General features: G+C 46.0%; 7 protein-coding genes across 20 annotated transcripts; 3 read left to right on the forward strand and 4 right to left on the reverse strand.

Annotated features, from left to right (window-relative positions):
• The first annotated feature begins 274 nt into the window (after window positions 1-274).
• On the forward strand, window positions 275-16,786 carry BSPRY (B-box and SPRY domain containing). The gene is made up of 6 exons (XM_077283957.1): window positions 275-1,090; window positions 3,111-3,209; window positions 7,965-8,195; window positions 8,422-8,447; window positions 8,836-8,960; window positions 14,332-16,786. Exons 1-6 carry the CDS (start codon window positions 701-703, stop codon window positions 14,853-14,855), a joined length of 1,395 nt encoding a protein of 464 aa, XP_077140072.1. The 5' UTR covers window positions 275-700; the 3' UTR covers window positions 14,856-16,786.
• A 428-nt stretch (window positions 16,787-17,214) lies between these two features.
• HDHD3 (haloacid dehalogenase like hydrolase domain containing 3) lies at window positions 17,215-26,413 on the reverse strand. 5 transcript variants are annotated; one of them, XM_077283958.1, is made up of 2 exons: window positions 26,119-26,413; window positions 17,215-18,401 (listed from the first exon to the last, which is right to left on the reverse strand). In XM_077283958.1, the coding sequence occupies exon 2, from the start codon at window positions 18,384-18,386 to the stop codon at window positions 17,676-17,678; it is 711 nt and encodes a 236-aa protein (XP_077140073.1). In that variant the 5' UTR covers window positions 18,387-18,401; window positions 26,119-26,413; the 3' UTR covers window positions 17,215-17,675. The 5 variants fall into 5 exon arrangements, with proteins under 5 accessions (XP_077140073.1, XP_077140075.1, XP_077140076.1 ...); XM_077283960.1 differs by lacking the exon at window positions 26,119-26,413 and adding an exon at window positions 25,965-26,075; XM_077283961.1 differs by lacking the exon at window positions 26,119-26,413 and adding an exon at window positions 25,906-25,937.
• Window positions 26,414-30,939: 4,526 nt separating this feature from the next.
• Window positions 30,940-40,734, reverse strand: ALAD (aminolevulinate dehydratase). Its single transcript, XM_077283974.1, has 12 exons — window positions 40,617-40,734; window positions 38,929-39,046; window positions 38,803-38,853; window positions 36,048-36,144; window positions 35,324-35,459; window positions 34,978-35,061; window positions 34,806-34,894; window positions 34,040-34,095; window positions 33,354-33,441; window positions 32,818-32,904; window positions 32,254-32,383; window positions 30,940-31,783 (listed from the first exon to the last, which is right to left on the reverse strand). The coding sequence occupies exons 2-12, from the start codon at window positions 39,039-39,041 to the stop codon at window positions 31,722-31,724; spliced, it is 993 nt and encodes a 330-aa protein (XP_077140089.1). The 5' UTR covers window positions 39,042-39,046; window positions 40,617-40,734; the 3' UTR covers window positions 30,940-31,721.
• A 45-nt stretch (window positions 40,735-40,779) lies between these two features.
• Window positions 40,780-91,004, forward strand: C2H9orf43 (chromosome 2 C9orf43 homolog). 9 transcript variants are annotated; one of them, XM_077283968.1, is made up of 13 exons: window positions 78,297-78,420; window positions 78,837-79,003; window positions 79,083-79,212; window positions 79,825-79,924; window positions 80,141-80,241; window positions 80,363-80,450; window positions 81,505-81,611; window positions 81,723-81,930; window positions 82,026-82,149; window positions 83,489-83,623; window positions 83,954-84,063; window positions 84,241-84,355; window positions 90,201-91,004. In XM_077283968.1, the coding sequence occupies exons 2-13, from the start codon at window positions 78,865-78,867 to the stop codon at window positions 90,362-90,364; spliced, it is 1,521 nt and encodes a 506-aa protein (XP_077140083.1). In that variant the 5' UTR covers window positions 78,297-78,420; window positions 78,837-78,864; the 3' UTR covers window positions 90,365-91,004. The 9 variants fall into 9 exon arrangements, with proteins under 9 accessions (XP_077140087.1, XP_077140086.1, XP_077140083.1 ...); XM_077283969.1 differs by having other exon boundaries at window positions 81,735-81,930; XM_077283970.1 differs by having other exon boundaries at window positions 81,735-81,930; window positions 82,029-82,149; window positions 90,201-90,719.
• On the reverse strand, window positions 61,473-80,508 carry POLE3 (DNA polymerase epsilon 3, accessory subunit). 2 transcript variants are annotated; one of them, XM_077283975.1, is made up of 5 exons: window positions 80,405-80,508; window positions 77,868-77,948; window positions 76,246-76,331; window positions 74,254-74,372; window positions 61,473-61,837 (listed from the first exon to the last, which is right to left on the reverse strand). In XM_077283975.1, the coding sequence occupies exons 1-5, from the start codon at window positions 80,462-80,464 to the stop codon at window positions 61,668-61,670; spliced, it is 516 nt and encodes a 171-aa protein (XP_077140090.1). In that variant the 5' UTR covers window positions 80,465-80,508; the 3' UTR covers window positions 61,473-61,667. The 2 variants fall into 2 exon arrangements, with proteins under 2 accessions (XP_077140090.1, XP_077140091.1); XM_077283976.1 differs by lacking the exon at window positions 80,405-80,508 and adding an exon at window positions 78,096-78,292.
• A 28,069-nt stretch (window positions 91,005-119,073) lies between the features above and the next one.
• Window positions 119,074-122,120, forward strand: TUBB4B (tubulin beta 4B class IVb). The gene is made up of 4 exons (XM_077283977.1): window positions 119,074-119,232; window positions 120,379-120,487; window positions 120,560-120,670; window positions 120,902-122,120. Exons 1-4 carry the CDS (start codon window positions 119,176-119,178, stop codon window positions 121,960-121,962), a joined length of 1,338 nt encoding a protein of 445 aa, XP_077140092.1. The 5' UTR covers window positions 119,074-119,175; the 3' UTR covers window positions 121,963-122,120.
• CIMIP2A (ciliary microtubule inner protein 2A) lies at window positions 122,010-136,509 on the reverse strand. The gene is made up of 7 exons (XM_077283978.1): window positions 136,353-136,509; window positions 135,885-136,126; window positions 127,420-127,568; window positions 127,182-127,299; window positions 126,549-126,643; window positions 123,569-123,686; window positions 122,010-122,210 (listed from the first exon to the last, which is right to left on the reverse strand). Exons 1-7 carry the CDS (start codon window positions 136,448-136,450, stop codon window positions 122,140-122,142), a joined length of 891 nt encoding a protein of 296 aa, XP_077140093.1. The 5' UTR covers window positions 136,451-136,509; the 3' UTR covers window positions 122,010-122,139.
• Window positions 136,510-139,118: the final 2,609 nt, after the last annotated feature.

Raw genomic sequence — 139,118 nt, forward strand, 5'->3', positions numbered from 1 at the left:
GTGAGCTGTGAAATAACGAGAAATACACTCACAATATTCTGTACAGGATTCTTCAGCTTCAAACAAATCACAGACACATTAATGTATTTTATAAACAGGAAATAAGTGTCCAATATTTACTGACTGTCCAGGAATGAATGACTGAATGAATGAGTGGATTGAAGATGGATGAATGAATGGATGATGGATGAATGAATGGATTGATGATGGATGGATCAATTAATTAATGGATGGATAAATGAATGAATGAATGAATGAATGGATGGATCAATGAATGAATGTCTGGCTATCTTCTTTCAGGGGTAAGAATAGCGCAATCCCAGACCCCACAATAAGTCACTAGGGTCGGTCAGGTTTCCCCGGGATCCATCCGGTGACCTGGTGCCAGATCCACCCTGAGCCTGGCACATCCAGTGTTGCTATTTCTATTGCTCCTTGAGACCCCTGTGTGATCATCCAGTCATGTCCTTGTATCCTGCAGTTGTTGTGGAACTACAAGTCCCAGCATTGCTCTCCCTGCCGTCAGCGATTGGTCGGGGTGCGCAGTCCCCTCCAGAGCAGAGGTTCCGGCACAGTGTCTCCTCGGTGTCACTGGCTCCTCCCTGGGGCAGTCTCTGCTCTCTACCTGGAGACAGGTGCAGGAGCGCAGGCTGCTGGCAGCCCCAGACCTCCTCTCTCCAGGATCCTGCTCGCCCCCAGCATGTCCCACCCAGGCTCTGCTCCTGGAGACCCCCAGCCTGCTCTGTGGGTGATCACTGGATCTCCTTCCTGGAAGGGATCTGGGAAGCTGGACACGGACAGGACGTCTCCCTTCGCTGTGGAGTGGATCCCTGATGATTCCCTGGCCACCTTATCCCTGGACAGCTCCAAGGAGACCATTGATCTTGAAGACCACCTATCACCGGGGCAGATTGAGGTGCAACAGGGACCTGTAGAGGTATCAGTGCCCGCCGCCTGCAGGGCCCATGGGCAGCAGCTCACCCTCTTCTGCTACCAGGAATACAAGCTCATCTGTGCCCAGTGCAAATCCCTGGGCACCTGCCAGGCTCACCGGACCAGGCCAGCAGAAGAAAGGGCATCGCAGATACGGGTGAGTAGTCCTCCTGCCCAATCCCCCTCTCCTCCCTGCATTGCAGAGCTCTGCCCTCCGATGCCACCCTGCACTCAGTATGGCCACCCTAGGGTTAACGCTGGAGCCCCCTCGTGTGCAGCGGCAGGAGGAGGGGAGTGTTTCGCAGCAGCAGAGACCTGACTCATTGCAGCAGAAGGGAGACCATCTCCTGTGTGCCAAGCAGCCAGCCACTGCTGCCAGCCGGCCTGCCTCCGCCAGGGGGCGACACTGGTTCTCTAAGTTTCGCCTTATCTGCCCCTAAGAAAGCTGGGTGACATCCTTTAAATTTTTTTTATATGGATGACAGCATTCCCAGGCGTTCCCCTCTGAAATCCGCACCAAATCCTGAACATGTGAGCGTACCCTAAAAAAAAGTCTGATCACACCCCCCTATAGACCACAGTGGAGAGGAATGCCGCGGATTTTCCCTCCTCATACTTGTCATTTCCTGGGTGACACGAGCCGCACACGACCTGACACACTGGGCCTGCACGGTCTACAAGTGCTGTAGTGAGGGAAACCGCCTGCCATAATACTACTATCACAGTGCCCCCATAACAGTGACAGCCACGAAGCCCCCAATACAGAGACAACCGTGTCCCTATAACAGTGCCTGCCCTAATAGCCCCCATATCAGTACCTGCCCTAATAGCCCCCATAAGAGTGACATCCACAAAGGTCCCAATACAGAGATAACTGTGCCCCCATATCATTGCCTACCCCAATAACCCCCATAAGAGTGACATCCACAGAGGTCCCAATACAGAAACAACTGAGCACCCATAACTGCCTGCCCTATTAGCCCCCATAACAGTGACATTCAGAGATGTCCCAATACAGATACAACTGTGCCCCCATAACAGTGCCTGCACTAATAGCCCCCTTAACTGTGACAGCCACGTTATAATCTATAACAATTACAACCATAGTGCCCCCATAATGGTGCCTTTACTAGTGCGCTAATAACAGTGACAACCAAATTCCCCACAAAAAGTGACAGCCAGTAGTCCGACAAAATAGTGACTGCCTCCAATAAAAGTGACATCCACCGTGCCCTCATAACAGTGACAGCCAGTGCCCTCCATAACAATGACTTTCACAATGCCCAATAACTGTGACAACCGTGCCCCCATAACAATGGCATCCGCAGTGCTCGGCTACAGTCCCCTCTTAGCAGTGACAGCCATCATGTCACCACAACAAGAATAGCATGTGTTCCCATAACAATACTGAGTGTTCGGACAACAGGGAAGAACTGGGGAATTCTTGGGTTGTCAGACCCCTCGCCGCATGTAGCGGTCACCATGGCTCTTCTTTGAGATGAAGAACTGACTAGAGGAGATTCCACGTTCTCGTAGGACAAGTCCTGCAGCTTCTAGGGTCAGCCATCACTGTGTCTCTCCTAGCTGGGTGCAATCTATTGTTCCCTGGTATCAGCCATTCCAGGATGGGTAGAGACTGATTTGTTTCTTTACTCAGATACCGCTGGTGGACATCAGAAATTAAGGTGGATCCCTGCTTTATGCCAAAGCCCAGAAGGAGTTCCCCTTTAAATATAGTAATCTGTTCAGTGATCTCCATCCGGAGACGGTGGCCGCTGTCATCATGGCCGCCTATGACAACAATGTGGCATTCTCTGTATCTGGCCCTCACACAATGCACGCCTTTATTCCCGGCCTGATTCCTTGGCTCCTGAAGTTCAGGCCAGGGAACACCTCAGGAGTTGGGTTACCGCCGACATGTGGGTATCACTTTCATGTAGGACTGGAGGGGACTCTCCATAGGGATTAGCAGCTCTACACACAGCACCTCATATCTCAGCTTCTCAGTCAGGACAACAGCCGCCATCCCTGAAGCGGAGTTATCATGTCAGCTAATTAAAAGGGCATTCTGATCCATTCACTGACAGCAAGCAGTACTGAATCTGTCAGGTCTGATGTCCTGTACTGATCCCACCGCTCTCGTCATCGACGTCACTAATGAAACGTTTTCTTCTCAGAACAAGATCGTCGATCAATGCGAAAAGCTGCAGCTACAAACAGCAGGAATAGAGAAGTATCTGAGCGACGCGCTGCCGGCCAAGATCCCACAAGTGGCGGTAATTATATCCTCAGTCCACAGCCGTGTACTCCTGAGATATACACCATATACAGGACAATAACTGCCAGCATGGAGGAGGCAGGGATCGTCATCACAAGTTCCAATATTCTCAGCTTTGAAAATACCATAGACCTGAAATAACAAATCACTATTCACTTTCATCCATAGCTAGATCCTGTATCCAGAGCTGCACTCACTGTTCTGCTGGTGCAGTCACTGTGTACATACATTACATTACTGATCCTGAGTTACATCGTGTATTATACCCCAGAGCTGCACTCACTACTCTGCTGGTGCAGTCACTGTGTACATACATTACATTACTGACCCTGAGTTATATCCTGTATTATACTCCAGAGCTGCACTCACTATTCTGCTGGTGCTGTCACTGTGTACATACATTACTGATCTGGAGTTACATCCTGTATTATACTCCAGAGCTGCACTCACTATTCTGCTGGTCCAGTCACTGTGTACCTGAGTGGTCAATCTACCCTACCCGCTCTTATGACCCGGCTTAACTGTGAACATGTGCTCTGGACACACATGCCCACATCCCCTCTCAGCTGCGAGCCCTTAGGTGCACATAAATTCAAAGCCATGAGTCTGACCAGACATGTGTGACCATCTTTCAAATTCCATCTTTTAAATTACAGATTTTTAATTACAATGAAATAGACTAGAATTGGACTGGAATTAACTGGAAGGTAAAGGAATAGAAAACTACTATAATGTTTCGGTTTCTTTTAACATACACCCCCATACTACTTTATTTCTTCCTATCTCCTGTAATCCCTCCACCCAGTAAGGAACTAGTCATTTCTCCCTCCATCCTCCCCAGCCACCTCACCTCCTTCACAGAACTGTTCTTCCACATACAATCCTTTTTCTCCAGACACACAAGGCTCCATCATGACCTATCCTGCTCCCACTTTCTAACGCTCTGTCTGCTGCTCCTCATTGCTGGCGATGTATCCCCTAATCCCGGCCCTCCTCAACACATCTCCACACTCATTTGTAACCCCCTGCCACGATTCTCTACACATTTTCACAACCACAGTAACCTCATACCCATTCATCCAGCCCCCACTCCCCCGGTCCCCCTACCTGGAGCACTATGGAACGCACGCTCTGTCTGCAATAAACTGGAATTTATCCATGACCTCTTTATCAATAACAAACTCTCCTTCCTTGGCATCACTGAAACCTGGCTCACCCTCTCTGACTCAGCCTCTCCAGCCGCTCTTTCCTATGGTGGATTCCACCTCTCTCACACCCCTCGCCCCAGCAACAAACGTGGTGGAGGAGTTGGCTTGCTCCTGACCGATACCTGCTCCTTTACCCCAATTCCACTACCACCTTGCTCTACTCTTCCCTCGTTCGAGGTGCACTCCGTCCGCATCTACTCCCCCTCCAACTCCAGCTGGCTATCATCTATCGCCCCCCAGAACTAGCCATCTCCACCTTTCTTGACCACTTCACCACCTGGCTACTTCATTTCCTCTCAGCCCACATCCCCACTATCATCATGGGTGACTTCAATATCCCCATTGACACTTCCACCTCAGCCGCCTCTAAACTTTTATCGCTCACTGCCTCCTTTGGCCTCACTCAATGGTCATCCGCAGCCACCCATAAAGATGGCCACACATTGGACCTCATCTTCACCCACCTCTGTTCCCTTACTAATCTCACTAGCTCACCCCTCCCCCGTCTGATCACAACCTACTGACATTTTCTTCCCTCTCCCCTCCTAGTGCGTAACCTCCACTCCACAAACTCACTCACCCTTGCAGAAATCTCAAACACCTCAATTTACACACACACACACTCTCTGAGTCCCTTCTCCCTCTTACAGACTTAGCTTCCTTCCATGACACAGATGCTGCTGTCACTTTTTATAACACCACAATAACAGCAATACTCGATTCGGACGCCCTGCTCATGCATAGCAAAACTCGTAGAATCAACAGGCAGCCCTGGCTAACCAGCCTGACCAAAGAACTGAGACTGGCTTCCAGGGTCGCTGAACGGAGATGGAAGAGATCTCGTTCTGCTGAGCACTTCACTGCATACAAGCAGTCCCTCGCCAGCTTCAAGTCCACACTCGCTGCCACAAAACAAACTTACTTCTCATCTCTCATATCCTCCCTGACTCACAACCCTAAACAGCTCTTCAACACTTTCAATTCTCTACTCCATCCCCCCAGCATCTCCTCCCTCCCCTCTCATTTCTGCTGAAGAATTTGCCTCATTCTTTAAGCAGAAGATCGATAACATCAGACAAAGCTTTGGCTCGCAGCCACTCCTCTTGACTTCTCAGCCCTGTTCCAAAGCCAGCTTCTCCACCATGACAGACGATCAGCTCTCCATCCTTCTGTCAAGATCACATCTCAGCACTTGCACGCTCGACCCGCTCCCATCCCACCTCATCCCTAACCTCGCAAAAGTCTTCATCCCAACCCTAACACAACTCTTCAACCTCTCACTTACAAACAGTGTCTTCCCCTCATCCTTCAAACACGCATCAATCACACCTATCCTCAAAAAACCCTCCCCATCCTCTGTGTCCAGCTATTGCCCGATATCCCTTCTCCCTTATGACTCAAAACTACTGGAACAGCATGTCCATCTTGAACTGTCCTCCCACCTCTCCTCCTGCTCCCTCTTTGACCGGTTAAAATCTGTCTTCCGACCACATCACTCAACTGAAACTGCCCTAACTAAAGTGACCAATGACCTACTAACCGCCAAGAGCAAGCGACACTACTCTGTCCTCCTTCTCCTGGACCTGTCTTCTGCCTTCGACACTGTGGACCACTCCCTCCTGTTACAGATTCTCTCATCTCTTGGCATCACAGACTTGGCCCTATCCTGGATCTCATCATATCTAACAGACCGGACATTCTGTGTCTCCCTCTCCCACACCACCTCCTCATCTCGCCCCGTCTGTCGGTGTTCCCCAAGGCGCAGTTCTAGGACCACTACTCTTCTCCATCTACACCTTCGGCCTGGGACAGCTCATAGAATCCCACGGTTTACAATATCATGTCTACTGCTGATGACATGCAGATCGACCTGTCTGGACCTGACCTCACCTCCTTACTCACCAAAATCCCACAATGTCTGTCTGCTATTTCATCCTTCTTTTCTGCTCATTTTCTAAAACTGAACATGGACAAAACAGAATTCATCATCTTTCCCCCACCTCACTCTACCCCTCCACCCGACCTATCCATCAATGTCAATGGCTGCTCACTTTCCCGGTCCCGCACGCTCGGTGCATCGGGGTGATCCTTGACTCTACCCTCTCTTTCAAGCCACATATCCAAGCACTTGCCTCCTCTTGCTGATTCCAACTCAAAAACATTTTCTGGATCTGTGCATTCCTTGACCATGAAACCACAAAAACACTAGTACATGCCCTTATCATCTCCCACCTCGACTACTGCAACCTCCTACTCTCTGGCCTCCCCTCTAGCACTCTGGCACCACTCCAATCCATCCTAAACTCTGCTGCCCGACTAATCCACCTGTCTCCCCATTACTCCCCAGCCTCTCCTCTCTGCCAGGCCAGGCCCTTCACTGGCTTCCCATTGCCCAGAGGCTACAGTTCAAAACACTAACAATGACATACAAAGCCATTCACAACCTGACTCCTCCATACATCTGTGACATGGTCTCCCGGTACCTACCTACACACAACCTTCGATCATCTCATGATCTCCTTCTCTACTCCTCTCTCATCTCTTCCTCCCACAACCGCATCCAAGACTTCTCCTGTGCTTCCTCTATACTCTGGAACTCTCTACCCCAACACATCAGGCTCTCACCTACCAAGGAAACCTTCAAAAGGAACCTGAAGACCCACCTCTTCCGACAAGCCTACAACCTGCAGTGATCCCCAGTCTACTGAACCGCCACATGACCAACTCTACCCTCTCCTAGTGTATCCTAACCCATGCCCTGCAGACTGAGCCCTCGCTGGCAGGGTCCTCTCTCCTCCTGTACTTGTGTGTGCCTTGTTTTACTCAAGTTTATTGTACTTGTCTATATTTTCCCCGTTCACATGTAAAGCGCCATGGAATAAATGGCGCTATAAAAATGTATAATAATAATAATAATAATTACATTACTGATCCTGTACTAATCATGAGTTACATCCTGTATTGTACTCCAGAGCTGCACTCACTATTCTGCTAGTGCAGTCACTGTGTACATACATTACATTATTTATCCTGTACTGATCCTCAGTTACATCCTGTATTATACTCCAGAGCTGCACTCACTATTCTGCTGGTGGAGTCACTGTGTACATACATTACATTACTGATCCTGTACTGATCCCTGAGTTACATCCTGTATTATACCTCAGAGCTGCACTCACTATTCTGCTGGTGCAGTCACTGTGTACATACATTATATAACTGATCCTGTACTGATCCTGAGTTACATCCTGTATTATACCCCAGAGCTGCACTCACTATTCTGCTAGGTGCTATTGTCAGGTGACTTATGCAGAACAGCTCCCACAATGCTGGAGGACAGTTAGTTCTTCCTATATCATATCACTGTACAGAGGCTACAAAATGATGACACTTCGAGAACTGCCGTTACCTTTGTGTGTGACGCAGAAGTCGGGCTGCTGGGAGGCTTTAGCTCTGAATGGTGCAGAATTGTGAATGCAGCTCTGTATTCACAGTCTTCTCCATGTACATGTGATCCAGTGTAATGAGCTGCACCTCTGTTACAGAGCACGGCCAGGAAAGCTCGTGAGATGATCATCCAGCGACTGAACTTCATCCGCACCGCGTGTGACAATGAGGAGCAGCGCCTGCTGGAGGAGATCCACGCGGAGGAGGAGCGGGTCCAGCAGGGGATCCTCACCCAGAGAGCCCACTGGACGGAGTCCACCAAGAAGCTGTCTGGTATCAGGAGCTATCTGGTGGACATGCTGACCAAGATGGACGACCTCAGCCTCATTGTACGTAATATTCTGTACTACACAGGAGATTCCTGTAGTCCTGAATTGTTCTGGACTATAAATGATCTAACGGGATAGAGACCTTCCTGGTGTCAGGAGTCCACAGGTTGTATCGATTCTGTTTTATTAGCATTTCTGGACTATTGGATTCTGGATTAAAGAATTTATTGTAATTCCATTTTTTTATACCCTAATCTCACTTTTTTCTGTTTTTTTGTCCTCTCAGGTTTCTGAAAATAAAATGGAGGACAGGTCAGTGCTTGTACGAAACGTTAATATTGTAAGCAGACAAACCTGCACAGTAAAGGTAGCAATCCTCTACAGCTCCTCTGCAGACTTATGTGTCGCTATGGTAACAGACTACAAACAATCCCCTATGTAGTCTGATTTTTCAGTCATCCTCTTCTCTAGTGATGCTCTGATAATATTTGGTCCTTTAGGAAAAATCTGAGGGATAGGAGGGAGTGTGGCCACAGGGTCGGACCTCTCAGGATCTGTTTGTGGTCTGTTACCATGGAGATACATAGGTCTGCATTGCTTTGCTCAGGTCATTTTGACACATGATGTGACTGTGCATGTTGCCTTTATTAGCAGGATATGGCAGGTATACGTCTTATCAATTTGTGTCTTCCCACTGTAGAACAGAAGAAGCAGAAGGAATTCTGGAGCCTCAGGAGTCGGGGAAGTTAAACTTTAACATGAATTGTTGTCAGGGTCCATTACTGAACAGACTGTGGGCCCTGTCTGTCCTCTGCCACACCTCCGGTCAGTATAAGACATTGCACCATCATATATCCTCTGTCCCTGTCTGTCCTCTGCCACACCTCCGGTCAGTATAAGACATTGCACCATGATATATCCTCTGTCCCTGTCTGTCCTCTGCCACACCTCCGGTCAGTATAAGACATTGCACCATCATATATCCTCTGTCCCTGTCTGTCCTCTGCCACACCTCCGGTCAGTATAAGACACTGCACCATGATATATCCTCTGTCCCTGTCTGTCCTCTGCCACACCTCCGGTCAGTATAAGACACTGTACGATTATATATCCTCTGTCCCTGTCTGTCCTCTGCCACACCTCCGGTCAATATAAGACATTGCACCATCATATATCCTCTGTCCCTGTCCTCTGCCACACCTCCGGTCAGTATAAGACATTGCACCATCATATATCCTCTGTCCCTGTCTGTCCTCTGCCACACCTCCGGTCAGTATAAGACATTGCACCATCATATATCCTCTGTCCCTGTCCTCTGCCACACCTCCGGTCAGTATAAGACACTGCACCATCATATATCCTCTGTCCCTGTCCTCTGCCACACCTCCGGTCAGTATAAGACATTGCACCATCATATATCCTCTGTCCCTGTCCTCTGCCACACCTCCGGTCAGTATAAGACATTGCACCATCATATATCCTCTGTCCCTGTCTGTCCTCTGCCACACCTCCGGTCAGTATAAGACACTGTACGATTATATATCCTCTGTCCCTGTCTGTCCTCTGCCACACCTCCGGTCAGTATAAGACATTGCACCATCATATATCCTCTGTCCCTGTCCTCTGCCACACCTCCGGTCAGTATAAGACACTGCACCATCATATATCCTCTGTCCCTGTCTGTCCTCTGCCACACCTCCGGTCAGTATAAGACACTGTACGATGATATATCCTCTGTCCCTGTCCTCTGCCACACCTCCGGTCAGTATAACACACTGCACCATCATATATCCTCTGTCCCTGTCTGTCCTCTGCCACACCTCCGGTCAGTATAAGACACTGTACGATGATATATCCTCTGTCCCTGTCTGTCCTCTGCCACACCTCCGGTCAGTATAAGACATTGCACAATGATATATCCTCTGTCCCTGTTTGTCCTCTGCTACACCTCCGGTCAGTATAAGACACTGCACCATCATATATCCTCTGTCCCTGTCCTCTGCCACACTTCCGGTCAGTATAAGACACTGTACGATGATATATCCTCTGTCCCTGTTTGTCCTCTGCTACACCTCTGGTCAGTATAAGACATTGCACCATGATATATCCTCTGTCCCTGTCTGTCCTCTGCTACACCTCCGGTCAGTATAAGACACTGCACCATGATATATCCTCTGTCCCTGTTTGTCCTCTGCTACACCTCTGGTCAGTATAAGACATTGCACCATGATATATCCTCTGTCCCTGTCCTCTGCCACACCTCCGGTCAGTATAAGGCCGGCGTCACACTGGCGAGTTTTACGGACGTAAGAGCGCAGAAACTACGTCCGTAAAACTCGCATTACATACGGCACAATTATTCTCAATGGGGCTGCTCCTATTAGCCGTATATTACGGTTCAGTATTATACGGCTTTCTACGGCCGTACAAAATCGCAGCATGCTGCGTTTGTCAGCGTACTGCGCAAAAAAATCGCCAATGAAAGTCTATGGGGGCGAGAAAAATACGGATTCCACACGGACCAGCAGTGTGACTTGCGAGAAATACGCAGCGGTGTTAGTGAAAAGTCGGTTATTCAATTGCCGGCTTTTCATTTCTCCTGCACAAACCCGACATGATATGAGACATGGTTTACATACAGTAAACCATCTCATATCCCCCTTTTTTTTGCATATTCCACACTACTAATGTTAGTAGTGTGTATGTGCAAAATTTCAGCGCTGTAGCTGCTAAAATAAAGGGTTAAATGGCGGAAAAAATTGGCGTGGGCTCCCGCGCAATTTTCTCCACCAGAGCAGTAAAGCCAGTGACTGAGGGCAGATATTAATAGCCAGGAGAGGGTCCATGGTTATTGGCCCCCCCCGTGGCTAAAAACATCTGCCCCCAGCCACCCCAGAAAAGGCACATCTGGAAGATGCGCCTATTCTGGCACTTGGCCACTCTCTTCCCACTCCCTGTAGCGGTGGGATATGGGGTAATGAAGGGTTAATGTCACCTTGCTATTGGAAGGTGACATTAAGCCAGATTACTAATGGAGAGGCGTCAATTATGTCACTTATCCATTATTAATCCAATTGTAGGAAAGGGTTAAAAAACACACACACACATGATTTAAAAGTATTTTAATGAAATAAACACAGCGGTTGTTGTAATAATTTATTGTTCTCTCAAATCCATTTGCAGTCCCTCGCTTGGCAACATAATAAACGCACAAGATACATACCTTCTGATGTACTGTCAGGTCCAACGATGTAATCCATCTGAAGGGGTTAACTAATATTACAAGCAGGAGCCCTGCTATAATGCAGCTGTGCTCCGTGCTTGTAATTCCCCTGCGAATGAATGAAATGTAGGTCATTGACCTACATTTCATTCATTCGCGGTGAGGCGCCCCCTGGTGGATGTCCTCATATGACCTGGAGCGTAGGAAAAAGTTCCCAGGCTGCAGTTCATGAGAACATCCACCAGAGGGCGCCTCACCGCGAATGAATGAAATGTAGGTCAATGACCTACATTTCATTCATTCGCAGGGGAATTACAAGCACGGAGCACAGCTGCATTATAGCAGGGCTCCTGCTTGTAATATTAGTTAACCCCTTCAGATGGATTACATCGTTGGACCTGACAGTACATCAGAAGGTATGTATCTTGTGCGTTTATTATGTTGCCAAGCGAGGGACTGCAAATGGATTTGAGAGAACAATAAATTATTACAACAACCGCTGTGTTTATTTCATTAAAATCCTTTTTAATCATGTGTGTGTGTGTTTTTTAACCCTTTCCAACAATTGGATTAATAATGGATAGGTGTCATAATTGACGCCTCTCCATTATTAATCTGGCTTAATATCACCTTCCAATAGCAAGGTGGCATTAACCCTTCATTACCCCATATCCCACCGCTACAGGGAGTGGGAAGAGAGTGGCCAAGTGCCAGAATAGGCGCATCTTCCAGATGTGCCTTTTCTGGGGTGGCTGGGGGCAGATGTTTTTAGCCACGGGGGGCCAATAACCATGGACCCTCTCCTGGCTATTAATATCTGCCCTCGGTCACTGGCTTTACCGCTCTGGTGGAGAAAATTGCGCGGGAGCCCACGCCAATTTTTTCCGCCATTTAACCCTTTATTTTAGCAGCTACAGCGCTGAAATTTTGCACATACACACTACTAACATTAGTAGTGTGGAATATGCAAAAAAAAGGGGGATATGAGATGGTTTACTGTATGTAAACCATGTCTCATATCCTGTCGGGTTTGTGCAGGAGAAATGAAAAGCCGGCAATTGAATTACCGACTGTTCACAGATATCGCGCTGAATGAAATCTAAATACAGAATATATATATATGTGTCTCAATGACATATATATATATATATATATATACTGTATATATGTTTTCCCGAACATTTGAGCACATAAATCCATTAGATGTCGGTTTTGCAAGCCTGCGCGAAAATCTCGCAGTACGGATGCCATACGGATTACATACGGAGGATGCCATGCGCAAAATACGCTGACACACCCTGACTACGGATCACTATTTTGGGAACATTTCTCCGTATTACGGCCGTATTACGGCCGTAAAATACGGACCGTATTGTCTTACGCCGAGTGTGACGCCGGCCTAAGACATTGCACCATCATATATCCTCTGTCCCTGTCTGTCCTCTGCTACACCTCCGGTCAGTATAAGACACTGCACCATGATATATCCTCTGTCCCTGTTTGTCCTCTGCTACACCTCTGGTCAGTATAAGACATTGCACCATGATATATCCTCTGTCCCTGTCTGTCCTCTGCTACACCTCCCGACAGTATAAGACATTGCACCATGATATATCCTCTGTCCCTGTTTGTCCTCTGCTACACCTCTGGTCAGTATAAGACATTGCACCATGATATATCCTCTGTCCCTGTCTGTCCTCTGCTACACCTCCCGACAGTATAAGACACTGCACATTATATATCCTCTGTCCCTGTCCTCTGCTACACCTCTGGTCAGTATAAGACACTGCACCATCATATATCCAATTTCCCTGTCCTCTGCTACTCCTCCGGTCAGTATAAGACACTACACTACCTTTGTATTTTTCAACACTTCTGGTCAGAACGAGTCACTAAATCTTCATAAATCTTCTTCCTCTGTCGTCTCCTACACCTCTAGTGAGTATAAATCCCTACATTTTCATAAATTATTTATCTCTGCCCTAACACCTCTTCTATAATGTCCACGTACCCTCAATATGGACTACTCCCATACATTCATTAGCACTGTTGTACCGGACGGGTGGAAGAAGTCAGAAGAATATCTTATATTTCTAAGACATTCTTATGACTTCTTCAACCCCTCCGGTCATTAGAAAGACTCTTCGCTTAATATATTCATTTTCCCTTTTCTCTCTTACATCTCTGATAAAGATAGAAATCCACATCTTCTTATATATTATGCCTTGATCCTATTCTACACTTCAGATCATTCTAAGACACTACATCTTCACATATATCATTTTCTTATATTCGCATCTGTCAATATCAGACTCTACATCTTCACATATATAATTTTCTTATATCCTCGTCTGTCAGTAACAGACTCTACATCTTTAGATTTCAGATTTTAAATCCCTCTTTTGCACCTCTGGTCAGTATAAGACTCTACATCTCTACATGTTCTCTTTCTCTGTCCTCTTCTATACCTCTAGTCATTATAAACCAATACATCTTCATTAGTGATGAGCGAGTGTACTCGTTGCTCGAGTGGTCTCCAGAGTATTTGTTAGTGTTCGGAGATTAAGTTTTCATCACCGCAGTTGGATGATTTACAGCTATTAGCCAGGCTGAGTACATGTGGGGATTCCCTAGCAACCAGGCAACCCCCACATGTACTTATGCTGGCTAATAGCTGTAAATCATTCAACTGCGGCGATGAAAACTTAATCTCCGAACACTAATACTCGGAGATCACCCGAGCGTGCTCGGGGAAAACCTGAGCAACGAGTATCACTAATCTTCATATATCTTACTCTGCCGTCGTTTCCTACACCTCTGGTCAATATACAACAAAACACCTTCTGTCCTCTCCTACACCTGCTGTCAGTATAAGAATCTTCACCTTCTTCTACACTGAATATATTTTACTACACTGTTAGATAGATCATAACCTTCCAGGATGATGGGACATAATGTCTTCTTACTTTTCAGCTTGTGAAAGCCTCACGTTTGATGAGAAGACCATGAGCCCCTTACTCGCCTTATCAGACAATAACAGCCTTAAGTTTTTCCCAAAGAAAGCAAAGGACTACCCAGACGGACCTGAAAGATTCGACCACTGGCCCAACTGCTTGGCAGTAGAGTTCTTCCAGAAGGGCATCCATATGTGGAAGGTGAATGTGGAGACGTGCGGTGCCTACAAGCTTGGCATCACCTACAGGTCTATCGCACGAAAAGGCTCGGGCAATGATGCCCGGCTCGGCTACAACCCCGTGTCCTGGATCTTCTCTCGCTATGACAAAGACTTCCGCTTTTCCCACGACTCTCAGCATCACCCCGTAGAACTTCTCAAGAGTCCCAAACAAGTTGGTATCCTGGTGGACATGGACGCCGGAGAGCTGGTCTTCTTCGACCCCTCTTCTTGCATCATCTTGTACAGCCACCAGACGAGGTTCTCCGCTCCGATCAGCCCAGTGTTTGCAGTGGCCGATGAGAGCATTAGTCTTGAGAAGTGATGATGATGGAGGCGTCGTCCTTATTTATAAAGAGATTTGTATAGAAAAGACTGAAGATTTTTATATAATCTCTGTGATGTTGTTACATATGTAAAGAAGAACTCCATGGGTTGCTTCTCAGGAAGCTGGCCCTTACCTGCTTGGAGATGGGTGGTCGGTTATGGCCCGATGGTTCCTTCCTTGCCTATGTTAGGTCGAGAGAACATAACGTGGGCTCTGTACTTGGGGTCCCACAAGCAGAGTGCAATAAGGCCATGATGGACACCAGGTGTCATATGTTATTTTCAAGCAAGTCTGAGAAATCAATGCGTGACTCCATAGGTCATATCAGGTTATGTAACATTGACTTCTTGGAGGTGCCACAAGACCCTGTGTAGCTACATCATTGTTTATTTTCCAGGAACATCATTCATGTCCTCAGCATGTCTCTGATATTACAGCAGCGCAAGCAAATTAATCTGGCTGAGCTGCAATACCAAATCCAACCCAAGGACAAGAGTGGCGCTATTGAATTAAAGTGAAAACATTAAAACATATCCCTCACTGATCTAATATAGCCGGTGTGGTGATCAGCTTATTGTATGTCCAGCTCATGCCACCCATGATTTCACCCAGGGGCAGCCTTGTCTGTAGTATTAGTAGTGGCCATTCATATAAAGATCCTAAAGGGATCCTCCACCCTGGGACTCAAAAAGAACCAAACATTGCTAATTTACCTGGCGCCTTCCATTTGGCTCACGTTCCCTCCTCTTAGATCGGCGCACCATTCCTCCCACATCCAGGATGGTATGGGGAGCAGAGCGGTAAATCTAAACCATGCCTCCCCTGTACCGTGAGATAGGAAAGGCCGAGGAGGCGAGGTGTAGACTTACACTGTGCTCCCCATGATATCGGTGATAATCACTGGAAGCCCTCCAGAACAGGGGCTTTTTCTCCAGAATGTCTTTCCATTCTGACTAATAAAGGGGCATCTAACCTAGGACCCCCTTCTATGATGTCCACATACCCTCAATATGGACAATTCCCATATATTCCTTAGCATTGTTGTACTAACGGCTCTTAGCTAGAACGGAACGTTGGCCACAGAAAGTTCTATGGCTCTCCAATATGATTTCATGTTGATGCAATCAGTAGATGGCAACATAATATTTTTGCAACTTTTCCATTCACTGAAGCCGTGGAAAGCGGTCTATCCTCCACTTCTGCTTCTGAGGTCAAGCAGGTGGAGCCAGAGACAAGTGGGAGGATACTTAGTTTCCTAACTGGAATACCGGTCAGGCTCATTTGCATGTTGAATTAGAAAGTTTTTGCCCCCCCTCTCTCTTATATAAATGTGACTATTTTTTCATTCCACCTTTGCCTTGGAAAATGTAAGACTGTGAATCCTTTAAGAGATAGATACCGTATTCTGTAAGACATGATTATGTGAAGATTCAGATGTAGAATTCTAGAAATTCTAAATATATTTGCACAAAATCTATAAAAGTTGTTATAATCGAATGTAAGTTATAATGTATTATATAGAACCTGTCACTTGTCATAAATGTCATTTTTCTTAAGCTGGTGTAAATGCTGCTATTCTCTTGAATCAAGGGATGTTTTTCCTTTCTTCCTGCTCCTCTCCGTTCCTGAGATATGGCCCCCTGTTCCCTGTATATAAATCTGGTCTCATTAGCCAAACAAGTGTGGTCCTACAGGGCACACCCACATAATAGCGTGATGACCACACCCACTTGGCTAACGACTAGATTTATATGCAGCGAAGTGGAGGCTGTATCTCAAGACTGGAGGGGAGCAGGAAGAAAGGAAAACCATCCCCGGATTCAGGAGAACAGTGGCATTTACCCCAGGGTAAAAAAACAACATATTTATGGCAAGTGACAGGTCACCTTCAAGTGGCATCACAATGAAAATATTATATTGTTATACCATTCATGTGTCTGTGGTCTATTATAGCACATTACATTTTGGCAACACAATTTACACAACGTTGGGAGCCCATATGCTGGCAATCTAGAGGATTACCATGTGAAGGGAGGTGGAGGACTGTCGAGTTGGGGGTGTACTGCTTATTTGGTCAAAGATATGATGGGGGATCGGGCTGACATCTGGAATCATGTGATTAAGGATGACCACCCAGGGTAATATCTTCTTTGGAACAGCTCTTTAATTTCCAGGATATACACTGTACCCCTCAGGGGCCACCAGCCAGGACCCTGTGTACAAAGCTCCAGCGCTCCTGTTATGTCTCCTACTCATTCCTCCGGCAGATAAGCCGCTGATCACAAATAGACCTCTGACATTTATCTCACCCGCTGTCAACCGTGCATGGAGCCAAGTGGACTTTGCCCGCTTGGTACAGAAAACAGCAAGTGGCACATTTAAAGGGACCTCCCCGGGTGACAAAACATAAATGCCATGGCTCATGCTGTTTTCTGGAGGGCAGATATGCCTCGTCATAAAGTATTCCTGCAGAAGTGGGCAGGGTTTCTAGGTGACAACCTATGTGGCCGCCATTACTAGGCGACCATCTACAAAAGTAGTAACACACATTTTACTAAATATTTCTAAAATGTTCACACATGATGCATTTATTGGATACTCTCCCTGAAAAAAAACTCCCAAATATACCACAGCTCAGCAGTTCACTTTTGAGTCAGAGTGCTGTTGCTATGGTTACTTTGCCTAGCTACCAGACATTTGAATAGTGTTGTTTGATATGGTTGTTGCTAGGGCACTTTACTAGCAACGTTTAAAGTCATGTCTGCCCTTTTACTTTTTCATGGCCCCTTTAAGATGAGGTAAATCAGAAGGCCCCTGTTAGTTCATGAACTGTCGTAGTCGTGGGACGAGCTGATCTAGCGACTGGATCAAGTGATCTGAAGGGATGTCGTCCCTGAGACCCCTCTGGAGGAGGAAGCTGACCATCCCGGCTTCTCTAGCAGCCATATAATCATTCACAAAATCATCTCCGATATGAGCAGCGTGATGCGGGACCACATCCCCCAGGTTCAGGGCCTTGTGAAAAATGCCCACATTTGGTTTAGCAACACTGGCGCTCTCCGAAGTCAGCACAAAATCAAAATGTCCATATAATTCAACCTGCCTGAGGATGTCCTCCAACCTCCGGTCAAAGTTGGAGACCACCGCCATCTTGAGTCCCAGTTCACTGCATCCTATAAGTGCCTCTCGGGCGCCGGGTAAGACCTCCCAGTACTTGGCGGTGGAGAAGTCCTGGAAGAGTTTCTCAGACAAGGGTCGGAGGAACTTCTCGTCTTGGACGCCCGAGAGACGAAATGTTTGGGACACCACGTCCAGCCACCACTGGTGGGAAGTCATGCCTTGGGAGCGGCCATAATTGGGGAACAGACGACATTGGTTACTGTACACCTGCCGAAAGGAAGACTCCAGGGTGGCAGACTCCACCTGAAGGCCTCTGCTCCTGGCCTCGGCCTGGTACTGTTGGCCGACGGGAAGCCGCATCCGGAGCAGAGTGTCTTTCACATCCCATGTTAGAAGCTTGAGTTTCATTTTTCGACAACTTTTCTGAAAAATGGAGATAGCCGTTAGTTGCAGTATAGCAGATACTAGTTAAAGGGTCACTAACAAAATATTCACCTAATCCCATGGACGGACACTAATGTGAGCTTCTACCTCCAACCAGAAATGGCTGATGGAGAAAACTAGGCCTATTTTATTGTGAACTGGGCGTCCCTTTTTCTCAGTGATGAAAGAAGATGGAGCACTCATTTTTCCTAAATTACAACTATACTCTGGAATTTACGCTCCACCCAAGATTCCCATTAGTCATAGGACAAGTAGATCTCCTATATTGTCCATATTATTCATCAGCTGCATACCTCTCCTCCCTCCACAAAGAGCACATGACTCCATCTTGACACATATCAGAAATATAATACCCTCTTCCCCCTTATGATGGGCACGATAAATACCTTGGGAAAGAATTTAAGCAAACACATAGAGCCGAAGTCACGGTGCGCTGGCACGTGTGTACCCACGGGATTAACTGATCGAGAACATTATTGTCTTAGGTGCAAGCCCCAACACCGTCCCAATGAGAGCCTGGAGACGGGGCTTATTTTACCAAACAGCCATGAAGCGGTCACTGGCTAAATATATGTGTGTGTATATATATATATATATATATATATATATATATATATATATATATATATATACACACATATATATAGTGGTGCAGTGACCAATGTTACAGCCAGGGGGTGTTGTGTGTGCACTTCAAGATGCACTTGGAGGCATAGTTGTGATGAAACAGTGACTGGCAGTGTTGTGAAATTAATGGCCCATATGTATCGCAGAGGTGGGTGGCCCTGTGATGGAAGCCTGGGTATGTTTTGCTCAAGCAGATCTACTGCTGAGGGATTTGTTTACATTGGGAAGGCTTCCAGGTGATTGGAGAGATGGGTGGGTCCAGTCACCTACAAACCCACCCAAAGAGGCGTGTCTGAACACCTAAGATGGTTTTGTGTTTTAAGTACCTGTGGTGATGTCACTCTCACCTGACTGGCCATGTGAAAGGTACCTGGGTGTGGTTACACCTATGTAAAGGAGGTGTGTGTAGCACATGGTGTGAGTGTTTTGGGGAGTCTGTCAGGGTGGACACACTTCCATGTGTCCTGGCTGGACACTGCAGAGTGGCCTGTGTGCTGTAGGTCCTGGTTGGTCAGTGTTGGAGGCTCCTGGGAGTGGAGTCGTCCTGGAAGCACCTAGAGACCGTAGACCTGGTCGGTCTGTGTTGAGGACCTGGGATTGACGTGAAGTCAGCATGAGGAGTGGAACTCCTGAAAGGTGACCCCGGACAAGGCAGAGAATATATATGGCAGAGAAGTTTATCTGCTGCATGAACAGACTGGTGGTTGTGATAAGTTCATGGACATAATGAAATAGACTGTATGTCATGTGGTTTATGAAGTTTAATAAACCAAATTTGACCAGATTTGTGTGAGGTACCGTGCCTGATTGCTTGAATCCTATGCCAAGCGAGTGTCCCCCAACACACTCAGGTGGCGTATCACCACAAAATAAATATATAAATATATATATATATATATATATATATATATATATATATATATACTGTGATTGGTAAAACTACACGTCTGAGCAGACATGAACCGCTGAAGGTGAGATTTACTGCGCCATCAGCTGGCCACTATACTGTGACTACCCTGTGTGCAGAGTCGTGTATGGTACGACATATTGATTGAATTCCCTGGTGTTGTATGCAGGAGTCGAGTGGGTGGTCCTTTTCAGTGACTGACAACTGCATGCACAGTCATACAGGGACCCCCCACTGGACTCCTGCACACACTTCAATGAATAAAATGCAAGCTATACAGAAACGTTTCCCACAAAATGTATATCAAGCTGATCAGCTCCTCTGGCTCTTCAATAATAATAATAATCTTTATTTATATAGCGCCAACATATTCCGCAGCGCTTTACAGTTTAACAGTTTCAAACACAACAGTCATGGGTAACAATGTTAACAATACAGTAATAAAGCAAAATAAGACAAAATAAGACGCCCCTGCTCGTGAAAGCTTACAATCTATAATGAGGTGGGGAGATACAAAGTACAGGTGTGTATTTACAATGGTGTATTTACAATGATGGTCCAGCCATCTTCAGGGGGTGGGGGGTAGATGGAGATAGTGAATGGGCTACACACACATAAAATGAATTTGATTAGGGAACGTGATAGGCCGCTCTGAACAAATGAGTTTTGAGCGAGCACCTAAAACTATGCAAGTTGTGGATGGTTCTAATATCTTGGGGTAGAGCATTCCAGAGGATTGGCGCAGCACGGGAGAAGTCTTGGAGTCGGCAGTGGGAGGTACGGATTAGTGCAGAGGTTAGTCGAAAGTCGTTTGCAGAGCGCAGCGGTCGGCTAGGCCGATAGACAGAAATGAGGGAGGAGATGTAAGGTGTGCCGCACTGTGGAGAGCTTTGTGGGTGAGAACAAGTACTTTGAATTGTATCCTGTAATGAATGGGCAGCCAGTGTAATGACTGGCGAAGCGCGGACACGTCCGAGTAACGATTAGCCAGATGGACGACCCTGGCTGCCGCATTAAGGATATACTGGAGAGGGGAAAGTCGTGTGAGGGGGAGGCCAATTAATAGAGCATTACAGTAGTCCAGACGGGAGTGAATTAGGGCGACAGTGAGGGTTTTTGTTGTCTCCATGGTGAGAAAAGGGCGGATTCTAGAGATGTTCTTTAGGTGTAAGTGGCACGAGCGGGCAAGAGATTGTATGTGGGAGGTGAAGGAGAGATCAGAGTCAAACATAACACCCAGACAGCGCGCCTGCTGCCGGGGTGTTATTATGGTGCCACCCACGGAGAGGGAGATGTCAGATTTAGGGAGGCTAGTAGAAGGTGGGAGCAGAAGAAGTTCAGTTTTGGAGAGGTTGAGTTTCAGATAGAGAGCGGACATGATGTCAGAGACTGCGGACAGACAGTCAGTGGCGTTCTGTAGTACAGCGGGGGTAAGGTCAGGGGATGACGTGTATAGTTGTGTGTCATCAGCATAAAGATGGTACTGAAAGCCAAATCTGCTGATGGTCTGTCCAATTGGGGCTGTGTAGAGGGAGAAGAGAAGGGGGCCAAGGACTGAGCCCTGAGGTACCCCGACAGTGAGAGGAAGAGGAGATGAAGTGGAGCCGGAGAACAGAACACTGAAGGAGCGGTCAGAAAGATAGGAAGAGAACCAGGAGAGAGCAGTGTCCTTAATGCCTCCTGACGAAGCTCATCGGGAGAAACGCGCGTCGAGGCGCCTGGCAGTTCGGCAGCAGGATCTACCCACCTCTCATAGACCAGATATGGCCACAGGTATAATAAGCTAACATATTATGGTGTTACTTTTTCTAAATTGCTAAGACAGTGGTGCAAACCAGTCAGTTATTGTTATGTACCCTTTAGTGTATTATGACTTAATAGCCATGGCTGTCTAAACACTCGGTATGCCAGATTGGGGCCGCTTACAGGTACTCCATGTGGTGTGGTTTTTATCTTGCTTCCGCTGCCTGGCACAGCAGTTGTATATTTTCTGCTTCTTTTGTCTGCTACTGGTGCTATCCACAAGATTATTATACATATGATGTTACTGTCTAATATTACACTTTAATAAAGTTTGTTATGTTTATAAACTCTGGTTGTCTTACCACCATTATGTTATATTATTATGATATATAGTCCTCCTAAAATATTACTTTTGGTATTGGGAGAAATTTGGACTATATTGCTATAGGTTTATATCCTTAATGCCTAGTGACTGGAGCCTAGAGAGTAGGAGAGGGTGGTCAACCGTGTCGAAAGCTGCAGAAAGATCGAGAATGAGCAGAGAGTGGTCACCGTTACATTTTGCTGTCAGAAGGTCATTGGTCACCTTGATGAGTGCAGTTTCTGTCGAATGTAGGGGGCGGAACCCGGACTGTGAAGGGTCTAGGAGGGAATGAGTGGAGAGGTAACGGGTAAGGTGGGCGTAGACTAGGCGCTCCAGGAGTTTTGCGATGAAGGGGAGATTGGAGACCGGTCTGTAGTTGTTTGTGCATGATGGGTCAAGGGTGGGTTTTTTTTAGTAGTGGAGTAATGATAGAGTGTTTGAAGGAGGAGGGAAAAATGCCAGAGGAAAGGGAGAGATTAAAAATTGTAGTTGTGACGACTGGAGAGAGAGACTGGAGGAGGTGTGAGGGAATGGGGTCGGTGGTGCATGTAGTCGGACGAGAAGAGGAGAGGAGCTTGGAGACCTTCTGTGATGGGATCGAATGCGGAGAGTGAGCCAGGGGAGATGCAGGGAGGAATGGGAGTCATTGCACTTGGTGTCTGGGAGCGGATTTCCTGACGGATATTGTCTATTTTCTCTATAAAGTGGGAGGCCAGGTCATCAGCACAAATGTCTGTGATAGGGTCTTGTGCTTTTGGCTTGAGAAGGGAGTGAAAGGTGTTAAAAAGTTTCTTGGGGTTGTTGGATAGTGAGGAGATCAGGGTGGTGTAGTAGGACTGTTTAGCGAGGTGAAGGGCAGAGTTATAGGTCCTTAACATAAATTTGAAGTGTACGAAGTCTTCTGGGGTGCGAGTTTTCCTCCATAAGCGTTCAGCACTCCTAGAGCATCGCTGGAGAAATCGGGTTTGCGATGTGAGCCAGGCCTGTTTCACTCTGTGTTTGGAGGTTCTGAGGGTGAGGGGAGCTACTTGGTCTAGGGTGCTTCTAAGAGTGTCATTGTAGTGATGTACAGCCAGATCAGGACAGGAAAAAGAAGAGATTGGGGACAGTGATGAGTGTAAGGAGTCTGAAAGTGTATGAGGGTTAATGGCTTGTAGATTTCTGAATGTGTGGTAGGTAGGAGAGTGCTGGGGTGGGCGAGGAATTGTGAGGGTGAAGGAGAGAATGTTGTGGTCAGAGAGGGGAAGTGGTGAGTTATCTAGGTAAGAGATTGAACAGAGCCGGACAAAGACCAGGTCCAGGGTGTTACCGTCTTTGTGTGTTTCAGAGGTTGAGAGCTGTGAGAGGCCTAGGGAAGTGGTTAGTGATAGAAGCTGGGATGCAGATGTGGAAGTGGGGCTGTTAATGGAGATGCTGAAGTCTCCCAGAATAAGGGTTCTGAGGACATGAAGTGCGGCAGCCAGGCTGAGAAGTGGTCAAGGAAGTGAGTGGGTGAGCCTGGGGGTCGGTATATGACCACTACTCTGAGGAAGAGGAGACGGAAGAGCCTGAAGGTGTGGACCTCAAAAGAAGGGAATGAAAGTGAAGGAACTGGGGGTATAACCTGGAACGTGCATTGGGGGACAAGAGTATGCCAACTCCACCACCAGGTCTGTTTGTGGGTCTTGGGGAATGGGAGAATTGTAAGCCACCATGATAAATGGCAGCGGGGGAGACAGTGTCAGAGTCCTGGATCCAGGTTTCAGTGAGGGCCAACAGATTCAGAGAGTTGTTCACAAAGTAGTTGTGCAGGAAAGGAAGCTTGTTACATACAGACCGTGGATTCCAAAGGGCACAATTGAAAGGGAGAGATGACGGAGTGCAAGTAATATTAATAAGGTTAGTATGGTTTTGATATGAGGTAGGGTAGCGGGTGAGGTTGGGGGTTGGGGGATATGTCCCCCGAAATCAGTAGAAGTAACAAGATAAAAAGCAAGTAGTTTTTTGAAGTGTAAGAAGTTTTTTTGTGCAGTGTGTTTGGGTAAGATGGGCTAAGGTTTTTCAGGAAGGTGAGAAGTGCATGGGAGCTGTACATGGGAGATGGAAGCAGTGAGGAGCTGATGTGTATGAGTCGTGGTGGAGGGGGGATTGGGCGGTGAATGTGGATTGCAAGGGAGCATAGGATAGGAATAAAGCACATGGATAGAAGGGAGAGCAGAGTGTGGGTTACCTGACTCCTGCCCTGACTAACTGCCATGGAATAACTGCTGTATCACGACGCTTATCTTCGTGACGCTTTGCTTCTGGGACGCGTGCACCCCTAAGGATGGTTCTACATTTATAGTCCAATGCTGGGTCAGAAGAGATGGATTGTGGGACCAGGGTGGGGATAATTTGGCAGCTGGGGCCAGCACACCAGGCGGTGGTTAAATGATCAAACACATTGTGGCTGGCAACATCTATATGCTATAAAACACCTTCAGCAAGATAATATCTAGAGTGGCCACAGTGATGGAAATACTGTACATCAAACAGTGAGTAAATCATACAATGCAGCAAATGAAGTATAACAATCATTAAGCAGGCACATTAAAATATGTTGCTAGATGGTAGAGTGGCAGATGACAGACAGCAGACAGCAAGCAGAGGGAGTTTATACCATTAAAGTCTATTGCAGCGGATGAGACGGATAAGACATCGTACAACATCCTGCCTGCGGATCAGATACAATTTTCGACGTTACAGGTTCCCTTTAAGGCCCCCATACAAGTTACAATAAATAAGTCATCCAAACCCACTGACTTCGGAAGGATCGGTTGACCATCTAATGTGTAAGGTGGGCTCCTGACTCTCCTTTACAGATTATATCGGGGGACATAAAGAATGGGCAGATGGGAATAAATTCCTTGATCATTAAGCCAATGGCTCTCTCATACAGAGCCCCAGAGCAGTCAGGTGAGCCGAGCGCTGCTGTGTATGGGGGAGTCAGGACAGGCGGCTATATAATGTGTATGGCCAGCTTTAGGCTACATAGGAAACCAGACTGCACGGTCCGTATTAAGGCAGAAGCCCGGCTTAGGGGTTCCTTATGTAGGATGTGGGGAAATGATTTTATAGGGTTAATCCCTACACAAAGGATAGAGGATATTCAGCCCCATGCAGAGAGGAGGGGAAGCCCACATTCGTGGTCTATGGGACTGGGAAAATTCAGGATGGCACTCAGAATTGTCGGTGGTCCCCTTGGTCGGACCCCCAATAATCGGTAAGTTATCACCTATCCTTTGGGTAAAGTATAACCATTTTTTTAAAAATAACCCTTTAAAGGGGTTGTACAGTACTTTTCTATTGATAGTCCACATATAGGATAATTCCACCCAGCAGTCAGCTGCCCCGAGTCGGCTGCAGCCGCTGTGACGGAGCCGTGCAGTCTGGCATCTGATCACATTACCATAATTTGCACCAAGCACAGCTGATCAGTGTGGTGCCGTGTAATTGCTCCTCTACCAATTTGGTATATATATATATATCACTGATCCTAGCATCAATATTGGAGTAGTGGACAACCCCTTTAATACAGGCTGCACAGCCCGGCCTCCTTCCCAGACTCCTACCACTATGGCTTGTGCCTTTCTGGTGTGTTGGAGATGACGCAGTCATGGCGGTGTATTGCAGAGTGCAGAGCGGTGTCCCCTCCTCACACAGCCGTACCCCCTTCTCACACACACAACACAGCACAGCACAGAGGTGTCCCCTTCTCACACAGGATGTCCCCTCCTCACACAGAGGTGTCCCCTTCTCACACAGCAGTGTCCCCTCCTCACACACACAGCACAGCACAGAGGTGTCCCCTCCTCATAAATTACTTCTGGGGATCGACCCTGGGATCCAGCCACTAAAATACAGGAAATAATGTCATTGTTACCAATAGCAACCAATCAAATCACAGCTTTTTCACGTGGGGCATGTCATACAAGCCGCGTTCTCATTGGTTACTAGAGTAAAGAAAGCCGCCCTCTCCAACGAGTGCGAGCCCTGTCACATGACCTCCTTGGCCCTGCTCGCCCGACCTCACTTACCGGAAGCTGCGCCGTGATGATGAGTCCGACAGTAAAGTCTTCTCCCACCAGCTCAGGGAAAACGAGAGCAGTGAATTGTGGTTCCGGTTTTCAGACACACAGGGAAACCGCCGGTTCGGTAGTGAGAGATTGCTGTCCGTCACTGATCACGGGCCCCGCTTCTGCTCTCCTCTCTTTGCTTAGAATTGTCTCTCAATTTGACTTCAGCGTGGAGAAATATAGCAGTATTTATTAGAGAAATGCTTAAATAGCAACTTCACACAAAACGATCACAGCCAGCTATACCCCGGGCCGGCTGACTCCGGTTGGAGCATGTGTGGGTGCCATTTGCCTACACGTCGATTCTAGGGAGGCTATGTGTTTAATTCCCTCCATAGTCTTGTAGTGGTTTCCAATCAGTTTGTGTACTAACATCTCTGCTGGCGTCACTGAGCGAGAACATTACACTGCCACAGACCGGTCCTGTATTTATGCTTCTCACAGCTGAGGGTTTGTGACAATTGCATCTAGTCTAGACAATCCTGTGTGAGCTGGACTGTGGGGTCTGACCTCTTCTAAGGCCGGCCTCACACTAGCAAGTTTTACGGACGTATGAGCGCATAAACTACATCCGTAAAATACGCATAACACACGGCCCAATGATTCCCTATGTCCCAGCTCCTATCTGCCGTATTTTACGGATCCGTAATATACGGTCTTGTACGGCTGTAGAAAATCGCAGCATGCTGCGTTTGTCACCGTATTGCGCAAAAAAATCGCCAATGAAAGTCTATGGGGGCGAGAAAAATACGGATTACACACGGACCAGCAGTGTGACCTGCGAGAAATATGCACCCGTGTTAGAGAGAAAAGCCGGTAATTCAATTGCTGGCTTTTCATTTCTCCTTCCCAAACCCGACAGGATATGAGACATGGTTTACATACAGTAAACCATCTCATATCCCTTTTTTTTGCATATTCCACACTACTAATGTTAGTAGTGTGTATGTGCAAAATTTGGCCGCTGTAGCTGCTAAAATAAAGGGTTAAATGGTGGAAAAAATTGGCGTGGGCTCCTGCGCAATTTTCTCCGACAGAGTGGTAAAGCCAGTGACTGAGGGCAGATATTAATAGCCAGGAGAGGGTCCATGGTTATTGGCCCCCCCGTGGTTAAAAACATCTGCCCCCAGCCACCCCAGAAAAGGCACATCTGGAAGATGCGCCTATTCGGGCACTTGGCCACTCTCTTCCCACTCCCGTGTAGCGGTGGGATATGGGGTAATGAAGGGTTAATGTCACCTTGCTATTGTAAGGTGACATTAAGCCAGATTAATAATGGAGAGGCGTCAATTATGACACCTATCCATTATTAATCTAATAGTACTAAATGGTTAATAAAACACACACATTATTACAAAGTCCTTTAATGAAAGCCACAGGGTGTTGTAATATTTTATTCTCTTAATCCAGCTGAAGACCCTCGTTCTGTAACAAAGTAAAAATAACAAATCAACAATATCTCATACCTTCCGATGAGCAGTCACGTCCCACGAAGTAAATCCATCTGAAGGGGTTAAATCATTTTACAGCCAGGAGCTGCGCTAATGCACTCGCTCCTGCCTGTAAAGCCTCGGGTACTGAATGGAAAGCTGGGTGATCTGTAGTTACCTTAAGTTGCGGTGATGCGCCCTCTGCTGGATGTCCTCATGAACTGGAGCCTTGGAAAAGTTCCCACGCTCGAGTTCATATGAGGACATCCAGCAGAGGGCACCTCACCGCGACTCAAGGTAACTACAGATCAAAATGCTTTCCATTCAGTACCCGGGGTTTTACAGGCAGGAGCGAGTGCATTAGCACAGCTCCTGGCTGTAAAATGATTTAACCCCTTCAGATGGATTTACTTCGTGGGACGTGACTGCTCATCGGAAGGTATGAGATATTGTTGATTTGTTATTTTTACTTTGTTACAGAACGAGGGTCTTCAGCTGGATTAAGAGAATAAAATTTTACAACACCCTGTGTCTTTATTTAATTAAAGGACTTTGTAATAATGTGTGTGTTTTATTAACCATTTAGTACTATTAGATTAATAATGGATAGGTGTCATAATTGACGCCTCTCCATTATTAATCTGGCTTAATGTCACCTTACAATAGCAAGGTGACATTAACCCTTCATTACCCCATATCCCACCGCTACACGGGAGTGGGAAGAGAGTGGCCAAGTGCCAGAATAGGCGCATCTTCCAGATGTGCCTTTTCTGGGGTGGCTGGGGGCAGATGTTTGTAGCCAGGGGGGCCAATAACCATGGTCCCTCTCTAGGCTATTAATATCTGCCCTCAGTCACTGGCTTTACCACTCTGGCGGAGAAAATTGCGCGGGAGCCCACGTCAATTTTTTCCGCGATTTAACCCTTTATTTTACAAGCTACAGTGCCCAAATTTTGCACATACACACTACTAGCAGTAGTGTGGAATATGCAAAAAAAAAAGGGATATGAGATGGTTTACTGTATGTAAACCATGTCTCATATCATGTCGGTTTGGGAAGGAGAAATGAAAAGCCGGCAATTGAATTACCGGCTTTTCACATATATCGCGCTGAATTAAATATAAATACAGAATATATATATATATATATATATATATATATATATATATATGTCTCAATGATATATATATATATATATATATATATATATATATATATATATATATATATATATATACTGTATATATGTTTTAACGAACACTTGAGCCCATAAATCCATTAGATGTCGGTTTTGCAAGCCTGCGAGAAAATCCCGCAGTACGGATGCCATACGGATTACATACGGAGGATGCCATGCGCAAAATACGCTGACACACCCTGCCTACGGATGACATACAGATCACTATTTTGGGGACTTTTCTGCGTATTACGGCTGTAAAAAACGGACTGTATTTACATACGCTGAGTGTGAGGCTGGCCTAAAAGTGAGGAACCGCGGAGCTGCGCAGGAAAACTGGGCCCTCCATTCTTAGAAGCAAAGCTCAGACCTCATGTTTATCGCCACTAATCAGACAGTGGCAGAACATCACCTTCTCAGATGGGAAATTCACCTTAAAGGGAATGGTCACCTCGGCAAATGCCGTATCACGCAGACGTGCGGCCAGTCTTCAGATCAATGCCGCCTCACTGATCGTGCAGCTAAGGGAGAAAACAATCTCGTTTCGCCGCCGGCTGTCACTCATGGGTGCGTGACCTGAGCGGTTACGGAGCAGCTCTAGGTTAGGGCAGCCAGGCAGCACTGACCTGAAGATTAACCATATATCTGCAGGCACAGAGCGGTTTCCAAGGTGACAGATTCCTTTATAAAGGACATGTTGCTTGCTAGATATATGAAATACTTTACCTGGAGTAAACGCCGCTGTTGTCCTGAATTCGCCAATGCTTTCCTTTAGTTCCTCTCCGCTCCTGAGATACAGCTCCATCTTCCCTGTATATACATGCAGTCTTTTTAGCTAAGTGGGTGGGGTTTTGAAGAACGCACCCTTAGAGAATAGTTGATGGTCAAGCCCACTTGACTAATAAAAGGTTAGATATACGTACAAGGAAGGAGGCCATACCTCAAACAAAGAGGGGGCAGGAAGAAAAGAACAACACCAGATTCAGGAGAACAGTGGCAAATATACCAAGTAAAAAAGTAGGTATTTATAGGGAGTGACAGGTCTCTGTAATTTACCATTCTCTTCAGGGGGCAGGGGTGGGTTGTACGACATCTAAAAAGATGTTGGAAATTGCCAAGACCATTTTAAAACAGGGATCTAGTATTGTTCTCCTGGGTGAACAGCAGCTGGATGGGAAGCGATGACGTCCTCTGAGTGGCTGAGACAGTCATGTGACCTGCCTCTGACGTCCTGGTCCCGTCCCTTGCAGCCAATCAGAGCTCTTAGCGGTCAGGTGACTGAAGGATGTGATATCATTGCTTACAGTCCTGGTGCAGACCACCAGCGCAACCTGTGCTGCATCCACGGCGCTCCCTGAATGTTTTCGGAGTGTGGTACAGGGATGCTGCAACATCAGGTATGGATCCAGATGTGGGCATGGGAGAGGTGTGCTCTGCAGATCACCATCAGACATGTTTCCATTTTATTTAGAGTATGTGCAGATGATCCGGAAGTGGCAGGGCTTTGGACGCAGCGCATGTTCACTGCCGTCTATTGAACGTAGGTGAATCCGCCTGTGATCACTGACCCGTGCAGATACAGCGCATCCAATACATTAGATTGGTGAATTTCTCCGCAAGAAAAATGGACATGCTGCTCCCTGGAGAGACATGCCGCATGTCCGTCTCCGCGGTTGAGCCGTGGGTGCACATACATGTATAGTGGGCATGGGATTTCTTGAAATCCCATCCACTATGCTGTAACAGCTGGACGCTGCACGAGTACACAGCGACCAACCCGCAGTGTTCACTGATCGTCTGCAATTACCCTTGTAGAAATTCTATTCGGTAATATTAATAAAAAAAGTCATGGCCATGTGAACGGCACCATAGTCTATAAAGGAGTCTATAACACGGGGGGCTACAGATCGCGCTACATTTCTGATCTCCCCAATACACATGGTCACTCAGATCAGCCATTATACATGTCTTCAGAGGGGAGAAAGGAATAAGATGCTGCCAGACCTCTCAGGCTGCTGCTTATTTTCACAGAGAACAAAAGGGAACAGGCATATCGAAATTCAACATGCCCAACCCTATTGTCTCTGCATCACCTGTTATGAAAGCGTCAGAACGTGGGCAGGTTCAGGTGACATTCAAGAAAAGAGGTGTAATAATAAATGAGAAAGGTATCACAATTTTAATAATATATTTTTTATTTTCTATAACGAATAATACTTCATAGTAAAAATCTTCATCACACATCAGCCGAAATATGAGAATAAAACGTAATGCTGTGAAATCATTGCACAACATAATGTATGCAATCTCTAAAAGCAGGTATAAAACACATTTTAAAGGGATTATCTAGCGCCGCTCACTTCTGCATCGGGTGCCATCGTCGTGTCCCCACCTACCTCCTGGGACACTACTGGCAAACATCATGAGCATCTCCTTTTCATTAGAAGAGAGTGGCGCTTGACAACCCGTTTAAAATTAAAAGTTTAATAAAACAAAATTACAACTAAAGACTAAGGTGTATTCCACCCTAAACACGTAGTGGGACGTCTAGTGATCACCAAAACAGGGGGCTCACCTTTTTCTCATAGTCCCCTGGTCAGAAGAAACTGAATGGGTCCTTCACAGATTTAACAGTTATCACATATCCAAGGGCAGAGGAGAACTTGTTTGGGCAGGAATGCCGTTTTTTGGGGGAGTGGGGAGAGGATTAAAGCAAAAGAAAGATAAAATGTAAGGCTGTGCATTATACCAGTATTGTACTCTAGTGGCATATACACTGCGCCCGTGTGCTGCCAGGAATTAAAATCTATTCATAGGCGATTTGCACCCAGCCTGAAGGGGTTACTAATACTCCCAGCACAATTCTAGTGAACGGATCAGTAATAATCGGGAAGCCGGTGCTGCTATTTGCGCTGCTTATGGCTCTGGGGACGTCTTTGCTGAATCCACAGTTGCCTTACTGTTCCTTCACCCATTTGAGGAGTTGTGGGACGTAGTAAGTGATGATGATGTCAGCACCTGCGAGACAAAAAGAATTATAGAACCGCGCAAAAGTCCTTAGAAGAAAGCAACCATGTACTGCTTCTTTTATTTAGTGATGAGGAAACATGCTCTGATAAGGTGTTATCTGAGCATGCCGAAGATGCCCTATTAGCACACGAGCGTGCTCGGATAACACCTTGCTCATCACGATTTCTAACATAAATCAAAAACCAGCGCCACACTTGCCTGCAGCTTGTGGGTGGTACTGCAGCATCCACTGCAATACCAGCCATGACCCTTAGACAGGTGTGGCGCTGTTTATGGGCCAACACCAGCATTCCTGCCATGGTATCTCTCAGAGTAAATCTGCTTACAAATTATATAGTTCATTCTCCTGTGCCAATATCACAATGCAGTCAGGAGTCTAAGAAAGCTGGGTGACAACCCCAATAGTACTGTGACCATTTCTGGCAATCACCCAGCTTTTCCGCAAATATTACACTCACCCGCTCTCCTGAATCCAGTCATGGCTTCTAATACAGCTATCTTCAAGTCAAAAGCTCCGGCCTTTGCTCCATGCCACAGCATGGCATACTCCCCCGACACGTGGTAGACGGCTAGTGGCAGGTCAGGGTGCTGAAACATGGAGGGGACCGTTAGATGAAATCTGCTGCTCCTATCATTACTGGAACTAAGGAAGCAGGAAGGGAAGACAATTATGTCATCTATGTAATTTCCCGCTTTACTTCAGGAGGTTTTAATTGTTACGTCCAGCATCCTGTGCCGATATAGAGCTCCAACACCTCTGCATAGAGTTAAAATACTGTGTCTGCAACCACCACTAGGGGGAGCTCCCTCATACTGTTAATATAGAGTGCGATGTGCATTCAGTGAGCCCCCTTAGTGGTGGGCAAAAGGCAGCAAAAATCATAACTATGGGGGCTGTAGGGGAATTTGGAGCTCTCGATGTGCAACTTACTTGACTTCTTTATTTAATTGTACTCATTTATATAGCACCATGCTATTCCCATTAACAGACACTATCATTACCTCCCCCCATTGAGCATTACCTTATCCTTCACTTCTCTAACAAGGTCCAAATATGGCATCCCAGGCTTCACCATCAGCATGTCTGCACCTTCACGTACATCACGGTCCTACCCAAATAAGAAAGCATAAGGTGTCTTAAAGTGGTAGCCCAGTACTTAAGTACTGTTGAGTGATTAATACTAGATCAGTGTGATTCTAGACTTGACACCCCCAATCAACTGTTTGCAGCTCCTGATTTTCAGCATTGTAGGGGGCCGGGACCCCACAGCTCCCAACACCATGCAAAGGCTTCCTATTAAAGTGTATGTGAGCTGAGCTGCAGTACCCAATAGTGGCCACAATGTGGTGTACAGAGCTGCTGCACTGATTCCATCCAAAATGGCAAACAGCTGATTGATGGGGAGCCGGGCCGGGACTCCCATGATCGAATATTGATGATTTATACCAACAAATCATCATGTATCATGAATTGCTATGTAACCAGATCGGATATCACTCTGGGTCATGTGACTAGGTCTTAAAGGAGACCTGTAAGGTGTAATGTCTGCCTCCTTACCACCGCCCTGCTGGCCAGTCCTCTGGCCCCAGGAGGTAACTGATAACATTTCCGGTCACCGAATGCAGGTTTGGACTGAGCTGCGTCTCTGTAATACAGAGAGGAAACATATGAGCAATAGCCAACCCCAGGACAGCAGCGGCCATCTCTGACCTTAACATTACTCTGCAGGGTAGGGACATTCTGAAGTAGAGCCATCATGAGTTTTCATCATGGTTGCAGTTACCCTATTCGCTTTTGTTTTCTGTGGCCCTATACGTATTCTCTGAAGTAGACATGGCCACCAAACCGGGATCCTGCAAATATATTTGCTCATCTCTGCATGGGACCACTGCTCGGTGGCGCCCTCTCTGGCAGAGCCGGCTGTCTACCGTAGACTGCACCTTTCTATAGTGAAATCAGCAAGTTATCGGGAATCTCAGGGTGACTGCGGCACCTACATGTAGTGAGATCACCATGCAAAAGTGTCATTGACTGTTTCCAATAGCTCAACTACTCTGGCACAAAGTGCAGGAGGGCACGGCTACGACGCCACCCAGACCGTTAACCCTCTAGTCACCGAAGTGGCCAAATCACACAATGCAAAACGAACCCAGGTTCAAGGACAACTTATCGGGGCACAAGTCTAAAAATTAAGGCATCCTGCAAGGAGTCGCAGAGCAATGACCCCCATCTCCAGAACTGACCTGAATGGACCATAGAAGCAGGAGGCAAATTTTGCGCTGTAACTCAAGACTGAAACCTGGGTATAAAAAAAAAAGTAAATATATAATTTATATAAACCCACATAATAGAATTATATAAAATTAAGCCTTAAAAAGAGAAGCACGAGATAAGACGGAACACTGCTCTCCACAACACCGCACCGGGCAGCGTCACATTATATAATTTCAGGCTGGCCCTGACTTGCATTACCAGTCACAACCTGTAGACAAGAGTAGAGCCGTGTCTATAAAATAGGAAAAAAAAAGAAAAAAAAAAAAAAACACACACCACAGAGCCTTCCTTCTAATCTCTGACACTTAATACTAAATATTAACATTTAATATACATTTGTTAATACACAGTAATTTGCGTGGTTTGACATTATTTATTTACATCTATATGATTATTTTCCTTACACCAATCCACTTTACTGTGTAATAAATTGTATGATTTATACATCTATCTATATTGTATGCTTGCTAGGTGCATTTTTATGTTAGCACTATTATTATATGTATATGTACACCCCACTTTTTCGCCACCTGGTGGTCTTTCCTTTTGTTAACCCTTTGATATATTATACATAACTTGTTAATAAACACTATTTTTCCATACTATTTGGCTGCGTATCATATTTTTAAGTATTATAAATTTCAGCAGATACACATTTGTACTTCTTTGTTTGCTTCCGTCTAATCTTGTAAGACCCGACTAAGGTCCCATAGAAGCTGAGGAAACTGTACTTACCCTGTTCCCGAAGTCATTGGATATTAACGCTTTTTTAATAGCTCCGATTCTCCCATCCATCATGTCGGAGGGCGCAATCACGTGACACCCTGTGGTACACATCAATGTACTGAGTGTGGAAATATTGCATGGCTGGAGGAGGGGCCAGAAAAAATAATATGCCATACTCTACCTGCGCGGGCATACGCCACAGCGACCTCTGCGAGCCGCTGACAGCTGGTCTCATTCTGGATGCTGCCATCTTCTCGTAGGATTCCTATAAGAACACAACAGGCTGAGCGACGTAATCCCACCAATACCGAAATAAAATAGCAAGGCTGCATTAAACAGCGCCACCTCTCACCACAGGTTTTGTCTGTTAGTGCAGGCTGTGTCTGGTAGTACAACTCAGCTCTATTGTGTTTACGGAGGCAGAGGTGCAATACCACTCACAGCCTGTGGACGGGTGCAGCGCTGTTTTGGGAAGAAAGCAGCAACATTTTCCAAAGTTTGTAAAACCCCAGAAGGCGCAAGCTCACCGCAATGCCCATGTGATGTGTAGGGACACAGGCAAAGATCACACGCAATGAGCAGCTGGGGAAAGAGACTGCGGATCTTCCTGATGGCCAAGATTGCTGGCGTGTCCTCTGCATCGGCCGCCGATCCCCGCTCATCCTGAGTATGGAAAAGAATAAGAAGAAAGGAGAAATGGGAATATCCAGCACGTCCATCCAGTGTAAGTAAAATAACCAAAATTTATTAGAACATTTTAAAAAACAATTTTAAAAAAAGAGAGAAGAACCCTCTTTGCCTGACGCGTTACTGGCGCACCAAAGCGCCCTTAGTCAGTTAGTTTTGGTTATTTTACTTACACTGGATGGACGTGCTGGATATTCCCATTTCTCCTACTTCAGCTGAAAATCACCAGCAGGTATGGCACCCACCAGTTACATTTACTTGCAACGGCTCTCAGTTGTATGTCTCGGCGTGTCAAGCTTCAACCCTTCCCCCTCCCCCTTTTTCTGAATTGTTCATGGAAAAGAATAATCTGCGATTGATGGAGGCCTGACAATAACAGAGGGGCATTTTCATTATGGGTACAAAGATCGCAGCGAAAAATGGCACCACAAACACCTGAATAGGGTCTAGCTGCTATAATATGTGTTCATGGAAGCCTGTCAACCGATATGGGCATCATAACAACAGCTGTTGTCAGCCAGATTGCTGAATAACAGCCTATCAAAGGACTATGATCTCCATTACCTTTGTGACTTTGCTTGGGACACCAAAGATCAGCACGCACTTTAGTCCATCTTCCACCAGGGGGCGCAGCATCTCCTCCAACTTGTTCACTCCATATCTGCAAAGGCGAAATTATACAGTACTTTATTCAGACAAGCTGTATAAGCCAGCACATCTCTCTGTATACCCCAGCACATCCTGCTGTATACACAAGGGAAGGTATTAGCTTTACTGCATGGTACTGAGCAAAGCCAGGATATCAGAGCCAAACAGACCAACTCCTGGCTCCAGAGGGCTCATATGGCAGAGGGAGTAGAGCAGCCGGCACACTCCGCAGACATCATGGCAAAGCCAAAATGACCCCGTTATAAACGGCAGGAAGATTTATGATGTCTAAGATTCTTTTCCACTGAGTCTATAGTCTAATACAATGAGGATATTCACTATTCAAAGAATCCCAACTTATATCTTGTATTATATATTCCAGAGCTGCACTCACTATTCTGCTGGTGCAGTCACTGTGTACATACATTACTGATCCTGAATTACATCCTGTATTATACTCCAGAGCTGCACTCACTATTCTGCTGGTGCAGTCACTGTGTACATACATTACTGATCCTGTACTGATCTGGAGTTACATCCCGTATTATACCCCAGAGCTGCACTCACTATTCTGCTGGTGCAGTCACTGTGTACATACATTACTGATCCTGTACTGATCTGGAGTTACATCCCGTATTATACCCCAGAGCTGCACTCACTATTCTGCTGGTGCAGTCACTGTGTACATACATTACTGATCCTGTACTGATCCTGAGTTACATCCTGTATTATACTGCAGAGCTGCACTCACTATTCTGTTGGTGCAGTCACTGTGTACATACATTACATTACTGATCCTGCATTACATCCTGTATTATACTCCAGAGCTGCACTCACTATTCTGCTGGTGGAGTCACTGTGTACATAAATTACTGATCATGAGTTACATCCTGTATTATACCCCAGAGCTGCACTCACTATTCTGCTGGTGCAGTCACTGTGTACATACATTACTGATCCTGTACTGATCCTGAGTTACATCCTGTATTATACCCCAGACATGCACTCACTATTCTGCTGGTGCAGTCACTGTGTACAGTCATGGCCAAAAGTTTTGAGAATGACACCAAAATTATATTTTCACATGATCTGCTGCCCTCTGGTTTTTATTAGTGTTTGTCTGATGTTTATATCACATACAGAAATATAATTGCAATCATATTATGAGTACCAATAGGTTATATTGACAGTTAGAATGAGTTAATGCAGCAAGTCAATATTTGCAGTGTTGACCCTTCTTCTTCAAGACCTCTGCAATTCTCCCTGGCATGCTCTCAATCAACTTCTGGACCAAATCCTGACTGATAGCAGTCCATTCTTGCATAATCAATGCTTGCATTTTGCCAGAATTTGTTGGTTTTTGTTTGTCCACCCGTCTCTTGATGATTGACCACAAGTCCTCAATGGGATTAAGATCTGGGGAGTTTCCAGGCCATGGACCCAAAATCTCTGTTTTGTTCCATGAGCCATTTAGTTATCACCTTTGCTTTATGGCAAGGTGCTCCATCATGCTGGAAAAGGCATTGTTGGGCGCCAAACTGCTCTTGGACGGTTGGGAGAAGTTGCTCTTGGAGGACATTCTGGTACCATTCTTTATTCATGGCTGTGTTTTTAGGCAAGACTGTGAGTGAGCCGATTCCCTTGGCTGAGAAGCAACCCCACACATGAATGTTTTCAGGATGCTTTACAGTTGGCATGAGACCAGACTGGTGGTAGCGCTCACCTCTTCTTCTCCGAATAAGCTGTTTTCCAGATGTCCCAGACAATCGAAAAGGGGATTCATCAGAGAAAATGACTTTGCCCCAGTCCTCAGCAGTCCACTCCCTGTACCTTTTGCAGAATATCAGTCGGTCCCTGATGTTTTTCCTGGAGAGAAGTGGCTCCTTTGCTGCCCTCCTTGAAACCAGGCCTTGCTCAAAGAGTCTCCGCCTCACAGTGTGTGCAGAAGCACTCACACCAGCCTGCTGCCATTCCTGAGCAAGCTCGGCACTGCTGGTAGTCCGATCCCGCAGCTGAAACAGTTCTAAGATACGGTCCTGGCGCTTGCTGGTCTTTCTTGGGCGCCCTGGAGCCTTTGTGACAACAATGGAAGCTCTCTCCTTGAAGTTCTTGATGATGCGATAGATTGTTGACTGAGGTGCAATCTTTGTAGCTGCGATACTCTTCCCTGTTAGGCCATTTTTGTGCAGTGCAATGATGGCTGCACGTGTTTCTTTAGAGATAACCATGGTTAACTGAAGAGAAACAATGATACCAAGCACCAGCCTCCTTTTAAAGTGTCCAGTGATGTCATTCTTACTTAATCATGACTGATTGATCGCCAGCCCTGTCCTCATCAACACCCACACCTGTGTTAATGGATCAATCACTAAAACAATGTTAGCTGCTCCTTTTAAGGCAGGACTGCAATGATTTTGAAATGTGTTTTGGGGGTTAAAGTTCATTTTCTGGGCAAATATTGACTTTGCAAGTACAGTAATAGCTGTTAAGCTGATCACTCCGACATTCAGGAGTATAGGCAAATTGCCATTAGAAAAAATGAAGCAGTAGACTTTGGAAAAATTACTATTTGTCTCATTCTCAAAATTTTTGGCCATGACTGTAGATACATTATTACACTGTGTATTATCCTGCAGAGCTGCGCACGCTGAGTACACATCACATTCCTCACCTGGCTTGCCCTGGCAGACTGTTGATCGGTTCTATTCCATTGTGATTATCTCTGTAACATATAAACATATATAATAAGACATACTGTACAGCAGAACACAAGTTACAGATCTGCAGCGTCACTCACGTGATGAAGATGGGGTACATGAGATTGGAGGCATGGAGGCTGGTCGCTGTGGACTGCCAGGCGCGGAGGACGGGGTGAAAGTAGCCGCTGTGCAGTATGGCGTCTGCCTGCATTCTGTCTGTGAAGGAAAAAAAAAAAAAATTGTCCATTGTTAACCAGAGCTACAAATAAAGTTCAGAAAATGAAGTCACCTTTGTTGCTCTGGGCAACTGCTTCAAGTTTCTCCCTGAGGAGATTACAAGGTGCCAGTGCAACCTATCCTTTCATCACTAAACTTTATTGATACAGTTCTGGAATGGACAGTGCTCTGGTAGCAACAATTTAACCTCTTCAACGCCTCAGTCAAGCTTTACTTTGGACCGTCCTGGCCCCTGTGAGCCATGATGGCGGCGCGCCGACAGGTTACAGTGGCAGCCAACATGCCAGAACTTAACCCCAAACAAGGTCGTGAAATTGGTGATCGCTCTCATGGCTCCTGGAATAAGGGCAAAGGAAAACTGGAGTAATGCAGCTGTTAGATGTCACTGCAGACTCCCGGATGGATATTTGGCTCCTCCCATTTGTCACATAAGGACACCATACGCTCATCTCCCTCACCAGTGTCCCGGTTACACTATAAATGTCCTATCAACATTCTCCTGTTAGCGAGCCCCAAGGGCGATTCCTATACAGCAGCCACTGATGGGTTAATATGCCGCACTGTGAAAGATAGGAGCCCCCCTCCATATTGGGCAGACACCACCCACTTGACAAAACCTGAAAAGATTCTGGGTGGGGGTGTGGGTGTGGCGGGGGTCAGCAATAGTTTTGCCAACAGAGGTTGCAATCTGGAGGGCGAAGATAAGAGAATCGCTGATCATGGGGAACTGCAGTAATGGCCGCAGCCGGGGATCATGGCGAAGACTGAGAGAAATGGGGCCCTGGCCCAACTGCAGGAAGGTTACACACCCGCTTAACGTGGAAGCATTGCATGTGATAAGGTGGCGTTAGGCTACTTTCACACTAGTGTCGTTTGGCCTCCGTCACAATGCGTCGTTTTGGAGAAAAAACGCATCCTGCAAAAGTGCTTGCAGGATGCGTTTTTTCTCCATTGACTTGCATTAGCGACGCAGTGCGACGGATGCGTCGTGTTTTGGCGGACCGTCGGCACAAAAAAATGCTGCATGTAACTTTTTTTGTGTGACGTGTCCGCCGTTTCCGACATTACAATGGGGCAGCGGATGCGTGGAAAAACAGCATCCGCTGCCCCCGTTGTGCGGCGCTTTCAACGCGAGCGTGGTTGCATTGCGACGTGCAGTGCACGATGCTAGTGTGAAAGTAGCCTTCTCTCATCTCAGAATGCAGGAAAAAAAGGATTACAAAAAAAAGGAATTTCTGCAAAACTGGCGTCTCCGGTGTTTCCACGTCCGATAATCCAGAATATTCTGCACTGCAGCCTGCCGGAGTACAGGAATTACACAAGACGGTGATGAGCAGATCGGGGAAGGAATTATACACACGGATATACAAGAGTCGCTGCCGGGGACCTGCACTTAAGGGGGATGTCCACGCGAGATAACTGGTTGTAATAAATGGACGTAATATGGGGGGGGTCCCAGTATAAGAGAAGTGGGGGGATTATGGGGCGTCCAGATAAAGACACTGCAGAAAGTCACAACGCCAGCAGCGACCCTAGAGCCGCAACTCACCGCTGCCCGCAGCTCCGTCCGTCTGTGACCTCACTCACGTGTCACCCCGGCGCACAAGTATCCCGGAACCGCCCGCCCCCTCATTACCATATCCCAAACCCCCTGCCGCTGATGACACCCAGTGGCCAAATGTAGGTACTGCAGCCAGCCCTGTATAAATAGACATAAAGGGTAATGCAGGGAGAAGAGATGTGCAAGTTGTGGCGGTGTGACACCTACAGAGATGTGTAAGTAAGGCGCAGCAGCTATAGGGTTACTATGTAAGTTGTGGCGGTGTGATACCTACAGAGAGACGTGAAAGTAAGGTGCAGCTGCTATAGGGTTACTGTGTAAGTTGTGGCTGTGTGATACCTACAATGTGCTTCCTGAGTTATTCCTACATGTGATGTGTCGGTATTGCATTAATGCCAGGCCCACCGTTCTGGAGACTGAGTGGGCTGCAGTATCAGGATCTCTTCACAGTTCCAGTTCAGCTATGTTCTGGTTAATGTAGTGAAAAACTTTTTTAGGCCTCTTTCACACGTCCAGATAATTCCGGTACCGGAGTTATCCGTGTCCGTGTGTCCGTGTGCTCACGTGGCACATCAGTGTGGCAAACGTGCGGCATCCGTGTGCCGCCTGAGAACCACACGAACCGTGCAGGAGAGACAGCGCTACAGTAAGCGCTGTTCTCCCCCCCCCCCCCCCCCCCCCCCGCTGTGGTGCTGAAGGCAGCATTCATCTCTTCTCCCCCGCAGGAGAGAAGAGAAGAATGATCAATTTTTTTTTAATTTTTTTTTTAATAAAAATAAAGTTGCTGGGACCTCCCGCCTCCCATCCCCAGTGTCCCGCCCGGCCCCTTGCAGAAGAAATACTCACCCGGCTCCCGCGATGTTTCCTCTCTCCTATCAGCGCCGGCCCCTTCTCCTGTGTGAGCGGTCACGTGGGACTGCTCATTACAGTGAGGAATATGCGCATATTCCTCACTGTAATGAGCAGTCCCACGTGACCGTTCACACAGGAGAAGGGGCCGGCGCTGATAGGAGAGAGGAAACATCGCGGGAGCCGGGTGAGTATTTCTTCTGCAAGGGGCCGGGCGGGGCACTGGGGATGGGAGGCGGGAGGTCCCAGCAACTTTATTTTTATAAAAAAAAAAAAAATTGATCATTCATCAGCACAGCAGGGGGGACAGCGCTTACTGTAGCGCTGTCTCTCCTGCGGGCGGTACGTGCACACTGAGGAGAGTGCACACTGTTCTCCGTGTGCAGGACGTACTGCTGTACGTGCTGCCGGAGAAACACGGACATGTCTCCATGTTTTGCACACGGACACACGGTCCATGAAAACACAGAGACATGTGCATAAACCCATTCATTTGAATGGGTCTACGTGTGTCAGTGTCTCCAGTACGTGAGAAAACTGTCACTACACGTACCGGAGACACTGACGTGTGAAAGAGGCCTTAAGGCTTATGGGGGGGGAAAAAAAATAATCAGAAATTGTCATCATCGGGATGGGATTAACAGTCCCAAAAGCAACTCATTGGGGCCGGGTGCAGTTGCAAACCTGACGGGCTGCAGGGACACAAGAACCGGTTTCTCCATTCTGTGGTATAATCTGCGATTTATTGCCAGAGAGAACGATGGGAGTGGTTGTTGTAATGGCAAATACAATAAACACACAAAGGCAATTGGTTTGACTCCCATTGGCTGCTATAGTGCTAGTCACCCAGCTTTCCTAGCCTCCTGCACGGCTTAAACACAATAAGAAGGGGGCACGGCGTGGCACAACTCCACAGATTTGCCTCTCAGGAGTCTGGGAAAGCCAGATGACTACAGCAATCATGGTCATTATCACTCGCTGGTGTTCTCTGCTCATTAAACTTTCTTCCCTGTTGCCGGCCTCAGCCATACTGGAGAATTGGAGGAATTTGCTGACAGGTCTGAGATTCTGACACTAATCAGGCCAAATTTGGCTCAGATGACTGGCTGTGAATGATGTGAGCTGTGTGTGGGTGCGGCCCCCGGCAGAGCTGTCACAGGGGATCATGGCGAGTGCATGATCACATTATACACGAGCAGCGGCACACACTGGAATAGAGAAACACGACCTGATGGAAAGTTCTGTCACTTTCCAAGATCTCCGCTTCCTGACAGTGAATTAAAAAAAAAATCACATTGAGGTTTATAAATTGAATAAAGTGCCCGGACCGTCACTCCCTTTGGTAAGACACCATTTATCCAACTACACATTAATATTGTGGATATCCTACCACTACGACCCTGATCATGGCTGGCCCACACAGTGGTTTTAATTCTTATGCGTTTTAGGATCATCCTCAAATGTTAGATGTCTGTCCAGCCTCTGTCTGAAGACTTCCATTGAAGGAGAACTCACCACCTCTCGTGGCAGCCTGTTCCACTCATCGATCACCCTCACTGTCAAAAAGTTTGTTCTAATATCTAATCTTTATCTTCTCCTTTTCAGTGTTATTCCATTGTTTATCTAGTGTTTATATGTGAAAATGATGATCCCTCTACACTGTGACATCCATTCAGATAGTTGTAGACGGCTATTAAGTCTCCTCTTAGCCTTCTTTTTTGCAAGCTAAACATTCCTAGAGCCTTTATCCGTTCCTTATAGGACATACTTTGAAGTCTGCTCACTATCCTGGTCCCTCTTCTCTGAACTTGCTCCAGTTTTTCAATGTCTTTTTTAAAATGTGGTGCCCAGAACTGGACACAGTATTCCAGATGAGGCCTGACCAAGGAGGAGTAGAGGGTGATAATTACTTCACAAGATCTAGACTCTATGCTTCTCTTAATACATCCTAACACTGTGTTTGCCTTTTTTGCTGCTGCATCACACTGTTGACTCATGTGCAGTCTGTGATCTATTAGTATACCCAAGTTGTTTTCACATGTGCGGTTGCTTAGTTCTGTGCCTTCCATTCTGTAGATATATAATTTTCGTTTTTCTTGACCAGATGTAGAATCTTGTATTTCTCCGTTAAATACCATTCTATTAGTCGCTACTGATTGTTCTAGCTTATCTAGATCCTACTGAATCCTTCCTGTCTTCTCTAGTGTTAGCTATCCCTCCTAGCTTTGCATAATTTGTAAATTTAATTGGTTTACCATCAGTTCCCTTATCTAGATCATTTATAAAATTTTTAGAGACGACATACAAAAAAATAGAAATTCACCTACCGGTAATTGGGTTTCTAAGCCCCTCCACGACAGCACACATAAGGTTGCCTCCCCATCCTAGTTAGAGACAGGAACAAGAGGTTTAAATAGCCCTCCCCTTCCCCTAATCCCCAGTCTTTTCCAAGGACCACGTAGAGTGAATGCTTGATTTATTTACACAAAAGAATCAAATTAACATATTTTGTTAGGGGGGTAATTACCTGTACTGTCGTGGAGGGTCTTAAGGTACCGTTACACTAAACGACTTACCAACGATCACGACCAGCGATACGACCTGGCCGTGATCGTTGGTAAGTCGTCGTGTGGTCGCTGGGGAGCTATCACACAGACAACTCTCTCCAGCGACCAACGATCAGGGGAACGACTTCGGCATTGTTGAAACTGTCTTCAACGATGCCGAAGTCCCCCTGCAGCACCCGGGTAACCAGGGTAAACATCGGGTTACTAAGTGCAGGGCCGCGCTTAGTTACCCTAATTACCATTGTAAAAGTTTTAAAAAAAACACTACATACTCACATTCTGATGTCTGTCACGTCCCCCGGCGTCCACAGGGTTAAAACTGCTTTCGGCAGGAGCGCTGGTAATGCACGCGCTGCTGCCGAGAGCTTCCCTGCACTGAATGTGTCAGCGCCGGCAGTAACAGCGGTGACGTCACCGCTGTGCTCTGCTTTACGGCCGGCGCTGACAGTCAACCCTATGGACGCCGGGGGACGTGACAGACATCAGAATGTGAGTATGTACTGTTTGTTTTGTTTTTTAACTTTTACAATGGTAACCAGGGTAAATATCGGGTTAATAAGCGTGGCCCTGCGCTTAGTAACCCGATATTTACCCTGGTTACAAGTGAACACGCCGATCCAGCGATGACAGCGGGTGATCAGCGACCAAAAATAGGGTCCTGATCATTCCCATCGACCAACGATCTCCCAGCAGGGGCCTGATCATTGGTCGCCGTCACACATAACGAGATCGTTAGCGGGATCGTTGCTTACGTCACCAAAAGCTAGACGTTGCAACAATATCGTTAACGATATCGTTATGTGTGACTCAGCCTTTAGAAACCCAATTACCAGTAAATGTAATTCTATTATCTCTAATCCCCTTCACAGCACACAGGAGATACAGTATAACAAAGAAAAATGGCTATGGAGGGACAACAGCTTACAGGACTTTCCTGCCAAAGGCTAGGTCTCTTACTGACATTAGATCTAATCTGTAGTGCCTACTGAAGGTATGGACCAAGGAGCAAATCTGCTCAATGGATGCATTGGCCTTTTCTGGCCAGGAAACGGAGACAGCTCGAGCTGAGTGGGCTTTCAAAGATTCAGGAGGAGGTAGATCCTCATTTTTGTGAGTGTCCATGATTGCTTTCTTGATCCAGTTTGCTAAAGAACTTTTGGAAGCTTTCTTCACTCTGTTTGGTCCACCATACTGAACAAAAAGATTTTTGATCTTTCCTCCAAGACTTTGACTTTGTTTCATTCAAACAGACTAGTAGTCCGCCGAATGTCCAGAGAGTGGAATCCTGCTTCTCTCTCATCTTTTGGATTGTCACAGAAGGAGGGCACAATTATTTTCTGGGACATCTGGAAGTCCGATGATACTTTTGGTACAAAGGATAGGTCTAGACTAAATATTATCCTGTCATCCAGGATTCTTAGATAAGGTTCTCTGATGGATAGAGCTTGTATCTCGCCCACCCTTCTTGCCGTTGTATATGGCTAAAAGAAGTGCTGTTTTCCAGGATAGACCAGATCCAGATAGACAGACTATCGGCTCAAATGGTGGGATAGTTAGACCTTTTAGCACCATGTTCAAATCCCAAGATGGGACCATGTTGGATTTCTTTGGATGGATTCTGGAAGTGGCTGACATGAACCTCCTTATTCATCTATGGTTTGCTAGATTTTGGTCGAAGTAGGTACTCAGGGCAGACACCTGGACTTTCAGAGTACTTGGTTTTAGTCCCTTAGATAAGCCGTCCTGTAGGAAATCTATTATTTTTGCTACATCTGGGAGGAAAGGATAGATGGGAGTGGATCCATACCATGCCAAGGTTTTCCATATTTTGGAATATATGGCATTGGTGATCGGCTTCCTGCTTTTTTGTAAAGTGGATATAACTGCATCTGAGAGGCCTCTGGCTTTCAGGATTGTGGACTCAGAAGCCAGGCTGCCAAGCTTAGGCTGTGGGGTGCCGGATGAAAGATGGGTCCTTGATGTAGAAGGTCCTGGTCCAGAGGCAGGATCAGAGGTTCCTCTGGGCTCATTAATTTTAGGGCTCGAAACCAGCTCCTTTTTGGCCAGAGAGGGGTGATCAAGATAGTTTTGACCCAGTCTGTCCTGACCTTTTGCAGAGTCCTTGGTAGTAATGGAGTTGGAGGAAATGCATATGCCAGTCTGAGGTTCCACAGGTGAGCGAAGGCATCCATCCTTGAATGGGTTTTGTTTGGGCCAATGTAAAAGTACTGCTCTGTTGGCATTTCCTCAGTTAGCAAACAGGTCCACTTCTGGGAGACCCCATTTTTTGGTTATGGCTTGGAAAATTCTCATATTGAGGCTCCTTTCCCCTGGATCTATATCTGTTCTGCTCAAGAAGTCTGCTTCGACATTGTAGGATCCTTTCAGGTGGAGAGCCGATAAGGATAGGAGATGATGCTCTGCCCCTAAAAATATCCTTGCCGAGATCTGTTGCAGACTTTCGTATTTTGTGCTGCCCTGGTACCGTAGATGGGCTACAGTGGTCATGTTGTCGGAGTAAACTCGGACATGGGTTTTTTGGATCAAAGGTTCTGCTGCCCCGAGGGTCTCTTCTACAGTTTTCAATTCTCTGAAATTCTGAAATTGGAAGACTGGTGTCAGGACTCTGAACATTTTTTACCTTTTGTGCATTACTGCCCTTTTTCAAGATGGCGTCTTTGGTCTCATGTGCACTGTGTCTCCTGCTATAACTCCACCCCAGCCTTCAGTCTGTGCTAGAGTATTCTGACTTGCATCCAGCTCCTGACCTCTGATTACTCCCTGGCTATACACCTGCTCCTGTGAACCTGTGTGGTGATCCTGCTACTCTGCTCTGAGTTCCTGCTGCCTACACCAGTTCCAGTAATCCTCCTTCATCTGCTGTTCGTGTTTACTTCCATGTGCATTTGCTGGACATGTAAGCTGTTTCTGCTTTGCAATAACCTGAGACTATTAACCAGGCCTCCCTGGTTGGGCTAAGATATGATTTGAACTGCCTAATAAGCAGATCTATCTGTGCCTGGACTAAGACAAGGATTTATTCGTGTCAAGTATCCTCAAGAATAACTGTGCTTCATAGACTTTCTGCTTGATTGCATTTTCCTCTGAAGTCTCCTATAGACTTGTAAGCTGCGTTTATTATTTGCACCAAGTGTTGTGGACTTGAGTTTTTCTCTGCACCTGTTTGAATCACCGTGTGATAACATAGACTTTACCACTTATAAAACTGTGTCCTGTAGTTGTCTTGTTCCACGCAAAGAGTCTCCTGAGTTATCCCCTATAATTATTACAGGATACTCTAGCCTAAAAAAAAAAAAAAAAGGAGACTGCTGGAACAATGACTGCAAAAAGCAAATTAGAGCAGGTGTTTTCCATAATTGGATCACTGCAGAAAGATGTGGAAGGTCTGCAAAAGAAGTTTGGAAGCTTTGAACAAAATCAACAAGTGTTTGGACAAACTTTGCAGGACTTGAGCAACCGCATGGCAACCCAGGAAAACAAACTTGCTGGCATAGAGTCCCAGTATGGACAGGCTTTTCAGGACATAAGCACGCAAATAGCTGCACAAGTGACTTTACCCTCTAGGCAACCACCACCAGCTAGCCCACCTAAGTTGCCCCCATTCAGATTTAATGGTGATCGCGACAAATTTCGTGGCTTTGTGAATCCAAAGTATTGTGTGTAATAATGCTACTGACCTCACGAGTGCTCGCCTGGGCGAATCTCATGATTGAGTCTCGTCACCCACGGTTAAATGACTTGGATGATTTCTTGGCCGCTATGGCATTAATGTTTGATGACCCTAATCGGCGTACAACCGCTGAATCTGCTTTGTTGTCTTTACGCCAGGCTAAACGTTCTGTTATTGAGTATGCCACTGAATTCAGGAGATTGGCGGTAGATACCAATTGGGACAGTTATTCACAATTGCCTATTTTTAAAAGGGGTCTGTCTAGTATTGTAAAAGATGAACTAGCCCACTCTGAGTCACCACAAGAGCTAGAGACATTTATTCAGCATTGTGTGCGCATAGACATTCGCCTTACTGAGCGTAGGCAGGAGAAATTTGCTGCATATAACCGTGTTTCTAACTTTTCCCTTCCTTCTAAAGAGCCTGCAGGTAAAACCTCTCGGGAGGTGGAGGAGGTGCCCATGCAAATTGATTCCGTTCAGAGGCGCGAGATCAATGAGCACCGGGAGCATCGCCTGCGTGAAAGTCTATGTTTCTACTGCGGCCAGTCTGACCACTTCTTGATCAACTGTCCTAAGTGTCCTAGACGGCCTAACAAGGTGCTAGCAGCAATAGGAGAGTATGACAACTGTGAAGTTGAATCTGACATCTCTGAATGTAGCCTGCCTTTAAATGCTGTATTACATTCACTTTCTATGACTTCACCCCCCAAGGAGCTGAAGGAAAAGAACTCTCACTGTTCTCTCCCTATTAAGATCCTGTGTTCAGGAAAGTGGATTTCCAGTTCAGCTATGATTGACTCTGGTGCAGGTGGCAATTTCATGGATATCGCATTTGCCAAGGAACATGGTATTAAAATTCAGCAAAGAGCCTCTCCAATTACCATGGAAACAGTGGATGGGTCACCTTTAATCTCTGGGCCTGTGGATCAGGAGACCGTACCCCTTGAAATTTTGTTGGAGCCTAATCATCAGGAGCAACTTTCTTTCTTGCTAATTTCTTCTCATTTTCCTGTGATTTTAGGCATTCCTTGGTTGCGTTCTCAGAACCCAATTATCAACTGGGAGACCAAGGAGATTATCTTCCCAACAAGGAGCAACTCAGCGTTAACAGAAGCTGTCCCTGAGTCCACGGCTACGGAACCACATGTACAGGTATTTTCTTTACCTCCAGCTTATAAAGAGTTCTCTGACATCTGTGACAAGAAGAATGCAGATCAGCTTCCTCCACACAGGCATTATGACTGTCCCATTCAGCTGCTTCCCGGGGCAGCCATTCCTTTTGGTAACGTATACTGTCATGATCTCCATGGCCAGAGAACTAGCATAAGCCTCTATAGGAACAAGCTCTTGGAAGATGTAACTATACTGACCATGAACTAAACCTACCGCATCATCTAGAAGTAGCCAGGTAGCATGTCCTACTTTTTATCCCTATATGCCCAGCGCCGGCCGGAGAACTAAATAATGCTAGCAGAGGGAAATATAAGACCTGACTCACCTCTAGAGAAATGCCCAAAAAAAGGAGACAGAGGCCCCCCACATATATTGGCGGTGATATGAGATGAAACAACAAACGCAGCAGGAAAATAGTTTTAGCAAATTTGAGGTCCGCTTTCTAGATAGCAGAAGACAGAAAGCATACTTTCATGGTCAGTAGAAAACCCTAACAAAACACATCCAGAAATTACTTTAGGACTCTGGCATTAACTCATAATACCAGAGTGGCAATTCCTGATCAACAAGAGCTTTCCAGACACAGTAACGAAACTGCAGCTGTGAACTGGAACCAAAATACAAAAACAAAACATGGACGAATGTCCAACTTATCTAGTAGATGTCTGGGAGCAGGAACAAGCACAGAGAGGCTTCTGATAACATTGTTGACCGGCAAGCATCTAACAGAGAAGCCAGGTTATATAGCGACACCCAGATCTAATCAGAACAGGTGAACAGGGAAGATGATGTCACAAGTTCAATTCCACCAGTAGCCACCGGGGGAGCCCAGAATCCAAATTCACAACAGTACCCCCCCCTCAAGGAGGGGGCACCGAACCCTCACCAGAACCACCAGGGCGATCAGGATGGGCCCTATGAAAGGCACGAACCAGATCAGAGGCATGAACATCAGATGCAGTGACCCAAGAATTATCCTCCTGGCCATATCCCTTCCACTTGACCAGATACTGGAGTCTCCGTCTGGAAACACGGGAGTCTAGGATTTTTTCCACAACGTACTCCAACTCACCCTCAACCAACACCGGAGCAGGAGGCTCAACGGAAGGCACAACCGGTGCCTCATACCTGCGCAATAACGACCGATGAAAAACGTTATGAATAGAAAAGGATGCAGGGAGGTCCAAACGGAAGGAAACAGGGTTAAGAATCTCCAATATTTTATACGGACCGATGAACCGAGGCTTAAACTTAGGAGATGAGACCCTCATAGGGACAAAACGAGAAGACAACCACACCAAATCTCCAACACAAAGCCGAGGACCAACACGACGGTGACGGTTGGCAAAAAGCTGAGTCTTCTCCTGGGACAACTTTAAATTGTCCATCACCTGCCCCCAGATATGATGCAATCTCTCCACCACCGCATCCACTCCAGGACAATCCGAGGATTCCATCTGACCGGAGGAAAATCGAGGATGGAACCCCGAATTACAGAAAAACGGGGAAACCAAGGTGGCAGAGCTGGCCCGATTATTGAGGGCGAACTCCGCCAATGGCAAAAAAGCAACCCAATCATCCTGGTCAGCAGACACAAAACACCTCAGATATGTCTCCAGGGTCTGATTAGTCCGCTCGGTCTGGCCATTAGTCTGAGGGTGAAAAGCAGACGAAAAAGACAAATCTATGCCCATCCTAGCACAAAATGCCCGCCAAAATCTAGACACAAATTGGGTTCCTCTGTCAGAAACGATATTCTCAGGAATACCATGCAAACGAACAACATTTTGAAAAAACAGGGGCACCAACTCGGAAGAAGAAGGCAATTTGGGCAGGGGAACCAAATGAACCATCTTAGAAAAACGGTCACACACCACCCAGATGACAGACATCTTCTGAGAAACAGGCAGATCTGAAATAAAATCCATCGAGATGTGTGTCCAAGGCCTCTTAGGAATAGGCAAGGGCAACAATAATCCACTAGCCCGAGAACAACAAGGCTTGGCCCGAGCACAAACGTCACAAGACTGCACAAAGCCTCGCACATCTCGTGACAGGGAAGGCCACCAGAAGGATCTTGCCACCAAATCCCTGGTACCAAAAATTCCAGGATGACCTGCCAACGCAGAAGAATGCACCTCAGAGATGACTTTACTGGTCCAATCATCAGGAACAAACAGCCTATCAGGCGGACAACGATCCGGTCTATCCGCCTGAAACTCCTGCAAGGCCCGCCGCAGGTCTGGAGAAACGGCTGACAAGATAACTCCCTCCTTAAGAATACCTGTGGGGTCAGAGTTGCCAGGTGAATCAGGCTCAAAACTCCTAGAAAGGGCATCCGCCTTAACATTCTTAGAACCTGGTAGGTACGATACCACAAAATTAAACCGAGAAAAAAATAATGACCAGCGCGCCTGTCTAGGATTCAGGCGCCTGGCGGTCTCAAGATAAATCAAATTTTTGTGGTCAGTCAATACCACCACCTGATGTCTGGCCCCCTCGAGCCAATGGCGCCACTCCTCAAACGCCCACTTCATGGCCAAAAGCTCCCGATTCCCAACATCATAATTCCGCTCAGCGGGCGAAAATTTACGGGAAAAGAAGGCACAAGGCCTCATCACGGCGCAGTCAGAACTTTTCTGCGACAACACTGCCCCAGCTCCGATCTCAGAAGCGTCGACCTCAACCTGAAAAGGAAGAGTCACATCAGGCTGACGCAACACAGGGGCAGAAGAAAAACAGCGCTTAAGCTCCTGAAAGGCCTCCACAGCATCAGGGGACCAATTAGCAACATCAGCACCCTGTCTAGTCAAATCGGTCAATGGCTTAACGACATCCGAAAAACCAGAAATAAATCGACGATAAAAGTTGGCAAAGCCCAAAAATTTCTGAAGACTTTTAAGAGAAGAGGGCTGCGTCCAATCACAAATAGCTTGAACCTTGACAGGATCCATCTCAATGGAAGAGGGAGAAAAAATATATCCCAAAAAGGAAATTCTCTGAACCCCAAAAACGCACTTAGAACCCTTGACACACAGAGAATTAGACCGCAAAACCTGAAAAACCCTCTTGACTTGCTGGACATGAGAGTCCCAGTCATCCGAAAAAATCAGAATATCATCCAGATACACTATCATAAATTTATCCAAAAAATCGCGGAAAATATCATGCATAAAGGACTGGAAGACTGAAGGGGCATTAGAAAGACCAAAAGGCATCACCAAATACTCAAAGTGGCCCTCGGGCGTATTAAATGCGGTTTTCCACTCATCCCCCTGCCTGATCCGCACCAAATTATACGCCCCACGGAGATCAATCTTAGAGAACCACTTGGCCCCCTTTATGCGAGCAAACAAATCAGTCAGCAACGGCAATGGGTATTGATATTTAACCGTGATTTTATTCAAAAGCCGATAATCAATACATGGTCTCAAAGAGCCGTCTTTTTTTGACACAAAGAAAAAACCGGCTCCTAAGGGAGATGACGATGGACGAATATGTCCCTTTTCCAAGGACTCCTTTATATATTCTCGCATAGCAGTATGTTCAGGCACAGACAGATTAAATAAACGACCCTTTGGGTATTTACTACCCGGAATTAAATCTATAGCACAATCGCACTCACGGTGCGGAGGTAGTGAACCCAGCTTGGGTTCTTCAAAGACGTCACGATAATCAGACAGGAACTCAGGGATTTCAGAGGGAATAGATGATGAAATGGACACCAAAGGTACATCCCCATGAGCCCCCTTACATCCCCAGCTCAACACAGACATAGCTCTCCAGTCAAGGACTGGGTTGTGAGACTGCAGCCATGGCAATCCCAGCACCAAATCATCATGTAGATTATACAGCACCAGAAAACGAATAGTCTCCTGGTGATCCGGATTAATACACATAGTCACTTGTGTCCAGTATTGTGGTTTATTATTAGCCAATGGGGTGGAGTCAATCCCCTTCAGAGGAATAAGAGTTTCCAAAGGCTCTAAATCATACCCACAACGATTGGCAAAGGACCAATCCATAAGACTCAAAGCGGCGCCAGAGTCGATATAGGCGTCAGTAGTAATAGATGACAAAGAGCAAATCAGGGTCACAGACAAAATAAATTTAGACTGTAAAGTGCCAATGGAAACGGATTTATCAAGCCTTTTAGTACGCTTAGAGCATGCTGATATAACATGAGTAGAATCCCCACAATAGAAACACAACCCATTTTTCCGTCTAAAATTCTGCCGCTCGCTTCTGGACAGAATTCTATCACACTGCATGCTTTCTGGCGTCTTCTCAGTGGACACCGCCAGATGGTGCACTGGTTTGCGCTCCCGCAGACGCCTATCGATCTGAATGGCCATTGTCATGGACTCATTCAGACCCGCAGGCACAGGGAACCCCACCATAACATCCTTAATGGCATCAGAGAGACCCTCTCTGAAAGTAGCCGCCAAGGCACACTCATTCCACTGAGTAAGCACAGACCATTTACGGAATCTTTGGCAGTAAATTTCAGCTTCATCTTGCCCCTGCGATAGGGACATCAAAGTTTTTTCTGCCTGAAGTTCCAAATGAGGTTCCTCATACAGCAAGCCCAAGGCCAAAAAAAACGCATCCACATTGCGCAACGCAGGATCCCCTGGTGCCAATGCAAAAGCCCAGTCTTGAGGGTCGCCGCGGAGCAAGGAAATCACAATCCCAACCTGCTGTGCAGGGTCTCCAGCAGAACGAGATTTCAGGGACAAAAATAGCTTACAATTATTTCTAAAATTCTGAAAGCTAGATCTATTCCCTGAGAAGAATTCCGGCAAAGGAATTCTCGGCTCAGATACCGGAGCATGAATAATAAAATCTTGCAAATTTTGTACTTTCGTGGTGAGATTATTCAAACCTGCAGTTACACTCTGAAGATCCATTATTAACAGGTGAACACAAAGCCATTCAAAGATTATAAGGAGAGAGAAAAAAAAAGAAAGACTGCAGCATAGACAGACTGGCAAGTGATCCAATTAAGAGCACAGAGAAAAAAAAAAAAAAAAACTCTCAGCAAACTTCTTATTTCTCTCCTTTCTCAGCCAAGGATTTTAACCCTTTAGTTGGCCGGTCAAACTGTCATGATCTCCATGGCCAGAGAACTAGCATAAGCCTCTATAGGAACAAGCTCTTGGAAGATGTAACTATACTGACCATGAACTAAACCTACCGCATCATCTAGAAGTAGCCAGGTAGCATGTCCTACTTTTTATCCCTATATGCCCAGCGCCGGCCGGAGAACTAAATAATGCTAGCAGAGGGAAATATAAGACCTGACTCACCTCTAGAGAAATGCCCAAAAAAAGGAGACAGAGGCCCCCCACATATATTGGCGGTGATATGAGATGAAACAACAAACGCAGCAGGAAAATAGTTTTAGCAAATTTGAGGTCCGCTTTCTAGATAGCAGAAGACAGAAAGCATACTTTCATGGTCAGTAGAAAACCCTAACAAAACACATCCAGAAATTACTTTAGGACTCTGGCATTAACTCATAATACCAGAGTGGCAATTCCTGATCAACAAGAGCTTTCCAGACACAGTAACGAAACTGCAGCTGTGAACTGGAACCAAAATACAAAAACAAAACATGGACGAATGTCCAACTTATCTAGTAGATGTCTGGGAGCAGGAACAAGCACAGAGAGGCTTCTGATAACATTGTTGACCGGCAAGCATCTAACAGAGAAGCCAGGTTATATAGCGACACCCAGATCTAATCAGAACAGGTGAACAGGGAAGATGATGTCACAAGTTCAATTCCACCAGTAGCCACCGGGGGAGCCCAGAATCCAAATTCACAATAGTATACCCTTTGGCGGCACCTGAGCTTCAAGCCTTAAAAGAGTATATTGATGAAAATCTGGCCAAAGGCTTCATACGTCCTTCTTCCTCACCAGCAGGGGCACCTATCTTTTTTGTAAAGAAGGATGGGACCCTGAGACCCTGTGTTGACTATCGAGAACTCAATAAGGTAACTGTACGAAACCGATACCCTTTGCCTCTGATTCCCGAATTACTGGAAAGAGTCCGCCATGCTAAGGTGTTCTCTAAACTGGATCTTCGTGGGGCTTATAATTTGGTGCGTATTCGTCCAGGGGATGAGTGGAAGACAGCATTCAGATGCCGGTATGGACACTTTGAATCTCTTGTGATGCCCTTCAGGCTTTGTAACGCCCCTGCAACATTTCAACACCTTGCTAATGACATTTTCAGATATTTGTTGGACCAGTTTGTAGTGATCTATTTGGACGATATACTAATCTTTTCTGACTCTCTACAGGAACATGAAGAACATGTCAAAACTGTTTTAAGACGTCTGAAAGAGAACCATCTGTATATTAAACCGAAGAAATGCGAGTTCGATCGTTCTGAGATACATTTCTTAGGTTATATCATCTCTCCCCAGGGGCTGAACATGGAATCTGGTAAGATTCAGGCTATCCTTGACTGGCCGGTACCCAAGAACGTTAAGGAGGTCCAACGTTTTATTGGTTTTGCAAATTTCTACAGACGCTTCATTCAAAATTTTTCTAATATTGTCCGTCCCATTACTTCCTTGACAAAGAAGGAAAAGCCCTTTAAGTGGTCGTCACAGGCTCAAGAAGCTTTTGATCGGCTTAAAGTCTGTTTCACATCAGCACCGCTGTTAATACACCCAGATCCAACACTTCCTTTCATTGTGGAGGTGGACGCTTCTGATAATGCTTTGGGGGCTATTCTCTCCCAAAGAACTAGAGAGAAGGGTCTGCTACATCCTTGTGCTTTCTTTTCCCGTAGACTAACCTCAGCAGAGAAGAATTACGACGTGGGAGACAAGGAATTGCTGGCTATTATTGCGGCTTTCAAAGAATGGAGGCATCATCTGCAAGGAGCTGCACAACAGATCATAGTGCTAACTGACCATCGCAATCTAGAGTTCCTTAGATCCGCTAGATGTCAGGCTCGTTGGAACTTATTCTTAAATCAATTTAACTTTGTTATCTCGTACCATCCAGGTTCTCGTAATGGGAAGGCTGGTGCTTTATCCCGAATCCATGCTGCTGATTCCGTACCTGGAGCCCCGTCCAAGACCATTCTATCTGATGCCAATTTCATCGGAGTTATCCACGATCAGGACTTGTGGAAGGAGTGCAGGGAGGCCTATGAAGGTGATGTATTTCTGGCCAACCCACCTGTGGATATTAATCTTGTCTTTAAGGGTGGCATGTGGTTCAGAGATCGACGTATCTACGTCCCGGAGGTCGTCCGTCTGCAGATCCTCAAGTTGGCACGTGACTCCAAGTTGGCTGGTCACAGGGGGGTACAGAAGACACAAGAGTTCCTGAGCCGATTCTTCAGGTGGCCAACTTGCCTGAAGGTTACCAAGGACTATGTTCTCTCTTGCGAGGTATGTGCCCATTACAAGACTCCTCATGTGGCACCTACGGGTCTTCTACAACCATTACCTGTTCCGACCCGCCCTTGGGGGTCTATATCAATGGACTTTATTGTGGGGCTGCCTACATCGGGGGGCATGAATACAATCATGGTGGTAGTTGATCGCCTGACTAAAGCTGCTCATTTTGTTCCGTGCACCAGCCTCCCCTCAGCTAAAGATACAGTGAACTTGGTTATACAGAATGTCTTTCGGTTGCACGGGGTTCCGGATGAGATCATCTCTGACCATGGAGTACAGTTCACTTCAAGATTCTGGAAGGGGTTTTGCTCTGCACTCAATATTGTCTGTCTCTCTTCTGCTTACCATCCCCAGACAAATGGTCAGACAGAGTACCAACCAGACGCTGGAACATATCTAAGATGTTATGTCAGCCATCTCCAGGATGATTGGTTGGAGTTGTTGCCGTTAGCCGAATTTTCATATAATAATTCTCAGAGCGCCTCCACTAAATTTATACCTTTCTTTGCCAATCTGGGTTATCATCCATGTATTTTACCTAGGTCTCCAATAATTATCCGGTTCCGGCAGTGGAGGAAAGGCTGACTGCGATGAGACAGAATCTGGAGGTTCTGAAGGAATCCCTGACCACAGCTCAAGAACGTTATAAGAGATCGGCTGATAGATTCCATAAACCTGCACCCATGTTCAAGGTAGGAGATTCCGTGTGGTTAGAAACTAAGAATCTGAAGTTAAACGTTCCTTCACAAAAACTTGGACAGAAATTAATTGGCCCTTTCAAGATCAACAGTATTGTGAGCTCTGTGGCCTGCCGGCTGAAGCTGCCTAGGACAATGAAGGTACACCCAGTTTTTCATGTATCTTTACTAAAGCCTGTATCTCCTAATACCTTCCAGGGACATGTTGTGCCATCTCCGCAGCCTGTGGTGATTGATGGGCAAGAACAATTCGTGGTGGAGGAAATTATTGATTCCAGGATTCGCAGGAATCGGCTCCAATATCTGATAAGATGGCAGGGATATCCCCCTGAGGAAGACTCTTGGGAACCTGTGGAAAACATCAATGCCCAACAGAAGATTTCTCGTTTTCATCAGAGATTCCCTGAGAAACCAAGTCCAGGATCGTCCTGAGGCCGCTTCTAAGGAAGGAGTAATGTCAGGACTCTGAACATTTTTTACCTTTTGTGCATTACTGCCCTTTTTCAAGATGGCGTCTTTGGTCTCATGTGCACTGTGTCTCCTGCTATATAACTCCACCCCAGCCTTCGGTCTGTGCTAGAGTATTCTGCCTTGCATCCAGCTCCTGATCTCTGATTACTCCCTGGCTATACACCTGCTCCTGTGAACCTGTGTGGTGATCCTGCTACACTGCTCTGAGTTCCTGCTGCATACACCAGTTCCAGTAATCCTCCTTCATCTGCTGTTCGTGTTTACTTCCATGTGCATTTGCTGGACATGTAAGCTGTTTCTGCTTTGCAATAACCTGAGACTATTAACCAGGCCTCCCTGGTTGAGCTAAGATATGATTTGAACTGTCTAATAAGCAGATCTATCTGTGCCTGGACTAAGACAAGGATTTATTCGTGTCAAGTATCCTCAAGAATAACTGTGCTTCATAGACTTTCTGCTTGATTGCATTTTCCTCTGAAGTTTCCTATAGACTGCTAAGCTGCGTTTATTATTTGCACCAAGTGTTGTGGACTTAAGCTTCTCTCTGCACCTGGTTGAATCACCGTGTGATAATATAGACTTTACCACTTATAAAACTGTGTCCTGTAGTTGTCTTGTTCCACGCAAAGAGTCTCCTGAGTTATCCCCTGTAATTATTACAACTGGTTAGTCATCTTCTTGGGCCAGACTCACTGAAAGACTCCCTTAGACGTCACTGCACTCCAACCGCGTTTGCTGGCATCTGTTGTAATCGACGCCATAGGATATTGTATCCAGGGTATCCCTTTTGCCAGGTTTCCTTGGCTGAGCCACCAGTTGAGGAATAACTTTACATGCTGAGGTAGAGAGATTCCTGTACTGAGTCTCTGGGTCTTTGTTCCAGCGGGAAAGGATAAACTTTGTAGTGTTCATGAGTGTGCCTGGGCCCAGGGGACTGCCTGGTTGCACAAGGTCATTGACCCCAACACTAACACGGCAAACCTTATGGTTACCTTTTTCTGTATTTTTAGCGTCCGAATTTTTGATCTTGCGCATAACTACTTGGTGACCGGGAGAAATGATTTTAGGTTCTGGGAGTCTAGGAGGATTCCTAGAAAGACTTTTTTGGTTGAAGGAGTCGGATCTGATTTTTCCTGATTTACAATCCAGCCTAAGGATGCCAAGGTATGCAGGACTGATCGGAGATGTTCTTTTAGAGTGGTGACGGAGGGAGTCATGAAGAGAAGGTCGTCCAGGTAGGGGACTATACAGATGTCCTGCTTTCTGAAGAAGGCTACTACTTCTGCCATTATTTTTGTAAATGTTCGGGGCGCCGATGATATCCCGAAGGGGAGAACCCTGAACTGGAAGTGATGTACTTCTTCTAGAGTAACCGCAAATCTCAGATACTGATGGATGGGTACGTGGTAATAAGCCTCTTGGAGGTCTATGGTGGCCATGGCAAAGTCTTTCCCGATCAATGGTATTGTAGTTTTTATGTATTCCATTTTGAAACGCCGGTACACAACGTGTTGGTTCAGCTTTTTTAGGTTGATGATGACTCGATATTTCCCACCTGGTTTTTTTTTACTAGAAACAGACAGGAGTGGTGGCCCTGGAACTGGTGATATTACTCCTGAGGACAAGATCTGTTGGAGTTCTGTATATAGGATTTTATGAAGTTTTGCCGATGGAAGATGTTAATTCTAGTTTTTGTGGAGGAAAGGAGGAAAATTTGTATTCCCCTTCTGACAGAGTCGAGGATTTTCTGGTCTGAGGTTATTTCTTGCCAGTTTGTGAAGTGATTTGAAATCCTGGCCATCTGCTTGGCATCATTTTTTGTCTGAACAGGAGCTCTGAAAAATATTTCTCCCTCTTCCACCTTTGGGGTAACTCAATTGCCCCATTTTACCTTTCCCCCTGTATTGAGGGGTCTGGGGTGAACGAAAGGGCTTCTTCTTGGGAGGTTTTGGTTCGGGAAGATTTTTCGTCTTGTCTTACTTTTTCCAGTAAGTCGTCCAGTGCAGGGCCAAACACGTACTCGCCCTTGAAGGGAATAGAGTTTAGATTAGATTTTGACAAAATATCTCCGCTCCACATCTTCAGCCACAAGGCGCTTTGGGTAGTGTTAGACAGTACCTATGTTCTTGCTGCAATGCAAACTGCTTTCGCAGAGGCATCCGCCAGAAAGCCTGCCGCCTTCTGAAGGAGAGGTATAGATGTCAGAAGATCCTATCTTGAAGTACAACTTCTTATATGGTCCTCTAGTTGTTGCAGTCAGAGGAATAGGGTTCTCGTGACGAAGGCGGATGCGACGTTCGTTTTTAAGGAGGCTGCTGATGCCTCCCAGGACTTCCTCAGTAAGCTATCCATCTTGCGGTCAAGAGGGTCTTTGAGTTCAGTCTTCAAAAGGTAGCAGTTTTTTTGGCTACCCTAGCTACTTGGATATCCACTTTAGGGACTTCAGTCCAACACTTCGAGGTGTCTTCATCCAGGGGAAACTGATCTCTCATCTCATTAGGGATATTCAGCTTCCTTTCTGGAAATTCCCATTCATCCAGGATTAGATTCTGGACATTATCATGGATAGGGAAGACCATCTTTCTTGATTTCAGACCGCCAAATAAATCATCCTAGACTGAATGGGATGGTTTCTCCTACTCCTCAACCCCCATTGTGTTTCTGACTGCCGAGAGTAGCTCCTCCATATCCTCTGAGGAAAAGAACAGTTTCTTATCATCCTCTGTATGGCTGAGAGTCAGTTCACCTTCCTCCCTCCAATCCCCGAGATTGATGACTCGGGTTCTGGGTCTGAGATGTCTTCAGGGGCATATTTTCTCTTTTTTCAGACTATAGGACCCCCTGTTAATGACTGGGGGAAGGAAGCTAGGGATGACCATCTCCTGTAGTACCATCCCTCTTACTTCATCCATCAGGGATTGTTGTTCCTCCAGGACAATTTTCTCTGTGCATAACTGGCACAAGGCTTTTTTGTAATTGGAGGGGAGTTTTTTTTTTTTTTTTAATGCAGATGGCATACTTGCCTCTTGCAGACTTTTCCCTAGCCTTTGGTACAGGATCCTTGTCTCCCTAAAAGAGAGGAGGGTTCCCATAATGGGTTCTGAACCAAAGATGGGTACCCCTTTACCAGGTATACTCACTGGGCCAGGGTTTGCGCTGGGCTCTGCAGATGCAGCTCTCATGGAAGACACATCCATCATTCAGACCTTAGTCCTACCTTATGGAGTCTTCCATCAGGGTTCTTATCCAGGAACCGAGATCCAGTGTCTTCCACCTCATCCAATCAAATGAGGTCTCTCCCCCTCAGTAATAGGAACTTCTTGGGACCATTCCCTTTTTTTTTTTTTTTTTTTTTTTAATTTCCCACCAAGATGGTGGTGTGTTCCACCGTGGAACGCAGAGCGGAAGTGACGTTGCGCCTTCTGTCTCAGCGGTGTACGTCACTTCCTACGCATGACCCAGGATGCCTGGAGTGCTTGCTGGCATATAGGCGCGAGGGGGAGAGCGAACCAAGAAGCTGGGGGGCTACGGGAGGCCCCCAGCACCGACTTACCATCCAGCATTGCTGAATGCGCTGGAGGATGGTGCTGTCCCGCCACGGCAGGAGCAGCATCATGGAGGAAGGTCGGGGACGATCAACCCAGGCTGCCCGGCAAATCCCTGGGATGTTGCCGGACCATCCACGGAGCACACAAGAAAAACCTCTTCATCCCGTTAGGGACAGGAAAACACTGGGGATTAGGGGAAGGCTATTTAAACCTCTTGTTCCTGTCCCTAATTAGGATGGGGAGGCAACCTCCTGTGTGCTGTCGTGGAGGGGATTAGAGAAAAAGCAGTTACACGAGAGTCAACACTTCGGTATTCATTGCAGGTCTGCAAATTGCAGCACCTTCACCTCTTGTAGAACAACTCCCAGCAGGAAGAGCCATAGATGCAGATGTAATAAATGGGATCAGAGGAGACGATATAGAAAACATCATCAACTCCAGGTTTATTACAAGCTCATGTCCCATCCGGTCCTTGGCCACTCTCACCACTCAGTCTCTTTTCACTTGTGGTTCGACCAGAGAGACCTGCGAGGATGGGTCTGGCGGGCGAGGGGGCTTCTGCTGGCTGAGAGCCAGTGCCCCAAATGTCCTCTACAAACAGGAGAAGCCTCATCTTAGTTCTCCACCTCCTCATCCTCTACCACCTCATCCTCCTCCATTTTCTCCTCCTCGTCCTCCTCTTCTCGACTCTTGTCTTGCTCATCACTATCCGGTTTCTTGTCTTTATTGTCTTTCTTTTTCATCTCGGTTGCTTCTTTCTTTCCTTTCTGCTCCCGTCTGTAAGCTGAAGGGGGGGAAAAAAAAAAAAAAAAAGAGGCAGTAAATACCCTATCTGAAAGAAACAGTATAGTATCATAGGGCAGAGAATGCGCGCAGAAACAGCGCTATTCTTATCTATGGGCATTGCCTGGTGGTGCGGATCAGACACATTTCTGTGGACAGTACAAGGAGAGCTTGATCCTTTTTTGTAATCTCTGCATCTGCACATATCAGCTCTGTGACCGTTTAGTGGTCACTCAGGTACTGCAGTTCCTATTCATTTCAATAGGAGTTCAGAACGGTGGACAGACAATTTATGGAGCTGCAGACAAATGATCAATGGGGTGCTGGACCACCAATCTAATATTAATCACATATCTTAAACAAACCCATTATGCCACGTTCAGTATTTTACATCAGTATTTGTAAGCCAAAACCAAGAGAAGGTGATAAATACAGAAGTTGTTGCCCTGGTTTTGGCTTACAAATACGGAGGTAAAATAGTGACCAAATACTCAACGTGTGAACGTGGCCTTAAAAAGTTTCACTAGAAGAACAGATTGAATGGTGCACAGGATCTCCAGAAGGGTTTGCTCACACTTGCATATAAAGGGGGTGGGGGGGAATGGGACGATTTTTTTCCTCGTTTGTAATCCGTATACAATCTGTTTTTTTTAACTCAGCAAATTAAGAGTTTGTATGTTCTCTCCGTGTTTGCGTGGGTTTCCTCCGGGTACTCCGGTTTCCTCCCACATTCCAAAGACATACTGATAGGGAATTTATATTGTGAGCCCCATCGGGGACAGCGATGATAATGTGTGCAAACTGTAAAGCGCTGCGGAATATGTTAGCGCTATATAAAAATAAAGATTATTATTAATAAAGATTATTAATCTTTTACAGCACCATTTACAGAGTTCTAATGTATCTGTAATTATCGGAAGATGCTCTGATGGCCGAATGGCAGATTTTTCTCACACCCAGATTTCGGAGTGAAATCATAGCATGCTGATTACAGCCGAGAAAAAAAACCCCCCCCAAAAAAACACGCAGATTTGCAAAAATTTGGCAACATTTAATTCTCATGCCCTTAAATCAGAGAGCTATGTCACACAAAATAGTTAAACCACATTTCCCACATGTCTACTTTACATCACTGCAATTTTTGAAACAACGTTTTTTGGTTAGAATGTTATAAGGGGTTAAAAGTTGACCTGCGATTTTTCATTTTTTCAACAAAATTTACAAAAAAATTTTTTTTTTTGGGACCACCTCACATCTGAAGTGACCGAGGGGTCTGTATGACAGAAAATTCTCTAAACTGACACCATTCTAAAATCTGCACCCCTCAAGGTGCTCAAATACACATTCAAAAAGTTTATTAACCCTTCAGGTGCGTCATAAGAATTTTAAGAATGTGGGAAAACAAAAAAAACTAGAGGGGCATTTCCTGAAGGAGATACATGGTACTTGAACAGTGCTGCCAGCTTTACAGCAGCACTTACTTATCACACACAGGGCGGGGGCACTTACTTATCACACACAGGACCGGGGGGGGGGGGGGGACTTACTTATCTTACTTATATACAGACATCCCCCTATATACAGACACCGTACATTTCCATAGCTGCCATCTTTGTAAGGTCAGTGCAGCTGCGCTGTGGCTTCAATCCATGTCAGTTGGGGTCATGGAAAGGTCGCCATTAATTCCTATGGGAAATTTTTTTCTTAAAATGCGATTTATTTTTTTTTAAAACTACAAATCGGATCGACTCCAAAATACATAGCATACCTGTCCCCACCGAGGGCTTCGAAATGCCTCCTGAACGGGGTCTCTGCGCCGAGCGGTTCGGGCCGCATTAATTACAGAATACACGGAGAAGAAGAAGAATAATAACTAGATGGGCATTTCCTGAAGGAAATACATGGTGCTTGAACAGCGCTGCCAGCTTTACAGCAGCACTTTTCACACACGGGACCGGGGGGGGGGCCACTTACTTTTCAGACACGGGACGGGTGGGTGTCTTAGTCACTTTATTCTGATGTTTGACTTTGATAAATGATCATGTCCTAAAATGGACACCGTACATTTGCATAGCTGCCATCTTTGGAAGGTCAAGTTGGGGGTAATGGAAAGGTCGCCATTATTTCCTATGGGAAATTTTTTTTTTTTAAATGCGAGTTTTAAAAAAAACCCTACAAATCGGATCAACTCCAAAAATACATAGCACACCTGTCCCCACCGAGGGCTTCGGAACGCCACCTGAACGGGGTCTCTACGCTGAGCGGTTCGGACCACATTAATTGCGGAAAACGCGGAGAAGAAGAATAACTAGATGGGTATTTCCTGAAGGAACTACAGATAGTGCTTTGGAATGGTGCCTGGGCTGCCCCTGCAAGACTTTCACACTTTTGGTGGGCGGGGCACCTTAGGGGTCCCTGGGGGTCAAATGGACCCTTGGTGGTCACTTTGACCCTTGAGGGTCGCTGGGGGTCAATTTGAGCCTCGGGGTCCCTGGGGATCAATTTGACACTTGTGGGTCACTTGAGCCTCGGGAGTCCCTGGGGGTCACTGACCCTCGGGGGTCACTTTGACCCTTAGGGGTCCTGGGGGGTCAATTCGATCCTCTGGGGTCACTTTGACCCTCGGCTCCACAGGGGTCAATTTGACCCTTGGGGGTCCCTGGGGGCCACTTTAACCCTTGGGGGTCAATTTGAGCCTCGGGGGTGTCGGAGGGCCACTTTGACCCTCGGGGGTTTCTAGGGGTCACTTTGACCCTGGGGGTCATTTTGACCTTCGGGGGTCACTTTGACACTCGGTCAGGGGTCCCTGAGGGGCAATTGACCCCCGGGGGTCACTGACAATTGGGGTCCCCGAGGGTCACTGATCCTCGGGGGTCACTTTGACCCTCGGGGGTCGCTAAGGGTCACTTTGAGCCTCGGGGGTCCCTGGGGTTCAATTTGACCCTCAGGGGTCACTTTGAGCCTCGGGGGTCCCTGGGGGTCAATTTGACCTTCAAGGGTTACTTTGACCCTCAGGGTCCGATTTGGTGGACGGGGTCACTCTGGGTCCGATTTGGTGGACGGGGTCACTCTGGGTCCGATTTGGTGGACGGGGCACCTCAGGGACCGATTTGGTGGGCGAGGTCAATCAGGGTCCGATTTGGTGGGCCAGGCACCTCAGGGACCGATTTGGTGGGCGAGGTCAATCAGGGTCCGATTTGGTGGGCCGGGCACCTGAGGGTCTGATTTGGTGAGCGGGGCTCCTCAGGGTCCGATTTGGTGGGCGGGGTCACCCTTGTGGGTCACTTTCAACTTAAAACTGCCCGGGGTCCCTTAGAGGCCTTGAAACTGCCCGGGGTCCCTTAGAGGCTGAAACTGCCTGTGGTCTCTTAGAGGCCTTGAAACTGCCCGGGGTCTCTTAGATGCCTTAAAACTACCTGGGGTCCCTTTGGGGCCTTAAAACCGCCTGGAGTCCTTTAGGGGCCGCAATACTGCCTGGGGTCCCTTAGGGGGCGCAGTGGGCTTCTACATCCACTTTGGTGCATGTTCTCTTTCAGCGGCATGGTCATGTGTTGTGTATCCGCTTTTTGGGCTCCCCTGGTGGTTGCTGGTGGTACTGGTGACTTGTTTGCACTTTGCTTCTTCTGTTCACCTGCTTCCATCAGTGTTTGGGAGTTTCCTATTTAGCCTTGCTCTCCAGTCATTTCCTTGCCGGTCATCATTGTAACCAGAGCCTTCGGTTGCATGTTCCTGCTACTAGTCTGCTGATCAGCTAAGTGGACTTTGTCCTTTTGTTTTGTACCTTTTGTCCAGTTTGCAGTTTTTGTAATTCTCTGTAGCTGGAAGCTCTTGCGGGCTGAAATTGCCACTCCTGTGTCATGAGTTGACACAGGAGTCTTAAAGTAATTTCAGGATGGTTTTTGAAAGGTTTTCAGTTGACCGTGAAGTCCTCTTTTGTATCCTTCTGCTATCTAGTAAGTGGACCTCTCTTTGCTAAATCTACTTTCATACTGTGTATGTCTTTTCCTCTTAATTCACCGTTATTACATGTGGGGGGCTGCTATCATCTTTTTGGGGTATTTCCCTAGAGGTATGCCAGGTCTGTTTCTTCCTCTACCAGGCGTAGTTAGTCCTCCGGCTGGCGCGTGGCATATAGGAAGCCGTAGGTATGCTCCCTGGCTACTGTTAGTTGTGTGGTAGATTTAGCTCACGGTCAACTCGAGTTTCCATCACCCGAGAGCTCGTTCGTTTCTTATGTGTTTTTTACGTTCCCTTGCCATTGGGAACCATGACAGTCATGTGATTAAGCTAGATTTGCATTTGTGCCGTGCAGTTCCTTTCACTTTAAGAGCTGATATTATCTGGCAATACCTGTGTCCTGGTGGGGTCATGTAGAGTTCGTAGGCGTTGGCATAGTAACTGGGTCTGACTGCGCATATCAATGAGCTAATCAGCCCAGGTGGCAGTTACATTTGAAATTGCCTCAGAAATCAGGCCCATATAACCCTATGGGAAAATTTCCCCATTGAAATATATTGAAACAATGCATTCCAATGACAGGGAAAAAAAAATTTTTTAAATGCAAATTGCGCCAAAACTACAAATCCGATCGACACGAAAAGTACTTAGCACACCTCTCGTGGATGCTGGCTTTGAAATGACGCGGAGGAGGATTGCATCCCTTTATTCTGAGAGCTATACATTTTATTTTTCCGCTGATGGAGCTGTATGGCAGCTTTTTTGTGGGACAAGATGACGTTTTCAGAGGTACTATGTTTATATTGGTCTTTTAGATCGCGTTTAATTCCACTTTTTGTTTGGCAGTATGATGATAAAGCATTGTTTTTTGCCTTTTTATGGGGTTCACTAAAGGGGTGAACTAGTGGAACAGTTTTATAGGTCGGGTTGTTCCGGATGCGGCGATACCAAATGCGTAATTTTATTGGTTTTGTGTTTATTTTCTCAGAAAAATATTTATGGGTACAATATATGATTTGTCAATATGTTTGACTATGACTATATGAATATAGGACTATATTTGCTATGCAAGCTGTCAGTACTGACAAACTTGCTTCATCATGCTCTGAGCATCATCAAGCAACTTTCCTAGCTCTGGAGACCCAGATGTCGTTATAAAAATATCAGGTCACCAGGGCAACGATCAGGGCCCCGCAATGATGTTGCAGGGTCTCCTGTTATGGTTACCCCAATGACCATGGGAAAAAAATACAAAACGGACTAGCTCTCGGGTGATGGAAACTAAGGTCGACCGTGACCTGAACCTGACCCAACACTTACAGTAGCCGGGGGATGTACCTACGATGCCCTAGACACCACGCGCCAGCCGGAGATCTAACTACCCCTATAAGAGGAATATACAGGCCTGCCTTACCTCCAGTGAGGAACCCCAAAAGATGATAGTAGGCCCCCACAGATATTGACGGTGAGTTCAGAGGAAATGACATACGTAGGATGAACAGCAGATTTAGCACAGTGAGGTCCGCTTACTAGATAGCAGAAGGACAGGAAAGAGTTACTTCACGGTCGACCTAAAAATCACTATTCAAAAACACCATCCAGAAATTACTTTAAACTCCAGTGACAACTCATGCCACTGGAGTAGTAATTTTCTGTCCACAAGAGCTTCCAGCACTGAAGAGTCACATTGCAGATAGCTGGACAAAAATAGCAAAACAAGAAACAAAATTCAACTTAGCTGAACTGGGACTTGAGGCAGGTGAATGCAACAGAATGCTACTAGCACATTGCTTGGCCGGCATGTGACTAACAGCCAAGCAGCCTTAAATAGGAAACTCCCCTAGAGGGTGGCGACAGGTAATCAGAGATGGAGGAAGGCACATAAGAGACACTACCATAACAGACCACCGGGGGAGCCCACAAACCGAATTCACAACAGTACCCCCCCCCCTTAAGGAGGGGGCACCGAACCCTCACCAGAACCACCAGGGCGACCTGGATGAGCACTATGAAATGCACGAACCAAATCGGGAGCATGAACATCGGATGCTGTCACCCAAGAATTATCCTCCTGGCCATAACCTTTCCACTTAACCAGATACTGAAGTTTCCGTCTGGAAACACGGGAGTCCAAGATCTTTTCCACCACATACTCCAATTCACCCTCAACCAACACAGGAGCAGGTGGATCAGCAGAAGGAACAACCGGTACCTCATACCTCCGCAATAATGACCGATGGAAAACATTATGGATATTAAAAGATGCTGGGAGGTCCAAACGAAAGGACACAGGATTAAGAACCTCCAGAATCCTATAAGGGCCGATAAACCGAGGCTTAAACTTAGGAGACGAGACCTTCATAGGAACAAATCGAGAAGACAGCCACACCAGGTCCCCAACACAAAGACGAGGACCAATACGCCGATGACGATTAGTGAACTGTTGAGTCTTCTCCTGGGACAACTTCAGATTGTCCACAACCTGTCCCCAAATCCGATGCATCCTATCAACCACAGCATCCACTCCAGGACAATCCGAAGACTCCAATTGACCGGACGAAAACCGAGGGTGAAACCCTGAATTACAAAAAAATGGAGAAACCAAAGTGGCAGAACTAGCCCGATTGTTAAGGGCAAACTCTGCCAATGGCAAAAAGTCAAGCCAATCATCCTGATCAGCGGACACAAAACACCTCAAGTAAGTCTCCAAGGTCTGATTAGTACGCTCAGTCTGGCCATTAGTCTGAGGATGGAATGCAGACGAAAAAGACAAATCGATACCCATCCTGGCACAGAACGTCCGCCAAAATCTAGACACAAACTGAGTACCCCTGTCAGACACTATATTCTCAGGAATACCATGCAAACGCACCACATTCTGAAAAAATAGAGGAACCAACTCAGAGGAGGAGGGCAATTTGGGTAAAGGTACCAAATGAACCATCTTGGAAAAACGGTCACAAATCACCCAGATGACAGACATCCTACGAGAAACCGGAAGGTCAGAAATAAAGTCCATAGAGATGTGCGTCCAAGGCCTCTTAGGAATAGGCAAGGGCAACAACAACCCACTGGCCCTAGAACAGCAGGGCTTGGCCCGAGCACAAACATCACAAGACTGCACAAACATACGCACATCTCGAGACAAAGAAGGCCACCAGAAGGACCTAGACACCAAATCCCTGGTGCCAAAAATTCCAGGATGACCTGTCAACGCGGAAGAATGAACCTCCGAGATAACTCTACTGGTCCAATCATCAGGGACAAACAGTCTACCAGGCGGACAGCGATCAGGCCTATCCACCTGAAACTCCTGCAAAGAACGCCGCAGGTCTGGGGAGACAGCTGACAATATCACCCCATCCTTCAGGATGCCGGTAGGTTCGGAATCACCAGGCGAGTCAGGCTCAAAACTCCTAGAGAGGGCATCCGCCTTCACATTCTTGGACCCAGGCAGATATGACACCACAAAGTTAAATCGGGAGAAAAACAACGACCAGCGCGCCTGTCTAGGATTCAGACGCCTGGCCGACTCAAGATAAATTAGATTCTTGTGGTCAGTGAGGACCACCACCTGGTGTCTAGCACCCTCAAGCCAATGACGCCACTCCTCAAACGCCCACTTCATGGCCAGAAGTTCCCGATTTCCCACATCATAATTTCGCTCAGCGGGCGAAAACTTTCCGGAGAAAAACGCACATGGTCTCATTACTGAGCAGTCAGGATCTTTCTGCGACAAAACTGCACCTGCTCCGATCTCCGAAGCATCCACCTCAACCTGGAACGGAAGTAACACATCAGGTTGGCGCAACACAGGAGCGGAAGAAAAGCGGCGCTTAAGCTCTTGAAAGGCCTCCACAGCCGCAGAGGACCAATTAGCAACATCAGCACCCTTTTTGGTCAAATCAGTCAAAGGTTTAGCAATGGCAGAAAAACCCGCTATAAATCGGCGATAGAAATTAGCAAAACCCAAGAACTTTTGCAGACTCTTCAAAGAAGTAGGTTGCATCCAATCACAAATAGCCTGGACCTTGACAGGGTCCATCTCCATAGATGAAGGGGAAAAAATATATCCCAAAAAGGAAATTCTCTGAACTCCAAAACTACACTTTGAGCCCTTTACAAAAAGAGAATTAGCTCGCAAAACCTGAAAAACTCTCCTGACCTGTTGAACGTGAGATTCCCAGTCCTCCGAAAAAACAAGAATATCATCCAAATACACAATCATAAACTTATCCAGATATTCACGGAAAATATCGTGCATAAAGGACTGAAAAACGGAAGGGGCATTTGCGAGACCGAAAGGCATTACCAAATACTCAAAATGGCCTTCAGGCGTATTAAATGCGGTCTTCCACTCATCCCCCTGCTTAATCCGCACCAAATTATACGCACCACGTAGATCGATCTTAGTGAACCACTTAGCCCCCTTTATACGAGCAAACAGATCAGTCAGTAAAGGTAACGGGTACTGGTATTTAACTGTAATCTTATTCAAAAGTCGATAGTCGATACAAGGTCTCAATGAACCATCCTTTTTACCTACAAAGAAAAATCCTGCCCCTAGTGGAGACAACGAGGGGCGAATATGACCCTTTTCCAAGGATTCTCTGATATACTCCCGCATAGCAGTATGTTCAGGTACAGACAAATTAAACAAGCGACCCTTAGGAAACTTACTACCGGGGATCAATTCAATAGCGCAGTCACACTCTCTGTGAGGAGGGAGAGAATCAACTTTAGGCTCTTGAAAGACATCATAAAAATCTGACAGAAATGCTGGGATCTCAGAGGGAGTAGATGAAGAAATAGGAACCAAAGGTGCATCCCCATGAATACCCCGACATCCCCAGCTCAACACAGACATAGATTTCCAGTCCAAGACGGGATTATGAATCTGTAACCATGGTAATCCAAGCACTAAGACATCATGTAGGTTATATAATACAAGGAAACGAATAATCTCCTGATGGTCTGGGGTAAGACGCATAGTCACTTGTGTCCAATATTGTGGTTTATTGCTAGCCAAAGGTGTAGAATCAATACCCTTCAGGGGAATAGAAACTTCCAACGGCTCCAAATCAAACCCACAACGCTTGGCAAAGGACCAATCCATGAGACTCAGAGCGGCGCCAGAATCCACATAAGCATTCACAGTCACAGATGATAAGGTACAAATCAATGTCACGGACAAAAGAAATTTTGACTGCAAGGTACCTGTAGAAAAAGATTTATCAACCTTTTTATCAACCTTATTTATACGTTTAGAGCATGCTGATATAACATGAGCTGGATCTCCACAGTAGAAGCACAATCCATTTTTGCGCCTGTAATTTTGACGTTCGCCTCTAGACAAAACACGATCGCATTGCATATGCTCTAATGCCTTTTCAGAGGTCACCGCCATATGGTGCACAGGTTTTTGCTCAGAAGATACCGCCATATGGTGCACAGATTTTTCCTCAGAAGACCCCGCCATATGGTGCACAGATTTGCGCTCCCGCAAACGCCGATCAATCTGGATAGCCAATTTCATGGCATCATTCAGACCTGTAGGCACAGGGAACCCCACCATGACATCCTTCACGGCATCAGAGAGACCTTCTCTGAAATTAGCTGCTAAAGCGCACTCATTCCATTTAGTAAGCACCGACCATTTACGGAATTTCTGGCAGTATATCTCAGCTTCATCTTGCCCTTGGGAAAGAGCTATCAAGGCTTTCTCAGCCAAAATCTCCAAATTAGGTTCTTCATAAAGCAACCCCAAAGCCTGAAAAAACGCATCTACATTTAACAACGCAGGATCTCCTGGCGATAATGCAAATGCCCAACTTTGTGGGTCGCCGCGCAGTAGAGAGATAACAATTTTAACTTGTTGAGTCTGATCACCAGCAGAGTGAGATCTCAGAGACAAAAACAATTTGCAATTTTCTCTGAAACTCAAAAACCGGGATCTGTCTCCGGTAAAGTATTCAGGCAGAGGAATCTTAGGTTCAGACATTGGAGCACGTATAACAAAATCTTGTAGGTTCTGTACTTTTGTCGCAAGGTTATTCAAACCTGCAACTAAACTCTGTGGATCCATGTTTCAAATGGGTGTAACCCAAGCATTCAGAGGTTAAGAGGAGAGGAGAAAAAAAAAAAAAAAAAAGGCTGAAGACTGCAGTTTAAGCAAGGAATACAAATGATCAAACTAAGGTGCACTTTCAAACACAGAAAAAAAAACCTTTTCTTCTCCTTCCTACTTTAGTGCATATTTTAACACATAGATTTTTTATGGGCCGGCCAAACTGTTATGGTTACCCCAATGACCATGGGAAAAAAATACAAAACGGACTAGCTCTCGGGTGATGGAAACTAAGGTCGACCGTGACCTGAACCTGACCCAACACTTACAGTAGCCGGGGGATGTACCTACGATGCCCTAGACACCACGCGCCAGCCGGAGATCTAACTACCCCTATAAGAGGAATATACAGGCCTGCCTTACCTCCAGTGAGGAACCCCAAAAGATGATAGTAGGCCCCCACAGATATTGACGGTGAGTTCAGAGGAAATGACATACGTAGGATGAACAGCAGATTTAGCACAGTGAGGTCCGCTTACTAGATAGCAGAAGGACAGGAAAGAGTTACTTCACGGTCGACCTAAAAATCACTATTCAAAAACACCATCCAGAAATTACTTTAAACTCCAGTGACAACTCATGCCACTGGAGTAGTAATTTTCTGTCCACAAGAGCTTCCAGCACTGAAGAGTCACATTGCAGATAGCTGGACAAAAATAGCAAAACAAGAAACAAAATTCAACTTAGCTGAACTGGGACTTGAGGCAGGTGAATGCAACAGAATGCTACTAGCACATTGCTTGGCCGGCATGTGACTAACAGCCAAGCAGCCTTAAATAGGAAACTCCCCTAGAGGGTGGCGACAGGTAATCAGAGATGGAGGAAGGCACATAAGAGACACTACCATAACAGACCACCGGGGGAGCCCACAAACCGAATTCACAACAGTCTCCGATCCAAGGGCAGAAGGACTTTCTTCCCTCTGCCTGCTCCCGAAATGTGACAATCGAGTTTGATCGAAGCATTTAGGGGGTTAAAGTGTTGTGAGCAGTGCCTGAACGCTCCTGACACTGAGTGTTGGGTGTCCAAAGTCGATAAGTACCATGCAACCTGGACACGTCTAAGGTCAGAAAGGGGTTAAAGACAGTAAAAAAAAAAAAATAAAATATTGCACCATGCTGCAATTGTATGCGACATTAGGATCGCACGCAGCCATAAAGGTCAATGGGTGCATGTAAACCATTGCACTACACTCCGATATCACCCGAGTGGAGTGCGATTCCCACCGACGCTGGCAACAGAGAAGAAATTAATTTCTCTGTCTCCTCTGCAGTTGTGAGAGGATTGGAGCACAGAGCACTCGGATCACGCTCGCAGCAGAGTGTCATTAGCATATCACGTCTGATGCTCTTGCATCGGATGTGATACGCTACTGGGACCCCGGGCGGAGGCTGACTATCAGCTGATCGTGTTCCTGACTGTACTGGTTCATGCACATGACCAGTTACATCGGATGACTGCTATCTGTGGGTTTGACCCATGTGATTCTGTGGGGCTGCCCACATGTCCTAGAGAAAAAAAAACAAAAAAAGTTACAGTATGCATGATTTGCCTCAAAGAATTGGGTGGCCATTCATGTCTATTGATCCGTGGGGAAAAAAAAGTATATGTATTTATTAATAATAATCAGACCGCACTCGGATGATATCTGAGTGCATTCCATTTTTCATGGACTGACATAATGGAAGAGTTAGATAAATGTTTTCTCTCCCCACCTCCGAGAAAATCGAATGACACTCTGATCATTTTTTCTCGGATGGAGAGACAACGGTTGGGTGACCCCATGTTGATCCGGATTCACATATTCGCCATTGTAAACATGCCTGCAATTTCAGAACAAATGAGTGAAGCACTTAGTCATCAGGAGATTGGATTTTTAGACATGCATAATAAACATTGCTATCGATGGCGCAGCGTCTGGTGTAGACAGGACATGTGCTGCTAACATGGCCATCGTTCTCACCCCATCACCGCTTGTCGGCCTGTGGACACGAGCATCGAACTGGCGCTCATTACTGGTCTGACATGGCCATGGATAGGAATACTCATCTCAGCAATTCCTTGCTGCTCCTGTGAAGGAGCTTTCCTAGTCTGGGTAGTCTTGGTTTATTGACTCCAACAAAGACTTAACATATGATTGGCTGCAGCGGTCACATGTTAAGTTGTAGCACTTACCTGTAGAGACCCCGAGAACCAGTGATTAGTGGCAGCGGTCACAAATTATAACTGCAGCTCAGTAGACAGGTTGGTGACATCGGCGGTATGAAAACATCAGCCACAAGAAACAGTGAGGGATTGGTGAGTAAAGGAGGTCGATAGGATCAGCGACTCACCTTCCAGTGCCTCTTTTAATGGTACAAGAAAACGCTGAAACTCCATCTCCTCCATGGCGGACATCACGTCAGTGACGTTCAGGGTCTTTCTCTTCCCCTTCATTGCAAATGTATTGGCGCTGAAGAAAAAAAAAAGAAACCATTAGAAAATTGAGCACGTGCTGATACCAAATCCGCTTTTATACATTTTACTATTTATGTTAGGAGAAAAAGGGAAGATTTAGTTTATGTTCTTACTGGCGAAAATGCTGTGGGGTTTTCTCTTCCAGTGTCCACACCAAGATAAGCATTAGTAGTCTGTTCTGACTATTGGGTTTTTGGCACAGATGTAACTGCGTTTATTTTAATGTATTTGCATTGCAATTGTGCAATTTCATGATTTTTTTTCATGGGTATCAGACTTCACAAACTTTCATCCATTTTGCTTAAACGTTTAAATAGCAGGAAAATAGAGTTTATGTAATGTGGGAGAGAGACTGAAAACATTTACCGTATTTTCCGGCGTACAAGACGACTTTTTAACCCCAGAAAATCTTCTTAAAAGTCGGGGGTCGTCTTGTACGCCGGGAATCGCCTTGTACGCCGGGTGTATATGGTGGGGGGGGGAGTGGTCCTGATGACGACGAGGGGGCGTCTCACAGGAAAGTGAGTATCCCCCATTACCTTATCGTAGCGCTGCAGCATGGGGTCTCTGTGCTGGGAGCGGCGCCTGCTGTGCTGTGGTGCGGCGGCTCCTCTTCTGCAGTGTGGGGCCGCTGGTGCTGTGGGGCGGTGGCGGCGGCGTATCTTCACGCAGTCGGGGTTCCTCCGGCATCTCAAAGCTTGGAAGCCCCGCCGGCAACTCCATCGGTGTAATGCGGTGGCCTCCGGGAAAATGGCCGCTGCTTAGATTCAGATCTCGTGTCCCGAGATTTCGGGACGAGATCTGAATCTGAGCATGCGCAGCCCCCAGCGGCCATTTTCCCGGAGGCCACCGCATTGTACCGATGGAGTTGCCGGCGGGGCCTCCAGGCTTTAATGAGATGCCGGAGGAGCCCCGACTGCATAAAGATACGCCGCCGCCACCCCACAGCACAGAGGCCCCACACTGCAGAAGAGGAGCCGCCGCCCCACAGCACAGCAGCCGCCGCTCCCAGCACAGAGACCCCACGCTGCAGCGCTATGATAAGGTAATGGGGGATACTCACTTTCCTGTGAGACGCCCCCTCGTCGTCATCAGGATCACTCCCCCCCCCCCCAAAAGGCACATATTCACCGGCCCTATAAGACGACATAGGGTGTATAAGAAGACCCCCGACTTTTAAGAAGATTTTATTTTTTAACTGGTAAAGTTGGGGGGTCGTCTTATACGCCCAGTCGTCTTATACGCCGGAAAATACGGTAGGTTTTTTTTTTTTTTTTACAGGTTTTAATATTTTTGCAATTATTTATTTATGGGACGTGAACCTGCAGTTGCTTATACTGTATAGCTGACAACATCTGATGTATCTCAGCTTCATGTGCTAACATGGCAGACACGGGGGCTTTATGTTGGCTACCGGCTGCCATGGCAACCCATTGGCACCTCGTGATCGCCTTGCCCAAGGGGCCAATAGCTGACAGAATCAATGACTGCCCGCTTTGTTATCCGTTAAATGCCGCTGTCATGTTTGAGATTTAACCTGCCACAATCTGCGGTGACTTTCAGACGTCCGCTGTGTAGCACCTATACTTGCACAGTATGGAGCGAGCATCTATGTAGATGCCACGGTCGCCACAGACTGCAGCGTGTCAGAGGTTAAACAATCCCTAGTCCCAACTGCTGCAGATCCATCAGAGGCTCCTGCTGACAGATTCAGGGACGTACATGGTGCTAGATGTCTCTTCAGAAAGATGGAGGACTAGAACTGTAGTGCCACCTATAGGAACTAGCAATCCTAGAAGTCAATATCGGCATTCATTGTGCTAAAGGCATTAATGAATTATGACGGTTATAACACAGCGCGCACTCACCAGGATGTGGCGTACAGCACGAAGACACTGGCGGCCCGGGCGATCGCACTGCGCGCTTCCTTCGACAAGTTAACCCCTTCTGGGAGCTGAGGAGAAAGAAAAAAAAAAATAGAAGAATAGGGATGAGGGGAGAGGAGATGTCACTCAAAAGGGGAGGGGGAGACGCAGTGCAGGGGGGAGAGATGCGGCTCAAACGGGGGGTAGACATGGCACAAGGAGGGGAGGGGGCAATGCAGCCAAGGTGTGGAGAGATGCAGCTCAAGAAGGGGGAGGGGAGAAGCGTCATAGGGAACGAGGGGAGCGGCGCAGGGAGGGAGAGATGCAGCTCAAGAAGGGAGAAGCGGCGTAGGGAAGGAGGGGAGAGGCGCAGGGCGGGAGAGATGCAGCTCAAGAAGGGGGAGGGGAGAAGCGGCGTAGGGAAGGAGGGGAGCAGACAAGAAGGGGGCAGGGGAGAAGCAGCGTAGGGAAGGAGGGGAGCGGCACAGGGAGGGAGAGATGCGGCTCAAGAAGGGGGAGGGGAGAAGCGGCGTAGGGAAGGAGGGGAGCAGACAAGAAGGGGGCAGGGGAGAAGCAGCGTAGGGAAGGAGGGGAGCGGCACAGGGAGGGAGAGATGCGGCTCAAGAAGGGGGAGGGGAGAAGCGGCGTAGGGAAGGAGGGGAGCAGACAAGAAGGGGGCAGGGAAGAAGCAGCGTAGGGAAGGAGAGATACGGCTCAAAGGGGGGGGATAGACATGGCGCAAGGATGGGAGAGATGTGGCCCTAAAAGGGGGCAGGGTAGAAGCGGCGCAGGGAGGGAGAGATGCGGCTCAAGAAGGGGGCAGGGGAGAAGCGGCGTAGGGAAGGAGGAGAGCGGCACAGGGAGGGAGAGATGCGGCTCAAGAAGGGGGCAGGGGAGAAGCGGCGTAGGGAAGGAGGGGAGCGGCACAGGGAGGGAGAGATGCGGCTCAAGAAGGGGGCAGGGGAGAAGCGGCGTAGGGAAGGAGGGGAGCGGCACAGGGAGGGAGAGATGCGGCTCAAGAAGGGGGCAGGGGAGAAGCGGCGTAGGGAAGGAGGGGAGCGGCACAGGGAGGGAGAGATGCGGCTCAAGAAGGGGACAGGGGAGAAGCGGCGTAGGGAAGGAGGGGAGCGGCACAGGGAGGGAGAGATGCGGCTCAAGAAGGGGGCAGGGGAGAAGCGGCGTAGGGAAGGAGGGGAGCGGCACAGGGAGGGAGAGATGCGAAGAAGCGTAGGGAAGGAGGGGAGTGGCGCAGGGAGGGAGAGATACGGCTCAAAGGGGGGGATAGACATGGCGCAAGGATGGGAGAGATGTGGCTCTAAAAGGGGGCAGGGTAGAAGCGGCGCAGGGAGGGAGGGGAGCGGCGCAGGGAGGCAGAGATGCGGCTCAAGAAGGGGGCAGGGGAGAAGCGGCGTAGGGAAGGAGGGGAGCGGCGCAGCGAGGGAGAGATGTGGCTCAAGGGGAGGTAGACACGGCGCAAGGAGGCGAGAGATGCGGCTCAAGAAGGGGGAGGGGAGAAGCGGCGCAGGGAGGGGATGGAAGGGAAGTGGCGCAGGGAGGGGGGAAGAGGGAGACAGTGTACATGGAGGGGGGTGCAACTCAAGGAGTGGGGAGACGGTGAGACTTACGGCTTCTTTAATGATCCGTGTGATGACGGCGTTGGGCAGATTCAGGTCCTCCGGTCTCTCCGCCATCTTGTCCGGCGCGATCTACAGGAACAGACAAGTTACTCATCTTACACACTTTCCTCTGATTCTCCTGCACAATGTTTATTTCCTACAACCTTCAATTTTCTTTCTTATTCAGTAAGCAGCCATACAATGACGCCATATTATCATTATTATGTCCACACTTACTCAGACTGCTCAATGCTGCTACAAGTCTCAGCATGTACATAAGAAGGTGTGCTGGGAGCTGTAGTTCCTGACAGTCACCACAGTGCAGGTAATACATATAATTCGGTTCCCGCCAACCTAGACGCTAAGCAGCTTCCGTACATCACGTGTTCTGCAGGCCACGCCCCATTGAAGCAGGAAAAAAATGCGTTTCACCTCAGCGTCTCCTTCGTCACGTTACGTGACATTCCACGCCTCCGGACAGGACAGCCAATAGGCATGAATGAGGCGGAGTTTACAGAGAAGGCGTGGTGGCGTTTTCTGTTGCCGTGGTGCCCTGGGCCCGGTAAGTTGTTAATGATTATGGAGATTTTGGTGGGGTCCTCAGTAGTGTTTGAGGGGATATCATCTGTGCAGAGCTTGCTGGGGTTTGTAGTCCTAATGACAGACATTACATCGCATGTGTTCTGTGTCAATAAAGCTTTGTAACTGCTTTCAGATTAGAGAAACTATGTGTTACTCAAAGTAACTAATCAGCGTTCAGCTTTTGTATGTTAAACTGCTCTGGCAAAATGAAAGCTGCTTTCTGATTGGTTGCCGCTATAGACAACCAGCAGATTTTTTCTCTCCACACTCTGCCCTTCTCTACATGGCACAGGCGACACTGCTGGTGCGGTGCGGGCTCAGCTCCTGGCGCTGTGCAGATGATGGCGCTGTGCAGATGATGGCGCTGTGCAGATGATGGCGCTGTGTGTGTTTCAGGCCTGAGGCGATATAATGAGAGCTGCACATGGAGCTGGATGAGACTGTGTGTAACAGAGCGGTGTGTCAGCACCCGCAGTGCTGGGTGACCCTGCGCAGGATAGAACAGGGCCATCCACGCCACCGGCTGCCCCCGCCTGTCTCCAGACATCACCCCCGAGATGGCGGTACAGTATATACTGACTCCCCGGAGTTACAGCCTATGTATCTGTCTGTGGTCATTCCTTCCTGATGTTTATCCCACAGGTGGGCTCCCAACCCTCAGTGTGACCACCCTACCGAGCGACCGGACCCTGCCAGATGGGGGAGTGATGGAGGGGTACAGAGGAGGTGCCCCCGCTACACCGACCATGCATGCCAGCACCGCCTCCTGCAGGTGAGTCCAGGAACAGCACTCGTCCATCCGTATGTGCCCCCAAAATCCACCTGTGGGGGCTTCTCTGTCCTCCATCCATAGACATTAATATGGAGTCGCCCCTCTGCAGATATAACAGCACCCGCTCTTCTGGGAAGGATTTCTATAAGATTTTGGAGGTGTCTGTGGGAATTTGTGCCCCTTCATCCAGAAAAGCATTTGTGAGGTCAGACTCTGATGTTGGGGGAGGCCGGGCTCACAATCTCCATTGTATGTGTTGGATGGAGTTGAGGTCTGGTCATGTTATTCCACCAAACTCCCCCTCCATGTCTGTATGGAGCGTGTGCACTGGGCACAGTCATGGGGAACAGTAAAGGCCATCAGAAGCCAGACAGAGAAGTGTGATCCATCGCTGCACAGAGCACATTTCCTCCAGACGCTCCATATTGTGCTTGGTGATGTACGGCTGCTCAGCCATGAAGCTCCTGGGGAGGACCTTGGGATCAGATATTATACATCAGGGACAATGAGACTGAAAGAGGAACTGGAATTTGGTGATTATGACGTGCAGCCCAGGACTTTTCTTCACATAATATATGTATCACTTTATGTTTTCCATCTTTGTGTTCTCAGTATGGAGAAAATCTTCTTCCCGGGTGTAAACTCCTTCAAGGAAATCATAGCACCTCCTCGGGGGTCTGGATCCTCCCTCTCCTTCCGGAAGCTACAAAAGGTAAAAAGATGGTGGCACTTCTGCTTCTCACCATCCCCACGCTGTGACTTTCCCTCTGGTAGTTGTTCAGGATCTAGGTAGTGATTACTACTACAACCTACAACATGGGCACCGGTATATTACGACCAATTGACAGGTTCTTATTCTGGGGTTGCTGCTCTCCAGGAATGACTAGTAAATGGTGAACCCTACCAACAGTGTATTGTGTGTTTTGAGGTGGAGATCCTCCATCCCTCCTTTCAGGATACAAGGAGCAGAGATGTGACCATGGTGTGGGTGCCAAATCCCCAGAACAACCCCCTGAAAACACAAGACAGGTGGGTATGCAGTGCCCTGCTGTGGAGCGATATCGGAACTTACTGCAGTCACCCCCAGATCAACAGGATCTGAGCAACGTATAGGTAGATGGAAACAGATATTTGTCCATTTTCTTTTTAGAGAAAAACCTCTTAAAGTTTGGATCAAAGATTTGTCACTTACTGACCAATTTGGAGGGATGAAAAGAGAAAAGGGAAATCCAGCACCAGTGAGTGACATCATGTGATAAAGCGCTATACAATCCAGACTCTTCAACAGAAAGCATCCTGCAAAAGAGAGAGAAGAGTGTACATAGGGAGCAGTATTATAGTAGTTATATTATTGTACATAGGGAGCATTATATTATATTATAGTAGTTATATTCTTGTACATAGGGAGCAGTATTATAGTAGTTATATTATTGTACATAGGGAGCATTATATTATAGTAGTTATATTCTCGTACATAGGGAGCAGTATTATAGTAGTTATATTCCTGTACATAGTAGTTATATTCTTGCACATAGGGAGCAGTATTATAGTAGTTATATTCTTGTACATAGGAGCAGTATTATAGTAGTTATATTCTCGTACATAGGGAGCAGTATTATAGTAGTTATTTTATTGTACCTAGGAGCAGTATTATAGTAGTTATATTCTTGTACATAGGAGCTGTATTATAGTAGTTATATTCTTGTACTTAGGAGCAGTATTATAGTAGTTATATTATTGTACCTAGGAGCAGTATTATAGTAGTTATATTCTTGTACCTAGGAGCTGTATTATAGTAGTTATATTCTTGTACCTAGGAGCAGTATTATAGTAGTTATATTCTTGTACATAGGGGGCAGTATTATAGTAGTTATATTCTTGTACCTAGGAGCAGTATTATAGTAGTTATATTCTTGTACCTAGGAGCAGTATTATAGTAGTTATATTCTTGTACCTAGGAGCAGTATTATAGTAGTTATATTCTTGTACCTAGGAGCTGTATTATAGTAGTTATATTCTTGTACCTAGGAGCAGTATTATAGTAGTTATATTCTTGTACCTAGGAGCAGTATTATAGTAGTTATATTCTTGTACCTAGGAGCAGTATTATAGTAGTTATATTCTTGTACCTAGGAGCAGTATTATAGTAGTTATATTATTGTACCTAGGAGCGGTATTATAGTAGTTATATTCTTGCACATTGGGGGCAGTATTATAGTAGTTATATTCTTGTACATTGGGGCAGTATTATAATAATCATCTTTATTTTAGTACTTATATTTCTTTTTTCAGACCATAAATAAAAAAAAGAAGAAGCCCCCTATTGGTGGTTGTCCTCTCAAACTCACACTGGTTGGATCTTTACCATTGCCTCATACAAAGAACTTAATGGCGGCACAGTAGGACTATTTAATTGCTTTCTTCTTTAATTGCGAAGTCCTTCTCCTGATGAAGGAACTGCCGATTCATTATTTGCTTGTCTTTTACCTTTCTACCTTAATATCTTGCAGTTGCCTTTTCAGGGATGCACAAGAACAGACTGAGGAAGCTGTAAAGTGCCGGAGAAGACCACATCAGCATTGGCCGGACATGGACTCTCCACCTTCTCCATTGCTTACTGGGATGATAGTGGAGAATCGGCGGGTCGTCCTGCATGATGCCAGAGAGAAATGCCCAGTTATAACCCACACGGGCCCAGTGTACAGAATGGACCAGCAGGTGGGCTTTACATTAGTATAAATCTACCCTCGGTTTTGTAGTTGATCCTTTTCTCCCTGTTGTCAGCCATTTCACACTGATGTGAACTCTTTCAGCAGTCGGCAGCACTAAATAATATGAGTAACTTGGAGGTAGACTTAGACAGTATCAGGAACCAGTATTACCTATGGAAGAAGTATATTCACCTTGGAGGTCCCAATCGCCGGATCAAACCTCCAGGTAAATTGGGATGTATTCACTAGTTTATTTATCTAATGGTCATCAGACTACCGGTGTGGTATGTGATTGTAATATCTAATAAATGTGTGAGGAGTCAGACCCCAGTCACCATTTGGGGTGGAGCGCAAGCGTCTTGTTTACAGTCACTCTTTTATACTAATGGAACGCTTCCTCACCTGCCGTTACACCCCCATCTATCACACATAATACAGACATCTAAAACTTACTTCCCAGATATTACTGTCCTTAAACATGCTGCAATCCAGCATCCACATAATCCTGCCATGTAGTGTCCAAATATTACTACCGTATTGTGCCTATGTAAGACTCCTTCAAGTGCTTGTTCAATACTTTTATTCAATGCCCATATACGGTAATAATGCAATGCTGCACTTACATAATACTGTCATCCAATATTCATACAAAGCAGTCATCCAGAATTCATTTAATACTGCCATCCAGTACCAATAAAATACTGTCTAACAACTTGCTTCAATTTAGCACCCACATGTTACTCCCATAAGATGCCTACTTAAGATGCCATATTGTGCTTACATAACAGATCCATACTTTGCTCATAGTTCTGCCATCTAATATACAAGGTACATTCACCCAGAACTCACATAATACTGCCATACTGTGCTTACATATTACTTTCTTACAGCTTGCTTCAATCCAGCACGCACATATTACCGCCTTAGGGTGCCAAAGTAACTCTGCTATTATTGCTTAGTGATTTAATATTAAAGGGGGTGTTTACTACTTGGACAGCCCCTCCTCATCTTCATGTGTGCCCCTGTTAATAGAAACACCTATACGCCCCCTCCTGTGCTGGTGCCGTTCCAGCGGAGTTTCCCTTTGCGGTCCCGGGACTCCTGTGCGGTTGTTATGACACATGAGCCCTGCACCGATCAGCGCTGGGGTCACTCTCCCCGCCTTCGGACGTAAAGAACATCAGTGGGAAGTCCGGGCTGCAGCTGATCTCTCACTTCCTCTTGATGTTCGATTTGCTTGAAGGCGGAGGCAGTGACGCCGGCGTTGATTGGGCACAGGGCTCATGTGACATAACAACCGAACGAGAGCCCCGGGACCGTGATTGCCGACACCGCTGGAACGGCACCGGCACGGGAGGTATAGTGAGTATAGGTGCTTTTATTTTAACAGGAGCAAACATGAGGAATGAGAAGGGGTTGTTCAAGCAGTGGACACCCCCTTTAATGATCTCATAGATACAAATGTTGGGAGAGAAGATAGTTTGTATAGCACCCCATGTGCTGTGATACTTTAGTTTCTTGCGGAGAACAGATACTTATTATTTATGCACTTTTTTTATTTTCAGATCACAGAACGAGCAAAACACGAAGATCATATAAGTCAGTGGCCCCTGATCACCTCGGCCACATAGGACTGTTCCCTTATGACCGCGGATCTGCCCTCAGTTACTACAAGTCTCAAGCCTTAGTGACCCCCACAGGTGCTTACATAACATTGCCACCCAGTGCCTACATAAGACTGTCATCCACTGCTATCCAGTGCCCACAAACAGTAAGACTACCATCTAATCACCATATACCACTGCCATCCAGTGCCCACATAACACTACCATTCAGTGCCATCTAAGCTAACACAATACTTCCATCCAGTGGCCTCATAATACCGCCATTCGGTGTCTGAATAATACCGCCATACAGTGTTTACATGACACTGCCATACAAATGGCCTTCACCATGACAACACTGAGTGGTTGCCGTGTACTCCATGTATGGGTCGGACGTTGCATTCATTTCTGTTATGTGCTCCGCAGGGTCTTTGGTTTCCGATACAACAAGGTCACAAGAGTCCGAGAGCAGAAATTCTCCTTCTCTAGCTGGACTTTCACAGAGGTCCTGGACAGATGAAGAATCCTCTAAAGCCGTGAGTGGCCGGACATGATGATGTAGGATATAGACATTAGGCATTTGGCAGGAGATTCAGGAAATTTACTTTGCATTTGCTGATTATCTGATGTTCATGGCTTCTCTAAAAGGTGGAGAATCTTTGAGGGGCTTTCAGATTCTTCTGTATTTGTCATTGACCTTGTTATTCTTTCAGCCAGCAGACATGAATGCCAGAAAGCGAGCCCAAAAGGAAATCCCAGGGGAGAGAAAGGAAGAGACGCAGCCAGCAGAACCGCCACAGGCCATGCGTATGGCTCCAGAACGTCCAGGTCAGTCAACATTTACTGTGGTAAAATGACACACATAAGGCCAGAATCACACTAAACGAATAAAAAATCAGTCCGATTCTCATTGACGAGAGTCTCACCAGTGTCGTGCAAGTGTCATGCATTTTTTATGCGAGTTTGATCCGATTTTTCACAGCTAGCATCCGATTTACATCCGAATGCAGTGGAATTGCTATCCAATTGCAACATGAGCTTTTACATAGAGTAATTCTCTGTCATTTACACATCATTTTCAAAGGAAATATTCTTCAAAGCACAGATAGATAGATAGATAGATAGATAGATAGATAGAAGTAAAAAACCTGCAATTCAGCAGCCGCGCAGTGTAAAAGCACAGTAGGACCCAACAGAAAAGAAGAGATGGATTACATACAGTACATACACATAGAATAGATAGATATATAGATGTCAGTGACAAATACAATTAGTACAGTGTGTGTGCAGCTTACTGTACATGTATTTAATTATTAAAAGATTTTTTTCCTGAAAAAAAAAAAAATGGCGTGGGCTCTCTCGTAATTTTCTTAACCAGCAGAGGGAAAGCCGATAGCTGGAGGACAATGTTTATAGCCTGGCATGGGGTAATACCCCTGGATCTTTCCAGGCTATTAATATCAGCTCACAACTGTATACTTAGCCTTTACTGGCTATTATTATGGGGAACCCTCCAAAAATATGACAACTGGTCTAGTTCTGCTACATCTAGATGATAGGCTGCATGATTACATGATGCGACCATACAGTCTGACATCCAGCAGAGACACTGAGCAGCATCTGATACCGTTAGAAATTTTTCCACGGCACTTGCAATGACGTCAGTTAGGTGAAGTGGGTTCATTGGCCGTGAACTCCCAGGACCTTTGTGACGACACCACGAGCATGAGAAATTTCTCACGCTCGTGGTGGCATCAGACAGGTTATAGGAGTATGCTGCTACACACTGAGCTGCGTCTGAGGGTCTCTGCTGTATGACAGGCTTTATGGTCAAGCAGAGCTAGACACGTCGTGGGACAAATGGATCATCATGTTCTCTGCAGACAGGTGAGAAATATTGTTGTTTGTTATTTTAATTCTTTTGCAGGGGACAATGGCGTCACTGGAATGGGCGATGTCGTAATTATGGATTAGTTAGGATTTATTAAAGGAGTCTGTGTCATTCTTTCAATTAAAGGACTTTATTCTGTGTGTGTTTTTATACAATATGACTATGGGGTTAGTATGTGGGGTGTCTTATTGACGCCTCTCCATTACTAACCTCAGAGCTTGATGTCACCTGACAATACAAAGGTGTCATCAACCCCTCCAACTATCACCCCACTTTCCACCTCATCAGGGCAAGTGAGAAAAGCGAGGCTAAGTGCCAGAATTGGCACATCTTATAGATGTGCCTTTTCTGGGCAGCTGAGAGCTAGGGGGGGTAGTATCCATGGCCCCTTCCTAGGCTACTAATATTAGACCGCAGCTGCCTGCCTAGCCTTTGCTGGTTATGAATTATAGGGGGACCCTACATCATTTTTTTTTTTTTTTTTTTTTGGGGGGGGGTCCCCATTTAATAGCCAGTCAATGCTAAGTACACAGTTGTGAGCTGATATTAATAGCCTGGGAAGTTCCATGGGTGATACCCCTTTCCCAGGCTATAAAAATTGTCCGTCATCCGTCGTCTTTCCCTCTGCTGGTAAAGAAAATTACGCGGGAGCCCACGCCATTTTTTTTTTCAGAAAAATAGTCTGGTAATAAATGTACAGTAAGCCTCACACACACTGTAATAATTGTCACTGACATCTATATATCTATCTATTCTATGTGTTTATACTGTATGCAATCCATCTATTATATCCTGTTTACTGTGCGCAGCTGCTTTTATTCTAATATATATATATATATATATATATATATATATATATATATATATATATATATATATATATATATACACACATACATATACATATACACACACAGTATATTTATAGCAAATCGGGCACACCCACTTAATATGGGTGCTCAAATAGGAATCCACCCCAAGATATTTATGGTATAACAAATTTGGCACTCCTGATAATGATGCAAAAATAATTTATTTCATGTAGCAACAACTCTGTTGCAAAAAAAACGACGTTTCAGCCACAAATGGCCTTCTTCAGAACAGAGAGTGGCAAGGAGTGTGAATGGCTGGAGAAGCGCTTCTTTCCTATGCACCATGATGCCATTCTTCTGCGCTGTTTCTACATTCATTTGGCCTGCATGATCTAATGCTGTGTGACTCCAGCCATTCACACTCCTTGCCACACTCTGTTCTGAAGAAGGCCGTTTGTGGCCGAAATGTCAATTTATTGCAACAGAGGTGTTGCTACATGGAATAAATTATTTTTGTATCATTATCTGGAGTGCCAAATTTCTTATACTATATACAGTACAGATCAAAAGTTTGGACACACCTTCTCATTAAAAGATTTTTCTGTATTTTCATGACTATGAAAATTGTAAATTCACACTGAAGGCATCAAAACTATGAATTAACACATGTGGAATTATATACTTAACAAAAAAGTGTGAAACAACTGAAATTATGTCTTATATTCTAGGTTCTTCAAAGTAGCCACCTTTTGCTTTGATGACTGCTTTGCACACTCTTGGCATTCTCTTGATGAGTTTCAAGAGGTAGTCACCGGAAATGGTTTTCACTTCACAGTTATTCCATTATTAATCTGGCTTAATGTCACCTTACAATAGCAAGGTGGCATTAACCCTTCATTACCCCATAGCCCACCGCTACACGGGAGTGGGAAGAGAGTGGCCAAGTGCCAGAATAGGCGCATCTTCCAGATGTGCCTTTTCTGGGGTGGCTGGGGGCAGATGTTTGTAGCCAGGGGGGGCCAATAACCATGGACCCTCTCCTGGCTATTAATATCTGCCCTCAGTCACTGGCTTTACTACTCTGGCGGAGAAAATTGCGCGGGAGCCCACGCCAATTTTTTCCGCGATTTAACCCTTAAATTTAATAGCTACAGCGCCGAAATTTTGCACATACACACTACTAACATTAGTAGTGTGGAATATGCAAAAAAAAGGGGATATGACCTGGTTTACTGTACGTAAACCATGTCTCATATCCTGTCGGGTTTGGGAAGGAGAAATGAGAAGCCGGCAATTGAATTACCGACTTTTCTCTAACACCGCTGCGTATTTCTCGCAATGCACACGCATGGTCCGTGTGTAATCCGATTTTTTCTCGCCCCCATAGACTTTCATTGGCGAGTCTCGGCCGAGATACGCTGACAATCGCAGCATGCTGCGATTTCCCTCGGATCCTGAATACGGTGGAGAAAATATCGGATGATGGGAGCTGCACCATAGGTTAACATTGGGCCGAGTGCTATGCGATTTTTTAGCGCATAGCACTTGTCCGTATTACGGTCTAGTGTGACCCCGGCCTTAAGAGGAGACTTTGTGCAGCAGGCCTTCATGGTAAAATAGCTACTATGAAACCACTGCTAAGGACAGGCAACAAGCAGAAGAGACTTGTCTGGGCTAAAGAACACAAGGAATGGACATTAGACCAGTGGAAATCTGTGCTTTGGTCTGACGAGTCCAAATTTGAGATCTTTGGTTCCAACCACCATGTCTTTGTGCGACGCAGAAAAGGTGAACGGATGGACTCTACATGCCTGGTTCCCACCGTGAAGCATGGAGGAGGAGGAGGTGTGATGGTGTGGGGGTGCTTTGCTGGTGACACTGTTGGGGATTTATTCAAAATTGAAGTCATACTGAACCAGCATGGCTACCACAGCATCTTGCAGCGGCATGCTATTCCATCCAGTTTGCATTTAGTTGGACCATCATTTATTTTTCAACAGGACAATGACCCCAAACACACCTCCAGGCAGTGTAAGGGCTATTTGACCAAGAAGGAGAGTGATGGGGTGCTACGCCAGATGGTTTTGGTTGAGCTGGACCGCAGAATGAAGGCAAAAGGGCCAACAAGTGCTAAGCATCTCTGGGAACTCCTTCAAGATTGTTGGAAGATCATTCCCGGTGACTGCCTCTTGAAGCTCATCAAGAGAATGCCAAGAGTGTGCAAAGCAGTCATCAAAGCAAAAGGTGGCTACTTTGAAGAACCTAGAATATAAGACATAATTTCAGTTGTTTCACCCTTTTTTGTTAAGTATATAATTCCACATGTGTTAATTCATAGTTTTGATGCCTTCAGTGTGAATTTACAATTTTCATAGTCATGAAAATACAGAAAAATCTTTTAATGAGAAGGTGTGTCCAAACTTTTGATCTGTACTGTATATGACACTGACATCGTTATATCTATCTATTCTAGTCCAACCCGTCATTCTGTGATTTTACTGTACACAGCAGATGAATTGCCAGCTTTTCAAAGGCAATCTGTGTGTAAAAATTGGACAGCACTGCTGTGCGATTTTTTTTCTCGCACCCATTGACTTGCATTGGCGAGTCTCGGACGATATACATGTACAATCGCAGCATGCTGCGATTTTACACACATGCCAAATACGCCTGAGAAAAAATACGGTGATCTGAGCTGCCCCATAGAGTAACACTGGGCCGTGTGCTATGCGATGTTTTATCGCATAGCACTCGGACGTATTGTATGGTAGTGTGATTCCGGCCTAATACTGCAATACTGAGATCACATAATACTGCTATACATAGCTCACATAATGCTGCCATACAGTGCTCACGTAATACTGCAGCACAATGCTCATATAATACAGCCATACTGAGATCACATAATACTGCCATTCATTGCTCACAAGACAGCCATACAGTGCTTACATAATACTGCCGTACATAATACTGCCTTACAGTGCTCACATAATACTGCAGCACAATGCTCATATAATACAGTCATACTGAGATCACATAATACTGCCGTATATTGCTCACAAAAGACAGCCATACAGTGCTCCCATAATACAGCCATACAGTGTTCACATAATGCCGTACATAATACTGACTTACAGTGCACACATAACACTGCAGCACACACAATACTCATATAATACAGCCATACAGTGCTCACATAATACTGTAATACAGAGATCACATAATATTGTCTTACAGTGCTCACATAATACTGCAGCACAATGCTCATATAATACTGCAATACTGAGATCACATAATACTGCGGTACATTGCTCAGAAAAGACAGTCATACAGTACTCATATAATATAGCCATATTGTGCTCACATAATACTGCAGCACAATGCTCATATAATACAGTCATACAGTGTTCGCATAATACTGCAGCACAATGCTCACATAATATTGTCACCTGCTTGGTACTTGGTTAACACTGCCATAAAGTTAGCTACTGTCCATATAATGCTAACATATAGTGCTCACATAATACTGCCATCCAATATCCACATAATACAGTCATTCAAAACCCACATAATACTGCAACTCAGTGCCCCCATAAGTCAACTAGAATATAAAGCAGCACAGTGCCTACATAATATGGCATACTGCAATCAGAATCCACATTTAATACTGCAATATGGTTCCTACTGAACACTGCTGAGTGCTCATATAATACTGTCATACAGCGCCACATAACGCTGTCGTCCAGCATGCTGCAATCTGGCACCCACATAATACTGCCATACGGTTCCTGGGTTGGTCCAATCTCAGTTGTTCCTGACTGAGATGGAAGTATTAGCTGGAGGGGCCCCAGGAACAGCAGCGCTCGTCTCTCCCCAGGGCCCCACTATCTTTGATCCTGGCTGGGCTGCTGTGATTTCTCTCAATATACCCTGTGTCCATGGCACAATGTTTTTGTTTTTCTATACACAGATCAAGAAAAGAAAGACGTCCCTGGAGACGACGAATCCACAAGAGTCAAACTATCACCTGACGCTGCCGAATCTACAGCCGAAAGTACTGCTGTCCATGAAAATCCAGAGCAGAGAAGGTCCTCCCCACAACCCAATCCGCCTCCCCCCACCCCAATGTATTAAGAGGCTGCTGGAGCACCTTAGTACGCCATGCGATGGCTCAGGGTAATACCGCCACACTCGAGCAACGCTGAACATAGTGCCGTCAGATACACCAGGTATTGCAGGTGTGCAGTCTCTATATCAGTGATCTCCAGCTGATGGAAAAACTACTACTCCCAGAATGCTAGGAGTTTTAGTTATGCACCAGCTAAAAAGCCGCAGCTGCAGATCATTGCTCCATGACTCACTAGGCTTATAGACATTTCTTATAATGAACACCAGGGGGCAGCACAGCATGAGATTACAGCATGTAGCGGCAAGAAGGGGCATGATACATTCAGAAAAGGCGGTCCGCCCATTATAACTTCCCCACTAACCCAGATCCGTCAGTAGTGCCAACATGTATTTCAAATAGGCTAACACCCTTAAAGGGGTTGTGCCACGTTAGCACCGATCCACAGGAAAATGGGTAACATGCTGATATGTGGGAAGGGGACCCCCACCGATCCTAAGAACTGGGGGCATTGCCATGCAATGGAGATAGCCGATTGTCAATGATGACTAGAGGAAAGCTGGGTGGCATTATATGCGGGCATCCTACGCCACATTGGTCACATTAATCTTGTCAAGGAGACCGGAAATAAATCCAGATTTTCCTGAACTGCACATCACCTTTCTGTAATTATTACACCCGCCTATTACCGCGGCTGCTGGCCGACCTGAGACGTGAATCCCTTCATAATCACCCGCTGTGCCAACATGTCTGCCAGGGAGCGCTGACTGTAGAGGAAGCAATTTGCCTACGCACAAGGGACTTCCTCCAGGGGATTATAAGGCACCTGCTGCCACTCACAGCTCCTTCTTGTGGCCGTCCGTGTACGACTGTCAGGAGGCGTCCCACCAGCTGTCAGACCCCCATCAGCGATACATCGTACATTATCCTTTGTCATTTTACATTAAATAATATGAGTGACTCCACCGGCGCCGGACAGTATGGACGACGCTCTTCTTGGTCCGGGAGACCACGTGCTATCACATAGGTTTATGCAATGTATCTGTCACATACCGCACGGTGCGTGCAAAAACTGTGCAGTGGAGAAACCAGATTCGGTGACGTCACCCCCACCCTCCCCATTATTACTATTTATTATTATTATTATTATTATTATTATTATAGTGCCATTTATTCCATGGAGCTTTACAACTCCAATGTAAAGAACCATTGACATTAGGGTCATCCACAGAGAATATCCAAACTGTGGCTCCCCGGCTGCTGGGTAACTATAACTCCCAGCTTGGTGATCTCCACTCAAATGAACTGGGCTAAACTGCGACACCAGAAACAACCCTTGTACAGGAGCGGCGCTGATGACATGGGTCCTCATTACTGAGCAGTGGAGCTGTATGCTACTGGTGAGTCCGATGTTAGCAGAGGATAGTACTGGTGGAGGGCTCAGGTGTCATGTCGCTGGGCCCCCTACAAAGCCGCCGAAAGATGCTAAAATTACACACATATAACTGCCAGAAACTAATCTACTCACATCCCCCCCTCTGTCTGATAGCAACGCAACAGAGCCGGCTCTGCTCATCCTTACTGACCTCAGGTCAGAACAACGGGACCCTGTACTGCACCTCATAGGCCACAACACAAGTGTCACTGCTCTGCACCACGGGGTGCCAGTGTCCTACACCACGACTATCAGCGTTATTATCCTGTACCCCGAGTGTCAGCGTCATTATCCTGTACCCCGAGTGTCAGTGTCATTATCCTGTACCCCGAGTGTCAGCGTCATTATCCTGTACCCCGATGGTCAGCGTCATTATCCTGTACCCCGAGTGTCAGCGTCATTATCCTGTACCCCGAGTGTCAGCGTCATTATCCTGTACCCCGAGTGTCAGTGTCATTATCCTGTACCCCAAATGTCTGCGTCATTCTCCTGTACCCCAAATGTCAGCGTCATTATCCTGTACCCCGAGTGTCAGCGTCATTATCCTGTACCCCAAGTGTCAGTGTCATTATCCTGTACCCCGAGTGTCAGCGTCATTATCCTGTACCCCAAGTGTCAGTGTCATTATCCTGTACCCCGAGTGTCAGCGTTATTATCCTGTCCCCCGAGTGTCAGTGTCATTATCCTGTACCCCAAGTGTCAGTGTCATTATCCTGTACCCCGAGTGTCAGCATTATTATCCTGTATCCCGTGTGTCAGCGTCATTATCCTGTACCCCGAGTGTCAGCGTCATTACCCTGTACCCCGAGTATCAGCATTATTATCCTGTATCCCGTGTGTCAGCGTCATTATCCTGTACCCCGAGTATCAGCGTTATTATCCTGTACCCAGAGTGTCAGTGTCATTATCCTGTACCCCGAGTGTCAGCGTTATTATCCTGTACCCCGAGTGTCAGCGTCATTATCCTGTACCCCGAGTGTCAGTGTCATTATCCTGTACCCCGAGTGTCAGCGTCATTATCCTGTACCCCGATGGTCAGCGTCATTATCCTGTACCCCGAGTGTCAGCGTCATTATCCTGTACCCCGAGTGTCAGCGTCATTATCCTGTACCCCGAGTGTCAGTGTCATTATCCTGTACCCCAAATGTCTGCGTCATTCTCCTGTACCCCAAATGTCAGCGTCATTATCCTGTACCCCGAGTGTCAGCGTCATTATCCTGTACCCCAAGTGTCAGTGTCATTATCCTGTACCCCGAGTGTCAGCGTCATTATCCTGTACCCCAAGTGTCAGTGTCATTATCCTGTACCCCGAGTGTCAGCGTTATTATCCTGTACCCCGAGTGTCAGCGTCATTACCCTGTACCCCGAGTATCAGCGTTATTATCCTGTACCCAGAGTGTCAGTGTCATTATCCTGTACCCCAAGTGTCAGTGTCATTATCCTGTACCCCGAGTGTCAGCGTCATTATCCTGTACCCCAAGTGTCAGTGTCATTATCCTGTATCCCGTGTGTCAGCGTCATTATCCTGTACCCCGAGTGTCAGCGTCATTACCCTGTACCCCGAGTATCAGCATTATTATCCTGTACCCCGAGTGTCAGCGTCATTACCCTGTACCCCGAGTATCAGCGTTATTATCCTGTACCCAGAGTGTCAGTGTCATTATCCTGTACCCCGAGTGTCAGCGTTATTATCCTGTACCCCGAGTGTCAGCGTCATTATCCTGTACCCCGAGTGTCAGTGTCATTATCCTGTACCCCGAGTGTCAGCGTCATTATCCTGTACCCCGATGGTCAGCGTCATTATCCTGTACCCCGAGTGTCAGCGTCATTATCCTGTACCCCGAGTGTCAGCGTCATTATCCTGTACCCCGAGTGTCAGTGTCATTATCCTGTACCCCAAATGTCTGCGTCATTCTCCTGTACCCCAAATGTCAGCGTCATTATCCTGTACCCCGAGTGTCAGCGTCATTATCCTGTACCCCAAGTGTCAGTGTCATTATCCTGTACCCCGAGTGTCAGCGTCATTATCCTGTACCCCAAGTGTCAGTGTCATTATCCTGTACCCCGAGTGTCAGCGTTATTATCCTGTCCCCCGAGTGTCAGTGTCATTATCCTGTACCCCAAGTGTCAGTGTCATTATCCTGTACCCCGAGTGTCAGCATTATTATCCTGTATCCCGTGTGTCAGCGTCATTATCCTGTACCCCGAGTGTCAGCGTCATTACCCTGTACCCCGAGTATCAGCATTATTATCCTGTATCCCGTGTGTCAGCGTCATTATCCTGTACCCCGAGTGTCAGCGTCATTACCCTGTACCCCGAGTATCAGCGTTATTATCCTGTACCCAGAGTGTCAGTGTCATTATCCTGTACCCCGAGTGTCAGCGTTATTATCCTGTACCCCGAGTGTCAGCGTCATTATCCTGTACCCCGAGTGTCAGCGTCATTATCCTGTACCCCGAGTGTCAGCGTCATTATCCTGTACCCCGAGTGTCAGCGTCATTATCCTGTACCCCGAGTGTCAGTGTCATTATCCTGTACCCCAAATGTCTGCGTCATTCTCCTGTACCCCAAATGTCTGCGCCATTCTCCTGTACTCCGAGTGTCAACGTCATTCTCCTGTACCCCGAGTGTCGGCATCATTATCCTGTACCCCGAGTGTCAGCATCATTATCCTGTACCCCCAGTGTCAGTGTCATTATCCTGTACCCCGAGTGTCAGCGTCATTATCCTGTACCCCAAGTGTCAGTGTCATTATCCTGTACCCCGAGTGTCAGCGTTATTATCCTGTACCCCGAGTGTCAGTGTCATTATCCTGTACCCCGAGTGTCAGCGTTATTATCCTGTCCCCCGAGTGTCAGTGTCATTATCCTGTACCCCAAGTGTCAGTGTCATTATCCTGTACCCCGAGTGTCAGCATTATTATCCTGTACCCCGAGTGTCAGCGTCATTACCCTGTACCCCGAGTATCAGCGTTATTATCCTGTACCCCGAGTGTCAGTGTCACTATCCTGTACCCCGAGTGTCAGCGTTATTATCCTGTACCCCGAGTGTCAGTGTCATTATCCTGTATCACGAGTGTCAGCATTATTTTCCTGTACCCCGAGTGTCAGCGTGATTATCCTGTATCCCGAGTGTCGGGGTCATTATCCTGTACCCCGAGTGTCAGTGTCATTATCCTGTACCCCGAGTGTCAGCATCATTATCCTGTAGCCCGAGTGTCAGAGTCATTATCCTGTACCCCGAGTGTCAGTGTCATTATCCTGTACCCCGAGTGTCAGCGTCATTATCCTGTACCCCAAATGTCAGCGTCATTCTCCTGTACCCCAAATGTCGGCGTCATTATCCTGTACCCTGAGTGTCAGCGTCATTATCCTGTACCCCGAGTGTCAGCGTCATTATCCTGTACCCCGAGTGTCAGCGTCATTATCCTGTACCCCAAATGTCGGCGTCATTCTCCTGTACCCCGAGTGTCAGCGTCATTATCCTGTACCCCGAGTGTCAGCGTCATTATCCTGTACCCCAAGTGTCAGTGTCATTATCCTGTACCCCGAGTGTCAGCGTCATTATCCTGTACCCCAAGTGTCAGTGTCATTATCCTGTACCCCGAGTGTCAGCGTCATTATCCTGTACCCCAAGTGTCAGTGTCATTATCCTGTACCCCGAGTGTCAGCGTCATTATCCTGTCCCCCGAGTGTCAGTGTCATTATCCTGTACCCCAAGTGTCAGTGTCATTATCCTGTACCCCGAGTGTCAGCATTATTATCCTGTACCCCGAGTGTCAGCGTCATTACCCTGTACCCCGAGTATCAGCGTTATTATCCTGTACCCCGAGTGTCAGTGTCACTATCCTGTACCCCGAGTGTCAGCGTTATTATCCTGTACCCCGAGTGTCAGTGTCATTATCCTGTATCACGAGTGTCAGCATTATTTTCCTGTACCCCGAGTGTCAGCGTGATTATCCTGTATCCCGAGTGTCGGGGTCATTATCCTGTACCCCGAGTGTCAGTGTCATTATCCTGTACCCCGAGTGTCAGCATCATTATTCTGTAGCCCGAGTGTCAGAGTCATTATCCTGTACCCCGAGTGTCAGTGTCATTATCCTGTACCCCGAGTGTCAGCGTCATTATCCTGTACCCCAAATGTCGGCGTCATTCTCCTGTACCCCAAATGTCGGCGTCATTATCCTGTACCCCGAGTGTCAGCGTCATTATCCTGTACCCCGAGTGTCAGCGTCATTATCCTGTACCCCGAGTGTCAGCGTCATTATCCTGTATCCCGAGTGTCAGCGTCATTATCCTGTACCCCGAGTATCAGCGTCATTATTCTGTACCACATAGTGTCAGCGTCATTATCCTGTACCCCGAGTGTCGGCGTCATTCTGTACCCTGAGTGTCGGCATCATTATCCTGTACCCCGAGTGTCGTTGTGTCCCCTGCTAACTCCTGTGGACGTGTTGATCAGCTGTACACAGCAGTAACGTGAATGTTGGGGGTGGTGGATGCGGAGTGCCCATTACTGTAGTGTAGGTGTGAAGAGCTCATGTAACACTGGATGTTGGCAGCATATAAATTCAGCAGTGCCCGCCGTCACAGATTCCTTGCCGCTCTGCAGTGAGGTCTAGGATGCCTGGGCTGGCAGCCAGCACTCGATACGCTGAGGTCACACTTGTCAGGCTGGCAGGGCTCGGCAGGGTGTGTCTCGCTGCAGCACCCATCAGGCTCCAGAGATGTAATCTGGGTCAGCAGAAGTACCTAGTGCGTTAACAGACCGCAGGCAGCTCAGGTACCCAGACACATAAGATGAGCCGCCCTCAGAGGATGGACCCCATCATGGCTGGGTGCTTTCTGTCTCAGTGCCCTATTGTTGTCCTTCACACAATTTCCAGCAGGCGGTGCTTTTCACTCAAAGTGCTAAGTAAAGACATCTACTAAGAATGATGGATCCATCAGCAGCAACTTGACAGTTGTTTCCCTGGGATCACAGAAAACCCCTGGCCAATCATTTACCATGCGTTTTGCCAGGTTGCTGCATCTGCAGACTCATCCCTGATCCGTCAACAGCTGTTTGACTATGGCTTCCATGTAGAAGATACAATTTAGGCTACAATTTTACATATTTGCCAACTCTCCTGAAACGTCCGAATGACCCATGGAGACCTTTCCCTAAACTTCTGGTAAAGTTAGCACCACAAAGGATGTAGTAAAAGGTGCAGGAAGGGGTTAATTTTAATATAAAGGGTAAATATATATTTTGTAACTCACCTGGATTTCCCTTTCACTTCTAAGCAATAGTACTGCAGGGGCGGAGCACGGCACAGAAAGCTCCAATGACGTTCCCTGTGTCACGCCCCGCCCCCGCAGACACTGCACTGGGCAACATCACTTTTCTTTGCAGTTTTCCTAGCATATATTTTGGCAGCCATTCGGAAGCTATGGCTGCTACAGGCATTACGGTATTTCTTTCTCATACCATTCATACCACTATGTGATAAGTGAGAGCAAAGAAAACAGGACCTCTGATCAAATTTGCAGATATGCAAAGATTTCTACCTCAATGTCCTGAATGTATTCAAATAACAGGAGAACACAAAGATGTCACACAGGAAGATAACGGTAATACTGCAGAACCAAGAGCAATGTGGTCCACAATCCTCATATTATACCAAGCCAGAGGATCTGCTGTATGGTGATATGGAGCATGCTGGTATAGCCTGGTCGTCTCCTGAATATAATTATATAGGTACAGCTGGTATAACCTGGGCATCTCCTGTATAAAATTATATATGTACAGCTGGTGTAACCTGAGCATCTCCTGTATATAATTATACATGAACAGCTGGTATAACCTGGGTATCTCCTGCATATAATAATATATGTACAGCTGGTATAACCTGAGCATCTCCTGTATATAATTATATATGTACAGCTGGTATAACCTGAGCATCTCCTGTATATAATTATATATGTATAGCTGGTTTAACCTGAGCATCTCCTGTATATAATTATATATGTACAGCTGGTATAACCTGAGCATCTCCTGTATATAATTATACATGAACAGCTGGTATAACCTGGGTATCTCCTGCATATAATAATATATGTACAGCTGGTATAACCTGAGCATCTCCTGTATATAATTATATATGTACAGCTGGTATAACCTGAGCATCTCCTGTATATAATTATATATGTATAGCTGGTTTAACCTGAGCATCTCCTGTATATAATTATATATGTACAGCTGGTATAACCTGAGCATCTCCTGTATATAATTATACATGAACAGCTGGTATAACTTGGGTATCTCCTGTATATAATTATATACACTTATACACTTCATCGCATTCAAACAGTCCCCTACTACTTTCAAGACCACACTCGCCACAGATAGACAAACCTACTTCTCATCTCTCATATCCTCCCTGTCTCACAACCCTAAACAGTTATTCAACACCTTCAATTCTCTCCTCCGTCCCCCAGCACCTCCTCCCTCCCCACTTATCTCAGCTGAAGCCTTTGCCTCATTTTTCAAGCAGAAGATTGATAACATCACAGACAGTTTTGGTCAACAACCCCCAGAGCCCTTCCTCCCGACTTCCCAGCCCTCCACCTCCAAAACCAACTTTTCCACCATTACAGAAGATCAACTCTCAACTCTACTCTCAAAATCGCATCTCACCACCTGTGCACTTGACCCACTCCCATCCCACTTCATCCCAAACCTCACCACAGTCTTCATCCCAACCCTAACCCATCTCTTCAACCTATCACTAACAACTGGTGTTTTCCCCTCAAGCTTTAACCCCTTCCCGACATGTGACGGAATAGTACGTCACATGTCGGGACCCCCGCTTTGATGTGCGCTCCGGCGGTGAGCGCACATCAAAGTCGCGACATGTCAGCTGTTTTTTACAGCTGACATGTGCGCGCAATAGCGGCGGGTGAAATCGCGATCACCCGCCGCTATTAACTAGTTAAATGCCGCTGTCAAGCGCAGACAGCGGCATTTAACTACCGCATCCGGCCGTGCGGCCGGATATGAGCGCATCGCCGACCCCCGTCACATGATCGGGGGTCGGCGATGCTCCTCCATTGTAACCATAGAGGTCCTTGAGACCTCTATGGTTACTGATCGCCGGTGGCTGTGAGCGCCACCCTGTGGTCGGCGCTCACAGCACACCGGCATTTCTGCTGTGTAGCAGCGATCTTATGATCGGTGCTGCATAGCAGAGCCGATCGCGTTGTGCCTGCTTCTAGCCTCCCATGGAGGCTATAGAAGCATGGCAAAAGTAAAAAAAAAAAGTTTTTAAAAATGTGAAAAAAATAAAAAAAATATAAAAGTTTAAATCACCCCCCTTTCGCCCCAATCAAAATAAATCAATAAAAAAAAAACCCAACCTACACATATTTGGTATCGCCGCATTCAGAATCGCCCGATCTATCAATAAAAAAAAAGCATTAACCTGATCGCTAAATGGCGTAATGAGAAAAAAATTCGAAACGCCAGATTTACGTTTTTTTGGTCGCCACGACATTGCATTAAAATGCAATAACGGGCGATCAAAAGAACGTATCTACACCAAAATGCTATCATTAAAAACGCCAGCTCGGCACGCAAAAAATAAGCCCTCACCTGACCCCAGATCACGAAAAATGGAGACGCTACGAGTATCGGAAAATGGCGCAATTTTGTTTTGTTTTGTTTTTTGCAAAGTTTGGAATTTTTTTTCACCACTTAGGTGAAAAATAACCTAGTCATGTTAGGTGTCTATGAACTCGTAGTGACCTGGAGAATCATAATGGCAGGTCAGTTTTAGCATTTAGTGAACCTAGCAAAATAGGCAAGCAAAAAACAAGTGTGGGATTGCACTTTTTTTGCAATTTCACTGCACTTGGAATTTTTTTCCCGTTTTCTAGTACACGACATGCTAAAACCAATGATGTCGTTCAAAAGTACAACTCGTCCTGCAAAAAATAAGCCCTCACATGGCCAAATTGACGGAAAAATAAAAAAGTTATGGCTCTGGGAAGGAGGGGAGCGAAAAACGAAAACGGAAAAACGGAAAAAGCTCCGGGGGTGAAGGGGTTAAACATGCCTCCATCACACCTATCCTCAAAAAGCCTTCTCTTGACCCATCCATTGTATCGCCCTATATCACTTCTCCCCTATGCCTCCAAACTACTGGAACAACACGTCTACCTTGAACTGTCCTCCCATCTCTCTTCTTGCTCCCTCTTTGACCGCGTACAATCTGGCTTCCGGTCACACCATTCCACTGAAACTGCCCTAACTAAGGTCACCAATGACCTCTTAACCGCCAAGAGCAAGCAACACTACTCTGTCCTCCTCCTCCTCGACCTGTCGGCTGCCTTTGACACAGTGGACCATTCCCTATTATTACAGACCCTCTCGTCACTTGGCATCACAGACTTGGCCCTATCCTGGATCTCATCATACCTAACAGACCGGACATTCAGCGTCTCCCACTCACACACCACCTCCTCACCTCGCCCCCTATCTGTCAGAGTCCCACAAGGTTCAGTCCTAGGGCCCCTGCTCTTCTCCATTTACACCTTTGGCCTGGGACAGCTCATAGAATCTCATGGCTTTCAGTATCACCTCTATGCTGATGACACACAGATCTACATCTCTGGACCAGATATCACCTCCCTACTAACCAGAATCCCTCAATGTCTGTCCACTATTTCATCCTTCTTCTCTGCTAGATTTCTGAAACTTAACATGGACAAAACAGAATTCATCATCTTTCCCCCATCTCACGCGACCCCCCCAACGAACCTAACCATTACAGTAAATGGCTGCCCACTCTCCCCAGTCCCACAAGCTCGCTGCCTCGGGGTAATCCTTGACGCTGATCTCTCCTTCAAACCACATATCCAAGCCCTTTCCACTTCCTGCCGACTTCAACTCAAAAATATTTCACGAATCCGTACAATCCTCAACCAAGAATCTGCAAAAACCCTAGTCCATGCCCTCATCATCTCTCGCCTTGACTACTGCAACCTCCTGCTCTGTGGCCTCCCCTCTAACACTCTCGCACCCCTCCAATCTATTCTAAACTCTGCTGCCCGACTAACCCACCTGTCCCCCTGCTATTCCCCGGCCTCTTCCCTCTGTCAATCCCTTCACTGGCTCCCCATTGCCCAGAGACTCCAGTACAAAACCCTAACCATGACATACAAAGCCATCCACAACCTGTCTCCTCCTTACATCTGTGACCTCGTCTCCCGATACTTTCCTACACGCAACCTCCGATCCTCACAAGATCTCCTTCTCTACTCCCCTCTTATCTCCTCTTCCCACAATCGTATACAAGATTTCTCTCGCGTATCACCCCTACTCTGGAACCCTCTACCACAACACATCAGATTCTCGCCTACTATCGAAACCTTCAAAAAGAGCCTGAAGACTCACCTCTTCCGACAAGCCTACAACCTGCAGTAACCACCGATCGACCAAACCGCTGGACGACCAGCTCTATCCTCACCTACTGTATTCTCACCCATCCCTTGTAGATTGTGAGCCATCGCGGGCAGGGTCCTCTCTCCTCCTGTACCAGTTATGACTTGTATTGTTTAAGATTATTGTACTTGTTTTTGTGTATACCCCTCCTTACATGTAAAGCGCCATGGAATAAATGGCGCTATAACAATAAATAATAATATATGTACAGCTGGTATAGCCTGGGCATCTCCTGTATATAATTATATATGTACAGCTTGTATAACCTGGACATCTCCTGTTTATAATTATATATGTACAGCTGGTATAACCTGTGCATCTCCTGTATAAAATTATACATGTACAGCTGGTATAACCTGGGCATCTCCTGTATATAATTATATATGTACAGCTGGTGTAACCTGGGCATCTCCTGTTTATAATTATATATGTACAGCTGGTATAACCTGGGTATCTCCTGTATATAATTATATATGTACAGCTGGTGTAACCTGGGCATCTCCTGTTTATAATTATATATGTACAGCTGGTATAACCTGGGTATCTCCTGTATATAATTATATATGTACAGCTGGTGTAACCTGGGCATCTCCTGTTTATAATTATATATGTACAGCTGGTATAACCTGGGTATCTCCTGTATATAATTATATATGTACAGCTGGTGTAACCTTGGCCTCTCCTGTTTATAATTATATATGTACAGCTGGTATAACCTGTGTATCTCCTGTATATAATTATACATGTACAGCTGGTATAACCTGGGCATCTCCTGTATATAATTATGTATGTACAGCTGGTGTAACCTTGGCATCTCCTGTATATAATTATATATGTACAGCTGGTGTAACCTGGGCATCTCCTGTTTATAATTATATAAGTACAGCTGGTATAACCTGGGTATCTCCTGTATATAATTATATATGTACAGCTGGTATAACCTGTGCATCTCCTGTATATAATTATATATGTACAGCTGGTATAACCTGTGCATCTCCTGTATATAATTATATATGTACAGCTGGTATAACCTAGGCATCTCCTGTATATAATTATATATGTACAGCTGGTATAACCTGTGCATCTCCTGTATATAATTATATATGTACAGCTGGTATAACCTAGGCATCTCCTGTATATAATTATTTATGTATAGCCGGTGTAACCTGAGCATTTCCTGGATATAATTATATATATACAGTTGGTACAACCCAGGCATCTCCTGTATATTATATATGTACAGCTGGTATAACCTGGGCATTTCATGGGTATAATATATGTACTGCTGGTTTAACCTGGGTATCGCCTGTATATAATTGTATATGTGAAGCTGGTATAACCTGGGCATCTCCCGTATAAAATTGTACTGTATATGTACAGCTGGTATAACCTGGGCAGTTGGACTGGGTTAATTCCTAGAATTGCCAGACTTGATTAGATGCACCTAACTAGCTTGTACTAATACACAGCACATGTGTTCACTTGGAAGCTCTCATCTGCTGGTGTGTTGAAGCTGGTGAATGGCCAACCAAAATAGGTATATACTGTATATACAGAATGTACAGCTGGTATAACCTGGGCATCTCCTGTATATAATTATACATGTATTGCTGGTATAACCTAGGTATATTGTCAATAGCATAATCATGTGCCAAGCATCAGTACAACTCTTGCTGTGCCATTGCTGAGTATTATTATATTATTCCTGCTATCTCTGAGTCTGCAAACAATAAAAAAGTAAAACTTGACATTAAAGATGTAGAATATAAGAGAGTATAGAAATTAAAACTAATCCTATCTATACACCAGCGGATGGAGACACAGTGTGTATTGTAATTCTACAGGGTTAGCACGGTGGCTCAGTGGTTATTCTATAAGGCAACATGGTGGCTCAGTGGTTATTATATAAGGCAAGAATGGTGGCTCAGTGGTTATTCTGTAGGGCAGCATGGTGCCTCAGTGGAAATTCTATAGTGCAGCATAGCGTCTCAGTGGTAATTCTATAGGGCAGCACGGTGGCTCAGTGGTTAGCACTGTTGCTTTGCAGTCCTGGGATTCTCAGTTCAAATCCCTTCAAGGAGACATCTGCAAGGAGGACTTTGTATGTTTTCCCACACTCCAGAGACATATTGATGTGGATTTAGATTGTGAGCCCCATTGTGGACAGTGCTGATAATGTCTGTAAAGCGCTGCGGAATATGATAGCGCTATATAAGGGAGTAAAATAATAATAATCTCCTCGCATCCCTCTGTGTCTGTACTTGTTGCTGACAGGTCCGGAGGTGACGTGGTAAATGTTACCTCTCCGGCTCTACGTAACACTGGGTGAGAACATTTATACATTTATAATTTTTGTGTCCAGACCACCTCAGTTTTACACTGCGGCCTCCATGATGTGAGAGGCTGGGGGTGTTGGCCTTGGAGAGGTCTATACATAGTAATGGTGTGTGCTGAGAGCGGCCCGCTCTGTCCTACCGGTGAGTCTGCATTCCTCCAATATCAAAGCCTCCATTCACTGCGGCCCAGCTACAGAGGGCGGCTGCTTACCTCACCACCTCCACAGAAACACTATGTGCACCACCCTGGCCCCAGCCTAATATACGGGGCCCCCGCATGGCCCAGGGACATGTTATATGTACTAATTACTCTAATGTAGTGGCAGAAGAGCATGATACCACATTATCTGCTGTGTAACTCTGTACCCCATATCCCGGTGTTAGTGGGCGAATCATCATATTTTATGGTGTCTGGTTTTATTATACTCTATTGCCTGATGTTAATTTTTTTTTCTTTAATTAAAATATTTTTACTGAGAAAACTTTACAACTTACAAAATGGTCGATAAAGATAATCATATCAAATTACAAGAACTTGAGGATAGTTTTGTATCAACCATTATTCATGACAAGAATACAATGCCCAAATTTCCTGATCTGATCTGATCTCACATTTTAATAATATATCGAGTACAATATCTAGACAACATTACATGAGAAACATACAGTGAGGTGTTTCTTATCTCAAATAATAGGTCACTTTTAGGGGGGGGAGGGAGTTAAACATGACACCTCTTGCCAGTTCCTCCGACACCACCGCTGGGCATTTAACCCAATCCCTCCACTGTTTACTACATTTAATGATGACCCCCTTTTGATGTATATCTACTTTTCTCTCAGAATGGTGGTATTTAAGCAGCTCACAACCTCTTCCGTTGGCGGAGCACTTCTTGCCAACCAGTTTTTAGCTGTGGACTTTCTGGTTTATTGGCTATAGCCAATTGTAGTGGAGATGAATTTCCCATGTCCCCCACTTATCCCAACACAACAAACTTTGGGGCTAAGAGATATTTGTTTTTAAATTCCTCAAAAACCAATTTATCCACCTTCTCCAACAACCAAGCCAAGTGGGAGCAGGACCACAACATATGGACCAAGTCTGCACCATCATCCCTACAATGTGGGCATCGATCATCGTCCTTAGACCCATTCTGTATAGCACTTTTAGAGTTCTATATACTCTGCGTATGAGAAATATTTGAGATTTTCTTTGAGCCGTATTTATCGATACTTTCCCTACTGACTCTAAAATATCAACCCACTCCTCTGAAGTAATATGTCCTATATCCCCCTCCTAACTGGATTTAACTGCAGCCATGGGGGGTCTCCCAGGATTATTAGTAACAAGGAATTATACATGAAAGATATAAGGCCTTTAGTATTTTTGACATTTACTACAGAGTCCATCACCCCATTCAGGGAGATGGATAAATCAGTTATAGGCTCCTGAGCTCTAATCACGTGACGTACAGGTTTAAGGTCTGATTAAGATGCTCAAATGTGCAAAAATATCCCTCCTTATATAATTGATTTACTGTAAGTGTCTCAACCCTCTCCTTTTCTATTCCCAAAAACCTTCCAAGTGTTGCAATTCCCTCAAACATGGGTTATTCTAGGTAGGGGTGTACTTGGAATATTTTTCCATTTTTTACATGCCCATCTGATTTTAAAGTTGGGAGGCAATAAGTAATTTAGTTTGCCATCCCCTGGTATCTAATGGTTTAGTTCTCCATCTCATGGTGTCTAGTGGATTAGTTCTCCATCCTCGTGGTGTCTAGTGGTTTAGTTGTCCATCTCATGGTGTCTATTGGTTCAGTTCTCCATCCCCTTGTGTCTAGTGGTTTACTTCTCCATCCCCTGCTGTCTAGTGGTTCTCCATCCCCTTGTGTCTAGTGGTTTAGTTCTCCATCCCTGGTGTCTAGTGGTTTAGTCCTCCATCTCCGGCTGTGCAGTGGTTTTGTTCTCCATCCTCTGGTGTCTAGTGGTTTAGTGCTCCATTCCTCGGTGTTTAGTGGTCCATCGCCTGTTGTCCAGTGGTTTAGTTCTCCATCCTCTGGTGTCTAGTGGTTTAGTGCTCCATTCCTCGGTGTTTAGTGGTCCATCGCCTGTTGTCCAGTGGTTTAGTTCTCCATCCTCTGGTGTCTAGTGGTTTACTTCTCCATCCCCTGGTGTCTAGTGGTTTAGTCCTCCATCTCCTGCTGTCCAGTGGTTTAGTTCTCCATCCTCTGGTGTCTAGTGGTTTAGTCCTACATCTCCTACTATCCAGTGGTTTAGTTCTCCATCCCCTGGTGTCTAGTGGTTTAGTTCTCCATCCCCTGATGTCTCGTGGTTTAGATCTCTATTCCTTGGTTTCTAGTGGTTTAATACTCCATCATCTGGTGTCCAGTGATTTAATACTATGGTTTGGTACCCAGGCGGCCCAGTTCTGCTTCATGTGCGGCGTCCCGGGGTCCTGGTTGTTGCAGTGGTATTGATTTCCTCTCGGGGAGAGTGATGCTATGTTTGGAGGCAAAGAAGGATAACTGCATCCAGGTATCACAAACATGCAACACATTTCACACTCCAGACCACCAGGGGGAGCTTCTGCCCCTATTTATTACGTCACTCCCCATATATATATATATATAACTGGTAGTCTGTAGGGAGAGTTAGAACATTCCAGACTTGGGTCTGAGGTGGACAGAGGGTACAAGGAGCTGTGCATGCCCTCAGAGCTGCAGCTCCCAGAAAGAGACATTGAAAGGCAGAACTGTATTGCAGCGAGTGTGAAGGGAGTCGCAGCAAAGGCTAGCATACCAGAAGGGGACCAGCCCTGCACAGGCTGCCTCCTTCTGAGGCACAGTAGCCCGGTAGCCGGAACACTGAGGGAGTAAGGACCTCTACGCCTTATTTCAGAGACCAGCAGGACAGCTAATTGCAGGTTACCTGTCCGCACCTACACCCAGGAGGCACGGTGACACCTACAGAGCTGGGTTATCTAAGAGACCCTATAAACAGGCTCAAGTCGCCAGTCATACGGGTTTTGTCCTATCCTATATGGGGACAGAGAGAGCGAAACATCGCATTTGTGAGACCCTTATGTGAAGCCATAGGCAGTAAGGGACTACACCACTGCAGCGCAAGTGAAGGCTACTGATTTCCACCTGGACAAGGGAACTCTGGACTTGCCTCCAAACCGGCCGGACTCTGCCTTCCCTGGTGCTCTGGACTGTGGATGCTGAAGTCTTCAGTAAAGGTAAAGAGACTGCAACCCTGTGTCCTCATTCTTCACTGTGCCATTCATCATTCACCATCTACACAAAGGGAAGCCCTGGGGGCATACTTCACCTGTGGGAAGGTATACCATCTAGCTGCCATAACATCACCCCAGCGGACCCCTTAAAGCAGCATCGGTCACCCTGACCGAATACCACAGGTGGCGTCACGAACATTCCCCTTAAAGACCTTTCCCTTTTACACGGACATCCCAGGGCCACGGGCCGGGTCAGCCACCGTGACATCCCCCTGTGAACCGCAGGGTCCGGTACCAAGTACCCCATGGCCCCATGGGGTCGCTCCACATGCACCTATCCAATGCATATAATCACTACAGACATTGGAGGATTACAGACCGGCAGCAACCCAGGAGTTGATGGTATAAGTTGATCTGCATTTCCTCTGAAGAAAACTATGTGCCTGAAGCCATGTAAGAGCGAGCGAGGTGAGGTTCCTTGGGTGTGACTGTGGCCATGAGAACAGATGGGACAAGGATACGCTCCCCTGTCAGCACCCTTACATTCCTGCACAGATCTCTAGAGCAGGGGTCCCCAACCTGTAGCTCGGGAGCCACATGTGGCTCGCGGTCCCATGAACTGTGGCTCGCAGCTGTCTGCCAGCTTTGTGCATTAGCTCCAGATTTAGTAAATGGGCATGAAGAGCATGTCTCAAAATGGTGAAATTTGTGATTAGTCCTGCACAGAAGAGCAGATTTAGGTACACTTCTACTGGTCTTGGGGGTTTAGAGATAATTTATGTATGGTGCGCTAGAGACAGGATAATACTACCAGTCAGAGGAGGTGCTTGAAGCTGAATGTAATTGTGTTGGGAGTGATGGAAGAATGCTGAATGGGGGTTTGGTGGGAACCCCTGGATCTCGGTATACTGATTCAGGGTGATTTGTGTGGAAAAGCTTTGGTTATCATTATACTCCTAATGGGGGCTTTGGTTGCCACTACTGTGAGGGGAGCAGGAGCTGGAGGTGGCTTGCGACCCTCTTGCAGAGCTGAATGTGGCTCTCAAGGTCAGAAAGGTTGGGAACCACTGCTCTAGAGTAAACCCTGGGTACATGAGATGCCTTCATGATGGGTGCTCTGCCCCCGAAACTAAGGACGGTGTCATATCAAGAATGCCCCTCTTTCATAGCGATAAATTCTGTAGCCTAAAATGAAAATGTTCTAATTTCTTACCACTTACAATCTCTTCTTGCTGTCTCTGACCAAATGTAGTCTTCAAAGGATGAAAATGGGCACAGACTGAAAGACCTGCCCTGAACTCGGCCGCTCCATAAACACATATGAGACTGCTGAGTTTAGGTCACGAGACTCGCTCCACATTCCAAGTGCGTTGAAAGGGTTAAAAAAAAAAACGAGATTCCACCGTCCACTGTTTTTTCATGTTTTATTGTACAGCTTTCATTATAGGCTAAGAATGACCTGATAACGTGATTCTCCATGTTGGTACAATTCTTGCGACTCCAAACTTGAAGAGTTTTTTTTTTTTATTATTATTATTGAGTGGCTTAAAATAATCTGAATTTCTTAAACCTCATTTTTCTGGGGACTTGTTCTTTGCTTGCTGAGGCGTTTTTAATGTCATTATTTTGGTTTATGTACATCATTTTAATGACTTTTCTATTTCATATTTTTAACGAGATGCGGCTTCCAAAAACGTAAATTCTCAAATTTCTGTTATGGGTTTCCTTACGGGTTAAATAATGTAATATTTTGATAGGACGGGACCTTTACAGACATGGTGAGTGTGACACCAAATACATTTATTGATTGATTTTTTTTATTTATTTTAGAGTCGTGAAAAGGAGGGGTCCCTCAGGGACGCCCCACAAGGATTACGCCACTTTAATGCTGCTGTCAGAGTTTGACAGCATTTAGGCTATGTTCACATGTTGCATTTTTGCAGTTTTTTTTAATGTAAATTTTAAGCTGTGTTTTACAGTACCAGCGAAGTCTATGAGGTTTCAGAAATCTCATGCACACGCATTGGTTTTATTTTTCGGACTGATTTGGAAAACCGCTGCATTTTTTAAAACTGTAGCATGTCACATTTTTTCAGTGTATTTGCAGCGTTTTTCACCCATAGGAAACAATGGGTAAGTGCAAAAATTCTTATTATTATTTATATAGCACCATTGATTCCACGGTGCTGTACATGAGAAGGGGTTACATACAAACAGCAGAAAATGCGGGTATCAGTTTTTGCAGTTTTTTTGGTGCAAAAACCTAAGGAAGTTAGATCAGGCTTTTTTTTTTTTTTTTTTTTTGGGGGGGGGGGCAATAAAATTTATCAACATGCACAAGGGAGACCAATAATAAAAAAGGCAGCAAAATCACAGCTTCTTTGCTGCCAAGAGAGCAGGTATGGCCTGTGAAAAAACTGCCACAAAAACACAACGTGTGAACATAGCCTAAAGTGGATAAACAGCAGCAATCGGGGCTAGCTCTGATCGCTGCTCTTAGCCCACCAAGCCCATTCCATACACCCGCACCTGCTACATGACGGATGTATATGTCATGAAGCGGGAAGGCTGTAGCACTGGCGGTCCGACTCAGAATCAGGCGGAGGTCGAGCATGAGTACTGCAGCTTTATTTATGTTTTCCTGTATGAAACTCATACTTTTTGTTAACCCCGCAGGATGATACTCTCTGCTTCTGGTGACATAACATACTATGTAGTGAGGTGTGAGCGTCGAGAGTCGTCTCCTGGAGATGAGTTCAGTCCCTATGGGAGCGGAGGACACAATCCGCTTTTGTTTGCAAACACAGTATCCAGCTCGTATCATTGGAGCATGAAAAGTCTCTGGCTAATGTGTAATGCTACACTGTATCCCGCACGCTCAGATATATTTCACAGGGTCACATTACTTATAGAGCTGCTACTGCGCTCATTTAACCTCCGACGCACTCACAGGAGATGGATTTTCTATAGTTAGCAGTTTCGTAATTTATTTATTTGGCCCTAACCCCCTCCTGCTGCAGCCAATTTTTGTTTTGCTGTGCTTTTGTTACTTTTCCATCCTTTCCTCCAGGAGACATAACTTTTTTTATTTTTATGTCCTCACAGCCATACTTGTTTTTTTGCTCATCAAGCTGTTGTTTTTATGAGTACCATTTTGGGGTACATATGAAGTTTTCATAGACTTTTTTTTGTTTGGAGGGGGGGGATGTGGTGACCCCATTAAAAAAAATGTAATTTTGACATTTATGCTTTTTTCCTTTATCGCATTTGCCATACAGGTTAAGCAATTATTTATTTATTTCATAAATCAGATTTTTACGGGCTCAACAATACTGGATATGCTTATTTGAAAAAAAAATTGTATTTGTATATTTTTAACTGCAGAAAAGTTAATCAACGTTTTTCACATTTTTTTAATTTTTTCATATTTTTAACCATTTTGGTTTTTTACATTACACTTTATTTTTCGGTCCGCCAAAGGACTTGAACGGTACCTGCTGCCATATACTGTAATACTATGGTATTGCAGGATATAGAACAAATCACTGTCTCCTATGAAACAAGTACAAACATAGAGCAGCAACAGGGAACTTGAGATTGGTGGGGGTCTGACACCTGGCAGCGGCACCAATCACCTGTTTTAGGCCGGGATCACACTTGCAAGTGCAATGCGAGAAACTCGCGTGAGTCTCTCGCCTTAATACCCGGCACTGCCGCGAGCACTCGGGACCGGAGCATTCAGCTGCATAGAATTACATGCAGCCACACGCTCCGATCCCGAGTGCCAGCAGCAGTGCCGGGTATTAAGGCGAAAGACTCGCGCGAGTTTCTCGCATTGCACTCACAAGTGTGATCCCGGCATTATGGTGCCAGAACAGGACAGCACCATACGATGTGTAGTGAATGTGATCTGAGCTGCAGTACCTGTGACAACCTCTACACAATGTATGGCGCTATGCTGTTCCAGCTGTATGCGCCATTTATATCTAGTCACTGAACCTAATATCAGCTGATCGGCGGTGGTAGTAGGCACCGATCTGATATTCATAACTTATCCTATGAATAGGTAGTTAATATCATGAGTCTAGACAGTCCCTTTAAGGAACCTTTTTAATAAATGTCTCCACAAATTCCCTTAAATTCATACGAATTGTCTGGGTAGAACTGGTCATGTTGACCTTACTGACTAGTACAAATCAGAAGAGTTGGCAGACAGATATCAGTCTGGGTCACCCACTACCTCCATATTATATCGGCTGGCTATAATTATGGCGGGTGAACATTTGTACTTTACCACCAAACAGGTTCTATAAGTGACACACAGCTTGTAAAGGGGAAGAGAACGGACTAGATAAGTTTATAGATGCCATAAAAATGTGTCTGTCGCTAATGATCGCTGTGAGAATTGAGAATGTGCCCCATCTACACAGACAGCAAACAAAAAAGTAGGAACCAGACCTAGGCACCAGAGGTGTAAAGAGGTATCAGTTCCTCACATCCTGTGATGAGCAGGAGGCCTGCTTCTTTTACCCTTCTTAGTCGTTGATCACCATGTCCATCAATGCTTACACGTATATAATGCATCTGGATATAGATATTGATGTAGATGGTGATAATCAGTAGCGGTCATGCTGTCATCAGGCCCGTTAGTGCCCTCCATTGATGGCTGGCATTAATGTTACATGTTGCTTCCAGCCTTAGTTCTTGCTATGGAAACAGACGACACAAGAAACAATGGTCTTCACGTCTGACTACAGTGGTTGCCTCACTACTGGCAACAAATAATGGCCGTCGGTCAAGACAGTGACGTCTAGAAATATCTGTACGGAATCCATAAAGCATGGTGTGTGTGAACTGTACCTAGAACAACTGATGAAGGTGACAGGCGGTCACACCAAATATTGATGGGATTTACATTTCTCTTTTGTTCATTCACAAACTATTTTGTTAGTTAATAAAAATAAACTATTAACACACCTATTTTTGAAAGATTCTTACTTTGCAGCATTTTTTATACACCTGCCTAAAACTTTTGCACAGCACTATACTGTGTATATTTATTTTTATATATCTTACCCGCCATCGCCGACATCTCCAGTAGATAGGAGAGCAAGTCTCTAAAGCCCCGAATATGCGGCCATGTATAAATACAGGGTAAGCCCCAGAGCTATGTGAGGGTATGTTTCCACGTTCAGGAAACGCTGCGTTTTTGACGCTGCGTTTTTCCGCAGCGTCAAAAACGCAGCGTCCAGATGTTACAGCATAGTGGAGGGGATTTCATGAAATCCAGACTCCACTATGCGTTAAAAAACGCATGCGTTTTTGCCGCGAAAACGCATGCGCGGGGCGTTTTTTCAAAACGCAGCATGTTGCTACAATGAGCAAAACACGCAGGCACACCGCAGGTGACCTGCCAGTGACCTCAGGTGCAGTTTTGGTCAGGATTTTACCTGCATAAAATCCTGACCAAATCCTGAAGCAAAACTGAACATGGAAACATACCCTAAGGGTATGTCTCCACGGTCCGTCTTGGGGCCGGTATTGGTACGCTGCGTCCCCGCAAGGTGTACGGACATGCTGCGTTCTGAAAAGACGCGCAGCATGTCCGGAGTCGCAGGGCCGCCGCGTGCGGGTTTCCACGCATAGTGGAGACGGGATTTCATAAAATCCCCTCCACTATGCTGGAACATCTGGACGCTGCTTGTTTGACGCTGCAGCGTCAAACAAGCAGCATTTACGTACCGTGGAAACATACCCTAAATGTTAAGAAAGCTTCTTCTATCAGCATTATCCCCGGCACGTCCATGCTTGCTCCCGTGTGATGCACATTCCTGCTGAGATACAGAGTCACCGTGGAGCAGACATCACACGAGACACCAGGACGTATATTCAGATATTAGGATATCAGCCACATGGTCTCCAATCTGTGACTCTTCAGCTGTTGTGACACTTCAACTCCCAGCATGACCTGACACATACATGGCTCAGAAAAGAGTATCACACTTGATGGGATTAGATACACGGCTCAGAAGAAAAAAAACGCTACGTGTTTAACGTATCTTTGTAGTCCTTATACATTGAGCTTTTTAACATTTCTATGTAACCATTATGGTAGTTTTTTCATATTTTCCATCACATTCACTCCTGCCACTGCAAGTAATGACATGATAATCCCCTCATGTACATGGCCCTTTAGGTGAATGTTCGGCCACTAAACCATGTCAGGTCAGTACAGCGATGGACAATTACAATAGTTGCTCTAATAACCTTTTCCATTGTCTTCTTCATGGTTGTGTCAGCTCCTGTGGGGTTTCTATAGCAGCTAAACATAGTTGTATGCAATCACCGCAACACACCTAGCAGGCATGCTGATGTCCATGCATGTTGCTTTCTGAGTCCCGTCCCTGAAAAGGGCCCTGATTCCCGGCTGATCCACTGTATAAAACACAATCATTCATTTATACATTTAGACCTGATGCATCTGATGTCCATTATTAGATCGGCATTGAGAGCATTCATACAGTGTTTCACATGGGCCTCAAGGAAGCAGCACAAACCTGATATACTTGTAACATCTAGATAAATGACTAAAATAGCTATGCATGTATGAAGGCCTCCGCACTGTCTGGATATACTGTTACTTGTTAATTCTATGGCATTGGAGGCCTATCAGTCTCCAGGACCAAGGGTCTGGTTCTGTCTGCCTACGCTGCATCTGTGTCAAGTTAAGGGACCATAATGGGCACGCCAGTTACCCCAGAACTATAGAATTAAAACCAATGAATCAGACCATATACCCTTTTTTCACATTGCACAGTCCTTGACAAAAATTAATCACCCTGAGAATTTCCAGTGGTAGGATAAAGTTTGTTCTTTACCTTAAAATATACACCTTAGGTACCTGTTATCCAAACCATTGTGAAAGAAGAAAGATAAAATGATGATTGTACAAACAACTGTTCACACGAACACCTCTTAAGGTACCTTCACACGAAGCGACGCTGCAGCGATAGCGACAACGATGCCGATCGCTGCAGCGTCGCTGTTTGGTCGCTGGAGAGCTGTCACACAGACCGCTCTCCAGCGACCAACGATGCCGAGGTCCCCGGGTAACCAGGGTAAACATCGGGTTGCTAAGCGCAGGGCCGCGCTTAGTAACCCGATGTTTACCCTGGTTACCAGCGTAAAAGTAAAAATAACAAACCGTACATGCTCACCTGCGCGTCCCCCGGCGTCCGCTTCCTGTACTGTGTGAGCGCCGGCCCTAACAGCAGAGCGGTGACGTCACCGCTGTGCTTTTACTTTCACTTTAGGGCCGGCGCTCAGTCAGAGCAGGAAGCGGACGGCAGGGGATGCGCAGGTGAGTATGTACTGTTTGTTATTTTTACTTTTACGCTGGTAAACATCGGGTTACTAAGCGTGGCCCTGCGCTTAGTAACCCGATATTTACCCTGGTTACCAGCGTAAAACATCGCTGGTATCGTTGCTTTTGGTGTCAAACCTGACGATACACGCTGGTCTGACGACCAAATAAAGTTCTGAACTTTATTCAACGACCAGCGATATCACAGCAGGATCCAGATCGCTGCTGCGTGTCAAACACAACGATATCGCTATCCAGGACGCTGCAACGTCACGGATCGTTGTCGTTCTTGTTGTAAAGTCGTTTCGTGTGAAGGTACCTTTACACTCATTGTTACAATTTGTGTAAAAGGACCTAAGCCCTACATAATGAGTACATCATGTAATGGGCACATCAGCTACCTTAGGAATATACAGTAGAATCTTCAATGTTCTTTTTAAATTTGATTTTTACCATAAAGCTGGCCATACACATCAGATAGATGTGCTTTCTTTGTAAAAGTCACTGTCAAACACATTTGGCAGCAGCTTATTTCTATGACAAAGGATTGGGCAATTGAATTATAATCGCCTCATCCTTCTTTCCTCCTGACATCATCTATTGGTGGAACAGTCGGGAGCACCCTATACATATATGGTTGGCTGATACCAGCAAAATTGGCAGATGACTTTTACCTAATGTGTATGGGGGCCTTAAAATTCTTTTAAATGGGGCAGTGATTGGCTGAACAGTTGTTTGTACGAATATGTGTTCCAATTATTTCATGTGTAAACATGACAATTCATTAAATGGTGCATTGCTATTTTGCAATTGATCGCTTTTTAAAGTTAGGACAGACTCTATTGTTTACGGTCAGCACATTCATGTAATCAGAAGATGTGCTGCCGACAATAATTAAAAGTTTATGAACGGAATGGGAAAATAATGATTATACAAATGACCATTCATACAAACCACTATCACGTTCATTGATAGGCTGCTGTGCTGTCACACTAGCAGTATTTGGTCAGTATTTTACATCAGTATTTGTAAGCCAAAACTAGGAGTGGGTGATAAATGCGGAAGTGGTGCATATGTTTCTATTACACTTTTTCTCTATTTGTTCCACTCCTGGTTTTTGCTTACAAATACTGATGTAAAATACTGACCAAATACTGCTAGTGTGACGGCAGCCATAGTTTGTTTAAGAGGACCTTACCCCTACATAGTGAGTTCTGTGAGTTGGGGTCTAAAATGGTCACATCATCTACCTTTGGAATATGCAAAGGAACCTTATAAATTAGATCATGAATCGCCTTGCATAGAATAAAAAGTCCCATGAAAATTTCACTAGCAGCTGAGGACACTTTTTAGCGAGTTTAGGATGGGCTGTTGAAATTTAATTACCATCTTAACAAAAGTATAACCAAATATTGAAAGTTCAGCTTAAAGGGGTTGTTACACTAAATAGATGATAAATGTATGATTGATGGAGAACGTTCTCTGTCAGTTCCATAGAAGTGAGTGAAGTAATGGATTGAGCATACAAGACATCAGACCGAGTTTAAGAACACAGTAGTCATTCGAAATGCATCAGCTTTCACCTCCTTGCACCCCTTATCCCCAATCATGTGTAGGCATATTTTAGTGTTGCCATATCAATTTTAATCATAAATTAAAAATAAAGGATATGATTTTATGGTTTAAAGCTGGACTCAATTCCTTCACAAGGCTTCTCCACACCAGAAACCTACCTGATTGCCATCAACGGTGAGCTGAATATTTTTGTTGCTTTCATACACAACCATATACCTTCACAAAAAGGATTTTGTTACAAATCCCCATTAGTCATAGGCTTCTAGCCTGAAACTTTTTTATTCTTTTTTTTTTTAGAATGGTAAACCTGTTTAAACAACTGCTTCCTCTGCTGAAAGCACAATCCCTTGCTGGACAGGAACACAAACTGTTAACTAGGTATCAGGAAAGGACCTGATAGATAAATGCTAATTGTCAGGTTGCTAATGGCTATTGTTTGCTGTAACAATTGTACCCTATGCTGGTTTCTAGAGATGTTCTCCTATTAAGTGTGTGAAATAATCACTAAGAAATGGGGTAAAAATACAGTAAAAAATATCTAATGGATCCACTCCCATAAAAATGGCTCTTTAGGAAGTCTGACTGCTGAGTCTCTTACCGATTCCAACAACTAGGGTCATAAATGTCATAAAAGCATAGTTTAGTTGGAAAACCCATATATGTAATGGGTTAAGGCTATGTGATTTATTCACGGGTGGTCTGGTTTGGAGTCCGAAATTAATTTTGCTGCCTAGTATTAAAAGGATTGTTTACTACAAGACAACCCCTGATTAATGGGCTAATTGAGGTGAAACAAAAATTGTGATACTCGCTTTCTAGACTGGTGCCGCTTGTACACACTCAGCGCTGCATCCCACAGTTTCCTGGCATCAATACCCCATATGAAGATTCTAATCGTCTGCAGCCATCAAATTTTATATCAGCAAAAGAAAGTTGGCTTGGAAAAAATGTGAACGGTGCAACCGATCGGTTGTCGCTGATTGGCTGTAGCAGTCACATTACATCCATGCCGGGTGTTGATGCCAGGATACTGGGGGCGGACATAGCATTGAGTGCAGAGAAGCATCACCAGTCCAGAAGATTAGCCAATTTAGACTTTTTTTTCTCAACATTATTTGTCTTGCATCCATGGCATGGATGTTGGATCTTTTTAACCTTCAGGTATTGCGATACAATTGTGGTCGGTGTTGGGGAATTATCTCCATTCAGGACCCCGCGGTCAGGCCGGGTATTGTGATACGAGCATGATCCGTGTTTGGCCCTTATCTCTGGTCAGGACCCCGGTATTGTTACACAAGCGTGGTCCGTGTTTGGCCCTTATCTCTGGTCAGGACCCCAGTATTGTGGTAGGAGCGTGGTCCATGTTTGGCCCTTATCTCTGGTCAGGACCCCAGTATTGTGGTAGGAGCGTGGTCCATGTTTGGCCCTTATCTCTGGTCAGGACCCCGGTATTGTTACACAAGCGTGGTCCGTGTTTGGCCCTTATCTCTGGTCAGGACCCCGGTATTGTTACACAAGCGTGGTCCGTGTTTGGCCCTTATCTCTGGTCAGGACCCTAGTATTGTGATAGGAGCGTGGTCCATGTTTGGCCCTTATCTCTGGTCAGGACCCCAGTATTGTTACACAAGCGTGGTCCATGTTTGGCCCTTATCCCTGGTCTGGACCCCGGTATTGTTACACGAGCGTGGTCCATGTTTGGCCCTTATGTCTGGTCAGGACCCCGGTATTGTGATATGAGCGTGGTCCATGTTTGGCCCTTATCTCTGGTCAGGACCCCAGTATTGTTACACAAGCGTGGTCCATGTTTGGCCCTTATCCCTGGTCTGGACCCCGGTATTGTTACACGAGCGTGGTCCATGTTTGGCCCTTATGTCTGGTCAGGACCCCGGTATTGTGATATGAGCGTGGTCCATGTTTGGCCCTTATGTCTGGTCAGGACCCCGGTATTGTGATATGAGCGTGGTCCATGTTTGGCCCTTATGTCTGGTCAGGACCCCGGTATTGTGATATGAGCGTGGTCCATGTTTGGCCCTTATCTCTGGTCAGGACCCCAGTATTGTTACACAAGCGTGGTCCATGTTTGGCCCTTATCTCTGGTCAGGACCCCGGTATTGTTACACGAGCGTGGTCCATGTTTGGCCCTTATGTCTGGTCAGGACCCCGGTGTTGTGATATGAGCGTGGTCCATGTTTGGCCCTTATCTCTGGTCAGGACCCCAGTATTGTTACACAAGCGTGGTCCATGTTTGGCCCTTATCTCTGGTCAGGACCCCGGTATTGTTACACGAGCGTGGTCCATGTTTGGCCCTTATGTCTGGTCAGGACCCCGGTATTGTGATATGAGCGTGGTCCATGTTTGGCCCTTATGTCTGGTCAGGGCCACGGTATTGTAATACGAGCGCGGTCCATGTGGAAACTGTTACAGTAAACGGACGCTGGTTGACATGGTAGAAGACGTGCATCGATTCTTCACCATTTTTGTGGGACATAGGATCTCTTTATTCTATGAAATGGACTGAGCCATTTTCTGGGTACAATGGAGGATTGTGTGTGCTATAGCTGGACCTTTATGAACAACGTCTCATGGAACATGAAAGTGGTCTTGAGAAATTTTCAGTATCTTATTTCCCGTTTTGTTTTTTTAGCAAATGTCACATTTTTGTGTAAGCAGTATATCGTCCAGTCATATGTGAGGTAAAATATTCACCACAGATGACAACATCCATTGGAAACCATGGTCACAGCTTGTGTTTGGGAATGTGTCTCTATTTAATTCATTATTTAGTGTAATACAAGGCGACTTGTCTGAACAGGACAGGTTTCCAGGATAAACAGACCCAGAGAGGCCACAGCAGCGGGAAACCACACGGCCCTCACGCTACTACCTGCCGGTAACCAAGGACCCTTAGGAACCGAATGTGACGCAAGTCAGTGAGAGTGCGCAGTCTGCAAAGCGTAAAACCCGTCTGTGAATAAGCGCTTGGCAGCGCGCTAACCGTTCTTGGCGCCTGACGAGCATTGCAGTGGTTACTAAGACGCTCACTAGATCCCGCCTCCTTTCGAAGAAAGTAGCCAACCAGGGGGCCAGTCAATCATTTGAATGGAACCAATCAGTGCGTGAGTAGAGACCGGAGTTAGGTGACCATGACAGCTGACAGGCAGCCAATTAGAACACCCTTATGGTAATATAACATTTGATTGACAGTTTCTTAAGCAATGCCTGTCTCTTGAGTGAGCCCGCCCACTTCCCGTCATCCAATAGGAGCCCTAGCGCCTAGCAACAAGGTCTTGAGCCGCCTATAAAATCTGCTGAGGCAGACGGTTAAGATCAGTTGCTCGCGCAGTCACCAAAGGAATTTACAGCACAGTCATCTGCCCGGATTTATTCCGTCAACATGAGGGAAATCGTGCACCTGCAGGCCGGACAGTGCGGCAACCAGATTGGAGCCAAGGTAATTAATCGGGAGGAAAGGGGAGCCGGGGTTTTCTGTCATAACCGCTGCCTCATTCATCATGTTCCCTACAATATGGCGGCTGACAGCCATTCAGCCGCATTGCGGAGATTTTTAGCTGCCGTACAGGATGTGTACCGGCTTCTCGCGCCTACTCCACTCCCCACTGTAGTATATTCCTGTCACTTCCACACTCGGTAATTATTCGCCGGCAGTGCGGTGGTTAAGCGTCTGTCTCAACGGCCTTTCCCGCCCCAAAGCCGGCAGTCACGTGACGCGAGCCCGCTGGGCGTGCCTTATCGCAGGACTGTTAGTGGTGGGCGTGCCCACCCAGAACCTGTCGCATCACGTGTCAAAGGTAACATATTTGAAATTCAAATCTTACAGGTCGGCGGGAATTGAACCTGCGGGCACCACGTGCTCAGTGACGTCACCCCTCCCCTGTGGTGCTCTAATGCTTTTGCTTATTGGGGGCTCTGTTTATGGCAGCAGGTGCCGCAGATGGAAACCTCAGTATGACTTGGCTTGCTGGTACTTGTGGTCACTAAATTGGTCAATCTTCTTTTAGAAAGTTATTCACTAGTGGCTGGGTGGAATCTGTCCACTATGGGGGTTAATGTGTAGTGTTATGGACTGATGTACAAAGCTGCATATGGCTAGGATCTCACTTATATGGGCAAGGATTCTGGCATCTTGCTTGTTTCCTGCCATGTACAGGCTATGGCGTCCTCCTGTAATCAGCAGATGTTGCCCTAATTCTGGAAAACTTCTATACTCGTGGGATTTTATAGTTTCTGGGTCTCTGTTGCTGTGACATAGGACTAATATTGATGACTGGGGCCTCAGTTGCACTTTATTTCTCTAGCTACACTTAGAATTCCAATGTTATGGTCCTCTTTAATCTAAAGTGATTCTCATCCCAAACATAATGTTGCTAGGGTTCACGGACTCTAATCAGTGGTGATCAAAGTTTGATGTGTGTGCGTCCCTTCATCCTGAGAAGGAAGGGGCACATGCTGTGAGATGGCATGCCACCTGGTGCTTGCCATGTAACCTGATCTGGGAGTAATAATCCATTGTCTGACACATTAAAGGAATAAACTTATATTTTTGGTTTCCTAACTTTTTTTTTTTTCTCTCATCTAGTTCTGGGAGGTGATTAGCGATGAACATGGCATTGACCCAACTGGTACCTACCATGGAGACAGTGACCTCCAGCTGGAAAGAATCAATGTCTACTACAATGAAGCCACAGGTGACTGACTTTCATCTAGAAGCCACTATTTTCCCCCTTGAGTTGTTGCTTATGATGTAATCTTGCCTGTAGGTGGCAAATATGTTCCCCGTGCTGTCTTGGTGGACTTGGAGCCTGGTACCATGGACTCTGTGCGCTCTGGACCTTTTGGACAGATCTTCAGGCCCGACAACTTTGTATTCGGTGAGTAATCGGGAGTCTTGTGACTAATATTGGTGTACGGATGGGTAAAAAAATAAAAATAAAATAAGAGGCATGCTATTGCAATTGTACAGGCTAATGACACATTAAAATCCATGTCTTGTGTTGGCAATCGTGGGCTCTTGGGACACCTTGCGGATGATCTGTTCCCTTTCAGGCTGATGGTTGGATGAGGTTCTTGCATCTTGGTAATTTATTCAATTGTTCTTATAGGTCAGAGCGGCGCTGGAAACAACTGGGCAAAAGGGCACTACACAGAAGGAGCAGAACTGGTTGACTCAGTACTGGATGTTGTGAGGAAGGAAGCAGAAAGCTGTGACTGTCTCCAGGGTTTCCAGCTTACCCACTCCCTGGGTGGTGGCACTGGGTCTGGTATGGGTACCCTCCTTATCAGCAAGATCAGAGAAGAGTACCCAGACAGAATCATGAACACTTTCAGCGTTGTGCCCTCCCCCAAAGTTTCTGATACTGTAGTAGAGCCATACAATGCCACACTGTCCGTCCACCAGCTTGTAGAAAACACAGATGAAACCTACTGCATAGATAATGAAGCCCTATATGACATCTGCTTCAGAACCCTGAAACTGACAACCCCCACCTATGGTGACCTGAACCATCTGGTATCAGCCACCATGAGTGGTGTCACCACCTGCCTGCGCTTCCCTGGCCAGCTAAACGCTGACTTGCGTAAACTGGCCGTGAACATGGTGCCTTTCCCGCGTCTGCACTTTTTCATGCCTGGCTTTGCCCCACTCACTAGCCGAGGCAGCCAGCAGTACCGTGCCTTAACAGTGCCAGAGCTGACCCAGCAAATGTTTGACGCCAAGAACATGATGGCTGCCTGTGACCCACGGCATGGCCGCTACCTGACTGTAGCCGCAGTGTTCAGGGGCCGCATGTCCATGAAGGAGGTAGATGAGCAGATGCTGAATGTGCAGAACAAGAACAGCAGCTACTTTGTGGAATGGATTCCCAACAATGTGAAAACTGCAGTGTGCGACATCCCACCCCGAGGCCTGAAGATGTCTGCTACCTTCATCGGTAACAGCACAGCCATCCAGGAGCTGTTCAAGCGCATCTCCGAGCAGTTCACCGCCATGTTCCGCAGAAAGGCCTTCCTGCATTGGTACACCGGTGAGGGCATGGATGAGATGGAATTCACCGAGGCCGAGAGCAACATGAACGACCTGGTGTCAGAGTACCAGCAGTACCAGGACGCTACAGCAGAAGAGGAAGGCGAGTTTGAGGAAGAGGCCGAGGAGGAGGCTGCATAAGGCGCCCCCTGCAGTTGTAAATTATGTTTAAAGCTGTAACTCTCCTGTTCATGAATTTCTTGTTTCTTGATGTTCATGTTTATTTGTGTTTAACCTTCTCCTGTTCCTCTTTCTTTGCTGTACAGATCTTCACTCCACCATTAAAGCATTTTTCATAAGTCCTTGTTTGAGGTCTTCTTACAGTGGGTACTTGAGGTACAGCTGCCTAGTGGTGGTCCCGTAGGTGTAGCCAACTGTGTCCCTAAAGCCTGGAGCATAAGAGTGGTGGGTTACAAAAGGTGTCCTCATAACGGCAGGTAATAGGTCTTAATTATATGCACGTTATGGCTTAATGGCCAGCTATAATGTACAGAAGGCAATTTTTTTTTTTTATGCCTTTTTCAGTTTAAGGGTATGTGCACACTTGCAGATTTTTCCGCATGGATTCTGCAGGTAGAACGTCCTGCGTTTTTACACCTGCGGATTCCTATAAAGGAATAGGTGTAAAACACTGCGGAATCAGCACAAAGAATTGACATGCTGTGGATTTGCATGTGCACTTCAGATTTAGTTTTCCATAGGTTTACATGGTACTGTACACCATGGAAAACTGCTGTGGATCTGCAACATGTGCACATGCCCTTGCTGGGACCCCACTTACAGCAGGATCGATGTAAAACTAAACTGGTTCAGCATACTTGTTAGCTAGATGTGCAGGTGAGTGGTCCCTAACCGGAGTACTTTGCCTCACTGTGTGCCAGCAGGCATCAAAATAGATGGGAGGGGGAAGAGCAGGGCCTGAAGTGTCTGACAATCGCTTCACCTAAAGTAGCACCGACCTGTGCTGTGGCAGCTATAGTGTACTATATGGACTAATCTAGTGAGAATCCATGTGACATGAGAGGGACCAGTAGTATGGGTTGTATCACTTAATCCTGACATTAAATATGGGTTCAATTTATGCAGGTAACCCCTTCCCCCCCCCTCTAGATGTGATCAACCTTGATGCAAAGAGTTTGCATCGGGTCACTTGTGGCCCATAGCGAGACATGTTCTGCTTAGTTGATGGGACTAATCATATCACTGACTGATAGCTTTGGTCACAAACTAATGCTGGGACACTCGGCTGATTCCAGACTTGTATGTATAAACTTTTTTTTTTTTTTTCTTTTAAACACATGCTTCGTCATCCTCTCAGATTTATTTATTTTTATGTGGGGGGGTTTTTTTTTTATGCCAAATCCAGGCCTGATGTCAGACATTTGACTTATTACTGTGCAAATGGTGGCATAATTGCCTGTCTAATACCAAGCAAATCCTGACAACATGACCCTTGACAGCTGGAGTTGGGGAACACTGATAAATGCGGTCCTACCTAATGTGCCCCTGTGAATGGAACACTAGAGTACAGTAATATTGTATTACCAACAAGTTATGTGCTGTAAATGTTTACATAACTTGGGAAAGTTATGAAATGTTCTGTTCCTGGTCTAAAAGATCCTTAGATGTACATGCTCAGTAGTGGGTACATGCTCACTAGTGGGGTCTGCGGTTTGGCTTTCAGACTCCACAGCCCTGCATTAAACACATCAGCTAAATCGGTGGTCCTATGACAACTACTATTCACCCGGTATGAAGCCTGTGTACTTAGGCAAGAGACCAGCGGGGCTGTAGATCTTCATTGCAGGCCTGAAAGGTGGTTTCATTCTCCATTCCGAGCTTGTGGCAGGTGGTCTGCTGTAAATCTAGAAGAAATGACAAGCTCAGGACTGGCCTAATGGGCTTGGTAATAATGATCGGTGTAGGTGCCCTCTAAGGCTACGTTCACATTTGCGTTGTTGGGCGCAGCGTCGGCGACGTAACCAACAACGCATGTACACAACGCAGCGTTTTGCGACGCATGCGTTGTCATAAGATCCTACAGATCGGGACTTTCGGCGCAGGGAAAACGCTACAAGTAGCCCTGTCTTGTGCGTCGTACAACGCATACCGGCGCATGTCCATGTGCCCCCCCCATGTTAAAGATAGGGACGCATGCGTCGACGACGCTGCGCCCAACAACGCAAATGTGAACGTAGCCTAACTCAATGGGCATCTCATGATTTGGGGAAGAGCAGGTTCTAGGCTCCTGAGCAGGGTGTTAACCTAAATGTGACAGCGGTCAGTCATCACCGTGTGTGTGTATGTATATATATATATATATATATATATATATATATATATATATACACAGCCTTCTAGGACTGTTTAATACCTGTATAGTTATAACCTGTGAATAGAGCAAGGTTACAGCTATTTGTGGAGGGCTGGGCTCAGATGCCCGCAGTTGGGAGTCCCACCTAGGATATGATTCATGTGGAGGAGGGAGGCCTACTAACCCAAGATTATGGTGTTAATAGTTCAGTGGGAACAAGCAAATTGGCATAATCCTAAACCTAACAATTAATGTGACTGCAGATTACCCGGACACCGTCCTGGTGTCAATGCTGAGATGGTGCTGTTTGAAGGCATTTTACTGTATAACGTAGATTTTTTTTCCTCTTTATCGGCTGCAAAAATAATCCCTTGGATACACAGGTACAGCAAAAACAGGTCCCATTACCTGCAGTAAGGTATTAACACCTGACATTTTTGGTCAGCCTACAGTGGATGAGGGCATCAGGAATGTGATGCAAATATATATATATATATTTTTTTTTTTTTTTTTGCTCTCTAGGAGCCAAGTAGTAAGAGTGAATCCTCAGTACTCGGTATCGCTGAGTATGACGCCGTTCTGATGTGTAGTGTGCTGCTGGTGATCTCAAAATGAGTCCTCAGAGTACCTGAATCATCCTGGTAGTTAGCTGCACAGACAGATCCTGTAAGCATTATTTTTGATATAACAGAGGGACTTTAAATAAATTGTCTGGTGGAAACAAGTTATCACCTGTAATTTAGAATAGCTGTTAAATAATGTATCGGTGAGGTCAGACTGCTGGGGCTTGCACGGATCACCAGAATGGAGCTGCAGTGCACATGCATCATCTACCTCTCCATTTCTGATGGGACGGCAGCCCTATAAAGAATAAATAGAGCTGCTGTCAGCATCCGATCTCCTAATCTATTCAAACAGGGATAAAAAGTCTCCTTGATGGGGCACCCACCAATCAGCAAGTTACCCTGCCGATGCATCATAACTTGTTTTCACTGGACAACCACCTTAATGTAGGGGCAGAACTATAGCAGTTACATTTTTGTGTAGAGGTCTGTATTATGTTATTGTACATAGGAGCAGTATTATAGTAGTTGTATTCTTGTACATAGGGGAGCAGTATTATAGTAGTTATATTCTTGTACATAGGGGAGCAGTATTATAGTAGTTACTGTATATTCTTGTACATAGGAGCAGTATTAGGCCGGGATCACACATACGCGAGATACGGCCGAGTCTCGCAGGTGAAATCCCTCCTCTGGCGCCGGCACTTGGGAGCGGAGCGTGCAGCTCCATGTATTGCTGTGCGGCTGCACGCTCCGTCCCGCATTGCCGGCGCCAGAGGAGGGATTTCACCTGCGAGACTCGGCCGTATCTCGCGTATGTGTGATCCCGGCCTTATAGTAGTTGTATTCTTGTACATAGGGGCAGTATTATAGTAGTTTTATTCTTGTACATCTAATATATAAAGTTGAGTGTGTATTGGCCAAGCCCACTCTGCAACCAATCACTAAGCATCTTTCATTTCACCAGAGCTGTTAAAAGATGAAAGCTGAGCTGTGATTGGTTGCTATGAGCAACAGTTTTCCTTGTAGACAGTTGTGGTAACTGAGCCCTATTTTAGCATTTCTATGGTATTATCGTCCTTCTGTGAAGCTGGAAATAACATAATATATTACCGTGCTGACACAGACCACCCTCTGCCACAGACTGCAGGGGGAGCCCAGAATCCGGAACTTCTTTGTCTGACATGAAGCATCAAATTAACTTAAATTTAAAACACAGATGAAAAAAAGCAACACAAGACGGATTTCTCCAACCCAGGTATCATTTTAATTGGTGTTGCAGCGCCAACCTGACAATGTTTGCTCTGGCTGGATGTTGTGGGATATTAGGAGTAGTAGTCCGGTGGCTCTGATGGGATGATATGGGATATTAGGAGTAGTAGTCCGGTGGCTCTGGCTGACAGGTGATGTGGGATATTAGGGGTAGTAGTCCGGTGGCTCTGATGGAATGATGTGTGATATTGGGGGTAGTAGTCCGGTTCTTCTGTGTGATTGGGATATTAGGGGTAGTAGTCCGGTGCCTCTGGCTGACGGATGAGGTGGGATATTAGGGGTAGTAGTCCGGTGGCGATGATGTGGGATATTAGGGGTAGTAGTCCGGTGGCGATGATGTGGGATATTAGGGGTAGTAGTCCGGTGGCGATGATGTGGGATATTAGGGGTAGTAGTCCGGTGGCTCTGGCTGACGGTTGATGTTGGATATTAAAGTGAGTGTGGCTATGCGGCGTGGGCAGGGCTATACACTCAGCTTTATATATAATCATTATTTTTTTACAACTAACCACAGTTAGTTACTGTTCCCGGGCAACGCCAGGCTCTTCAGCTAGTTTACATTAAATTATATTTCTCACCTGAATCTTATCAAATTCATCCATACTTGCTTTGATCCCTGGTCCAAAACCAACACCAAGAGCATATTGGTAACGAGGAATGAATCCGGTATAACCTATTGGTGACACAGAGAACTACAAGTAATATAATGTGTATATCTCTGTATATTATGAACCTTGATGCACTGGTTATCATGGGGTCTTGGGGCCCCTCTGCAACCGTTTTGTCATATAAGGTCTTTCTGGCTCTCACTATGGAGCCCCATCACAATGTCGGCCAAGTATCTGGAGGACGAATGAGGTGAGTGAGGTGTTCGTGCTGCGGTGCAGAGTTGTAGCTGTAACACTACTACAGCGCCATCTAGAGGCCGCATTGTGTCGTTTCTATGCAGGCGCCTCTTATTTTAACTAACTCAAGCTTCACCTTTAATATGATAGTCATTTAGGGGCAGATGTGCTTCATATCTGCTTCTAAACCAGTGACCAGTCCGTGGGTATACAGTAGCTGGGAGTTGTCGCCTCAATATCTGGAGGACTGTAGATTGGAGACCACCATTCTGAGATTTTGGGGTCCTTCCAATTTTTGGCAAAATAAGTCTGTCACTTTCCACTCCCCTAAATGCTTTTGGCAACCCCTCCCAAGAAGCAACTTACCAGGTATGGCCTTGCGCTGCAGATTATCGGGTAGGTCTACTTTAAGAGCTTTCATGTATTTATTTAAAGGGGATTTGTATTCTTCCTTTGGCCTCCATTGTCTCTTGGTGTAAACGTCCTGTAAGGAGAACCCAAAAGCTGATTGCCAGGAACAGCTGAAAGAGGCAGAACCTGCTATGTGGCAACTAATATGGCAGGAAATAGGGCCTCCTTCAAGAAGTCACCAGTTTTCTCATACTTTTCTGTTGTGGTCGTGCGTATATTCCGCTGGCTGTTTCATATGCCATCTTGTCACCGATGAATGGACCTCTGGACCGCCGTCCACTACTTCAGGGACCATGTGACACAAAGAGGTGGCGTGCTGACACCGCATCATACACTGGAGACCTGCAGGGGTGACACTAAGAGTAACCAAGTCTGCTGTTTCTTACCTATACTGAGTGATTTATGCAAAAGTGATACTATTGACAAGTGGAAGGAAACCCCGCAACTCAGCCCCGAAGTGGAGACCCTGTAATGTACCAAGCGGGGGAGGTCCATCAGACCTGCCTGAGCAGAGAGAACATGTCGGATTAGTAGGTATTGGTAAAAAAGTGTTAGATTGAATTCCTCTTGGAGCTGATGCAAACTTCTAAGCAAAGAGTTTGTAAATAATTGTTCTATCGCTCAGATCCCTTTTTGGTCCCAATCAGAAAAACCCTTTAACTTTGATGCTTCACCCAAATTGGGATTACGCCATAGCGTTCTGCATTTAGTGTATCCGTAATCACCCGTCCGTTTCTTTCCTCAGTCCCACACTTTATACACTAACGCCAATGTGGGGGGGAGAGGATTCCCAGAATCCCGGACTCCAGAAGTCACAGAAGTGAGGCCCATGTCACATTATGTACTTGTCCGTGTCTTCTCTATTCCCATCCATGGAGGTGTTGTAGTTAGGGTCCAATAAAATACCGCCATGGCTCAGGAACGGCCGGACCACCCTCATCCTTATTATGTGGCAGAGTTTGTAGTGTTATTCTGCTGATTACGCCATACTAATTCCCGGAACATGGGACGGAGGAAGGCGATGGGGGAATCCTAATCTTCAGCACAAGACAGTGTGGGCAATTGTAGCTTCAGCTTTGTGGGAACAGTTTGGGGAAGACTCTTACCTGTTCACCATGACTGTGCACAGAGCACAAGGGCTATAAAGACACGGAGGAGGAGTTTATAGTTGGGGGGGGGGGGGGGTGTCTTAGTCTGGTTTCATATTTGCGTTCAGGAGGGCTGCGGATGGCTGCCTACTTCCTTTCTTCCTCCCTGAAGTTCCGCCTACTTCTGTATGCGTCCTGCATTTCCCTGCGTACCTATCTTAAACATTGGGTACGCAGGTGCATGCGGATGCGTTGCATGCGGATGCGTCAGGCGTTTTGACATGTGCGGCGACCGCACGGAAATGCTACATTTTGTGCTTTCGTGCAGTAGCCGCATGTGGATGAATCCGCATGCAACGCATGTCCCTTTGTTCCCAATGTTTAAGATAGGTACGCAGGACGCATGGAGAAGTAGACGGAGCTTCAGGGAGGAAGAAAGGAAGTAGGCAGCCATCCGCAGCCCTCCTGAACGCAAATATGAAACCAGCCTTACCTGTATATTCTGCAGGGTTCCTAGTAATATTGGGGTACTTTCTGTATATAGTTGGGGGATCTTATTTGTATATTCTGTGGGGTGGCTAGTAATATTGGGGTACCTGCTGTATAGTTGGGGTCTTAGGCCTCTTTCACACTTCCGTTTTTTACAATCGGTCACAATCCATCAAAATGTTGAAAAGACGGATCCTGTGCAGACTGTAAAAAACGGATTCACTGTGTCCATTTTTTTTTACGGATCCATCGAGGCTATGTGCACTTGTTGTGTATGCGTCTTCACCGCGTTTTTCTGCTGCGAAAACGCATACACAACACAACCCAGGTTAAAAATAATAAAAAATAATAAATCGTGATATTCTTACCTTCCGGCGTCCCCCGCAGCCTTCCCGATGCTCCTGGCAGCTCCCGTTCCCAGTGATGCCTTGCGAGACAATGATCTGTGATGACGTAGCAGTCTTGTGAGACCGCGGCATCATCAGGTCATTTCGCAAGGAATTACTGAACGGCGGCATCGGGAAGGCTGCGGGGGACGCCGGAAGGTAATAATATCAACATTTTTTATTTTTTTATTATTTTTAGCATTATATCTTTTTACTATTGATGCTGCATAGGCTGCATCAATAGTAAAAAGAGAGGGAGAGAGAATTTTCCTGACGGGAAATTCTTCCGCGCACGCTCAGTTTCAAAAGACTGGACCCGTCGCTGGATTCCAGCCTTTGACAGTCAGCTACGGATTCTGCGTCCATAGGCTACCATTATAGCCAACGACGGACAGCGCAGGATCCGTCGCACGATTTTCCAACGTACACAAAAACGTTTCTATGTGGTTTGTCTCCGCCCGACGGACAGCGATTTTATAACAGATCCAGGGCACGACGGATGAAACGTGAGGCCATCCGTCGCTAATACAAGTCTATGGGAAAAAAACTGATCCAGCAGAAACATTTGCTGGATCCATTTTTTCACAAAACGACGCATTGTGACGGTAAAAGAAAGACGGAAGTGTGAAAGAGGCCTCACCTTTATATTCTGCAGGGTGGCTAGTAATATTGGGGTACCTGCTGTATATAGTTGGGGGGTCTTACCTGTGTATTCTGCAGGGTGGCTAGTAATATTGGGGTACCTGTTGTATATAGTTGGGGTCTTACCTGTATATTCTGCAGGGTGGCTAGTAATATTGGGGTACCTGCTGTATATAGTTGGGGTCTTACCAGTATATTCTGCAGGGTGGCTAGTAATATTGGGGTACTTGCTGTATATAGTTGAGGGGTCTTACCAGTATATTCTGCAGGGTGGCTAGTAATATTGGGGTAACTTGCTGTATATAGTTGAGGGGTCTTACCTGTGTATTCTGCAGGGTGGCTAGTAATATTGGGGTACCTGCTGTATATAGTTGGGGTCTTACCTGTGTATTCTGCAGGGTGGCTAGTAATATTGGGGTACCTGCTGTATATAGTTGGGGTCTTACCTTTATATTCTGCAGGGTGGCTAGTAATATTGGGGTACCTGCTGTATATAGTTGGGGTCTTACCTTTATATTCTGCAGGGTGGCTAGTAATATTGGGGTATCTGCTGTATATAGTTGGGGTCTTACCTGTATATTCTGCATGGTGGCTAGTAATATTGGGGTATCTGCTGTATATAGTTGGGGTCTTACCTGTGTATTCTGCAGGGTGGCTAGTAATATTGGGGTACCTGCTGTATATAGTTGAGGGGTCTTACCTGTGTATTCTGCAGGGTGGCTAGTAATCTTGGGGTACCTGCTCTATATAGTTGGGGGTCTTACCTGTATATTCTGTGGGGTGGCTAGTAATATTGGGGTACCTGCTGTATATAGTTGGGGTCTTACCAGTATATTCTGCATGGTGGCTAGTAATATTGGGGTATCTGCTGTATATAGTTGGGGTCTTACCTGTATATTCTGCAGGGTGGCTAGTAATATTGGGGTATCTGCTGTATATAGTTGGGGTCTTACCTGTATATTCTGCAGGGTGGCTAGTAATATTGGGGTACCTACTCTATATAGTTGGGGTCTTACCTGTATATTCTGCAGGGTGGCTAGTAATATTGGGGTATCTGCTGTATATAGTTGGGGTCTTACCTGTATATTCTACAGGGTGGCTAGTAATATTGGGGTACCTGCTGTATATAGTTGGGGTCTTACCTGTATATTCTACAGGGTGGCTAGTAATATTGGGGTACCTGCTGTATATAGTTGGGGTCTTACCAGTATATTCTGCAGGGTGGCTAGTAATATTGGGGTATCTGCTGTATATAGTTGGGGTCTTACCTGTATATTCTACAGGGTGGCCAGTAATATTGGGGTATCTGCTGTATATAGTTGGGGTCTTACCTGTATATTCTGCAGGGTGGCTAGTAATATTGGGGTACCTGCTGTATATAGTTGGGGTCTTACCTGTATATTCTACAGGGTGGCTAGTAATATTGGGGTACCTGCTGTATATAGTTGGGGTCTTACCTGTATATTCTACAGGGTGGCTAGTAATATTGGGGTACCTGCTGTATATAGTTGGTATCTTACCTGTGTATTCTGCAGGGTGGCTAGTAATATTGGGGTACCTGCTGTATATAGTTGGGGTCTTACCTTTATATTCTGCAGGGTGGCTAGTAATATTGGGGTAACTTGCTGTATATAGTTGGGGTCTTACCTGTGTATTCTGCAGGGTGGCTAGTAATATTGGGGTACCTGCTGTATATAGTTGAGGGGTCTTACCTGTGTATTCTGCAGGGTGGCTAGTAATCTTGGGGTACCTGCTCTATATAGTTGGGGGTCTTACCTGTATATTCTGTGGGGTGGCTAGTAATATTGGGGTACCTGCTGTATATAGTTGGGGTCTTACCAGTATATTCTGCATGGTGGCTAGTAATATTGGGGTATCTGCTGTATATAGTTGGGGTCTTACCTGTATATTCTGCAGGGTGGCTAGTAATATTGGGGTATCTGCTGTATATAGTTGGGGTCTTACCTGTATATTCTGCAGGGTGGCTAGTAATATTGGGGTACCTACTCTATATAGTTGGGGTCTTACCTGTATATTCTGCAGGGTGGCTAGTAATATTGGGGTATCTGCTGTATATAGTTGGGGTCTTACCTGTATATTCTACAGGGTGGCTAGTAATATTGGGGTACCTGCTGTATATAGTTGGGGTCTTACCTGTATATTCTACAGGGTGGCTAGTAATATTGGGGTACCTGCTGTATATAGTTGGGGTCTTACCAGTATATTCTGCAGGGTGGCTAGTAATATTGGGGTATCTGCTGTATATAGTTGGGGTCTTACCTGTATATTCTACAGGGTGGCCAGTAATATTGGGGTATCTGCTGTATATAGTTGGGGTCTTACCTGTATATTCTGCAGGGTGGCTAGTAATATTGGGGTACCTGCTGTATATAGTTGGGGTCTTACCTGTATATTCTACAGGGTGGCTAGTAATATTGGGGTACCTGCTGTATATAGTTGGGGTCTTACCTGTATATTCTACAGGGTGGCTAGTAATATTGGGGTACCTGCTGTATATAGTTGGGGTCTTACCAGTATATTCTGCAGGGTGGCTAGTAATATTGGGGTATCTGCTGTATATAGTTGGGGTCTTACCTGTATATTCTACAGGGTGGCCAGTAATATTGGGGTATCTGCTGTATATAGTTGGGGTCTTACCTGTATATTCTGCAGGGTGGCTAGTAATATTGGGGTATCTGCTGTATATAGTTGGGGTCTTACCTGTATATTCTACAGGGTGGCTAGTAATATTGGGGTATCTGCTGTATATAGTTGGGGTCTTACCTGTATATTCTACAGGGTGGCTAGTAATATTGGGGTATCTGCTGTATATAGTTGGGGTCTTACCTGTATATTCTGCATGGTGGCTAGTAATATTGGGGTACCTGCTGTATATAGTTGGGGTCTTACCAGTATATTCTGCAGGGTGGCTAGTAATATTGGGGTATCTGCTGTATATAGTTGGGGTCTTACCTGTATAGTCTACAGGGTGGCTAGTAATATTGGGGTACCTGCTGTATATAGTTGGGGTCTTACCTGTATATTCTGCATGGTGGCTAGTAATATTGGGGTACCTGCTGTATATAGTTGGGGTCTTACCTGTATGTTCTGTGGGGTGGCTAGTAATATTGGGGTACCTGCTGTATATAGTTGGGGTCTTACCAGTATATTCTGCAGGGTGGCTAGTAATATTGGGGTAACTTGCTGTATATAGTTGGTCTTACCTGTATGTTCTGTGGGGTGGCTAGTAATATTGGGGTATCTGCTGTATATCGATGGTGTCTTCCTGTATATTCTGCGGGGTGACTAGTAATATTGGGGTAACTTGCTGTATATAGTTGGGGGGCCTTACCTGTATATTCTGCAGGGTGGCTAGTAATATTGGGGTACCTGCTGTATATAGTTGAGGGGTCTTACCTGTGTATTCTGCAGGGTGGCTAGTAATCTTGGGGTACCTGCTCTATATAGTTGGGGGTCTTACCTGTATATTCTGTGGGGTGGCTAGTAATATTGGGGTACCTGCTGTATATAGTTGGGGTCTTACCTGTATATTCTACAGGGTGGCTAGTAATATTGGGGTATCTGCTGTATATAGTTGGGGTCTTACCTGTATATTCTGTGGGGTGGCTAGTAATCTTGGGGTACCTACTCTATATAGTTGGGGGTCTTACCTGTATATTCTGTGGGGTGGCTAGTAATATTGGGGTATCTGCTGTATATAGTTGGGGTCTTACCTGTATATTCTACAGGGTGGCTAGTAATATTGGGGTATCTGCTGTATATAGTTGGGGTCTTACCTGTATATTCTGCAGGGTGGCTAGTAATATTGGGGTATCTGCTGTATATAGTTGGGGTCTTACCTGTATATTCTGCAGGGTGGCTAGTAATATTGGGGTATCTGCTGTATATAGTTGGGGTCTTACCTGTATATTCTACAGGGTGGCTAGTAATATTGGGTACCTGCTGTATATAGTTGGGGTCTTACCTGTATATTCTGCATGGTGGCTAGTAATATTGGGGTACCTGCTGTATATAGTTGGGGTCTTACCAGTATATTCTGCAGGGTGGCTAGTAATATTGGGGTATCTGCTGTATATAGTTGGGGTCTTACCTGTATATTCTACAGGGTGGCTAGTAATATTGGGGTACCTGCTGTATATAGTTGGGGTCTTACCTGTATATTCTGCATGGTGGCTAGTAATATTGGGGTACCTGCTGTATATAGTTGGGGTCTTACCTGTATATTCTGCATGGTGGCTAGTAATATTGGGGTACCTGCTGTATATAGTTGGGGCCTTACCTGTATATTCTGCGGGGTGACTAGTAATATTGGGGTAACTTGCTGTATATAGTTGGGGGGCCTTACCTGTATATTCTGCAGGGTGGCTAGTAATATTGGGGTACCTGCTGTATATAGTTGAGGGGTCTTACCTGTGTATTCTGCAGGGTGGCTAGTAATCTTGGGGTACCTGCTCTATATAGTTGGGGGTCTTACCTGTATATTCTGTGGGGTGGCTAGTAATATTGGGGTACCTGCTGTATATAGTTGGTGTCTTACCTGTATATTCTACAGGGTGGCTAGTAATATTGGGGTATCTGCTGTATATAGTTGGGGTCTTACCTGTATATTCTGTGGGGTGGCTAGTAATCTTGGGGTACCTACTCTATATAGTTGGGGGTCTTACCTGTATATTCTGTGGGGTGGCTAGTAATATTGGGGTATCTGCTGTATATAGTTGGGGTCTTACCTGTATATTCTACAGGGTGGCTAGTAATATTGGGGTATCTGCTGTATATAGTTGGGGTCTTACCTGTATATTCTGCAGGGTGGCTAGTAATATTGGGGTATCTGCTGTATATAGTTGGGGTCTTACCTGTATATTCTACAGGGTGGCTAGTAATATTGGGGTACCTGCTGTATATAGTTGGGGTCTTACCAGTATATTCTGCAGGGTGGCTAGTAATATTGGGGTATCTGCTGTATATAGTTGGGGTCTTACCTGTATATTCTACAGGGTGGCTAGTAATATTGGGGTACCTGCTGTATATAGTTGGGGTCTTACCTGTATATTCTGCATGGTGGCTAGTAATATTGGGGTACCTGCTGTATATAGTTGGGGTCTTACCTGTATATTCTGCATGGTGGCTAGTAATATTGGGGTACCTGCTGTATATAGTTGGGGTCTTACCAGTATATTCTGCAGGGTGGCTAGTAATATTGGGGTATCTGCTGTATATAGTTGGGGTCTTACCTGTATATTCTACAGGGTGGCTAGTAATATTGGGGTACCTGCTGTATATAGTTGGGGTCTTACCTGTATATTCTGCATGGTGGCTAGTAATATTGGGGTACCTGCTGTATATAGTTGGGGTCTTACCTGTATATTCTGCATGGTGGCTAGTAATATTGGGGTACCTGCTGTATATAGTTGGGGTCTTACCTGTATGTTCTGTGGGGTGGCTAGTAATATTGGGGTATCTGCTGTATATAGTTGGGGTCTTACCTGTATATTCTGCATGGTGGCTAGTAATATTGGGGTACCTGCTGTATATAGTTGGGGTCTTACCTGTATATTCTGTGGGTTGGCTAGTAATATTGGGGTACCTGCTGTATATAGTTGGGGTCTTACCTGTATATTCTGTGGGTTGGCTAGTAATATTGAGGTAACTTGCTGTATATAGTTGGTCTTACCTGTATGTTCTGTGGGGTCGCTAGTAATATTGGGGTATCTGCTGTATATCGATGGTGTCTTCCTGTATATTCTGCGGGGTGACTAGTAATATTGGGGTACTTGCTGTATATAGTTGGGGTCTTACCTGTATGTTCTGTGGGGTGGCTAGTAATATTGGGGTACCTGCTGTATATAGTTGGGGTCTTACCTGTATATTCTGCGGGGTGACTAGTAATATTGGGGTACCTGCTGTATATAGTTGGGATCTTACCTGTATATTCTGCATGGTGGCTAGTAATATTGGGGTACCTGCTGTATATAGTTGGGGTCTTACCTGTATATTCTGTGGGGTGGCTAGTAATATTGAGGTAACTTGCTTACCTGTATATCCATATGGGATGTAAATTTCAGGTAACACGATTCCTTTGTCTGCAGTGCAGCTGTGAACTTGTATTGGTTGCAGTTTGGGGGGCTCAGCTGGCATCTCGATGGGGGATTGCCTCAGGGGTGGCAAAATGGAGTGAGGGCTTTTGGTCACAGAGGGGTCAGGAAGGAGGCAGATTGTGGTGGAGCCATAGGTGTTTCCCAGCTGATTGCGAAGTCGGGGGCAAAATGCTGTACAACTATAGAATAAAACAAAATGAAAATTTCTACAGAGAGTAGAGGACCCCAGACTAAAACAGGGGCTCCTAGCTCTGGGCCACATGCCCCCATTGTCTGCATATATCTCAGCACCCTGGAGACGGGGAGTCCTTCTTCCCTCCACACTACCCATTAGAAACAACAATGAGCCCATGTGGGGCCCTGTGTAAGTGAGAGCCATTGTTACAGCAGCCACAGGGCACTCACCCAGGGATGTGATATGGATCCATGAAATGGCAGCTCTTGGGTTCTTGCGCCATTTTTAGATTGTATCCCCGCTGGCTCCGAGGTGCAGGACAAAACATGAACTAGGGGTGACACTGTGGCCAGAGCATTATACAGGGGCTGTTACTAGGCAACCATTGTGAGGTAACAGGTTCTGATAACTCATCGGAATCCGAAGCTGGAACGCTCCATGTCAATAAGAGGAGGAAACCTCATGTAAGGCCGAGTGGCTGAGACATATCACATACAGCTGGCTTAGATACAGCAATGCAGCAAATTATCACACATGACGGGCTTTAATATTATTTGTTTATATAGCACCATTAATTTCATGGTGCCGTACATTAGACAGGGCTACATCAAAATATAAATATCACTTACAGTAAACAAAACTAACAATGACAGACTGATACAGAGGGGAGATGACCCTGCCCTTGCGGGCTTACATTCTACAGGATTGTGGGGAAGGAGACAGTAGGTCGGAGGTTGCAGTAGCTCCGATGGTGGTCGTGTGGTCATTACAGATTGTAAGCTTTTTTGAAGAGATGGGTTTTCAGGTTCAGTTTGAAGGATCCAAATGTGGTGGATAACTGGACGTGTTGGGGCACAGGATTCCAGATGATGGGGGATATTCGGGAGAAGTCTTGGAGGCGATTGGGTGAGGAGTGAATAAGCGCGGAGGAGAGTAGGAGCAGGGCTGCCACTAGAAATTTTGGGGCCCCATACTGGCAAAATTTTCGGGGCCCCCTTAAGACTCTGCCCAGGCTCCACCCCAGCCCCGCCTCCAACCCTCGAACTGTCCACAGCACCACCGCTGTCTCTTGGAAAAACTCCACTTCTCACCAATCACACATTAACAGTTCCCATCACCAGATCACACACATAGCCGGCAGATTTTGTTTTGGCCAAAAGGTTTTTTTTAATCTGCCACGATGACAAGATAGACTCTTTTGGCCGGGCCCTACTCTACTCTAACTTATTAAACATTTGTTAAAATATGCAATACAATTTAGGTATATTTTTATTTATTTTTCAATTTTTCAAATGACCAATAATACCACATACAAGGGACAAATACCACAACACCATGACCAGACATCACATTATCACCACATAGTGACCTATAATACTATCTACAAGGAATAAATACTGCCACACCATGTGCAGACCACATATTACAACCACAGTGACCGAACAATATCGCATACAAGGGACAAATACCACCGCAGCATGTACAGACCACATATTACCACCACATGGTGACCAACTACATACAAGGAACAAATACCAACACAACATGACCAGACCACATATTACCACCACATAGTGACCATATAATAGCACATACAAGGAACAAATACCGCCACACCATGGCCGGACAACATATTACCACCACATTGTGACTGAATAGTACAATACTGATCATTAATTAAAAAAAAAAATACTATCACCATAAGGGCCATTATACATAGGAGATCTGTACTTAGTATGCAGTGTCTGTGTACAGGTAATGCAGTGGTCACCGGTGCCATTATACACAGGAGCTCTATATATAGTGTCAGTGTACAGGTAATACAGGGATCACCAGTGACATTATACACAGGAGCTCTATATATAGTGTCAGTGTACATGTAATACAGTGATCACTAGTGACATTATACACAGGAGCTGTGTATAGTGTCAGTTTACAGGTAATACAGTGATCACCAGTGACATTATACACAGGAGCTCTGTATATAGTGTACAGATAATATAGTAATCACCAGTGACATTATACACAGGAGCTCTGTATACAGTGTATGGTGTCAGTGTACAGGTAACATACTGACTCACCAGTGACGTCTCTAGCTGAAGTCCTTCATCTTTGCATTTCTTTTTAATCCAGCGCAAACCGCCATCACTTCTTTCAGCCAGGACTCGTCTCTGCATAAAATAACACACTTATCTAGAGCACCGCTTCCAGAGTACATTCCACACTTTTTCACGTTCTTCTACACTACACATCTGAATACAGACATTCACCCACCATTAATATATACTGTAATTGGTTATTATGCAACCCACCTTTCCAAATACAAATTATAATACGCCACTGTGCCCCCACTATCTGTACATAGCCACTTTCCCCATTTAATATATAAATTAATTAGCACATGTACTCTTTCCCCCAATTTATTTCCAGTCACTTTATCCTCAACGATCCCACTATGTACCTCCCGCTCTAACCCTAACTCCGATTTATTATAGTTACATGCCCCTTCTGCCTCAATTCATTGTCATGTCTTCTCTCTCTCCCACCCTCTATTCATTATCAACTGCTCTTCCCCACATTCAATATTCATTATTTGCTCTCCCTACCTTCAATACACCATTGGCTCTCCCCACCCCCACCTTCAATTCAATTGCTGTCCACCGTCCCTCACACTCACTTGATGTGCAGTCCCCATCACCCCCACTTCATCATTTGCAGTCCACCTTCATCATTTAGTCCCCTATCCCCCTTCACTTCATCTGCCGTCCCCCTTACTTTATCATTTGCAGCCCCCTATCATTTCATCATGTGCAGTACCCCCTCAAACACAATTCATCATCTGCAGTCTCCATCACTCCCACATCATCATTTGCAGTCCCCATCATCATTTGCAGTCCACATCACCCCCACATCATCATTTGCAGTCCACATCACCCCCACATCATCATTTGCAGTCCACATCACTCCCACATCATTTGCAGCCCCCATCACCCCCA

Source organism: Ranitomeya variabilis, chromosome 2 (genome assembly GCF_051348905.1).
Source record: "Ranitomeya variabilis isolate aRanVar5 chromosome 2, aRanVar5.hap1, whole genome shotgun sequence".
Taxonomy (NCBI): domain Eukaryota; kingdom Metazoa; phylum Chordata; class Amphibia; order Anura; family Dendrobatidae; genus Ranitomeya; species Ranitomeya variabilis.

Coding starts and splice junctions, on each gene's coding strand:
- ALAD (XM_077283974.1), bottom strand. CDS start 39,041: ATGCAGGCAGACGCCATACTGCACAGCGGCTACTTTCACCCCGTCCTC. Junction 38,854..38,928: donor ATGTACCCCATCTTCATCAC/GTGAGTGACGCT, acceptor TATATGTTACAG/AGATAATCACAATGGAATAG. Junction 34,895..34,977: donor TGTGGCGTATGCCCGCGCAG/GTAGAGTATGGC, acceptor TGTGTACCACAG/GGTGTCACGTGATTGCGCCC.
- HDHD3 (XM_077283958.1), bottom strand. CDS start 18,386: ATGAAACTCAAGCTTCTAACATGGGATGTGAAAGACACTCTGCTCCGG.
- C2H9orf43 (XM_077283964.1), top strand. CDS start 78,865: ATGGAGCTGGATGAGACTGTGTGTAACAGAGCGGTGTGTCAGCACCCG. Junction 79,925..80,122: donor CCTTCCGGAAGCTACAAAAG/GTAAAAAGATGG, acceptor CCCTACCAACAG/TGTATTGTGTGTTTTGAGGT. Junction 80,451..81,504: donor AAAAGGGAAATCCAGCACCA/GTGAGTGACATC, acceptor TTCTTTTTTCAG/ACCATAAATAAAAAAAAGAA.
- POLE3 (XM_077283975.1), bottom strand. CDS start 80,464: ATGATGTCACTCACTGGTGCTGGATTTCCCTTTTCTCTTTTCATCCCT. Junction 77,949..80,404: donor TCATCCCTCCAAATTGGTCA/GTAAGTGACAAA, acceptor CTGTTCCTGTAG/ATCGCGCCGGACAAGATGGC. Junction 74,373..76,245: donor GTGCTGTACGCCACATCCTG/GTGAGTGCGCGC, acceptor TTTTTTCTTCAG/CGCCAATACATTTGCAATGA.
- CIMIP2A (XM_077283978.1), bottom strand. CDS start 136,450: ATGTTTTGTCCTGCACCTCGGAGCCAGCGGGGATACAATCTAAAAATG. Junction 136,127..136,352: donor GATCCATATCACATCCCTGG/GTGAGTGCCCTG, acceptor TTTATTCTATAG/TTGTACAGCATTTTGCCCCC. Junction 123,687..126,548: donor ATGAATTTGATAAGATTCAG/GTGAGAAATATA, acceptor CATTTCTTCTAG/ATTTACAGCAGACCACCTGC.
- BSPRY (XM_077283957.1), top strand. CDS start 701: ATGTCCCACCCAGGCTCTGCTCCTGGAGACCCCCAGCCTGCTCTGTGG. Junction 1,091..3,110: donor AAAGGGCATCGCAGATACGG/GTGAGTAGTCCT, acceptor TTTTCTTCTCAG/AACAAGATCGTCGATCAATG. Junction 3,210..7,964: donor CCAAGATCCCACAAGTGGCG/GTAATTATATCC, acceptor CCTCTGTTACAG/AGCACGGCCAGGAAAGCTCG.
- TUBB4B (XM_077283977.1), top strand. CDS start 119,176: ATGAGGGAAATCGTGCACCTGCAGGCCGGACAGTGCGGCAACCAGATT. Junction 120,488..120,559: donor CTACTACAATGAAGCCACAG/GTGACTGACTTT, acceptor TCTTGCCTGTAG/GTGGCAAATATGTTCCCCGT. Junction 120,671..120,901: donor GCCCGACAACTTTGTATTCG/GTGAGTAATCGG, acceptor TTGTTCTTATAG/GTCAGAGCGGCGCTGGAAAC.